Source organism: Dama dama, chromosome X (assembly GCF_033118175.1).
Source record: "Dama dama isolate Ldn47 chromosome X, ASM3311817v1, whole genome shotgun sequence".
In the NCBI taxonomy this organism is placed as follows: Eukaryota; Metazoa; Chordata; class Mammalia; order Artiodactyla; family Cervidae; genus Dama; species Dama dama.
In genome coordinates, this window is record NC_083714.1 from 7,816,032 (window position 1) to 7,937,927 (window position 121,896).

The window sequence follows — 121,896 nt, forward strand, 5'->3', positions numbered from 1 at the left end:
GGAGAAAAGGAAAGATAAATCCATCTGAATGCAGAGTTCGAAACAATAGCAAGGAGAGGTAAGAAAGCCTTCCTCAGTATCACTGCAAGGAAACAGAGGAAAGCAATAGAATGGAAAAGACTAGAGATCTTTTCAAGAAAATTAGAGATACCAAGGGAACATTTCATGCAAAGACGGGCACAATAAAGGACAGAGGCAATATGGAGCTAACAGAAGCAGAAGACATTAAGAAGACGTGGTACGAATACACAGAAGAACTATACAAAAAAGGTCTTAATGACCCAGATAAGCATGATGATGCGATCACTTACCTAGAGCCAGACATTCTGGAGTGCAAAGTGAAGTGGGCCTTATGAAGCATCACTATAAACAAAGCTAGTGGAGGTGATGGAATTCCAGCTGAGCTATTTCAAATCCTAAAAGATGATGCTGTGAAAGTGCTCCACTCAATATGTCAGCAAATGTGGAAAACTTAGCCATGGCCACAGCACTGCCAAAGGTCAGTTTTAATTCCAATCCCTAAGAAAACCAGTGCCAAGGAATCTTTAACCTACCACACAACTTCATTCATCTCACACACTAGCAAAGTAATGCTCAAAATTCTCCAAACTAGGCTTCAACAGCACATGAACCGAAAACTTCCAGATGTTCAAGCTGGATTTAGAAAAGGCAGAGGAACCAGAGATCAAATTGCTAACATCCACTGGATCATTGAAAAAGCAAAAGAATTCCAGAAAAACATCTACTTCTGCTTTATTGGCTACACTAAAGCCTTTGACTGTGTGGATCACAACAAATTGTGGAAAATTTTCAAAGAGATGGGGATACCAGACCTCATTACCTGCCTCTTGAGAAATCTGTATGCAGTTCAAGAAGCAACAGTTAGAACCAGACATGGAACAATGGACTGGGTTCCAAATTGGGAAAGGAGTATATTGTCAATATCCAGCATCAAGGCTGTATATTGTCACCCTGATTATTTAATTTCTATGCAGAGTACATCATGCGAAATGCCGGGCTGGATGAAGCAGAAGTTGGAATCAAGATTGCCAGGAGAAATATCAGTAACTTCAGATATGTAGATGACACCACCCTTATGGCAGAAAGCTAAGAGGAACTGAAAAACCTCTTGATGAAAGTGAAAAAGCTGATTAAAATTCAACATTCAAAAAGCAACAATCATGGCATCTGGTCCCAAGACTTTATGGCAAATAGATGAGGAAACAATGGAAACAGTGACAGAATTTATTTTGGGGGCTCCAGAATCACTACAGATTGTGACTGCAGCCATGAAATTCAAAGATGATTGCACCTTGGAAGAAAAGCTATAACAAACCTAGACAGCATATTATAAAGCAGAGACGTTACTTTGCCAACAAAGGTCCATCTAGTCAAAGCTATGATTTTTGCAGTAGTCATGTATGGATGTGAGAGTTGGACCATAGAGAAGGCTGAACACCGAAGAATTGATGATTTTGAACTGTGTTGGAGAAGGCCCTTGAGAGTCCCTTGGACTGCAAGGAGATCCAAGTAGCCCATCCTAAAGGAAATCAGTCCTGAATATTCATTGGAAGGACTGATGCTGAAGATGAAGCTCTAGTGCCTTGGCCACCTGATGCAAAGAACTGACTCATTGGAAAAGACCCTGATGCTCAGAAAGATTGAAGGCGGGAGGAGAAGGGGATGACAGAGGATGAGATTGTTGGATGGCATCACCAACTCGATGGAGATGAGCTTGAGCAAGCTCTTGGTGTTGGTGATGGACAGGGAAGCCTGGCATGCTGCAGTCCATGGGGTCGCAAAGAATCAGACACAACTGAGTGACTGAACTGTACTGAAGCCTTTGTATTCTTTCCTCCACCTCCTGTCAGGGCTTTTCTGGCATCAAAACCTATGAAATGCAGGTCAGCAGTAGGTCCAAGTATCAGTCAGCCACCCATGTGAAGTGTGTGCTAGACTACACAGCAGCTGCATGTCCTAATACTGATGCTTTCAATCAGAACCCTCTAGTAAATAGACCTCTAACAGTTAATCCACTTCATTGATTAGCACAGCTCACCTACTGAATCGAACTTCCTGAGAAGCTCCTACCACAAATGTGTGAATAAAGTTAAGCTGGTAGATAGCAGTGAAGTCTGGAAAATATTTACTGATGTATGAGCTATTTCCTGAAGGGTCAGACTTTGTGTCTGTCACCTCAGTCATGCAGTAATCGGACCCCACTTATAGGACTCATGGCAACAGGAGGTGGTGGCAGAGGGTCTGGAGGACAGTCAGTGTCGCCTGGCAAGGCATCGGCACCAGGTGAGGTAATGACACAGTCCTCAAAGGACAGAACACCAGCCTCCCAGACACGGCTGGGCAAGCTACTTCCATCAGCAAGGGAGGCTCTGGGGGACTGGGGGCTTGCTGATTCTCAGCTTCCACCAAGGGCAGCCAGATATCCTGAGTCTCAGTTTCAAGGCCCCACTCGTCCATTCAGTGCCCTGCCTTTCACCTAGGAAATGCAGAGAGGCTGGGAATTCAAGCGACCTGGGGATTCTGCAACTGACACAGTGGAATGCTGTGTTTGATTTCCAGTCCCGTCAGCCCTACAGGCACAGGGGAATTTGCAGGATGCCATGGAAGAGCTGTGGCTGTCATCCTGTGACTTGAGCTGAGAGGTAAGGCAGGTGTCCTTGTCAGTTTCCTCCCAGGGACACTGCAGAGCCCAGGATTGGTCCCTGGCATTCCATCCATGACAGTTCAGGGTAGCAGCTGCTCTGGCTCCTCGGGCACTTGCTGCCCTTGGCCCTTCACCCCATTCGAGTGCAGGGAGCAGAATGGTGAGACCCCCGCAGGTCATGGGTGCCTTGAGCCCAGGTGGTCACTCAGGGATGGCTTGGAGAGCTGAAGGCATGCAGCGAGTACAGGAAGCAGCTGTCACCCCAGACCCAGGGCAAGAAGGGAAGGGGTTGATGTCATCAGAAGCCCGGAGTCCAGGATGAGGGGCCACGAAGACCGGCCCATCTCTCCTCCATGTCACTGCCTTGTCATCTTCTGAGTCATCTATCTGTGGTTTGATTCATCAGTTGAGATTCTTATTTCAAAGACTGATTTTGTTTCTAATGTCTAAAGTTCTTTTTTCGTTTTCAAATCCACCTAGACTTTTAGAATTTAAATTTTGATTCCTTCTTTTGTATCTACTTTTTAAAGTTCTTTTTTAGTTGGAGAATAATTGCTTTACAATATTGTGTTGGTTTCTGTCATATGTCAACAAGGATCAGCCATAGGTATACATATGTCCCCTTCCCTCTTGAACCTCCCTCCCACCTCCCACCATGTGTGTCTCTTTTGGTGTCTTGGAGGCCAGTGAAGATTGGGGGAGTTGCAGTAGGCTTCATTCACGGGAATGCAGACAACTGGTAAATATCCATGAAAACTGCTCTCTGATCTCATGAGAATTCAAAGGTACTGTCTATTTCAAAGTCCCCCCTGATTAGGCACAAGAGTACAGGTGTTTCTCTTTCTCACCTCCTTCCTTTATAGACTGGTCCAAGGCCCGGGGATATTCACTGGGACTCACCTCCGATGCCTTCAGGACAAGCTGATGTGTGATACCATTGCCCAGGAAGCTCCCTGGGAGCCAGATGGAGAGTGTAGTCTGCAAAAGGGCTTCCCTGAGAGTTCGGTTGGTAAAGAATCCACCTGCAATGCAGGAGACCTCGGTTTGATTCCTGGGTTGGGAAGATGCACAGGAAAAGGGATAGGCTACCCACTCCAGTATTCTTGGGCTTCCCTGGTGGCTCAGCTGGTAAAGAATCCCACCTGCAATCCGGGAGAGCCGGGTTCGATCCCTGGGTTGGGAAGATCACTTGGTGAAAGGAAAGGCTACCCACCCAGTATTCTGGCTTGGAGAATTCCATGAACTGTACAGTCCATGGGGTCGCAAAAAGTCATCCACGACTGAGTGACTTTCACTTCACTTTACAGCCTACAAAAGGAGGTCAGGCTTAGAGGCCAGTGTCCTTAACCACCCCTCCCTCCTGCTAGCTAGAGATTCAGAACAAACTGCTCAAGCCTTCCGTGTCCTCATTTGCTCATCTGGAGAAGGGGGTGACATGCTACTGACTTCCTAGGGCCACCACAAGGGTGGGATGGGTGAGTCCAGGCCTGTAGCAGACACTCCCAGCCCTTACTGAAAATTATATCATCTGGCTTCTGACAGTGATGCCCTGGGGATGTAACAGGGCCACTCCTCTCTTTGAGGGACCTGCCAGTGTTTCATGAGGATGGGTGGTGTCTTCAATGTGAGTTTGCAGACCAGTCTTTAGCTGGCCCTCTGGGAGTCCTGAGTGGGAAGCCAGAGGTGAGGCATCCCTTCTGGGAGCATGCGCTCTGCCAGGAGCCTGGCAGTACAACCACAGTGCCAGGGTCGGGGGGAGCCTCCCTCAGCCAGTGGTTTGCTGAAGCCCCACTGTCTGTGGCAGGGGGATGGAAGCCCCTGCTTGCAGATGATGGGGACCAGTCTTCTCCTGCTCACTCAGACCCATGCTGGGATGGACCCAGTTCTTTTACAGCCTTGTCCTTCCTTCTCACCGTTGCAGGTGACTATTCAAGAGCACTGGTTTTAGGTGGATTCTTGGTTCTTATTTGTGCTTTCCCCATGGATCTCACTTGCTCACCTGCGGGCCACCTATGCATTTAAATAAATAATAAATAATGCATTAAAAAATACTCTCTTCTCAGTACACGTTTCCTCATCTTTTCCCCAACTGAGCTGGCATCCCAGGAGGGCAGGGGCTGGGTGTCTGAGAGGCACTGGCCCCAGTCCTGGCCTACCTAGCCTGGGATCATATGACCCCACCAACACACACACAATAGTGGGGCCTGCAGGACAGCAAGAATCATCCAGCCTGGGTCCACGAAGCATTAGGTGTGGGAACTCGGAAAGTCCGCCCTGCGTCACATGACTCTCCTCACTTGAGGCAGGACAACTTTGTGCCCAAGATACACAACCCAGAAATCATCAGTCCAGAGTTTAATAATTTGGTCGCATAAAACTGTGTAACTACTTGACAGCCAAAACCGGCCAGCCTAGTCTTTTGAGACAAGAGATGGGAATTCCACAGTGGTCCAGTGGTTAAGACTCCATGCTTCCACTCCAGGGGGCGGGCTCGGTTCAATTCTTGGTCTGGAAATTAAGATCTGGCATGCCATGCTATGCAGCCAAAAAAGGAGAGAGATCCCTTTCTTCCACAGCCACTAAGGTGCTCGGTCCTTCTGAGGAAGCCAAGGCCATTTTGGGGTGAGGCCCTCACATCATCTGGAGACTGGCACTGAGCCAGCAGCCCCACCGAGCACTCGCCCGCACCATGGCCTCTGTCTCGGAGCTTCCTTGCACCTACTCGGCCCTCATTCTGCCCAGTGAGGTGATGGTCACAGAGGATAAGATCAGTGCCCTCGTTAAAGCAGCTGGTGTAAATGTTGACAGTTTCTGGCCAGGCTTGTTTGTAAAGGCTTTGGCCAGTGTCAGCATCAGCAGCTTCACCTGCCATGTGGGGGCTGGTGGACCTGTCCCGACAGCTGGAGCTGCACCACCAGAAGGTCCTGCCCCCTCCACCACTGCTGCCCAGTCTGAGGAGAAGAAAGTAGAAACAAAGAAAAAAGAATCTGAAGACCCTGATGATGACATGAGCTTTGCTCTTTTTGACTAAACCTCTGTAGTAACTTCCCTGGTGGCTCAGATGGTAAAGCATCTGCCTACAATGTGAGAGACCCGACCTCGATCCATGGGTCGGGAAGATCCCCTAGAGAAGGTAATGGCAACCCTCTCCAGTACTCTTGCCTGGAAAATCCCATGGATGGAAGATCCTGGTAGGCCACAGTCCGTGGGTTCGCAAAGAGTTGGACACAATTGAGCGACTTCACTCACTTTAGTAACACATTCAATAAAAAGCTGAGCTCTTTAAAGAGAGAGAGACTGAGAGAAAATCTCTGCAACATGTGGAACACAGGGCTAACTAAGCCCTGCTATATGCTGATCAGGGTCTTTTGGGGAGGCAGCTGCTTAGTATCAGTGAACATGTAAATGCCCATAGGTTTTGAACTGGCAGTTCCACTTAAAGATAATTATCTTAGGAGATTTACACATCTTCAGAGCTGCTAACAAACAAAAAGAATGAGCATACTAACACATATATATGGAATTTAGAAAGATGGTAACGATAACCCTATATGCAAAACAGAAAAAGAGACACAGAAATACAGAACAGACTTTTGAACTCTGTGGGAGAAGGTGAGGGTGGGATGTTTCAAAAGAACAGCATGTATACTATCTATGGTGAAACATCACCAGCCCAGGTGGGATGCATGAGACAAGTGCTCCGGCCTGGTGCACTGGGAAGACCCAGAGGAATCGGTTGGAGAGGGAGGTGGGAGCGGGGATCGGGATGGGGAATACGTGTAAATCCATGGCTGATTCATATCAATGTATGACAAAACCCACTGAAATGTTGTGAAGTAATTAGCCCCCAACTAATAAAAATAAATAAATAAATAAATAAAAAATAAAAAGAATGGAAAAGGTAACACTACATGAGTTGGGGATTTGTTACGTAAACTGTAGCACATGTGCTCCATCCAATACCTTGTGGCCAAAAATGAAATGAGCTATACTTTTGTGTACTGACATGGAAGAATTTTGCAGATACATTATTGCTAGTTAAAATCACACTGAATATACAGGATGTGTGTTTTTTTAACCTGAGTGAGGAACTATGTAGGTGATCCCATAGAATATAGTTAGAGGTGAGAAACAGAATTGTTAACAGTGTTGCCTAAAACAATGTTTTGTAAAAATCTTCAATTATGTGCTTAAAAAATATCTGGGGTGGTAAGGAAAAATGGTCCAGCCATAGTGGAATGCAAATTGGCAGTTTCTTCCTAAGGACACAGCACTTGCACTGCTGGGCATTCATGCCAAAGAAATGGAAAATTCTGACCACAGGAAAGCCTGGATACAAATGTTCAAAGCAGTTTTTTTCTAGAAACCTAAAAGTGGAAACGGGCAACATGTCCTTCAGTGGGTGAAGGCTCGAACAACTGTGGCTGACCTACACCAAGGAAGAAGCCTAGCAATACAAAGGGAAAACTGACGGCTGAAACCAACTAACTGTTGATTGAGATGGATGGATCTCAAGGGCAGTGTGTGATTGAACAAAGGCCCATCCTGGGTTTCAAACTGCGAGCACATGGCGAGGCATGCAGCATCTCAGCTCCCCAACCAGACAGAAATCGAACCCAGGCCACCGGCAGTGGGAGTGTGGTGTCCTAACCACTGGCGCACGCGCGCATACACGCACACACACACACACACAGAACCCTGAGCAGCTTTCCGATGGTACCAATGCCACCTCCTGGTGTGAGGGCCCACTGGGTACGCAACACGCTGATGCTGGGACAACGGGAGGGGCATTTCCCTGTAACTTCCCGTGAACTTAATTCCTTCATAATACAAGCTCACACCAAAGGCACACAGCAGGGCTTGGCGTGTACACATCGGATCACTCTGTGTGTGACTCTGCACGGACTGTCCGGATTTCCCCACGGGAAAGTCCAGGGGCCCACAGCACGCCCGCCTAAGGACTGAGGAAAGAGTCCGACGGCCGAGCGGAGGGCGGAGCTCACGCGATCTGCTTGCTCTGATTGGGCCAAAAGGTGCCCGTCACAAAGAGGGATGGGCTTGCTCGGCGCTGGAGGGCGGGTGTTCTCAGGAGTCGATCATGGTCATTGGCAGAGCCAGCCGGAAGAGGTGGGCAAGAAGTGCTCTACGACTTCTGGTGGGCGGGCTGAGGAGGGGAGTGAGAGGCGACAGCCGCAGGGACGCTCAGGGCGGGGTTCGAAGCACGGAGACGACCCCCGCTTCGTGTCCCCGCCCTCCATCTCCTCCCGCCCTCTGGGTCATGGGTGGGGCCAGAGCGCAGCAGTTCGCTGGGTTGTGCGCCCTCTCCTGGGGTGAGGGCGAAGAGACGCCTCCCCGGAGCCCTGCTGCTGCTAAGTCGCTTTAGTCGTGTCCGACTCTGTGCGACCCCATAGACGGCAGCCCACCAGGCTCCCCCGTCGCTGGGATTCTTCAAGCAAGAACACAGGAGTGGGTTGCCATTTCCTTCTCCAGTGCGTGAAAGTGAAGTCGCTCAGTCATGTCCGACTCTCAGAGACCCCATGGACTGCAGCCCACCAGAGCTCCTCCGTCCATGGGATTTTCCAGGCAAGAGTACTGGAGTGGGCTGCCAGGGCCCTGGAGACCTTGGGGATTCCGTCAGGGCCCCACCGCCCGCTCCCAGCAGGACTCCGCCTGCTGTACTGAGGGCGTCTGGCCCTCGAGATGGCCCGGGGACAGTGTATTGGGGGCACCCAGGGACCGGGTGAGCGGGGACGGTGGTCGGCAACCCCACCAGGATGCTGCCAAAGAGCAGGGTCCGGGGGGGTCTCCGCTCGGCCCCGCCCTCCAGTCCTGGCATCTGAGGGCGGCCTTGGCCCGCGTTCCTGTTTCCTTCCACCATCCCAGGGTCTAGAATCTGGCCGCCTCCAGCCGCCCCCACCCCTTGCCCGGCCCACCGTGTTCCACCACCCGTGAGTGTGACTGGGACGATTCTCTGTGAAGCCCGGATCCTTCCCTCTTCCCCCCTGCCCCACACGGATTAACAAGGGAGAGGTGGGCAAAGCTGAGCCCAGTGCCCAGAAACGTGGAGTCAGGCAGGGGTGCCATGCTTCTGGAGGTGGGGAGGGCCCAAAGTGACACAGTCTTGCCCCTGTCACTCGACAGGTGTGGCCCGCTGGGAGGGAATCTTGCCCAAGCACTCCTGTTCTCCGGGACCGCCTATGGTTGCAGCCCTCAGTGCCTGCTGCCTGCCTCTCCCCTGGAAGGTCAAGGTGAGTGAGCCTGGCAGGGAGAGAAAGCCTATGGCTTCACTAGGAGTGGATGAGATCAGAAACCATCCATCCCGATGGCATCTGAGGGCGGCCTTGGCCCGCGTTCCTGATTCCTTCCACCCTCCCAGGGTCTAGAATTTGGCCCCCTCCATCCATCATGCTGGAAGGGGCGTGAGAACACCTGGAAGGCTCACTCAAAGCCGGCCCCAGGGCCCCGCCCTAGAGTCTCTGATCTTGCACATCTGGGGTGGGGTTTGAGCATTTGCGACTCCAACAAGCTGCTGGTCCAGAAACCCCACAGTGAGAAGCACTGCTCTAGAGGCCCGAGACTCCTAGGTGTGTGCCCCCTGCCCTCCTCCCAGACTGACTCTCTGCAGGGTCCCCACGGGGCTGGGAAAAGCCAGGAGGCTGGTGGCTCTCGTGAGATCTGGGGCTTCCCGTTGAGCGTTGAGCAGTCATCACCCTTCCCTGCCTGAAGCCGAAGGAGGGGACTGTCCACAGCCCAGGCAAGATCAGGTGTCAGGTTTGTCGAGTTGCTCAACAGCTCCTCACTTGGGCTGATAACATCTGAACACGTAGGAGGGTAGGGTGAGATAAGATCCAGTGGCTGGGTGTGGGGATGGAGGAACTATCTGATGAGCAGAGGAAAAAGGCATGCATGTTGAGCTCAGGGATGGGAAAGGAACATCGGCCCTGAGACCAAGTGTGGGTCTAGGGGAGCATGGAGACCCGAAGGGCTTCCCAGGTGGTGCTAGTGGTAAAGAACCCACCTGCCAATGCAGGAGACGTAAGGAGATGTGGGTTCAATCCTTGAGTCAGGAAGACCCGTGGAGGAGGGCATGGCAACCCACTGCAAGATTCTTGCCTGGAGAATCCCATGGACACAGGAGCCTGGTGGGCTACAGTCCATGGGATTGCAAAGAGTCGAACATGACTGAATCGACTTAGTACACATGCACGGAGACCAGAAAGGAGGTTGTCTGCCCAGGAATTGCCCTGACAGCTGTCTGGTCTGCAGGTGTGGTCAGCCTTCTCTTGCTGGTGGGAAGCCAATGCCTTTCCTGCCACACGTTCCTCACCAAGAGGATCTCCCATCCCCTGGGTGACACTGCCCAGACCTCCTCAACTCCAGCGCCATTACCCACTGCTTTGGCCAGTCTTTGCCGAGGCTGGTCTGTCTGTGGCTCCAGGATGGCCCACCATCCAGTTGGAGCCACAGATCAAAAGCAATGCCAGTGTCCAGCTGCCCCATGTACACAGAAGCAGCAGCTCTGGGACCCCAGCCCCTGAGCACATTCTGGCTGTGAGATCATTTCGGGTGGTGGTGGGGGGGCGCTTTGGTTGGCATTTTCCAAGGCCCTCTCCTGCACTCTTTTCCTTTGGGTAGCTGGTCTTTTCTTATTGACTGGTTCAAGTTATCTATACCTTCATGATATGAGCCCTGAGTCACATCTTGGTACTATTTTTTGGCCCACTTTGTCACTTGTCTCTTGACTTTGTGGTTTGGGGTTTGTGTTTGGCTAGGCAGACGATCTTAGCATTTGTGTCATCAGACTTTCCAGGCTCTTCCTAATGGTTTCTGGGGTTTCTTGTCGATTTGTTTGCTGCCAACTGACTTAGGGTGATCTTCTCCATTTAAAGTCATCGTGTATAAGTTACCCATTGCTGAGTAACAAGGGGCTACCCTGGTGATGTTAGCGGTAAAGAACCTGCCTGTCAACACAGGAGAAATAAGAGACATGGGTTGGGAAGATCCCCTGGAGTAGCCAATGGCAACCCACACTAATACTCTTGCCTGGACAATCCCATGGACAGAGGAGCCTGGCAGGCTACATCCATGGGGTTGCAAAGAGTTGGACACAACTGAAGTGATTTAGCATGCAAGCATGCATAGCAAATTACCCTAAACAGAGTGCAGTCCCTTAAAACAACCTGCACTCCTAATCTCCCAGGTGTCTGAAGGATAGGATTCTAGAAGGCCTGGCTGGGGCTTCTGGCCTGGGGTCCATCACAGGCTGTGGTCAAGGCTTCTCCAGGGCCACAGCCCTCTGGTCTGCCTGGGGTGTTGGGGTGGGAGGGGGACAGGCTTTGCTTCTGGAGGGCTCATGGAGCTGTGGCAGGGGACGGTCCCTCCCCATCAGGCTGCTCAGGTCAGGCCTTCCCCAGATCCAGTGATCTCAGAGAGACAGAGCAGCCCTGAGATGGAAGCCAAAGTGTTTGTCTCATAACTCATCTCGAGGTGACACTCCCTCACCTCTGCTGTGTTTTTATGGGTCACACTGGTCACCCCATGGAGAAGAGAATGGTACCTGTGTGGGCCTAAGTTCTTCACGTTCGTGGCATGTGAGAAGGCTCTCAGGAGTGTCTCTGCCCCTGAGCCCAGGTGTGGGACTCCCGGGCTGCCCGGGGCCCCTCAGGAATGTGTCCTTTGTGGAAGAAGGTGTGGCGGGTTCCAGGCCGGAACCAGGCCAGGCCAGGCGTGTGTTGTAAGGGCAGAGAGTGGCTTTTCACCTTGAAATGGTTGCAGACAAAGCCCACGGAAAGCCAGAGAAACAGAGACCATGTAATGATCCCAGCATGGCCTGCAGAGCCCGTGGCATGTGCCCTCTGCGCTCTGCCCAGGTGTCTGCAGCCTGGAGGGCTATCCCAGCTGCTGGTGTAGCCCTGGGCACAGGTGCAGAAGCTTTCTCACTCTGGCACACTCAGACCTGGGCCCAGTGCCCTGTGACCTCTGCGGTGTCCTCACCCTGTGGTCAGCCCTGCCCACACCCCCTCCTTCCCAGGGTCCCCCGTTGAGGGGGTGCAGGCTGACAAGCCCCTTTTCTTCAATGACTGTGCCTGGTAGCCCCAGGCTGCGCTGGTGCCAGCCTGAGGTGGCAGACGAGTGTCCCTTTGGTCCCAGGAAGGCGCTCCTGCTGTGCTCCTGCTGTGGGGGACATGCCCATCCCGCCCCCACCCCCGTCCTGGCTGGGACTGAGACGGGACTTCCCGATGACACGCTTGGTGGCTCTGAATGTGTCATGCAGCTTCTGTGGGTGGTGAGAGCTCCTCCTGTTGCCTCTTGCTTCTGGGCAGCACTGGGGCCCTTGGAGACAGCTCCTGGCCCCATCCGTGGCCACCACACTCTTCTCGAGCCTGACGACCTTTTGACAACCGTGGCCTCAGGAGAGCCGGGCTCTCTGTCTCCTTTCCAGGGCAGAAGCAGAGGCTGAGGCTGAGCTTGCGGGGCCTGTCCTTGGGGATCATGACCGTGGCTCATGGGGACACCCCTCGGCCAGGATGTGGGGCTGCTGCAGGGTCCTGGGATCCCCTGGAGAGGCTTGAGCCCCCTGCGGTCCTGCACTCCTAGGCCCGCTGACTGTTCCCCTAAGTAGAGCAGCCTTGCAGCCCCTGAGCCCCGGGCACAAGGACTGACAAGGGGCCAGCTGCCCTGCCGTCTTCACCCTGAGGAGGCCTGCCCTTGGGCCCAGGGCTGCGTGGGCACTGTCCTTCCTCTCCTGTCACCCGGGCACTGTGGCTGGCGGAGCTCCTGCAGGTGCCTACCTGGTGGACGGGCACAGTCTGGACAGCGGCCCAGCCCCGGCCCCGCCCCACTGTCCACCTACCTCGGGCCTCACCCTCAGTCCTCATCCTCTGCCCGCTGGGCACGATGGTGCCTGCCCTCCAGAGCTCAGGCATCTGGAGCGGCCCATCCTCTGCCGGTGCTGGGTCCCAGAGCCATCCCCTTCATTCAGCCCCACTCCCTAGGCTGTGGCCTTCCTGGGCTCATGGGGACCTTGCAGACATCCGTGGCAAGCATTGGAGCTGGCTGAGGCCAGCCTGACCTCTGAGCAGCACAGCATGCCCCTGCCGGGTGCTTAAGTCCTGCTGGGGGTGCCCGTGGCCTGTGGAAGAGGCTGCTGTAGGTGGCGGGCCTTGTCCTCTGGGGACCTGTCCACAGCTGGGACGTGGAGTTGGATGATACACACAGACACACACACAGACACACAGACACAGACACACACACACACACACACACACACACACTCGAGTTCCTGGCGGCCAGCACCCATCACTCCTCATGTTCGCTGACCCTGACTTAGCGGCTGCTCCCCCCTTGGCCCACTGCCTCTGGCGGGGTTCCAGCGGGGTCCCCGTCAGTGCCCTGGCCCTGTGCCCTGGAGTGGGGTGTGGCCACCCAGACCAGGGCCTGTGCGGGTCCTCCAAGGGTCTCTAGACCGTCGCCATCATTGAAATGCTGAGACTCCCTCTCTGTGGGTGGTTCGCTGTCCCATCCTGAGGCGCGCTGTGCACCTCGCTTCACCTAGGTCTGGCCCACCCTCCTGGGGGAGCGGGCACCAGGGAGGGTGGGGTGCAGGGGTGCCCTGGGGTGGGGGTGGCTGGCCATGGTATGGGATTGGTCAGCTCCCCCATCCCCCTGACTCAGAGCAGATAGGACCTGCAGGATGTGGGGGCCACTCCCCACAGGGTGACCAGACACCCCCTCCCAGGCTTAGTAGGGAAGAAGGGCCCTGGCGGGCGTCTGTGGCTGGACCCCTCCTCTGCTCTGGGCACCTGGTGGCAGGCAGGGCTCGGCCATGGGGCCTGTCAGGGCTGGGCCCCCTCCCCTGCTGGTTCTGGATGGCAGGGAGGACTGATGGCAGTGAGGACTGTCTGCCCTTGGCAGGTTGGTCCAGGGAGCAGGCAAGAGGCTCGGGGTGAGTCGGGGTGCGGAAGTGGTGCCTGGTTGGCCGGCAGAGGTGAGAAAGGGCTGATTGAGGGGGTCCCTTTCCCCACCCCCACCCCTTCTCTAGGACTTCTCTAGGCCTGCATCTGCTTCTTCTTGCCCCCTTGTCCAGCTGAGCAGCTTCTAGAAGTGTATCCTGTAAGACCAGTGGCTGTACGCGATCTGCCTGCTCCCTCCATGGCCGAAGGGGCTGGGGGTTGGGTGAGCCCTTGATCTGGGTCTGGGGGAGTTGGCCCCCAGCCCGTCTGATCCTGTTCCTCTCCCTTCCTGAGCTCATGCTTTTGTCACTGAGGTGGCCGAGAAGCAACTGTGCTGTGAACCCTGAGCTCAGGCTGGCCCAGAAGGTGCTTCCAGAAAGGGGTATGGCTTCCAGGTGCCCAGTTGAGAGGAAGCCTGAAAGCTGGAGCCCTGGCTGGCTGTAACAGCCTTCCCGACCTGCGGACCTGGGGCAGGCTGTGTGCATAAGGTGGGAATTCCGAATAGTGATTCAGAGCAGCGCACTGAGGGGCTGAGATCACCCTACCGCACCGAGAGCACAGCCCACCCAGGCACACGAGGCTGGACAGGCACAGGATCAGAAGGACCTAGTGAGGATGGGCAGACGCTGGCCAGGGGACAGGGTTTTGAAGGTGTCCACCTGCTGCCACCTGTGTGGCCTGGGGATGGCCCCTTACCAGGGACTGGTGGCAGATTTAAGATGCCTGGGTCATGGCCAGGAATCTGCTGGGATTTCACCTTCTGTTTACCTGGCCCTCCCTCCCAGCATGCAACCTCCTGTAGCCTGGCTGAGGCCTGGTCTTCCGCTGGGACAGCATCTGTTCCTGGTATGATCTGGGACAAGGACACCCATGTCAGGCTCAGTTCTCGGGGCACTAGACATCCCCTAGCCTGCACGGATTGGAACCCAGGGAGGTGGAGATGGGCCCCCAGGTACCCAGGTGGAGCCCCCAGGTACCCAGGCAGCAGAGGGGGGCTGGAGTGGAAGATCCCACAGCCTGTGGTCCAGGCCCGCCCGCACCTCCAGCCACCCTGTCAGCCCTCTTTGCCACAAAGCTCAAGTCACGCTCAGGAGAATGGAAGCAGAAATTTTATTCCTCTTGGCTAGGGGAGAGAACTAGCGGGCAGGTGTGCATGGCCCCCACCCTACACCCCTTCCAGAACCAAAGAAGACAGGCAGGCTGCCTCTGCTAGCCTCTCTCCTTTGCCCACATGGAGGCAGGTGAGCGCAGCACAGGGCAGGGTCAGGCTGCAGTGACGGGGTGGCCAGGGCTGGCCGGGGCTGGGGCGGGTGCTGCTTGGGTGGCGAGGGGCAGGCGCAGGGGCACTTCTCGTCCTGGGAGCTGCTGGCTGGCAGGCGCACAGCACTCAGGGCACCAGGACTCGGTAGGGGCTGCCCGGGATGTGCTCGTCACCCCACTTGACCACCAGCGTGTACTCCCCCTTGTCCTTGAGCAGGTAGGACACGCTGTAGAGCCTGCTGCCCACGTGTTTCACCAGGATCTCCTCACAGGGCGTCCGGGGCCCGTGCACACCCACCAGCAGCATGTTGTTGCCTGGGGGTGGGGGCCGGGGCCTCACTGCCAGGTCCCAAGCCCCCTCCCATTAGTGGTAATTGCAGCGACCCCCTTTGTTCCTGCCCTGGGTCCTCCCCTTCCCACCTTGCCTGTCTTGGGGTGACAGCCCTTCTTAAAAACAGCCAGCACCCGTCCCCCCAGAACAACCAAAGAACCTGCAGTTCCTCCAGGGCCCTGGAGGGCAGAGGAGCTAGCAGGGGGGCCCAGAAGGCCCTCCAAGAGGGTTCCCACTCCCTCTTTCCCAGGCACGGCCTCTCTGCTTTTCTCTCCAGCCTCCCATTTCTGTAAGGGCTGGGGCCCGCATGCCCACCTGCTTTGCTGCAGTCCACCGTGAAGCTGCTCTTCTGGCCCATGTAGGCCTTGCTCAGCCCCACGCCTTTGGCCAGCACCTTGCTGGCATCAGTGGGACCCGGACCTGGGGCGCTGTGCTGGGGGACGGTGGCAGTCTTAGTCAGGGAGTCCACAAACACGGACGACGTCTCATGGAGGCTGTGGTTACTGACGAGGCGGTGACCTGCAGGGCAGAGCAGTGGGCAGCCAAGAGGTGGTGGGAGTGCCCCGCAATAGGGTGGGTAGCAGCCGTCTGGCACCAGGCTCACCTGTGACTCTGGCCTTGAAGGGGCTGCCCGCAATGTGGTAGGGGCCACCGTACTTGATGGAGATGAGGTAGCTGCCAGGTGCCATGGGGGTGTAGGTGACGCGGTAGCCCTCGGGGCACTCTTGGCAATCCATCTTCACCTTGGAAGGCCCATCGATGGTGACTGAGAGGGCACCAGCGCCCGCATTGCTGGTGTTCACGATAAACTCAGCTGGGCTCCCTGGGGGCACGGGAAGGTAGGTAGAGCTAGCTTGGCCCGTTGCCCCACCCTCCACCCTCAGTCCCCAGCAGAGTCTTGTCACCTCCACACGCCGCCTGTTGTCACTGAGAGCTCGGAGGAGGGAACCCTAGTCATGTTTACACACCGGAAGCTGCCCACGCTGACCTACCTGTGATGCCGCCTTCCAAGCCAGCTCCATAAGCAGACACCAGGCCTGGGTCCCCTCCATGCCCAGGCTCCCCAACTCGGATCTTGAAGGGGCTCCCTGGGATGTGGGTGCCATTGAACTTGACGTCAATCAGGTAGATGCCATTCTCCCGTGGGATAAAGCGCACAGCATACTTATCTAAGGAACAGAGAAGTAGGTGATGGGCCTGGGGTCCCTCCTCTAAAACTGAGCAACTGGCATGTGCCCACCAGTCTGAGTCCAGCAGGTCTCGGGCCCAGTTAGCTTCTTCTGGGAACTGTGCTGGGCACCTTCACCCCACTGCACAGAAATCCTGAAGCCTGAGGGATGAAGCTTTAGATGCCCAAGCTACTGATAGATGCCCAAGCTAGCTTTAGATGCTGCAACATTTGGACTGAAGTCTTTTGTAAGCAAAACACCCGCCTCAGTGCCTCTTTAGAAAGGCTATCCTGAATGCCATATCCACCACATGCAAACGGGGGCCCAGAGACAGGCAAGAACTTGCTCTAGGTCACACAGCCAGCAAGGGGCAGGACTCAGCCATGGACTAGTCAAATTGACTGAGCAGCTCCTCCCACCCCCAAGCCTGTCTGTGAGTTTCAGGCCCTGGCAGGCCCCACTGCTAGACTTGGGGTCTCTCTTGTAAGAGACGGCAGGATCGTGCCTGCAGAAGGCTTTGTCCTTTCTAGCAGCATGGCTGCTGAGCCCAGTCCCCAAGTGCTTGGGTCCCAAGTAGGGGGCGGGAAGCCCAGGCCCTGTCTCGGCTGCTTGAAGACTGTGTGCCTTGCTTTACACTCTCAGCCTGCTTCCAGTGAGCAGGGCCAGCCTGAGGAGGCCCACTGCTCCCAGCAGTGCCCAGGTGGATGGCTGGGTGGCCGGGCAGGGCCTCACCTTGGTCGATCTCGGTGACATAGCACTCCTCCAGGGCTCCTGAGGGGCTGTGCACCTTGGCATCGATTGCCCCCTTGGCCCCATTCAGGCTGACTGCAAAAGAGGCTGGCTGGTTGACCTTTAGCCCTGACTCCTGGAAGCACAGCAGACATGGTTAGGATAGTGGAGGCTTGGGGTGTGGGGCGAGGGGAGGCTGGGCCCGAGAAGCAGGAGGCCCAGGGGGAGACACTTACCCATCTGGCGTCCAAGTGGGTTTAAAGAGGGAGAGCCAGCGCTTCTCAAGGGGCAGCAAGCTCCAGGCACACACCCCGAACCCCTAGCCCCACACACTCCAGGCACACAGCGGGCAGGCGGGAAGCGGGACGGACTCCGGCCCGTGAGCAGCACTCAGCAGCCCTGGCAGGCGGCTGTCCCTCTTTAAACCTCAGCCCTGGTGCTCAAGGGGCACAGGCTTCTGTTCAAAGCCTTTAGACCTGAGACACGAGAAAAACTCCACGCGGCCGTCAGGGGTGCGTCCTGCCGACCCAGGCGTGGGCTGTTCCCGGCCAGAGCAGAAGCAGCCCGGCGCCCTGAGTCGGGCTGGCCGGGTCCCTGGACACAGGGGCTCTGGTCTGGCCGGGCACAGGAGCCCCAGGCGGGCGGTTTCTCTCAGTGCCTCACCTGAAGACTAGAAACAGTAAGGCGGCGGGCGTCACCAGACGGAGAAGCCACAGGCACCACGAAAGGGCTATCAGGGATGTGCTCCTCGTTGAACTTGACTGACACCTCATAGTCACCTGGACAGGAAGTGAGAACAAGACAGCCATGCATGCCTCCCCCCAACAGCCCAAGAGGCCCTGGGCCCTCCGGGTGGGGGGGGAGAAGGCGGGGCTGTCTGCATAGACCCAGACCAGCACCCACCCCCAGGGGCAGCCTGCTGGCCCCAGCCAGACTCAGTACCTGGCTCCTGGACCACGTAAGCCACGCCACAGGAGCCATCCTTGCGGTCCTCAAAGGAGATCTCGGCCTTGCTGGGGCCCTCGACAGCAATGGCCAGGCCCCCCGCGCCAGCTTCCCGGGTCCAAATGCTGAACTCGGCTGCAGGGAAGTCGAGTGTGTCCTCATGGAGGGCTGGGCCCTGTGTCCCCCACCCCGGCAGGGGCTGCTGGAGACTTCCTCCCTCCCACTGCACCCCCAGCTGGGAGCAGCCAGAGTCCCGAAGGAAGCAGGCCTACCTGGCACTCCGGCTTCAGCCCTTTCCAGGCCAGGGCCCCCGGCACGGACCTTGTGGGCTCCCCCTTCCCCCAGGGGCCCCACGGTGAACTGGAAAGGGCTCCCGGGCACATGCTGGCCCTTGTACTTGACGCTGACCGTGTGCATGCCCATCTCAGCGGGCACAAAGCGGATGCAGTAGGTATGGTTCTCCCCTTCCACGATTTCAGCCTCGTGGCTCTTGCCTGATGGGCTAGTCACCTGGGCTGTCATGTCCTGGATGCTAATTTCTGCAGGTGGGGGAACAGCCAGGTGAGCGGGAGACCCAGGCCATGCCTCTCTATCCGGAGGCCCCCCAGGGCTGGTGCTTAGGCCTCCCTGGGACCCGCCTGGGCTGCCACAGCTCCCACCTGGGATCTTGAGGCTGAGGTCACAGTGACTGCCAACATTAGCCACTGACGGGGCCCGTCGCCTGCGTGTGATGCTTTCTTTGACGCGCCCCTCGCCTGTCACCTTCACGGAGAAGGGGCTGCCTGCAGAAAGAAGGCACAACCCATACCCCAGACAGGTTACCCTCTGCTGGGGGACCCCGGGGTGTGGCACGGAGGGTCGTCCAGCCGTGGGGGAGGCACACAGGTGCTGTACCCACCGGGCACATGCTGGTCAGCAAACTTGATGTTGATGATATAGTTGCCAGGCTCCGTAGGGCAGTAGGTGACCCTGCATGTGCCATCCTCCAGGTCCTCTGTGTTGATGTCTACTTTGCTGGGACCCTCAATGGACAGGCTGAGCCCCCCATAGCCTGTGGACGAGACACCCCTGAGCCAGGGGGCCAAGTATGGTGGTCTGACCCTAGCTCCCAGGTCCCTACCGCCTACCTGCATCACGTGTATCAATGATAAACTCTGCTGGCTCAAAGGTGTGGCCTTCGTGGAGGCCCTGGCCTGAGACCCGCACGCGGCTGGCATCCCCGATCTCCGATTGGCTGATCACCACCGGAATGGGGCTGCTTGCCACGTGTTGCCCATTCTTCTTCACATGCACCAGGTGTTCCCCTGTCTCCTTGGGCACGAACGAGATCCCTGGACACAGGGTGGGGCTGTCAGCCAGGGAAAGATATGCAAACCCCTTCCAGCTTCCCTCCCTCTTGGAAGGCCCTGCCGCCCAGCCTCTTACCCACGTGGCCATTGCGCAGCCGCTTCAGCAGACAGGGTTCTTCCCGGCCCGAGGGGGGCACCACTGTGGCGGTCAGCAGACTGAGGTCCGTCTCAGAGATGTTGATGGGGATGTCGGCGGCAGAGCCCACCTTCAGGTGGGACATGCGCATGGAGTCGTCACCTGGCAGGGGTCAGTCACTGTGTGTCCAGGCACTGAGAGGCAGACCGCCCCCTCTGCCAGCTGCCTTTGTCACCACTCCGGGCCGTCCCCTACCTGTGACCCTGGCAGTGAAGGGGCTGCCCGGGATGTGCTGTTCATTGTACTTGACCAGGATGCTGTAGTCACCAGGTAACACAGGCAGGTAGGAGACACTGCACGTCCCGTCCTGGTTGTCAGTGCAGCTGATCTCTGCTTTAGAGGGGCCCTCAATGGCCAGGGACAAGCCCCCTGGAGAGAGTTGTGAGTGAGGGTAGGAACTGTGCCCAGGGACACTGCACCAACTGGGCAAGCGGAGGCCAGGGGTTGGGTGGGGAGCCCAGCTTGGGGAGCATCTCCCGTGTCCAGCCCCTCCACCAGATGATGGCATCCTGCCCCACAGAGGCAGGTCAAGATGAGAGCTGCTGCTCACCCTCGCCCGCATCCTTGGTGTTGACAGTGAAGACAGCAGGCTTATTCACCACCCCGTGAGTGAGGCCCGGCCCATAGGCTGTGACGTGGCCACAGTTGACATAATCCACGTAGAACTGTAGGGGGCTTCCTGCAGTAGGAAGAGGGACCACATGGACCGGGGCCTCCCATCATCCCCAAGTCTGTCCCACAGCCCACCCCCCCGGAAGGTGGTCTGGCATGCTGAGCTGACGTACCTGGGATGTGCATGTTGTCGTAGCGGATGTCCATCTCGTGTAGGCCGGCTTCACTGGGGGCGTAGCGCACAGTCACAGTGCCATCCTTGTTGTCGGTGATGGCAGGCTGTGCCACCTTGCCCGAGGGCATCCGCACCTCTCCTGCCGGGCAGGGGGTGGCCTGGGTCAGGGCAGCCCACGTGTACCCTCCAGCCTCTGTGGCTCCCTAGCCCCTTCCCAGCCGCACTCACCAGTGACCTCGCCCTTCTTGATGGTGAAGGGGATGACAAGGTCGAAGGGCCTCAGGCTGCTCACATCCAGCCCGTTGACCCCCACCAGGGGCCTTTCTGGGGCCTGCGGGGGGTGGGGACACAGAAGGCCTGAGTGAGGAGCTGGAGGGAAAGGGAGTCCCGAGTGGCAGACTCCGGAGTCCCTCCTCGCAGATGGCGGAACAGGGCCTCATGGGACACCCAGCTGGCCCATCTGCAAGTGTCCCCGAGGGCAGGGTGAGCTGGGAGGCGGCAGGGCAAGCCATACCCAGGTCTGTTGGCCCCCCTGGGCGTAGGTATATGGTGGCGCCAGCTGCTGAGGCCGTAATGGCGGCTGTGCTGTGGGCTGGTCTCCAGCCAGAGCCTGCAGAGCAAGGCACAGAGCTTGAGGCTGTCCACACCTGTGAGCCCTATGGGGGCGGCGAGCCAGGTCCCCGCCCAGACCCCCCCAGCCCTGGTCCCTCCTGACCGTCACTTGGAAGGGACTGTTGGGCACGTGTTCGCCACCAAAGCGCACGCAGATGACATATTTCCCGGGCTGGGGAGCCGTGTAGAAGATGTCAAAGGTGCCATCCTCATTCTCGACCACGTCCACATCCACCTCGGAGCCGTCAGGGGTGCACACGGTGCAGGTGACCTTGCCTTTGCCCGCTGCCTTGGTGTCCACGGTGATCACGGTCTCTTCCCCGATCTGGATGGTGGGGCCGATGCCAGCACCTGGTGGGGCAGGGTGGGTCCCCGAAGGGGGGGCCGGGGCATGAGCTTGGTGCTCAGGCCATGGCTGTCCATGTGTCAGCCGCCAAGGCCTCTTACTGCCAACCACCAAGCACAGCCAGGCCTCCCGCCCCCCAAGCTGGGATGGTGAGTGATTTCTCAGAAGGCAGGAAAGGTTCCCCTGAACCACCTGAACCCAGGAGTTTTGTCTCAGGGGGTATCCCCGCCACGTGGGAAAAGCCCAGTGGGTGGTACCCGGGAGTCTGAGAAGGGCCTGGAAAGCCCCAAGGCCACTGCCGGGGCCTAAGCATTTGCTGCCATCTCCCCCGCCAACTTGGCCTCAGCCGGTGGTGCCCTGGACCATGCTGACTGACAGCCGAGCTCTGGGCTGCCTTCACCCCTGTGGCCAGGCCCTGGTCCCCAGTGCCATGTGCAGACGCGGTGAGGCGGAGTCCTGCTGCAGTGTGGGGCATGTGACACTTGTCCCCCGCCCCTGGGGCCTGAAGGTGCAACTGGAGTTTCCTGACAACTGAGAAGGCTCGCTCGACCGGAGGCTTGCAGAGAAGGGGCGGCCGGACACGGCCCAGTGCAGGCAGGGAGCCGGGAGCAGGGAAGCAGGGAGGCAGCGGGGTTAGCACCGAGGCAGCGCAGCGCAGCGGGGGGAGGGGTGGCCAGCACCCAGGGGGCAGGGGGGGCAGGGGGGCCAAGCCAGAGCCACGGCTGCGAGGCGGTGAGAGCAGAGGGGAGGGACAGTGACGTTATGATCTGGGCTCAGCCATGGAGGCTCAGGGGGCTGGGGACCATGAGGCCTGGCAGCGAGTGCTTTCTGGAGCCCGGCCCCTGCCAGGGAAGCAACTGGCAACACCGAACCCACCCCAGGACCGAGTTCAAGGGGGTCCCCAGCCGGCCAGTTGGCCGGCCCCTGAGCCATCCTATCCACCGAGGGTGCCCACTTTGCGGGACTCCAGAATGCTACTCCTGGATCCCCACTGCCCAGCCCACCCTGGGAGGCCTCACCTCACACAGCCACACCAGCTGTCCCTGGCTCAGAACCTGGACCCACCATCTAGCGAGTGGCCTGGGCCCAAACCTCAGTTGGCCCCAACTGCCCGCGCTCCCTGCCCAGCACCCAGCTCTTCAGCAGGTTTGCACTGCTCCACCCTTGAAGCCCCCCACGCCTGCAATTTAGTTCTCCCCTCAAGCCCCACCCACCCACCAACAGCCTAGCCCAAGCCAGCCCTGCAACTGATACTGAAGTGACTTCAGTTCCCCAACTGGGCTCTTTGCCTCGGTTGGCACATGGCGGCCAAGGTAAACCGAGACCGCTCTCTCAGCCCCAGTCTCGACCCTTCCTCTGGTCCCCAAGGTCCTACCCCCTGGTCCAAGCACACAGTTTCATCTCAGACCCTGAGGCCCCCTGGACAGAGTCATCAAACCCCTGTCGCCCTCTAGCTTTCTCCAGGGTCGCCTCGGCCAAGGTCCAGGCCTCCAGCCTCCAGAGGCTCCCATGTGCTTGTGGCCTCTTACTGGCATCCCTGGCTGGGGCGGGCCTCCCCTCCCAGGTCTGGTTGGGGACCATCTGAATAACGTCACTGCTGGGAGCGGCGGGGAGGGAGGGAGGCGGGAAGAGGGTGGGCCACCGAGTGCAGTTTGGCACTCTGAGGCTGGGCCGGGCCCCGCCATGCTGGCCGCCCAAGCAGTCGATGCTGGTGCTACGGCACTACCAGCCAGCCCCACCCACTCATGCACCGGCACCTCCCCCGGCCCGGGACGCGGAGGCCCCTGGGAGGTGGGGACAGGGGTCTGTGGATCTGGCTGGGGCCGGGGACTCCCGCTGCTTGGGGGAGACCCTGGACTCAGAAGGAAGAAGTGAAAAGAGACCAGGCCTGCTGCCCGCCCCGGGACTGCCCCAGGGCGCCAAGATCCCCAGACCCCAGAGCCCCGAGGGGGGTGCCTCTCGGGATGCACCTCGCCCCAAAGCTCACAGCTGCAACCCGACTTCTCAGGTGGAAAAATGGAGGCCCAGAGAGGGGGAGGGCCGGAGCACTCATGCCCAGCTCCGGAGGCCTCCCTGGGCCCTAACCCTCCAGTTCCTCCCCTCTGTCCCTGCCAAGAGCTGCAGCTGGAACTGTCCTGGGAATCAGCCGGAAGAGGAAAGGAAGCTGCCCTCTGGGCAGAAGGGGCATTGGGAGTGGCCCCAGCAAGCAGCTTACCTAGCCCGTGACCTCCGATTGACACTGAGGTGAGAGGGCAGAGAGCAAGGAGAAAGGTCAGGTGAGTCACTCAAGGGGGCGGCCCCCACTCCCACACGCCGCCCCAAGCAGCGAGCCCTTGCACACAGGCACACCCAAGCCCCGTGCTGAGCGCCGTGGCCGCTGGCGCGCTGGGCTCACCTGTGACGGTGCACTTGCTGGCATCCCCCGTGGGCACAGCGCGGACACGGTATGGGGAGAAGGGGATCTCATCACCACCATACTTGATGAGGATAGTGTAGCGGCCTGTCACGTCTGGCACGTAGGCCACCGTGTAAGTACCGTCATGGTTGTCTTGGATGTGTGTCTTCTTGGGCTTGCCCTCCGGGTCCTGTGTAGCAGAGTACAGGGAAGAACAGTTGGTCCAAGCTCACCTTGGCCCGGGATTCCCTCAGGCCCTCTCAGAGGATCAAGCGTCAAACACTGCTGCTGCAGGGTCAGCCACCATGGCCCAAAACAGCTGCCTGCATCCAGCACTGTCCTTTACTTCCCCATGGGCAAGGTCCACAAGGGAAGCCCCCAAATGCCCAGTCCCCCCCGCCTCTCTCATGTTGACAGGCACAGCCAGGAAACTTGGCACCCATCCTGCTTTATCCCCACGAACACCTCTCAGCCCCAGTCCTCTACCCCAGGGCCAGCCCCAGCAGTAGGACGAGCTCCTCTGAAAGATCCCAGAGTCCCAGCCTTATATCTGGCCGCGGAGAATGTTACAGGCAGAAAAGCTGAGGCACTAAGGGCTTTGGTGACATCAGAAGTGAGCAAGTATATGTGTGGGGGAAGCCTGGGTCTGTGACCACCATCCTAGAGGTGGGGGCCCGGCTCCCAGGGGAGACCAGAGACCCCAAACTGGCTCATCTGCCCCAGGCTGTGGACCTCAGGCCCGGGTCCCTACCCTCCCCACCTGCCATGGACCCAGAGTCGCAAAACAGCAGGGCCAGGTGGCCCCCACGTGGCCCACTCACCGTGATCTGGACAGCTAGCAGGCCCTCCCCAGCGTCCTTGGCATCAATGGTGAACTCCACAGGCAGGCTGGCAGGCACACCCGTGGTGTTGAGCCCTGGGCCGCTGGCCTTGACCTTGCTGGCATCGTGTGTAGGCAGCACCTTAACCTTGAAGGGACTGTCAGGCCAGGATGTTGTGGATGGTTAGGATGGCTCTTGGTGCCCAGGCCACGGCCCCCTCCCCTAAGACAGGGGGCCCTGCCCCTTACCTGCGGGGCACCTCTTCATCTCCATACAGCACTGAGATGCTGTAGGGCCCCTCGCGGCTGGGCACATAGTTCACAGTCTGGGTGCCATCGGCATTGTCCACCACGTCCACCGGCTCCACCAGGCCTGACCCCAGTCCCAGAGACAGAGCCTCAGTTGGTGCTCTGGGTTCCTAGGCCCACTATACTAGAAAGTCGGATCTGAGCCATGTATAGTCAGCCCACACCCCAGGCCTAGCCCTGCCCATCCCCAGGAACAGCCCTGAGCCTCTCTGACATGAGACACTAATCTGGGTACCACCTGGGCCCTTGTCTTCTCTCCTTCCCACCTCTGCTCAGTGGTCTATGTCCTTTTGGTCCCCTTCACCAGGTCACTGGCTCTGGTGTCACCTGAAGCTCCTCCATCAACTGCCTGCCCACCTGTGTCCCACCCCAAAGTGTGCGAGACCCCGTCCCTCAGGGGACTAGGCTCTCCTGACCTGACCCCCACACCCCAGGCACTCACCTTTGGGCCCCTGCACTTTGACCTGTAGTGGGGCCACGCCAGCCTTGCTCGTGTCCACCTGGAAGGACTGAGGGAGGTTGGCACGGACCATGCCCGGGCTCAGGCCAGGCCCAGAGCATTTGACCTTGGACGCGTCTGTCACATCGTGCACAGGGACCTTGAAAGGACTGCCTGTGGGGACCGAGAGGTGGCATTTCTGAGACAAGCTGGAGGGCAGGCAGGTGGCCCCAGCTGGGCCCCAGCCGACCGGCTTCCTCACCTGGTACTTGGTGGCCGCCGTAAGTGACGTTAAGGCTGTAGGTGCCGGCCTCATAGGGGACGTACTCAACCGAGCAGCTGCCATCCTTGTTGTCCATGCAGGACATCTTGGCTTCAGAGGGGCCTTCGACAGCCAAGCCCAGGCCCCCCGTGCCAGCTCCCCTAGTCCAAACAGACAGCTCGTTATCCCCTGACTTCTAACACCTACCGTGGCCCCTGCTTCTGTGGCTCTCGCCCACCTGGTCTCCACAGTGAACTTGTTGGGCTTGTTGGTGGTGCCGCTTTGGATGCCTGGCCCGTGGACGCGCACTCGGGAGGGGTCGCAGCCTTCAGTCACTGGCACCTGGAAGGGGCTGCTGGGCACAGGACTGCCGTCATAGGTCACATCCACAGAGTGGAGTCCTGCAGGAGGGCAAGCTGGCTTAGGAGGGCCCCAGACTGCCCTGCCCCCTCACCCCCCAGTCCCTCCGGCGCCCCGACACACACCCTCCTCATAAGGTGTGTATTCCACTTTGTACGTGCCGTCGCCACAGTCCTGCACGTAGGTCTCAGTCAGGTTGCCTGAGGGGTTGGCCACGCGAGCCTTGACGTGGGGCCCTCCAGTCTGCGTCAGAGCCCGGGCGTCCACGCTGAACTCAGTGGTGGCTTCTCGGAAGACACCTGCGGAGGGAGGGGAATGTGAAAAGGAAGACGGGGGCTCCAGGGGCCCCGGTTCCCCCACCCCCATGTCCCACGGCAGAGCCTCGCACCTTGACCCTCAATCCCGGGCCCATAGCACTGGATGCCTGAGGTGTCCACTGCGGGCTCCACCTGCAGCTTGCTGGGGAAGTTGGGCACGGGCTGGCCACCATACTTGATGGTGACGGTGTAGGCCCCAGGGCACAGGGGGATGTAGGTGATGGTGTGCGTGCCGTCGCCGTGGTCCTGGATGTGCACCTCAGCCGGCAGGCCCGCCTCAGAGCGGATCTCGATGGTCAGCTCCGCGCTGCCTGCGCTTGAGCAGTCCACATGGAACTGGCCAGCCTCCCCGGCAGTGGCCCGCTCCAGCCCAGGGCCTGAGCACTTGACCTTGGATGGGTCGAAGCAGGGAACCACGTGGGCCTTGAATGGGGAGCCGGGGATGTGGGTGTCGGCAAAGAGGATGTTGATGTTGTAGTCCCCAGGCTCGGTGGGCACGTAGGACACAGAGCATGTACCATCCCCGTTGTCCAGGCACTCGAGCTGAGCTTCACAGGGGCCTTCGACCGTCAGGCCCAGGCCACCCGTGCCGGCGCCCTTTGTGTCGATGGTGAAGCGGGCAGGAGACCCCGCACTGCCCCCCTGCAGCCCCGGCCCAAAGGCTTTCACCTGGGGGAGGAGGGGCCGGTCAGGAGCCCAAGCTGCACCTGGTCTCTGACCCTTGACCCTCAGACCCCAGCCTGACTCCATCTGTCTCTCTTCTCATTCCGGCTTCCCTCCCCTACCAGGTGGGCACAGGCCCGAGCAGGGCCCTGCTCAGAAGGACCAAGAGGAGAAGGGGTAAGGGTGAGTCCAAAGCAGACATGGGCTGTGGCCCTGGCACCCCCCTTACCTTGCTAGGCTTGGTGGGGGGCACGGCTTCCAGGGAAAAGGGGCTGCCGGGCACAGGCACGCCGTCGTAGGTCACCTCGACCTCATAGGACCCCTCCTCACGGGGCACAAAGCGCACCACGCTGTTGTCAGCCCCGAGGCCTGGCTCCACCTTGCAGGGCACCGCTGCCCCCGAGGGGCCCACAATCTTCGACAGCACTTTGCCCTGGCCTCCGGCGCCCTTGGACTTGACTGTGAACTCCTGGTCTTTGCCAACATCCACCTCTGTTGAAGCGATGGGGGGAAGACAGGACTGTGAGGCCGCTCAGGCAGCCCGGGCATCGCCAGTGGCCATGCTAGGGCCCCAGCAACTTACTTTCTCCCAGGCCGGACACCTTGATCTTGCTGAGGTCCAGGCTTGGAGACACCCCCACTGAGAAGGGGCTTTTGGGAATAGCATCACCTCCGTAAGTGACATTGATGCCCACTGGGCCCTGGGAGGGGTACAGAAGACAGGGTCAGGGGTCATGGCTGAGCTCCCCTGGCCCATGCCTTCCCAACTCAGGCATTGGGGTTGAGTGGTCAGAGACACTGTACCTCCCAACTGCTTGCCCACTCTGTCCCAGGTGAGAAACCAGAGTGGGCACAAAGTCTCTTGAAGCCAGCCACCCAGCCCACCACGTGAAGGGGGCCCGCAGGCTCAGCAGGTGTATGGACGGGTGTGGCCACAGGGGGTCAAGGGAGCTGGCTACCTGCTGCACAGGCGTGTACTTGACAGTATAGGTGTTGTCATGGTGGTCAATGATGTCCACATCACGCACCGCATCCCCCTTGGCCAGCCCCGAGAACTGGACATCCAGCTTGCCTTTGCCAGCGGCCTTGGCGTTGACCGTGAAATGGGTGGGTTTCCCAAGCTCGACCCCTGAGGAGATACAGCAACCCTCTAGGGGCTCCTGCACGCACACACACATACCCTGTTCAGTGCCTCGACCTCCCCATGGGGTCCCCATCCTCACCGGTGCGACTGAGGCCGGGACCCTCTGCCTTAACCTTGCTGGCATCATGGGAGGGCTCCACCTTGACCCGGATGGGGCTGGTGGGTGTAGCCTGCAAGAGGTGAGAGGAGAAGGGCTGAGAGGCGAGTAGCACTCCAACACCCAGCCATCTTTGGGGGCCAGGAGCGGCAGCACCCACCTGGTCAGCAAAGAGCACCATGATGGTATAGCTGCCAGCCCCACGGGGGGTGTACTTGACCGTGAAGGTGTCGTTGTCATTGCGGATGATGTCGAAGTCAATGTCGGCCTCGGCAGGGCCCACCACGCCCGGGGCACACTTGATGCCGATGCTGACGTCACCTGCAGTGGAGGAGGGCATGGGGCTGGTGATGTCACGGGGATGCCACACCCACTGGCCACCCAGTCCCAAGGCAGGGCCTTACCCTGGCCAGCCTCCGTGCAGTCCACAGTGAAGTAGGTGGGCTCGTGAGCCTTGAGTCCTGTCTTGGCCACTCCTGGGCCGTACACCTTGACCTTGTTCGGGTGGCTGCCAGCGCCCACATTCACCTGCAGGGCATAGGGGCAAGCGCAGGGTTACAACCAGCCCGGAGGACAGGCAGGGGCTTTCTGACCAACCGCTGGCGGGCACGCAGAGTGGTGCCACCACCCTCAGAAATCATTTGGTGGCCCCTCAAACACAAGCAGACTTCCCTGGTGGCTCAGACAGTAAAGTGTCTGCCTACAATGCTGGAGACCCGGGATCGATTCCTGGGTCGGGAAGATCTCCTGGAGAAGGACATGGCAACCCATTCCAGTATTATTGCCTGGAAAATCCCATGGACAGAGGAGCCTGGTGGGCTACAGTCCATGGGGTTGCAAAGAGTTGGACATGACTGAGCGACTTTCCTTTCCTTTTCCAAACACAAGCAACCATATGATGCTGCAATTCCATTTTTGGTATTTATCCACCCAGAGACATGAGATCACTCGTCCCCTCTGACACCCATACTGGAACATTCATAGCACAGCTCCTGACAGCCAAAAGGCGAAAAAACTCCCAAATGTCCTTCAACAAATGACTAGAAACAGAAAATGTGGTCTATCCACACAATGGTGTATCATCCAGCCGTCGAGAGGCAAGAAGCAATTACTCACGGTATATAGTCCACAGGGGATACAAGTCCATCCCCACCCAGCCAGAAAGCAGAGAGGCTGCTTAGGCCAGAGCAGGGGGCCTTTGGAGGGTTGCTGACTTTCTTTAGGGGGTGGTGAAAACAGCCTCATCTTCTATCGTGGTGATGGCTGCACAACTCGGAACTCACCCAAAACCACCAATTTGGATACTGGAAAGGGGTCGGCTGTATGGCACGCGAGTTTCATCAAACAGAGTTGTATCAAAGGAAGCAGGGGCCCCAGGGAAGCAGGCTAAAGGCTCACCCGGAAGGGGCTGTTGGGGATGCTGACGCCTCCCCAGGACACCATGGCCGTGTGCTTCACCGGCTTCCGGGGCACGTAGGAACAGCTATAAGTGCCGTTGCCATTGTCCTTGACCGTTGCCTCCACGGGGCAGCCCTCATTGTCCTGCAAAGTGGGCAGGAGCAAGTGGCCTTCTGGTCAGTGCCCAGGTTTGGGCACCTGCCCAGCCTGCTCCCGACGCGGGGAGCACCTCACCTGGACTTGGACCTTGAGAGGAGCCTTCCCGCCGTGCTTGGCATCCACTGTGAACTCTGCTGGCTTGTTCACGGCCACACCGGTCTTCTCCAATCCAGGCCCACGTGCCTTCACCTAATGGGAGGCCACCCAGTTCTCAGGGCACAGAGTGCCGGCCCCCTCAGACCCTCCCACCCAGCGGCACACGCTCTTTACCCTGTCTGGATGGAAATCCTGGGGTGCATCGCGGATGTCAGCCATGAAGGGGCTGAGACGGATGTCCTCACTATTGCATAGCACGTGCACCGCGTACTCGCCAGCCTCCTGTGGCCAGTAGCGCACATCGCAGGAACCATCACCCTTGTCATCACATTCGATCTTGGCTTGTGATGGGCCCTCCACCGAAAAGCCTGACAATAGCCACCAGCTCCGTGAGGGCCCTGGAGCCCTGGGAGGGTGGCCCTCGCCAGCTTCTGCCCCTGGGGAACCCCCATCACAGCCGCAAACTCACCCAGGGTGCCCACATCGTCGCCGATGGCCTCCACGACAAAGTCTGCAGACTTGCCGACGACACCGCCCTCCAGCCCGGGGCCCCAAGCCCGCACCTTCTGATTGCCACACTCGCTGCCCACTTTCACCTCGAAGGGACTGCAAGGAGAGAGCCACCCAGGAGAGTGCTGAAGTGCCCATCCTGGAGGCGGGCTGGCCAGAGCCCTGCAGGGGAGGAGGTGTGCCACCTCTAAAGCGCTCATCCAGGGCCTTACCTGCGCCCGATATTCTGGCCACCCCATGTGATTGTGACGGTGTATGTGCCAGGAACCATGGGGTAATACTCGAAGCCATAAACACCATCGCCCAGGTCCTTCTGCTTCACACGCTCTTCTCCCTCTGTCAGAGACAAAGGGAGGCCTCAGGCCTGCTGAGCAGTGGCCAGAGGCTGGCATTGCCCTACCCCAGCCACAGGCCAACTTACTGGGGCCCTTCACGGTGACCTTCAGCTCTCCACTGCCTGCCCCCTTTGTGTACACTTTGAAGTCGGCTGTCTCCTTCACTCGCACACCCTTGGGCTGGAGACCCCGGCCGACGGCGCGGCAGGCACCTGGGTTACAAGCTGTGAGCAGAGGACTGGTTGAGCTGCTGGGAGCTGGTGCGGGGCCACTCCCTCCCTTGTCTCCCACCGGACTGGGCCAGTGGGCCGCCCAGGATGGTGAGGGCCGTGTAAGAAAGAACCGGAAGGGACCATGACCCAAGGACCTGGGGCCCAGGCCTGGACGTGGCAGGCCTCCTCCCCTGTGCTCCATCCACACCAGCTCCCCCAACAGTCCCCCCACCCATCCCATCCACCCCCAACCCCCGAGGAAGACAGATCCAAGTACCGTTGACCCTGTGGGCAGAGCAGAGAGCAGCAGGTTTCTAGACAGCTGGAGCGAGTTCTTCCGAAGGTGAAAGCGTGGAGAGAGAGAGAGAGGGAGAAGGCGAGAGGAGGAGGAGGAGGAGGCCCAAACAGTGGAAGCACAGATGCCCCAGGAGCCAGGGCGGGGCTGCAGCAGCACCTGCCCGGCTGCCATCCCTCCAAGACCGCCCAGCTGGAGCTGTGCCCTGCGGAAGGCAGCTGGGGTGGCCTACCTTGGCCTACAGTGACTGTGTAGGGGCTGCGAGGGATGGGCACCCCGGCAAAAGTGACGTGCACCGTGTGAACGCCCTCCACGCTGGGCTGGTAGCTGCAGCGATATGTGCTGTCGCCCCGGGCCTCCAGCTGAGGCTCCACGGTACCCTTCTGGCCTGCCGGGTCCTGGATCACCACCTCCACCTCACCTGTGCCTGCACCTGCCGGGAAGCAGCGGCTCAGCTTCCAGCCTCTCCTCCTCCCACGGGCCTGCCAGCCTCAGCACCCTCTGCTCACCTGCCGTGAAGATCTCAAAGTAGGTGGTCTTGTTGGCGATGTTGCCACTGGGCTCCAGGCCAGGGCCCTGGGCAGTCACTTTGCTGGCGTCTCCCTGGGACTTGTCCACGTACACCTCAAAGGGGCTCTTGGCAATGTGCTGGCCAGCAAAGAGCACGGTGACCTGTTCCCAGGAGGGGCAGGCCGTGAGGCCAGGGTTAGGGTTCCCCCGGCCACAGCTTTTGCTCCCAGTCTCCCCTCAGGCTGAGGGCTCACCTTGTGAGTCCCCGTTACCTCGGGGACATACCAGACAGAGAAGGTACGGTTCTTGTCGTTATTGGCGGTCACCTTGGCCTAGGGTGGGAAGGAGCCTGTGAGTCTTTGTTTGGAGCAGTCCCTGGCACATGGAGGCCTGGAAATGCCAGGCACTACCTTCAGGCTGCCTTACCTCCTCCTGGTGCCCGGCTGGGTCCTCCACGTACACCAGCACTTCTCCCTGCCCGGCGCTTCTGGTCTCCACAGTGAACTCTGCCCTCTTCTTTACCATGTTGCCCGTGGGCTCAATGCCTGCCCGGGAAGGGTGAGGAAGCCACGGGTTGGCCGTCAGGGCCACCCTCTCACCTGCACGGGCTCAGCACCCCTCCCTATTCCCTTCTGAACTGGTGCTCTTGTGGGACAGGCCTGGGCCTGTTTTCTAGAATGCTTGCTCGAGCGTGCCGGGGCTCAGGCTCCCATCGGATACCCTGGCTGGGTCTCAAGTTCACTTACAGCAAAGCAGATGGGTCCTTACTCCCTAAACACACTCTGCCTTGGGTGGGTGTGATGTGTGGGAACATCCAGCCAGTGGCTGTTTTTGATCAGCCCTGACCCACTCCTGTCTGACTTGTGGAGGGCAGTCGATAACCCGGTGGCCACATGATGGAAGACTCCCAAGGAGCTGACATTTCCCAGAGGACGTGGCCCCACGGGGAGAAGGTGACTTTGCAGGAGCACTCCTGCCCGGCTCCCTCACCTGGCCCGTAGGCTCGGGCTTTCTTTGGGTTGAGTTTGGGCCGCAGGGGAGCCCCCGGTTTCAGCTTGGCCTTGGGGAACTGGGACAGGTAGGTCATGACGGAGTGCTCATCCACGTTGGGGTCCACAATCTCCTCAGGGGTGATCACCTTCATGGACAGAGGGAGGAGCCAGTGGGCCTCCAAGCCTGGGGCTCCTGGGACACGCCACCTCTCCCCATGGGGACCTCGGCCCCCACACCGACCCCACTTGCCAGGGAGAGGGGCGTACCTGAGGGATGCCCAGCCAGTCATCGGCTTGTTGCATGGCTTCCCGTGCATTGTTCACGGGCTTGCTGGCATCCCAGGAATCCCAGTCGGGGCACAGGCCTGCAGATGGAGGAAATTCGTCAGTCTAAGGACCACGGGACCTCATCACAGGCCATCCCCTTCACCCCCAACACCCAACACCACTCACCCGGGGCACAGCTGTCGACCAGGGCGCCCAGGGCTCTGCCGCTCTGCCAGTCGCGGCTGAAGTTGGTGATTGGCAGCTGTGGCAGCTTGTTCTGGATCCAGCCCAGCAGCCTCTGCTTGGGGGTCTGCTTCTTGGCCTCCTCGTCCTCCTCCTCATCCCACATGGGCATGGAGATGGAGTAGTGCAGGATCAGGGTCCAGATGAGGCCCAGGATCAACTTGAGGTTCCCGTCCACGATGGCCTTGCTGTCTGCAAGGGCAACAGTGGCAGCGCTGGGTGGGCACAGCCAACCCAGGGGGGGCCCTGGGCATAGGCACAGATGCACGTGCACACACGGCTTGGGGGAGGGGGGCGGAAGCACACACTCGGGACAGCAGGCCACTCCTAGGCACTGGCAAGTGTGGCAGACAGCGGGCCCCAGGGAGGAGGAGGAGGCCTCCATGGGGCAGGGTGGGCTGCGGGTGCCTGTGGGAGCATCAAGGCGGTTCAGGGGTAAAACCCCCCAGACATGCAGTGCCAATACAGCACAATCAGGGAGGCTGCCAGAAGCCCCGGGGCCATGAGGGCCCAGAGGATGGATAGGCAACAGACCCAGGCTGCAGACGGGGCCCTGATCCCCAAAGATGGTTCCAGAGAGAGTGTGGGTGAGTGCTTTGCAGCTGCCCAGGCCCCTCTCCAGAGGTCTCCAGGGAAGGGGCAGGGGGAACAGCTGGACCCCGGGGCCTTGATGCCAGGGCCCCTGGGCGGGCGCTGGGGAAGAGGAAGGCAAGCGGGGGTTGGGTTGGGAAATACGATTGCTGGCCCAGGGTGGGGGCGTGAATGGCTGAGGCTGGGGAAGTTGGGCAAGGACCCTTTGGGTGGAGGGTGTGAACCCCCGCCTGCCCCCACTTCCTTCGTGCTCACCCCTCCCCCGACAGAGCCAGGCTGGGGGTTGGGCCGTCGGCCTGGTGCAGGGGAGGGCTTGGGTGCCCCAAGGAACCAGCGGCCTGACCCTGACTCACTGGGGCCCAGCAGGGATGGCCTGCCAGCCAGGATGCCGAGCAGCACACATTCCAGGGGCCCCCTCACCCAGCCTGGGGGGGGGTGGTGGGGGCAGGGCCCGCCAGCCTGGGTTAGGCACCCAGGGCCCCCCGCTTGGCGGGGGGGTTGTGGGTGGGGTCCCAGAGTCCCGCTGTCTCAGCAGCAGGCTCAGCCACTGCCCGCCCTCTGCACCACTTAACTTAACGGGCCGCTGGGCTGCAGGCGGGTGGCCACCAAGCTCACCACAGGGGAAGTGGTTAGGGCGGGCACCCTGCACCCCATCACCATGGCAACCCCTCGGTTCCCCACCCAAGGCCCTTCTGGGTGTCAGTCTCAAGCGCTTGGGGAATGGGGCTCAGGGCTGGGCCTGAGAACGCAGGAGGGCCGCTTATCTTTGGAATCCCTGCTGACGGGTTCCACTCACCCCCTCCCCAGTAATCAGGAGAAAATGCTTGTCCAGTGAGTCAACTGGGGGGCTGGGGACCAGGCAGCCTCTGAACCCAGCAGGCTGCACCTCAAAGACCAGCTCAACACCACTCAGAGCAGAGTGGCCTCCCAGTTCTCAAGCGGGGGCTTGTCCCAGTCCTACACCACTGCCTTGCACTATCGCCAAGCGGCAGGAGATGGGGTCTCAGGCTAGGGATGACTGGAAGGCTCGGAGAAGACAAAGTACACGGGAGCACTTGCACTTTCCCACCAGCTTCCCATCCCCAGAACCCTGAGCCTGGCACCAGAGCCCTCGGGAGGCCTGAGGTCCACCCAGACCCATGAGGGGACATACAAGGCCAAGCTCATCGGTCCTCCCGGGGCTGGGCCCTCCCCCTGGTCCATAGGAGGCTGGCCCAGGCTGTCCCCATCCAACTCACAAAAGAGGGCGGGAAGGACCAGGCTAAGAGTTGAGAGACTGACTGGTTGGATGGCCCCGCCCCATCCCACCCCCTTTCCCCAGCCCCAGGGCCAGCCTGCCCCCTCCTTCCCCTAATCACTGCTGCTTTCCAACATTTTTTTGCCTTATATGGCAAAGCTCTGGGAACTAGGCCTGCTCCAGCCAGCTCACAAGAGGAGGAGAAGAAGGGCGGGGGAGGAGGAGGAGACCCCCCCCCAGACAACTGGGGTGTGGCTCACCTCCCCACATCCGGTTGCCCCCCCACCCAAGGCTCAAAGATGACTCAGCTTGGCTAGACTAAGTATGGGACTGGGGGGTGGGCCTCGGCCTGGACTTGCATTCCAGAAAAAGAGGTGGGGCCCTCGAGACCTGCCCAGAGTGGTTGGGGGCACCTGAGTCTTGGTCCCTCACTTTCTCAGGCTCAGTGTGGACTGGGCTAGGGCTGCAGGGGCCACTGGAAGGCCTCTTTGAATGCTGAAGAAAATAAAGCTGGTGGCCCTTCGCTCCCTGTCTCACAGCCACCCCCACCCCCCCCGCAAAGTCACCAGTTCTGGTGCCGGTCCCTGTGTGATTCCCATCTCGAGAGGTGCCTGGGAATGATGCGGTAGGCCTGGTCAGTGCCAGCCTCACCAGCCCAGTGACACGGACACTGGGCTGGCAGTGAGCCCAGCACATGTTGGAGTACCTCCCAGTGAACTCCTGTATTCTAGATGCAGAAAAGCAAGTCCTACATGTAGCAAGACTTTGGTCTGCGATCAACAGTAACCCTGTGTCTAAGCGACTACAAGCCAGCTCCCTCCACTGGCCAGCACCCAAACCTATCTCAGGTACTGTTTGGCTAGCTATGGTCCTCTCTGGGCCCGGATTTCCCAAAAGGAGATCTAAACTTGGAGCAATCTTCAGTTGAGGGGTCCTAGACAATGGGACCCACAAGCTCCAAGCCTCTGTTTAGGAACCACAACGGTGCCCGAAGGCCAAAGAGCCGTCTCCTAACTGCTATAGTGGGTGGAGAGTCCTGGCCTCCCCCTCGTTAGAGATGGGGCGCTGGGCTCACGGCCAGAGCTTGGCCAGTGCCCGCCGCACCGCCTTCTCACCTCCCCCACCCCGCCCCGGCCCTCTCCCACCGCGGGCGCAGCGGCAGGGGCGCGGCCTGTGGAGGATGTGAGCTCAGCCTGGGCGTGGGCCAGCCGGGGACCGGCGGGAGGGGGCGCGTAGCGGTCCGCACGCACCGCTGGGTTGCGAGCCTTTGTTCTCGAGGCCCGCACGCAGCTGGGCGGCCCCGAGGCCCCCCGGGGCAGCGCCGCAGCTTAAGGGGATGTCTGCGAGGAGTCGGCTCAGGGAAGAGGGGAGGACGCGCGGAAACCCCCGCCCTCGCCCCGCCAGCGCCACCGGGCGGCCCGCGCCCTCACCGATGGACACGAGCTTGATGCTCTCGCGGTCCAGGAACTCGAGCGCCACCGACACGTTCTCGAGCTGCATCTGGCGGAAGGTGGGCCTCTGGTTGTGCTTGCGGTGCATCTTCTTCTGGCTGAGCACCTCGAGCAGCGCGATAAGCCGCAGCCCGTCGCTCAGGTCCGTCTGCAGGTTGGCGATGCGCTTGCTCACGCACTTGAGGTGCTCGTTGCACCAGCGCGTGAACGTGTTCTGCTGGATCTTCTTCCACGGCGCATCCTCCGCCAGGTCCTTCTCGGTGGCCGGCATCTCAGCGTCTCGCGTGTCGGCACCGATGCCCAGAGCCGCGCCCGCAGCGCTCTGGCCCGCCCGGGAGTGGGAGCTACTCATTTTGAGGCGCGAGGAGCTGATGGGCGGTGCTGCAGCCTAGACGAGGGGACGGCCCTTTAATTAAAGTCGCAGGCACCTCAGCGAGCGCAGGGCGAGGCAGACAGCTGAGGTTGCGCTGCGGAGAGAGCGAGCCCTTTAAATGCTGACAGAGGCGGGGCCAGGGGGCGGGGCCTCGGCGGGGCGGGGCTGCGGGTGGGGCTTCGGGGCCGCACCCGCCCCGCCCCGCCCCACCCGTTGGAATGCCCCCCTGAGTCCCCCCGCCCCAGCGCGTTGACCCGACCCGCAGGCACCGGGAAGGGTCGGTGGGCCCCGAAGTGGGCGAGGCTGCGAGGAAATGCAGAGGTCTCCCTCCCGCGCTGTAGGAAACGCTGCAGCGATGAAAGGCTGAGCAACGTCTAGAGCGGGGACCGCTTGGTCTGCAGCGGGCACACCATACAAGGGACTTTCCTTCCCCAAGGCCCCTGCGGGGGGTGGCTCGCCCTCCCTGAGTCACGTGGACTCCGCTCTGTCCCCGCCGCCCCCTCTCCCCCGACCTCCAGCGCTCGGGGGTCCCTGTCCGCACCCCAGCCGGCCGCCTCGCCGGCAGCCGAGAGAAAGGGCCCGATCCGAAGGGGCGAGCCCTTGGAGAGCGTGGGTCCAGACTAGGCGCTGCTGGGCGCGCGCGCGCCACGCCTGGGAAGCCCGTAGCCTCCCGACCCTAAGCCGCCCCCCAGACCCCCTGCCCCAGCACGCCTTCCCGCTCTGCGGGACCCTGGTCTGAACCCGCAGGTCCCCACTGCCTCCCTCCCTCCCCGCTGCACCCCGGAGGAAATGGGGCACTGGGCCAGGAGGCCACTGGCGCTCCAGGAGCCAGCAGCCTTGGAAGGGGCCCGGGCATGCCAACGGGCACTGGCACGGGGCGCCCAGTGATGCGATGCATGCAGAGATGGCGGGTGCCTGCCTCACCCACCGGCAGTCCACTCGAGGCGCGAGGGGCTTCCCCTCCGTGACTGGGATGGCCCCTGAGCCCAGCGTGACCCAGGAGGCTGCCAGAGGGACCTGCCCGGGGCTTCCGATAATGTGCTCTGAGCACCTGGGTCTTAGTGGGCTTCAGGGTCATGGGAGTGCAGAGGGGGCCTCCCGGACAGGGGGCCAGGGGACTGAAGCAGGCAAACCATGGAAGGCAGCCGGGGCCTGCTGTGGAGCCAGGATTGTCTTCAGGGCACTGGGGACCTATTCACTCAAAATACATTTTCTTGTAGATAACTGGAGACTATGGGGGGTGTTCACTGTGGGGATACTAAGACCAGCAAAGGCACAGAGGCAAGAGGCCTGTCGGGGACAGTCACTGCCACCCTCTTCAGTCCAGAGAAGCCAGCCTACCTGTGGCTTCGTCCCCAGAGTGGACTCACTTCCCTCGGTCCTGTGTACTTCTCTGCAGAATGTTCCCTTCTTCACATCTTTTTTTTTTTTTTTTTCCAGAAAGGCATGTCTCTATCCCTCCTGCTTGGTTCATAGATTGAGCTGCCAACTAGCAGTACCTAAGTTCTCTGCTAAAGACCAGTGGGAAAGGAGCCTCTAGGTCAGCATGCCCAAATAAGGCCGACTCTCACAGCCCTGGGGACTGTGTCACCCACAGTAGGGCTGCAGTCAGCGCCTGGCCTCCAGCATGCTCGCTTTGGGGCTGCCTGGCACCCCACACTGGTTTTTGCTCACCAGTGACATTTTTCAGTGTAAAGGCCTGACCACTTTAGACACACCTGTGCAAAACTCCACACCATGGTGTCTGGGGACTGGGATGGAGGTGGGAGGGACAGCAGTAGAGGGGGACCCGCAGTAGAGGGGGACCCGTGCAGACTCCTCCCTAGCAGGCCCCATCCAAGCAGAGATGAGAGCCATCCTTCTGATCCCCCTGCCCCCCTGAAGAGCCAGTCCCCCAAGGAGAGAATCACACTGAGAATTCATTGTCACTCGACAAGTGCCATCCAGTTGGGTTATCTGTGTTCATTTCTTAATCTTCAGAGAGCAGGGAAACTGAGTCAGCGTCAGTAACCAGCAGCCAACTCCAGCAGAAAGGGGGACAGAAGCCCTGGCTTCCAGCCTTAGGCTTCTTCCCTATTTGGGGGGTGATAAGAGATGGGGCTGTAACGAGTTCTTGTCCCCAGGGGACATAGTATCACCACCAGGTGGCGCCCCATCCCAAAGCCCCCAGATCGGGCAGTCCCTGGAAGCCGAAATCCAGCTCTTTCATATTTTCCCTTATTTGGAGTCGATTTCTTGGATGTTGTTAGACACACCCCGCCTCCCACCCCCACTCCTGCCCTCAGACCCCAAGCCAGGTCCTCCCACCGCTGGTGAAAGAGAGGCACAGGGTGGCAGGAGAGGCTGCCCAAGCCCAGGTGTGGCAGGCAGGCTGACAGTGCTCCAGTGCTGAGTTCTCACCTTGAATGCGCTGCTAGGAGCCCGTGCAGGTGGGTCTCCCAGCGGCCAGTAGGTGGGTCACCTACTCCTCTTGGCTCAGGAATCTGGGGGAGTGTGGGGGCTGGCCTTCACATCCTGCCTGGCAGTGAACATCCAGCTCAAAGCCAACCTGGGACAGGGCCCAGCCTCGACTCTGGCCTGGCCAACCCTGTGTGCCCTCCTCCCAGTGGAGCGCAGCGGCCCGGAAGCCAGCCCCACACCCCTAACCAACGCAGCCACTGCCCAGAGCACTGATGTCAGGGAGGAACCCATGGTCGACCTCCCTCCTGGGGGCATATTGGTTGCAAAGTGTCTTTCCAGGTGGCCTCTCGCCCTGACCCCACACAACGTCCTACTCTCAGAGCCCTGCCTTCCCGGACAGTGAAGCAGTGACCTGCCCCCCGCCTCCCCTGTTCACCCTCCCAGGGCGACCCCCGTGGCTGTTGGGCTCTCACCCTGCGGGACCAGACCCGGATTCCCCGGGAAACCAGGGAAGGCGGCTGCACCACCACACTCCGGCTTGCAGCTGGCCCTGGGCACCCCCCCACCAACTCCGCGAGCTGCCTGCCGACCGCTCCGCTCGGTGCCCGCCGCGGACGCCTCACCTGCTCTCCCTGAGGGCGGCCGGCGGCCGCGGGGTGGCGCCTGGCCGGTCTTCGAGCCCGCGCCGGGCGCCTCGGGGCTCCGTTGTCGTCTGCTGCGCGCCGGGCGCCTCCACGCAAATGAGCCGCTGCCGCCCGCCTTCTTGTTGGCCGCACCCCCGCCCCGCGCCTGGCCCGACCCGGCCCGGCGAGAAAGCCTTAATTGGTAAAATCACCCAGGAGCGGGGGGGGGGGGGCCCGCGGGGGCGCGCCGTGAGCTCAGGCGCCTGGGGAGCCGGCGACGCCCCCCCACCCCTGATGAGATGAGCTCACCCTCTGCTGACGGGGAGGGGTGGCCCGGAGGGTCTGCAGAGCCCACGTCTCAGCCCAGCAGCGAAGGCCACCTCCTCCAGGGAGCCGTCCAGTCTTGCGCCCCCTCCCCCCCTTTACCCCAAGCCTGGGGCTGGTCGGGCAAGTTGAATTCTACCTTAGAGGGGGATGTCCAACAGGCCCTGGCAGGTATGCACTGAGCGCCTCCCACCTGAAAATCTGCACAGGGGCAGGGACCCCAACCCCAAGACGAGCCAACCAACGTCCCAGGCTGGCACGGGTTTGGCCCCTGCCCAGTGCCAAGCCTGGCCTGGAAGCAAGCAACAGAAATGGAATGAATTCTCAGCAGCACGGTTAGCTGCAGTCCTGAGGCCTGGGCATGGACGGTGGGGTGCAGCCGAGGAGCCAAGTATCCGGGAACTGGGTGGGCACAGCCACACCCTGGCACTGCCAAGCTCCCTCTTCCTCTTCTGCATGCCCATTTCCTGGTATTACCAGCTTCGTATTCAGCTCAAATGTCACTTCCTCGGGGAAAGCCACACAAAGCAGTGTCTTCTCACTGTACCCACAACCCTCACGAAGAACTGCATCTTACATCCTGAGCCAACACCCACAGGCACACATGCAGATCGACACAAATGGCTGAAATAAACGTTCCACCAAGTGAGACTGTCCCTTACCATCTGAAAAGCACTCTGATCTTTCTTTTATTCTACTGCGTTAAAGGAGAAAACGCAAAGAAGGGAGGGAGGGAGGCAAAAAGGGAGAAGCAGGTAGGAACACCGGGAGGAAGGGAGAAGTGTGCTCTCACTGCTAACATGGTTTGTATCTACCACTGCACACTCACAGGAAGGCACTGATTGCCCTCAGGCCTCTCTGCAGCCACTGCTGCCTTTGTTGGCAATGATCTCTCCACCTAGATCCCAGGTGAGATCACCTAGCAGTGGCCTCGGTCTCTGTTTCTCCCCGCCCCATCTAATGGGATCCACCCCTCCGCCGCTCATGGCAGTGGATTATCCTCCCTTGATAGATGAGCAGCCTGAGTTTAGGTCCACGAGGTAGCTCATGACCAAGGCTATCTTTCAAGGAGGGACACTCACCTGCCAGAGGCATTGCAATGGGAATCAGTGGGGCAATAGCTGGGGTAGCAGAAAGGAAGTAATGGCTTCATGGCTGGATCTCAGGACCCCCCACCTCCGTTTTAATCCTCTCTTTACTCTCTCTCTCCCCTCCCTTCACACCCCTGAGACATGCAACTCAGGGTCTCTACTTTTCCAGGTCTGGGAGGAATGAGGGTTTATACAGCACCAGTTCTTCCCCAGTAAAAGATTTTAACAAAGGCTTTTGCTCCTTGTGTTGATAGAGAAGGAAATGGCAATCCACTCCACTATTCTTGCCTGGAAAATCCCATGGACAGAGGAGCCTGGCGGGCTACAGTTCATGGGGTAACAAGAGTCAGACACAACTTAGCGACTCAACCACCACTTTGTGTTGAAGGTTCCACAAAAGCACTAGAAGTGGCTCCATTCCTGCTGCCATGCTGACTGTCCCAAGGCAGACTGATGTGTCCTAGGACCGGAACACAAGGTGTCATCTGAGAGGCTTTGGTCGGCTAACCATTCCCTGCCATATATTGATTGTGACAACCTTCCACATGGTCATTTTCATGCTAGTCACCATCTTACAACTTTTGTTACCATCTGAGCCATGTTTTAAAACATTCGACTGCCAGGCCAAACCCAGAGGATCTTTAACATCCTTGAAGAGAAAAAGTAAGCTTTGTATTGTACCAAATGATTCAGGTTCTGATCTTAAAACATTAATCGCTCAGTGAATAATCGTCTCCTTGGACCTGTTGAGAAATGTATTCATGTTGATATTACTTTTTCTTACAATTTTTGATGTTGCTAGGATCACAAGTTACATAATCTATTGCTTAGAATCCCAGTCCTTAAAGGAGAAACTGTCTTCTTGTTACTGACTTGGAATCAGTAGCTTCCAAGCCCTTTTTGCCCCAGCTACAGTTCCAGAGAAATGCCTCCTTTTAACTCTGCCCACTCTTCTTCCCAGGAAGACTCCCCTCAAGGCCCCAGATTTCCACTAACAGCTCCTCTGCTGACTCAGAACCCTCAGTGGGCCACACTGTCCAGGTTATGACCCCGAGGGCTAGGTACTGGCTAGGGGAACATCTATGAATGAACTGCTGTACTGGGTGCCCCTGCACAAGTCTCTTCCTTCTCTGGGCCCCTAATTCCTCCTCGATGTGATGGCATTGGTGCCAAGGGCCTCTCAGCTCTGATGTTCAAGGGCTTGCCTGGTTTCTGGTGGTCTGAGACAGGTCTGCCTGCAGTGGGACTGGCTTAGGGCTCCAGGTGGTCTCGTGTGCAGGAGACCATCACAGGGCAGCCGTGTGGTGCCATCTGTGGTGGGACCTCATAGTGGGGCAACTGGGGGAGAGGGAAATAAAAGGCAGAGGGCCAAGGCAGGTGCCGGGGAGGGGTTGCTCCCAGAGGAGAAGGCAAACTTAGAATTCCTTGACCTCATAAGGAAACGGCTCGGGTCTGTATGGGGGGGGGGTTGGCAAGGGGAGGCCGGCCTCCGGGACGGGGGCCAGCACTGCAAAAGAAGGCTTAGAGAGGTGCTGGGGAATCTGATCTGGCCCAAACTCCAAATTCCGTGAGGCCGGCTCTGAGGAGCCCAGATCCCAAATGCCATCTCCCTCTCTGCTTGGAGATAAGACCCTTGCCCTTCCAGGAGCGCTGCCCCTCATCCGACCATGCATACGTGGGGCCCTCATATTTTGGGAGGTGGAGAAATCCTCATCTATAAAACCTGGCCAACAGCAGCCTAGCAGAGGGGCTTCGTACGTGGTTAAACCAGGGCCCTATCTTCTCTCCACCACATGAACGAACCTTCGCTGAGACCAAGGCTGTGACCCTCATCAGCTGGGCCAGTCTGCCAGCCTTCATCCCAGTTCAGGGAGGGGCACTTCAGTTTCCCCTCATTCTATTGGCTGGCTTTGTTAGAACGTGACTGTCATCTCCTTCCTAATTTTCATGGGACAGCTCTTTCCTGACCAAGGCTCTCACCAACTCCCTGTGACAGGTCCCGGCTGCCTTCCATGGTTTGCCTGCTTCAGTCCCCTGGCCCCTTGTCGGGGAGGGCCCCTCTGCGCTCCCATGACCCTGAAGCCCACTGAGACCCAGGTGCTCAGAGAGCATTATCGGAAGCCCTGGGCAGGTCCCTCTGGCAGCCTCCTGGGTCACGCTGGGCTCAGGGGCCATCCCAGTCATGGAGGGGAAGCCCCTCGCGCCTCGAGTGGACTGCCGGTGGGTTAGGCAGGCACCCGCCATCTCTGCATGCATCGCATCACTGGGCGCCCCGTGCCAGTGCCCATTGGCATGCCCGGGCCCCTTCCAAGGCTGCTGGCTCCTGGAGCGCCAGTGGCCTCCTGGCCCAGTGCCCCATTTCCTCCGGGGTGCAGCGGGGAGGGGAGGAGGCGGTGGGGACCTGCGGGCTCAGTCCAGGGTCCCACAGAGCGGGAAGGCGTGCTGGGGCAGGGGGTCTGGGGGTCTGGGGGGTGGCTTAGGGTCGGGTGGTTACGGGCTTCCCTGGCGTGGCGCGCGAGCGCCCAGCGCGGGCAGCAGCGCCTAGTCCAGACCCACGCTCTCCAAGGGCTCGCCCCTTCGGATCGGGCCCTTTCTCTCGGCTGCCGGCGAGGCGGCCAGCTGGGGCGCGGCCAGGGACCCCCGAGCGCCGGAGCTCGGTGCAGAGGGGTCAGTTGGGAACCTAGCGGAGTCCACGTGACTCAGGGAGGGCGAGCCCCGCCCAGCGCGCAGCCCCGCCCAGCGCGCAGCCCCACCCAGCTCCCACATCCTGGCCAGTTTCTGCTGGTTGCACGGCCACAGGCCACGCCCCTCCACCCTTCTGACCCGAATAGCCGAGCGGGTGACGTCGCGGCTCGCGGGCCCCGCCCCGCTCCCAAGTCGGGGCGGGTCTAAGCTAGTTCCCGTCGCGCCCAGGCCCCGCCCCTCGCTGGCCTCCGGCCCTAAATGCGCCAGCGTGTGACGTCTCTGGGCTCGCCAGCTCCGCCCCGCCCCGCCCGTTCCCAAGGCCCCACCAATCTGTGCTGGCGGCTCTCCGCGAGGCCCAGCCCCTCTCCGCGCAGCGCGCGCTGCCTGCCGAGACCGCGGCTGTGACGCGGGAGTGACGCGCGCGTAGCCGCTCCCGAGGCGCTCCTGTTGCCCCCGCCGCGCTCCGAGGCCGTCGTCTCTCGGCCGGTGTCGCTAGGCCCAGGCCTCCCCCAGGCCTCCGCCGTCCGCTGCCCGCCATGGACGACTACGCAGTCCTGTCGGACTCCGAGCTGGCCGCCGTGCTGCGCCAGTACAACATCCCACACGGGCCCGTCGTTGGTACGCGGTGGACGGAGGGCGGGCCCCCTCCCCGCGCTTAGCCCCGCGGCCCGCTCCCGGCCCGCTCCCTGACCGCCCTGTGCCCCGCGTCTGATCAGGTTCCACTCGCAAGCTCTACGAAAAGAAAATCTTCGAGTATGAGACCCAGAGGCGGAGGCTCTCGCCCCCGAGCTCGTCCGCATCCTCTTTCTCCTATCGGTTCTCGGGTGAGGCTTCCGTCCCAGGGCCCCGCCTGGCCGCCCTTGGGGACACGGTTTGGGTGACTCTGAGAAAGGGGTCGCGGGGGTGTGGCCGGAGCACTGGCCGGAAGGGGCGCGGGGGAAACGGGAGGGGACCCCTGTGGGCCATGGTCCTAGCCCCTCCCCCATTCAGACTTAGATTCGGCGTCCGTGGACTCGGATATGTATGATCTGCCCAAGAAAGAGGACGCCTTACTTTACCAGAGCAAGGGTAAGGCAGGGGTGGGGTGGGCACCCTGACACCTTCCTTCCATTGTCAGCCAGAACCTGAGACCTCAACCCCAAGCGTCCTGCAGTAGCCCTGGAGGGGAGAAACCGTGTCACAGGCCCCCCCAATGGGATTCAGATTAGGGCCATCGGGCCAGGTAGGGACACCGTTGCCTCTTCTGCTACCGCTGCCCCCCCTTCCCAAGGCTATAATGATGACTACTATGAGGAGAGTTACTTGACCACCAGGACTTACGGGGAACCTGAGTCTATGGGCACATCCAAGGGCTTCCGCCAGCCCTCAGCTTCACTCTCAGATGCTGACCCTTTTCAACGCCAGGTGAGCTGACTTGTCGGGCACCCTGTACTTGGGTACAACCTGAGGGGGTCCTCATGGGGTTTGGATGAGTCAAGGGGACCACTGGGCGCAAATGGTGCCTCAGAAACCTCCAGGGAGAGGCGGGGCCTGCAGACACCTGCCCGGTGAGGGCCTTTCTTTGGGGAGGGGAAGGGGCTGTCAGAACTGTTTTGACTAGTGTGCCCAGGACGTGCCCTGGCTCTGGTCTGGGATCTAGGTTTGAGCTCTTTTTGAGAATCCTGGGGCACAAAGTAGGATGCAGGCAGCCGGGACAAGTGGCACAGCCCTGCAGACATAGGCTGGGGACCAAGAAGGGGGTCTGGAGGGTAGCAGGGCCCAGGCCTTTAAGCAGTGTTCAGAACAGGCTGGGAAGGGTAGTGTGGACTGAGGGTATGACCTGTCATACCTACATCGACCCCACCAATAGGTATCCTCACTCTGATTCACTTCTGTAGGTCCGTGATGACAATCTTTTCTCTTTGGAAGAGGAAGGCAAGGATCGGTGAGTATTAAGGCAAGCCAGGGGCTGGGGCTGATTCAGGGCTCGGGCCCTCCTGGTCTACCTGCTGCCCTCTTTGCCTCAGGGAACACCTCCTGTATGGCCGGGACAGTGCCTACCAGAACATCGCACACTACCGCCCTATTTCCAACATCTCCAGAAGCTCCCTGGGCCTGTCCTATTATCCCACATCCTCCTCCACCTCAAGTGTGTCCTCATCTTCATCTTCGGCCCCTTCGTGGCTCACCCGTCGAGCCATCCGGCCTGAAAAGCAGGCCCCTGGGGCTGCCGGCCTGGGCCAGGATCGCCAGGTCCCGCTCTGGGGCCAGGTGCTGTTGTTCCTGGTCTTTGCTGCCTTCCTGCTCTTTGTTTACTACTCCATGCAGGCCGAGGATGGCAATCCCTTCTGGGCAGAGCCCTAAGGGTCTGGCCTCTTACCTTGGAGGCCAGCTCCTCTGGGAAGCCCTGGCTGACTGCCTTATCAGTGTTTGTTGGGGGAGGGGGGTTGGGGCTTTTCTGTGTGTTCTAGCTTGGGGTTACCAGGACAGGGGCAATGTTTGCTGACCCCTTCCCTGTCCTGCCAGGGAGGCAGCAGGCCTGGGCCCTCTGCAGCATGGTGGGCCTGGGTGGGCTTGCCTCTGGATCCTCCTGGCCCCGCTTGCCTGTCACCCTTTGGGCCTAGGAAGGCAAGACCCTTCTCCTGGAGAGGAGAACACGGTTTTGGTCATCGCATGCCTCCTATTTGTCGTCACCTCATGGGGGGATTAACCAAAGGCCACCCTGAGTTTGTTTTCGTGGACACAATAAAAGACCATTTATTTTTAACATGTGGGTTCTTCTCTTTAACATGGGGAGGGGTTGGGCTGCCCCCCTACTAAAGGTTTCCAGGCCTTGGGTCTCCAGAATTGCCATCCGACTTCGTCAGTTCATCCTTTCGTCCTTTGAGCCTGAGATAGGGATCATAGGCTACCCATAGACTCATTTGTGTTCTGCTTTTGGTGCCCACTCCCTGACATGTTACCAGAAGCTCTTGTAAGTACTTATAAAAAATAATGACACACAGAGAGCCCACTGGGAAACGCAAGTGAGGCTGCTTGCACCGTGTCAGTTCTGGCTGTTTCAACTGGGACCAGCAGACACCAACCGTGGTGTCCAAGAGCAGAGTGATGGGAAGGAAATGAGGCATCTGCTTGATGGGCTGTTTCTGCTGGAAAGCTGGTTGTCTAATGACAGGGAAAGGCTCTCAGTCCTCTGGAATGTTTCATCCCCTTTCAGTAAATCAGTTCCTCACCTGGGTATTACTGCAAGGTTTTCTGCTTTGGGCATTTCACAGTTTTCACAGTTTACATGTGATTTTAACATCGAGTTGGAGAAAGAAATGGCAACCCACTCCAGTATTCTTGTCTGGAGAATCCCATGGACAGAGGAGCTTGGCGGGCTGCTGTCCAAGGGGTCGCTAAGAGTCTGACACGACTGAGCGACTATCACTTCACATCAAGTGCTAAGGAAACCTGGGGTAAAATGCCACACTGTGCGTCTGGGCTCTGCACTGCCTGTAGAGGGCAGTAAAGCCTAGAGAGGCAGGCACTCAAAAGGGAAGCAGAGGCACCCCCTGGGCCACCATTGGGTGGGACCCTGGCACCTCAGCTCTGACGGGCTCCTTCCTACAGGTGGCAGGACTTGGCAGGGCCTGCCCTCTCACCTGCACGTGCACCGTGGTCTCCTGAGCCTTTGGGGCTGTCCGCTGTCTATGGCTGCTGGGTAAGCTCTGCTCAGGGCCAGGACTGGAACCTTTTTAGCAAAGCCTCCAGACATTTCTTCTTGCTGCATCCTAGTCTCTGCACTTGGGTGGGGGGGGGGCTGGGGTGGGATGGGGTGGGGCTGGGGTGGGCTGGGGTGAGCTGGGTGGGGTGGGTGTTTTCTTAAAACCAACAGGCTTTTTTTGTGCATTTCAAATACACCAGAAAGAAATGGCTTCTCATATTCTCACCCTTCCCAGAGCCCCAGCCTCCCTCGTTTGCTGCTAGGCACTCCCCCGACTCCCATGGCACCCAGTCCGCCGTGGCCGGGACACCCCTGGGCCCCCGGCATCTGTCCTGTGCCATCTTAGACCAAGAGCTAAGACACAGATGCTCCGTGGTCGGCAGTGGGCATGGGCAGGAGGTTTGGCCTGCTCATCTGTGACCATAGGGGCAGGTGGTCAAATCAGTGAACTGGACGGGGGAGAACAAGGAGTCCCATCGTCAGGGCGTCAGAACTCCGCAGAGGCATGGCACAACATCTCATTTCAGCAAGTGATCTCAAGGCTCCTCCTGGGGGTGGCTGTGCAGCGGGAGCCCCATGGGGTCCTGGTGGAGAGGAGGGATTGCAGGGAGGAAAGGGAGAGAGATGGCATGGCCTCTGGACGGAATGGTCCCCTCCGGGCTTCAGATCCTCCATCTGCAGGACCGAGGGGGAGGCTAGATGTGCTTGGCAACCACTGTTGTGTCTGAAGGAAGATGGAGTCGCCTCCCAGGTGACATAGTCTCCCCCTTTTATTTCCCATGGGTGACCATATCCATTGATCACCATGCATCAGATGGAGGGTTTCTGAGGGCCTTGCTTCAAAAGCGCTGCCCCAGGGCTCTGAGATACCCACCTCCCAGAGAGCTCTCTTGAGGATTCTGGACCTCCCTCCAGACTCCCACCAGGCTTAGCCTCGCTTCCAAGGCCCTGGAGCCCCATAAGGGCGCCTGAATGCCTCCGAGTGCTCTGGGCACCCCAGGCAAAGCTTTTGAGGGCTCCGTGAGCCCCCAAGAGACCTCAGGCTTCCAAGTCCCCACCTAGGGCTTTCCAGGGCTCTGAGACCAACATCCAGGCTCCTGCCTGGACCATGGGCTGCAGTGGTACTGGGAGCACATCAGGGGGCATCAACTTCCCAGCGTGCAGGGCATCTCCTGCCATCTTAGGTACCACCAGAGCAGAGTCGGGGGATGGTGGTGGTGGTTGGAAGACATGGAGGAGCCTGGAAAGCCCTGGATGAGGCAACCGAGCTAGTAGCTTGGGACCCTGCCAGACAGCCTGAGCAGCATCCCTGGTGGAGCACAGAGAGAGCCTGGGAGGTATGGCAAGCGGGGGGAGCTCCTGATGCCACCCTTGATGTCAGCCATGCCCTCCCCCCGCCCCCAAGGTCTAGGGGATGCAGCAGACAGCATTCTGCAATCTTGGACCACCCCCACCTTGAACACTCTACTGGGCTAGTCCCAGCACTGAAGAAGCAGCCATCCAAGAGTGGGTACAAGCCTGTGGGTACAAGCCCACGAGGATGAACCTCCCCAGGGGACTAAAGGAAAGGAGGGTGCCACTGTTACTGCCCATGGGGCTGGCCTTTGGCCTTAGGCTCAGCATAACCATGCCCTGAAGACTAGCTCCAGCCCCTCCCCAGGGCAGTCAGGAACTCAGTGAAAAAAATCAAGTCCCACCCAGAGAAGTCCCCTACCACTGGGGAGAGCTGGGTAGCGAGGTCCTCCCAGAAAGCCCCTTCTCACCTCTGCCAGCCCACCAGGCACCACTCCCCTACCTGGACTCACCCAGATTCTCCTGCCTGCTGCCTGAACCAGTCTGCCAAGAGGAGACAGTCCTTGCTGCTATCAGTCCTCCCTGCCATCCCGTTCCAAAGCCTGCCTGGTGGGGGCCCCCGGAGGGAGAACGGCCACAAAGGAATGCTGAACATAACCAGGAGTCCTGACCCCTCCCCGGATGCCACATCGCACCTGGGTGGTCATGAGGCCTGCGGGGCGGCAAGGGGAGAAGCTGGAAACTGCAGAGGGAACGACCCTGAGGACAGCCCTGAGGACGGAGGTCACGGGCCAGGGCAGGCCAGAGCCTCGGCCAGGCAGGGGCAGGAGGGAGCAAGACAGGGAGCCACCTCTGGAGGGCTTCTGGAAAGGGGGACATGCAGATGGCACCAGGAGCCCATCTGCTGGGGGCAAGAGACCTGAGACCTGGCCCCAAGGAGCAGACCCCCCAGAGCACACCCCAGCTGCCAGGACACAGTCAGGGGCAAGCTGGGCCTCCCCTGGGCTCTGCACAGGGGATCCAGCCTGGGCTGCCCGCCCAGAGCCAGCAGGGGAGGGGGCCCAGCCCTGACAGGCCCCACGGCCGAGACCTGCCTGCCACCAGGTGCCCAGAGCAGAGGAGGGGTCCAGCCACAGACGCCCGCTAGGGCCCTTCTTCCCTACTAAGCCTGGGAGGGGGTGTCTGGTCACCCTGTGGGGAGTGGCCCCCGCATCCTGTAGGTCCTGTCTGCTCTGAGTCGGGGGGATGGGGGAGCTGACCACTCCCACACCACGACCAGCCCCCACTCCGCCCCAGGGCACCCCTGCACCCCACCCTCCCTGGTGCCTGCTCCCCCAGGAGGGTGGGCCAGACCTAGGTGAAGCGAGGTGCACAGCGCGCCTCAGGATGGGACAGTGAACCAGCCACAGAGAGGGAGCCTCAGCGTTTCAACGATGGCGACGGTCTAGAGACCCTTGGAGGACCCGCACGGCCCCCGGTCTGGGCGGCCACACCCGACTCCAGGGCACAGGGCCAGGGCACTGACGGGGACCCTGCTGGAACCCCAGCAGAGGCAGTGGGCCAAGGGGGGAACAGCCACTAAGTCAGGGTCAGCGAACGTGAGGAGTGATGGATGTGGCCGCCAGGACTCGAGAGTGTGTGTGTGTGTCTGTGTCTGTGTCTGTGTCTGTGTCTGTGTGTATCATCCAGCTCCACGTCCCAGCTGTGGACAGGTCCCCAGAGGACAAGGCCCGCCACCTACAGCAGCCTCTTCCACAGGCCACGGGCACCCCCAGCAGGACTTATACACCCGGCAGGGGCACGCTGTGCTGCTCAGAGGTCAGGCTGGCCTCAGCCAGCTCCAATGCTTGCCACGGATGTCTGCAAAGTCCCCGTGAGCCCAGGGAGGCCACAGCCCGGGGAGTGGGGCTGAATGAGGGCTGGGACTGGGGGATGGCTCTGGGACACAGCACCGGTGGAGAATGGGCCGTTCCAGACCCTTGAGCTCTGGAGGGCAGGCACAATCATGTCCAGCGGGTGGAGGATGAGGACTGAGGGTGAGGCCTGAGGCAAGTGGACAGCAGAGTGGGGCTGGGGCCAGGACAGGCCCCGCAAGCTCAGCCTCAGCCTCTGCTTCTGCCCCGGGACGGAGATAGAGAGCCCGGCTCTCCCGAGGCCACGGTCGTCAGGCTTGAGAAGAGTGTGGTGGCCACGGATGGGGCCAGGAGCTGTCTCCAAGGGCCCCAGTGCTGCCAAGAAGCAAGAGGCAACAGGAGGAGCCCTCACCACCCACAGAAGCTGCGTGACACATTCAGAGCCACCAAGCGTGTCATCGGGAAGTCACATCTCAGTCCCAGCCAGGACGGGGGGTGGGCGTGTCCCCCATGGGCACAGCAGGAGTGCCTTCCTGGGACCAAAGGGACACTCAGCTGCCACCTCAGGCTGGCACCAGCCCAGCCCGGGGCTACTGGACACGGCCATTGAAGAAAAGGGGCTTGTCAGCTTGCACCCCCAGGGCTGCACCACTCACTGGGATGGCCCTCCAGGCTGCGGACACCTGGGCAGAGGGCACATGCCACGGTCTCTGCAGGCCAAGCTGGGATCATTACATGGTCTCTGTTTCTCTGGCTTTCCGTGTGTTTGTTCCGCAACCATTTCAAGGTGAAAAGCCACTCTCTGCCCTTACAACACATGCCTGGCCTGGCCTGGATCCGGGCTGCAACCCGCCACCCCTGCTTCCACAAAGGACACATTCCTGAGGGCTCCGGGTAGTCCGGGAGTCCCACACCCGGGCTCAGGGGCAGAGACACTCCTCGGAGACTTCTCATGTGCCATGAATGTGAAGAACCTAGGCCCATGCGGGTACTGTTTTCTTCTCCACGGGGTGACTGGTGTGACCCATAAAAACACAGCAGAGGCAAGGGAGTGTCACCTCGAGATGAGTTATGAGACAAGCACTTTGGCTTCCATCTCAGGGCTGCTCTGTCTCTCTGAGATCGCTGGATCTGGGGAAGGCCTGACCCGAGCAGCCCAGTGGAGAGGCCTGGTGGGGAGGGACCGTCCCCTGCCACAGCTCCATGAGCCCTCCAGAAGCAGAGCCTGTCCCCCTCCCACCCCAACACCCCAGGCAGACCAGAGGGCTGTGGCCCAGAGAAGCCTTGACCACAACCTGTGATGGACCCCAGGCCAGAAGCCCCAGCCAGGCCTTCTAGAATCCTATCCTTCAGACACCTGGGAGATTAGGAGTGCAGGTTGTTTTAAGGGACTGCACTCTGTTTAGGGTAATTTGCTATGCATGCTTGCATGCTAAATCACTTCAGTCGTGTCCAACTCTTTGCAACCCCATGGATGTAGCCTGCCAGGCTCCTCTGTCCATGGGATTCTCCAGGCAAGAGTACTAGTGTGGGTTGCCATTTGCTACTCCAGGGGATCTTCCCAACCCATGTCTCTTATGTCTCCTGTGTTGACAGGCAGGTTCTTTACCACTAGCATCACCTGGGTATCCCCTTGTTACTCAGCAATGGGTAACTTATACACAATGACTTTAAATGGAGATCACCCTAAGTCAGTTGGGAGCAAACAAACCAACAAGAAACCCCAGAAACCATTAGGAAGAGCCTGGAAAGTCTGATGGCACAAATGCTAAGATCGTCTGCCTAGTCAAACACAAACCCCAAACCACAAAGTCAAGAGACAAGTGACAAAGTGGGCCAAAAAATAGTACCAAGATGTGACTCAGGGCTCATATCATTAATGTATAAAGAACTTGAACCAGTCAATAAGAAAAGATCAGCGACCCAAAGGAAAAGGGTGCAGGAGGTGGCCTTGGAAAATGCCAACCAAAGCGTTCCCCCCCACCACCCGAAATGATCTCACAGCCAGAATGTGCTCAGGGGCTGAGGTCCCAGAGCTGCTGCTTCTGGGCACATGGGGCAGCTGGACACTGGCATTGCTTTTGATCTGTGGCTCCAACTGGATGTGGAGCCACAGACAGACCAGCCTCGGCAAAGACTGGCCAAAGCAGTGGGTGGTGCCCAGTTCAAATTTGGGCATTGAGCAGGTCTGGGCAGCATCACCCAAGAGCTGGGAGACCCTCTTGGTGAGGAACGTGTGGCAGGAAAGGCATTGGCTTCCCACCAGCAAGAGAAGGCTGACCACACCTGCAGACCAGACAGCTGTCAGGGCAGTTCCTGAGCAGACAACCTCCTTTCTGGTCTCCGTGCATGTGTACTAAGTCGATTCAGTCATGTTCGACTCTTTGCAATCCCATGGACTGTAGCCCACCAGGCTCCTGTGTCCATGGGATTCTCCAGGCAAGAATCTTGCAGTGGGTTGCCATGCCCTCCTCCACGGGTCTTCCCGACTCAAGGATTGAACCCTCATCTCCTCATGTCTCCTGCATTGGTAGGTGAGTTCTTTACCACTAGCACCACCTGGGAAGCCCTTCGGGTCTCCATGCTCCCCTAGACCCACACTTGGTCTCAGGGCCGATGTTCCTTTCCCATCCCTGAGCTCAACATGCATGCCTTTTTCCTCTGCTCATCAGATAGTTCCTCCATCCCCACACCCAGCCACTGGATCTGATCTCGCCCCACCCTCCTACGTGTCCAGATGTTATCAGCCCAAGTGAGGAGCTGTTGAGCAACTCGACAAACCTGACACCTGATCTTGCCTGGGCTGTGGACAGTCCCCTCCTTCGGCTTCAGGCAGGGAAGGGTGATGACTGCTCAACGCTCAACGGGAAGCCCCAGATCTCGCGAGAGCCACCAGCCTCCTGGCTTTTCCCAGCCCCGTGGGGACCCTGCAGAGAGCCAGTCTGGGAGGAGGGCAGGGGGCACATAACTAGGAGTCTCGGGCCTCTAGAGCAGTGCTTCTCACTGTGGGGTCTCTGGACCAGCAGCGGCCAGGAGCTTGTTGGAGTCGCAAATGCCCAAGCCCCACCCAAGATGTGCAAGATCAGAGACTCTAGGGCGGGGCCCTGGGGCCGGATTTGAGTGAGCCTTCCAGGTGTTCTCACGCCCCTTCCAGCATGATGGATGGAGGGGGCCAAATTCTAGACCCTGGGAGGGTGGAAGGAATCAGGAACGCGGGCCAAGGCCACCCTCAGATGCCATCGGGATGGATGGTTTCTGATCTCATCCACTCCTAGTGAAGCCATGGGCTTTCTCTCCCTGCCAGGCTCACTCACCTTGACCTCCCAGGGGAGAGGCAGGCAGCAGGCACTGAGGGCTGCAACCCATAGGCGGTCCCGGAGAACAGGAGTGCTTGGGCAAGATTCCCTCCCAGCGGGCCACACCTGTCGAGTGACAGGGGCAAGACTGTGTCACTTTGGGCCCTCCCCACCTCCAGAAGCATGGCACCCCTGCCCGACTCCGCTTTTCTGGGCACTGGGCTCAGCTCTGCCCACCTCTCCCTTGTTAATCCGTGTGGGGCAGGGGGGAAGGGGGAAGGATCCGGGCTTCACAGAGAATCGTCCCAGTCACACTCACGAGTGGTGGAACAGCGTGGGCCGGGCAAGGGGTGGGGGCGGCTGGAGGCGGCCAGATTCTAGACCCTGGGATGGTGGAAGGAATCAGGAACGCGGGCCAAGGCCGCCCTCAGATGCCAGGAGTAGAGGGCGGGGCCGAGCGGAGACCCCCCGACCCTGCTCTTTGGCAGCATCCTGGTGGGATTGCCGCCCACCGTCCCCGCTCACCCGGTCCCTGGGCTCCCCCAATACACTGTGGCGGGTCATCTCGAGGGCCAGACGCCCTCAGTACAGCAAGCGGAGTCCTGCCAGGAGCGGGGGGGTGGGGCCCCGACGGAATCCCCAAGGTCTCCAGGGCCCTGGGCTCGGGGGAAGCGTCTTTTCGCCTTCCCCCAAGAGGGGGCGCACAACCCAGCGAACTGCGGGGCTCTGACCCCGCCCAGGACCCAGAGGGAGTGCGGTTGAGTACCGAGATGGAGGGCGGGGACACGGAGCAAGGGGGCCGCCTCCGCGCTTCGAGCCCCGCCCTGACCGCCCCAGCGGCCGTCATCTCTCGCTTCCCGCTTCAGTCCGCCCACCGGAAGCCATGGAGCACTGCCCTCCTGCCCACCTCTTCCGTCTGACTCTACCAATGACCATGCTCGACTCCTCAGAAGGCCCGCCCTCCCGTGCCAAACCAGCCTGTCCCTCTTTGTGACAGGCACCTCTGTGGCCCAGTCAAAGCAGGCCGATCTCGCGAGCTCCGCCCTCCGCTCGGCCTTCGGGCTCTCTTTCCTCAGTCCCTAGGCGGGCGTGTCGTGGGCCCTTGGACTTCCCCGCGGAGAGATCCAGACTTTCCATGCAGAGTCATGCGAGTGTACACGCCAAGCCTTGCTATGTGCTTTGGTGTGAGCTTGTATTCTGAAGGAGTTAAGTTCACGGGAAGTTACAGGGAAATACCCCTCCTGTTGTTGCCCAGCATCAGCATGTTGGGTATCCAGTCGGACCTCACACTAGGAAATGGCATTAGTACCATCGGAAAGCTGCTCAGCGTTCTGTGTGTGCATGTGTGCGCGCACGCGCCAGTGGTTAGGACACCACACTCCCACTGCCAATGGCCTGGGTTCGATTCCTGGATGATGCTGCATACCTTGCCACACACACACACACACACACACACACACACACACACACACACACGTCAGTACATTAATGAAACCATGCAGTTTGATAACGGGGTGTCCTTTTTTTAATCACACACTGCCCTTGAGATCCATCCATTTCAATCAATAGTTAGTTGGTATCAGCAGTCAGTTCTCCCTTTGTATTGCTAGGCTTCTTCCTTGGTGTGGATCAGCCAAAGTTGTTCAAGCCTTCACTCACTGAAGGACATGTTGCCCGTTTCCACTTTTAGATTTCTAGAAAAAAACTGCTTTGAACATTTGTATCCAGGCTTTCCTGTGGTCAGAATTCTCCGTTTCTTTGGCTTGAATGCTTAGCAGTGCAAGTGCTGTGTCCTAAGGAAGTGGACGATTAGCCTTAGAAGAAACTGCCAATTTGCATTCCACTGTGGCTGGACCATTTTTCCTTACCACCCCAGATATTTTTAAAGCACATAACTGAAGATTTTTACAAAACATTGTTTTAGGCAATACTGTTAACAATTCTGTTTCTCACCTCTAACTATATTCTTCTATGGGATCACCTACATAGTTCTTCACTCAGGTTAAAAAAAACACACACCCTGTACATTCAGTGTGATTTTAACTAGCAATAATATATTTGCAAAAGTCTTCCTTGTCAGTGCACAAAAGTCTAGCTCATGTCATCTCTGGTCACAAGGTATTGAACAGAACACATGTGCTACAGTTTACATAACAAATCCCCAACTGATGTAGTGTTACCTTTTCTGTTCTTCTTGTTTGTTTGTTAGCATCTCTGAAAATGTGTAAATCTCCCTCAGGATATTACCTTTAAGTGGACCTACCAGGTCAAAACCTATGGGCATTTACCATGTTCATTGATACTAAGCATTTGGCTCCCCCAAAAGACCCTGATAGGCATATAGCAGGGCTTAGTTAGCCCTGTGTTCCACATGTTGCAGAGATTTTCTCTCAGTCTCTCTCTCTCTCTAAAGAGCTCAGCTTTTTTTTGAATGTGTTACTAAAGTGAGTGAAGTTGCTCAGTCATGTCTCATTTTTTGCGACTCCATGGACTGTAGCCTACCAGGATCCTTCATCCATGGGATTTTCCAGGCAAGAGTACTGGAGAGGGTTGCCATTTCCTTCTCAAGGGGATCTTCCCAACCCATGGATCGAGCCCAGGTCTCTCACATTGTAGGCAGATGCTTTACCATCTGAGCCACCAGGGAAGTTACTACAGAGGTTTAGTCAAAAAGAGCAAAGCTCATGTCATCATCAGGGTCTTCAGATTCTTTTTTCTTTGTTTCTACTTTCTTCTCCTCAGACTGGGCAGCAGTGGTGGAGAGGGCAGGACCTTCTGGTGGTGCAGCTCCAGCTGTCGGGACAGGTCCACCAGCCCCCACATGGCAGGTGAAGCTGCTGATGCTGACACTGGCCAAAGCCTTTACAAACAAGCCTGGCCAGAAACTGTCAACATTTACACCAGCTGCTTTAACGAGGGCACTGATCTTATCCTCTATGACCATCACCTCACTGGGCAGAATGAGGGCCGAGTAGGTGCAAGGAAGCTCCGAGACAGAGGCCATGGTGCGGGCGAGTGCTCGGTGGGGCTGCTGGCTCGGTGCCAGTCTCCAGATGAAGTGAGGGCCTCACCCCAAAATGGCCTTGGATTCTCGGAAGGACCAAGCACTTTAGCGGCCATGGAAGAAAGGGATCTCTCTCCTTTTTTGGCTGCACAGCATGGCATGCCAGATCTTAATTTCCAGACCAAGAATTGAACCGAGCCCGCCCCCTGGAGTGGAAGCATGGAGTCTTAACCACAGGACCACTGTGGAATTCCCGTCTCTTGTCTCAAAAGACTAGGCTGGCCGGTTTTGGCTGTCAAGTAGTTACACAGTTTTATGCGACCAAATTATTAAACTCTGGACTGATGATTTCTGGGTTGTGTATCTTGGGCACAAAGTTGTCCTGCCTCAAGTGAGGAGAGTCATGTGATGCAGGGCAGACTTTCCGAGTTCCCACACCCAATGCTTCGTGGACCCAGGCTGGCTGATTCTTGCTGTCCTGCAGGCCCCACTACTGTGTGTGTGGAGGGGGGGGTCATATGATCCCAGGCTAGGTAGGCCGGGACTGGGGCCAGTGCCTCTCAGACACCCAGCCCCTGCCCTCCTGGGATGCCAGCTCAGTTGTGGAAAAGACGAGGAAACGTGTACTGAGAAGAGAGTATTATATTATTTAAATGCATAGGTGGCCCACAGGTGAGCAAGCGAGATCCATGGGTAAAGCACAAATAAGAACCAAGAATCCACCTAAAACCAGTGCTCTTGAACAGTCACCTGCAACGGTGAGAAGGAAGGACAAGGCTGTAAAAGAACTGGGTCCATCCCAGCATGGGTCTGAGTGAGCAGAAGACTGGTCCCCATCATCTGCAAGCAGGGGCTTCCATCCCTCTGCCACAGACAGTGGGGCTTCAGCAAACCACTGGCTGAGGGAGGCTACCCCCCAACCCTGGCACTGTGGTTGTACTGCCAGGCTCCTGGCAGAGCGCATGCTCCCAGAAGGGATGCCTCACCTCTGGCTTCCGACTCAAGACTCCCAGAGGGCCAGCTAAAGACTGGCCTGCAAACTCACATTGAAGACACCACCCATCCTCATGGAATGCTGGCAGGTCCCTCAAAGAGAGGAGTGGCCCTGTTTTGTCCCCAGGGCATCACTGTCAGAAGCCAGATGACATAATTTTCAGTAAGGGCTGGGAGTGTCCGCTACAGGTTTGGACTCACCAATCCCAGCCTCGCGGTGGCCCTAGGAAGTCAGTAGTATGTTAACCCCTTCTCCAGATGAGCAAATGAGGACACGGAAGGCTTGAGCAGTTTGTTCTGAATCTCTAGCTAGCAGGAGGGAGGGGTGGTTAAGGACACTGGCCTCTAAGCCTGAACTCCTTTTGCAGGCTGTGAAGTGACGTGAAGTCTCTCAGTTGTGTCTGACTCTTTGCAACCCCATGGACTGTACAGTTCATGGAATTCTCCAGGCCAGAATACTGGAGTGGGTAGCTCTTCCCTTCTCTCGGGGATCTTCCCAACCCAGGGATCGATCCCAGGTCTCCCACATTGCAGGCGGATTCTTTACCAGCTGAGCCACCAGGGAAGCCCAAGAATACTGGAGTCGGTAGCCTATCCCTTTTCCAGCAGATCTTCCTGACCCAGGAATCAAACCGAGGTCTCCTGCATTGCAGGCAGATTCTTTACCAACTGAGATCTCAGGGAAGCCCTTTTCCATGCTATGCTCTCCATTTGGCTCCCAAGGAGGTTCCTGGGGCATCGTATCGCACATCAGCTTGTCCTGAAGGCATCGGAGGTGAGTCCCAGTGAATATCCCCGGGCCTTGGACCAGTCTATAAAGGAAGGAGGTGAGAAAGAGAAACACCTGTACTCTTGTGCCTAATCAGGGGGGACTTTGAAATAGACAGTACCTTTGAATTCTCATGAGATCAGAGAGCAGTTCTCATGAATATTTACCAGTTGTCTGCATTCCTGTGAATGAAGCCTACTGCAACTCCCCAAATCTTCACTAGCTTCCGAGACACACCAAAAGAGACATACATGGTGGGAGGGAGGTTCAAGAGGGAGGAGGACATATGTATACCTATGGCTGATCCATGTTGATGTATGACAGAAACCAATGCAGTATTGTAAAGCAATTATCCTCCAATTAAAAATAAACTTACAAAAGTAGATACACAAGAAGGAATCAAAAAGGTAAGACGAATTTTAAAAGTCTAGGCAGATTTTAAAATGAAAAAAGAACTTTCGATGTTAGACACAAAACCAGTCTTTGAAATAAAAATCTGAGCTGATGAATCAAACCACAGATAGATGACTCAGAAGATGACAAGGCAGTGACATGGAGGAGAGATGGGCCGGTCTTCGTGGCCCCTCATCCTGGACTCCGGGCTTCTGATGACATCAACCCCTTCCCTTCTTGCCCTGGGTCTGGGGTGACAACTGCTTCCTGTACTCGCTGCATGCCTTCAGCCCTCCGAGCCATCCCTGAGTGACCACCTGGGCTTGAGGCATCCATGACCTGCGGGGGTCTCAGCAGTCACCATGCTGCCCCCTGCACTCGAATGGGGTGAAGGGCCAAGGGCAGCAAGTGCCCGAGGAGCCAGAGCAGCTGCTACCCTGAACTGTCATGGAGGGAATGCCAGGGACCAAGCCTGGGCTCTGCAGTCACTGCAGTGTCCCTGGGAGGAAACTGACAAGGACACCTGCCTTACCTCTCAGCTCAAGTCACAGGATGACAGCCACAGCTCTTCCATGGCATCCTGCAAATTCCCCTGTGCCTGTAGAGTTGACGGGACTGGAAATCAAACATAGCATTCCACCGTGTCAGTTTCAGAATCCCCAGGTCGCTTGAATTCCCAGCCTCTCTGCATTTCCTAAAAGGCAGGGCACTGCGTGGACGAGTAGGGCCTTGAAACCGAGACTCAGGATATCTGGTTGCCCTCAGTGGAAGCTGACAATCGGCAAGCCCCCAGTCCCCCAGAGCCTCCCTTGCGGATGGAAGTAGCTTGCCCAGCCGTGTCTGGAAGGCTGGTGTTCTGTCCTTTGAGGACTGTGCCATTACCTCACCTGGTGCTGATGCCTTGCCAGGCGACACTGACTGTCCTCCAGACCCTCTGACACCATGTCCTGTTGCCACTGGATCTTCCCAGCCCAAGGATGGAACCCAGGTCTCCCGCATTGCAGGTGGATTCTTTACCAGCTGAGCCACAAGGAAAGCCCTTTAGACCCCTAAGTGGGGTCCAATTACTGCAGGATCCAGCGCACAGGGATACAGTATGGGTGGGGGCATCTTTCATCTCTGCCCCTCTCCCCTACACTCCTCCCTTCCTGCTTGAGTGGACTGCAAGTTTTCTGTTTGTTCTTCTCAGTAAGCAGGGAACCCTATAGGGATCATTTCAGGATTACTGAGTGTCAGGCACCCCGTTTCTCATCCTGTGCATGGCCCAGCAAGGTATTGCACCAGAGTAGGTAGAATGTACCTGTCTTCCTCTCTGGTGGCTGGTAAAGCTGTCCTTGGGGAGGCATATTAGGTGGGCATGCTCCGACTGGAGGACTCCACTCCCAGACCCCAGCTCTCCACGTGGCATCACTTTCTCTGTCCTTTTATGTCCCGGAGGGCTTGTGCTGCACACCTTTGCCACCAGCATTTTGTGCACCTTCACGCATATCCGCCACCACGCCCCCGGCCCGTCCGTCCACCCCTACCTCAACCACCTCAGCTTTCTCTTCTCTTTGGCCATATTTCTTGCTCTCTGCTGGCCGTCAGCCCTAGGTTGGGAGCACTGCCCTTATTCGGCTTGTGTCTGGGGATCCAGGCCGCCGCGGGCCTCTCTCTGCTTCGGGAGCTGAGGCTGCAGCCTCACACCGTCAGAGTCTCCCCTTTCAGGGCGGCCCCACCCCCTGGGGCGGTGCAGGTGACGCTGATTGGCTAAGGCTCAGTGAGTGACCGGACAAAACCCAATGACGTGGCCCGGGCCGCGCGGATTGGCCGGCCCCGGGCAGGCGGGCACAAGGTGTGCGGAGAGCCGGCGGGGCCGGTGGGGTGCAGGTCTTCGTCAGGCAGTGGCCAAATGGTGGGTAGGTACAGGCGGGTCGGAGGTCGGGGGTTCGAGCTGCCAAGGCTGTCGAGGAGAGGGTTGGCCAGAGAGGGAGAAGGCGGGGCCGATTCCCTGTCGAGCCCTGGGCGATCCCAGTGAGGCTGGAAAGTGGCTGTGGTGTGCGTGCGTACGGAGTCCGGAGGCCACTTCTGGGGAGTACGAATGCGCCACAAGCTAGGGTAGCCCTCAGTGGGGACATTTATATGGCATTTCTAAAATCCTGGCCACAGCCCTATGGGAGAAGCTGTCCTCAGCACTGTCATCCCCTTTGACAAAAGAAACAGGCCAAAACGGGTGACTTAGTTCACCTTTACATACACGAGTAGGCAACCTGCAGATTAGAATCATGCGGCAGGGTCACCAGAGTCTGTGACTCCAGAACAATCAAGGGACATTCAGACACTTAAGTGCCTAGACCAGTTGACAGCACTCCTGTACCCTATCACCTCGGCTACCCTGCACCCTGGAGGTATAGCTGGGCCACTCTCATCCCTACATGATCATCTCCTCCCAGCCCCTATTCCTAAGATCAGCTCTTCTGTTCTTGCCCAACACCTGCGGGGGCCTGAAAGTCTTTTGGAATGGAGTTTTTTATCATGGATTGTATTTGGAACTCCATTTAGGCTTCAACAGTGCACTGCTACACAGTATTTGTTGTGGATATCCCCAAATCAGGCATTATACATCTAAATACAAGCTAGTGTGGTGCATGGTCACACATCCTGGGTTATCTGTGTTCACAATGGCTTTACCTTAGAGTGCTTTATAGATGTCACGGTACCATTATGGTCATTGTTTCATTCACCCCTCATCAATCTGCTTTAACCACACACACACACTCAAAAGAGTAAACAGAACTATCACATGACCTGGCAACTCCTAGCTTTATATACACCCAACGTAAGTAAAACTATAATCCACAAACTTGAAAATGAATGTAGCATTATCCACAATAGACAAAAAGTCTATTTGTTTGTAAAAAATCCAGATTTCTACAAACTGATGGACAAAACAGTCTATACATAAGATGGACTATTATGTGGCCATAAAAAAGAATGAAATTCTGTAACATGCTCTAATGTAGATGAACCTGGAATACATTATGCTAAGAAGATAGGAGACAAAAAGGTCACATACTGTATGATGCCATTCATACAAAATGTCCAGAATATGTTAAATCCCTAGAAACAGGAAACACATGAGTGGTTACCAGGGGCTGGGACAGTGAATGGGGATGGACTACTCAGGGGTGCAGTTCTCTCTGGAGTGATACAAATGTCCTAAAATGAACCACAGTGATGGTTACAAACTCTCTGAGTATGCCAAGTACCACTAAATTGTTTTTTCAATGGGTGAACTGCATGGAATGTGAGATGTCCAGTTAAGTGAGGTAAAATTTTGATTATTTGCATTTTATCAATTTTCTATATGACCCTGTAATCAACTATTTTTATAGAAAAATGTCAACTACTTAATATTTACTTAGCTGCACCAAGACTTACTTGCAGCATTGCAGCATGTGGGCTCTAGCTCCCCAACCAGGGATTTAACTGAGGCCCTCTGCATTCGGAGTGCAGTCTTAGCCACTGGACCATCAGGGAAGTCCCTGGTATTTTTAGTATTTTTGTATTTTGATAAATTTGATATATTTTCTATCAATTATATCAACTATTTTTAAAATTTTTGAAGTCTTATGAAATAAACATACTAATTATGCTAATTTTACAGGCCAGGGAACCAGTTTAGTGATTTAAAAACCCAGGAACAGAAGGACTAAGCCCTGAAGACGACTCAGTGGCAGACTGGTTCTTCCATCTCTAGCACACATTCTAGAACAAAACCCCCCGCTTGATGACCAGTTAGTGAGAATGATAGAAATAAGGACCACGACATACCAGATACATCCAGTCAACTTTAGTTTTGAAGCTCTGGTCTATCTTTCATTTATCTGGCAGGTATTCTCTTGTATTCCAACCACATGGTTTAAATGCTCTGACCTAAAATAAGGAGTTGGCTCAGGGCTGGCTTTTCAGGCTGCACACTGTCCTCTAGTGGTCTACCTCCTGCCCACTACCCTTTCCAGGGCTTGATGGGGACATGGATCTCTATCCTGGTTTAAAGAACAGCTTCTTCCTTATTTAGGATCTTATCAAGGGGAAACCAAATCACACATATAAGGCACAAACAGAGCGAAACAGCTAGCCAATTCTTCATTGCTTTATTAACATCAACTGCAGTATCATCAGTAGATGAGTACAATTGAGCTAACAGTTTGGTCACTGGGTAAATAAGACATTCCTGAGATCTCACCAGAGAGCACAGTGTGGAGGTCAGACCTAGTTGTGTCCTCTCTTCACAGAACAGTCAATTCAAACAGCACAGGACATCCTAAGAACTTTCACCACTGCTCCACAGCCTCTGCACGGGAGAGGAGGGATGAAGGCAAACACCAGAGGAAATTCCACACCAACTGCAGTCACACAGTACCTGGAAGGCTGCAGGTAGGATAGTAGCACCTGACCTCATGCACGGGCCATCAGTGGGCAGCACGGTGGTATAATGCTGCCCAACTTGGGTGACTGCAGTCTACAATTCAATTCACATTTTTTACTTATGAGGAAAATGCACACATTTAAGAAACTGTTACCTTATGTTGGTCTCTACTCCAGTTATCTCTAGTCTCATCAGAAAACTTGCTATTAGGTGGTTGTTTTGTTAGCTATTCTGTCACTTCAAACTTTATCTTATAATCCACTTTAATGATTCAAAGGTAAGAGTTATACATGTATATGTAGTTATGGCTTAACAAGAAAGCAGTTAACTTGCATTGTTTTTAAAAAGAATAAAGCACAATAACATAGATTTAAGTGATCATTTGGCAACAAGCATAAACATAAGGTAAGGTAAACAGGCCAGTCTGTTGGTCAAAGCCAACAGCTAAGCTATTGCATTAAAATATGTTCCACAGCCAATATGATGTGTTTGGAACTGATTCCAAACATATCCAGCAGATCACTGGGCTTCCCGCTCCGAGGGACCCCTGACACTGCCAGCTGATGGACCACAATGTCAGGCTCCATGGAGACGGCTGCACAGACGGCCTCCCCGATGCCACCTGCAGAAGCAAGGGATATTAGGGTCTGTTCTGGAAGCAGGTCGTCAGCCTCAAAACCCCATCATGTAGAGACCTTTGAATGTGTGATTCCGTGGGAGAAATATTTCTCACTAGGCACTGATCTATAAACAACCGTTCCCTAACTGGCCAGAAGAGTTCTCATTCAAAAGTACAAGTCTTCAAATTGCTCCCAGCCCTACTTATGGCAGGGGTTATCTCCACTGGGGCTCCATGGACACAAGGATCTGTGGAGATCAGATTCTCAAAACCTGTCAGGAGCCCAAGAATTGGCTGCTGACTTCAGAAAGGCCGGCATGCAAGGCTGGCCCGGGGGTGGTGCCTGGGCAGTAGGTTGGTGCGAGTCCTTGACATAAATGAGACACTTTCCCTACTGCAAAGAGTGGTCTCTGTGCCTCAGCTGTTGGCACCACAGGGTGGTTTATGGGGCACACCTGCTTTCCTCTGGGAGTCAGGAAGTTTGGCACGTGAATGGCAGCCATCAGCCCTTAATAATACTCGTGGCAGTGAGTCTCGAGTGGGTTCCCTAGGTCTCCAGGGGGTCATCTGTTGCTGCCGGATAAGGGAGCAAGCTGGGGGCCCCCCAAAGGAGGGAGAGAGGGAACCAAAGGCATGGGGGTCTTCACCCCTGACCTGTGTCTTCTGCCCCTGGGGGTCCCAGTGTGTGCCCTTTCCTTGGAGAGTGCTTCCCTGCAGACCACAGGCTTGCTCTGGAGCCCCTGACACATGAACACATGAAGCTCCCCACTTGCTCCTTTGCTCTACCTGACCTTCCCTGGCCAGACACCGCCCAGCCCCTCTCCCTGGCCACACTTCCTGCATTTGCTGTGTTCTCTGCTTGCAAGGTACTGTCTGCATTTTTTGCAAGGGGCAAACTATGAATCAGTCAATACACAAGAGCAACTGTGAAGCTTCTTACAATCCCTCCCGCCACAATGCCAATTTAGACATTCCTCTGTACTGCCACTGAGCCACCCAAGGACCAGGCAGGGCACACTGTGCTGAGTACACACAAACGAGGATGGACATGAGACCTCCCTTAGCTAGTGTAGATGGGCAAGAGACCCTACACCCACACCCTTGCAAAGAGCAAGTAATACAGGGTGAGTGGTCAGCTGCAGGGACTTGGACTGCCCATGGTCATAGCATACTTCTGGTCAAGGAAAACAAAACATGTTCCACCAAAGCAGACTATCAAAATTGTCTGCCCCCAAGGCTTGCACATACCTTCTGGGTAGTGATCCTCCACTGTGATAATCTGGCCACCTGTGGCTTTTGCATTGGAGATGATGGTGGCAGCATCCAGAGGTTTAATAGTAAACAGGTCAATGACACGGATAGAAATATCTGGAAAACAGCAATAACCAGCTTAGTGTATCAAGCAGACTTAGACTAAAAAGATGCACTGGGGCAGACAGGCAGCCCAACCTCTACGTCTTCCAGCCCAAACTTCAGTGTTCAGCAACCCCCAACTGACCTTGCTTGGAAAGATCAGCAGCAGCAGCTAAGGCTTCGTGCAAAGTAATTCCAGCTCCGACAACCGTAATCTTGTCGTTCACACTTTGACGGATGACCTGGTGTTGTGCCCACAAAACAAAAATGCTGCGCTAACTACACAGAATGAGTCTCCCAAGTGGAGGACAGTCTGCTCTCCAGAGCCTACCAATTTCAGTGCTTCACAGTTCAGCACACTGACCAATAAGGACTGCTCTCTTTAATAAGCCCCACTTCATGTTTATTTAACAAATTTGTCTACCTTTCCTCATGATTTACAATGCTAAATCACTAAGTTCTTTTACAGTATGTATGCAAAATGACCCTTTACCAAAGCAGGTGGATTTCCAACTGGAATGTGAAAGGCAGAAGGCCAGAAGCAAATTGGACAGAACATCTGCTCCAGTGTGGACTCAGTCCCACCAAGGGGTCTGAAAAGGCACCACCTCTGGACTGCTTAGACCTCTTTCTGGGGGCATCCATGCAGATTGGACTCTGATGATGAACATGCTAATGAGGGCTATTTGAGAGCACCTTGGGGTGCTCTGTGCCAAGCATCCTGCATGCCCAAGTGCCCTGTGATGCCCATGCATTAGTGGGCCCATTCTGTGACTGAGGAAAGCAAACCTGAGAACAGGAGGAACTCACCCAAGGCAGGGTTGAGACCAAGAGCCAGACTCATATGAATTCAAAGCCCATGTTCCCAACCATTTGCTAGTCTATAAGCAGACAGGGTTCTCTGCTCTTTTTTCATTGGTTTGTTTCTTTCAAAGTCACCCAACCAAAGGCACCTGGAATTAGTCTGCATTGCATTCCTCTCTATAGGTTTCCCTGTAACATAAGCACCACTGCTGACTAGATATTTAGGGTTTCAAACCACTTGCCCCATCCTTTAAGAATGTCCTAGCCTTTGTATGTGCATGTATGTAAATATATACACACACACCCATATGCCCCTTTGCAAACCCAGCCTATAATTATTCATGCCATGCATATTATCACACATAATTTAACTCACATCAGGAAATTTACTTCATTTTGTCAGGATAGGACAAACATCACAGGGAAAAAAAGACAAGAGAGATGTGAAAACTCTGAAAACCACATGACTGTCACTGAGACACCCTCCCTGCCACCCCCAGAGGCAAACAGATGGCCTTGAGTGGGAGTCCAGGGAACAATAGCACCTGTAGTTCACACTAAAGTGAAGAGTTCAGCTTTTCCATTCAGTGGAATGAAACTACGGGGGGCTAGGAACTGTTCTGGATATACCTGCTCTCCTGTGGCACTAAAGCTATTCAGAGCTCATTTATTCATTCTGAGCACTACCACTGTGAATTCTGGAGCAGCCTAGCCCTTATCAATCAAGTTGGAAGTCACGTATTGCTCCTTTAAGAGTGACTATCATTCTTTTACACACTTAAGAAGAGTATTCTAATAGGCTTATAAGATAAAAGGCAGGACATAAAACAGTCCTACACAGCATGATCTCAACTAAGATATACACTTAGAAAAAGTCAGGAAGAAAACATGCCCAAACGTCTGTAAGGCCTGCCTTCTAGGTGGTGGACAATCATGTATTTTCTCCACAGATGCTATTGGCTTTCTGCACACACAACTCCGAAAGGCAGGCCCACAGACAGCGGGTTGCTTACTGGGCTTGCTGCTTACCCTTCTTTGGCCCTCATCTTCAAAATATGGCTGCTAACTATCTGTGATTCCAAGGCTTTCTCAAGAACATAGGAGATAGGAAGCACCCAGCAGGCCTGAAGATGTAGCCACATCCCACAAAACCAACCTCAGGGCCACACGATGGCCAGAGGCAAGATGGTTCATGTTTGTTATATTCCTGGCCTCCGATGGGCAAAACAAGAACCTAACAGATCTACTACTCATTTGAAATGGGTTCTGTCATTTTCTTAGCTTGACGCTGTCTGTGGGAACGTACAGCCAAGCAACTCAAGAGTCTTCAAGTTATTTATCTTTAAGGGTTCAACAGAGACTCCTTTCAGAAAGGAGAAAAGTTAAGTTCAGGCTGACATTGGCAGAATATTACTTTCTGAAGAAAAGCAGGCAAATATCATGAATTTTTAAAAAACCAGAACAAAGGAAGAATGAAGCCTCAACTGTCGGGGCCCCTAGCTCTGGCTTTAAAGAACAGTGCTCCCAACACAAACTAATACTGGAAGATACAGGAGAACTTAAGGCCTTACCTTGGCCTGTCCAATCTCAAAGCTTTCTTGTGGGGTGTAAATAATTGCAGTTTCTGGCCGACTGGTTCGAATGTAGCACATCCCCTAGGGTGTAAATGAATACCAGAGCCACAGTTTAGAAAATAAAACTAAATTTCCAACTAATAAACCTTAAATAGCAGCTGGGAAGGACTGAACAATTCTTAGTATGCATTCTGGAGCGAGGGATAACCATCTCTAACCACTGGTCAGGTGTTACTGATCAGGAGGCAAAAGCCTGTGAGGGAAGCTGCTGGATGCCCAGTGACAAGCTCTCCATGCTATCATGCTCACCCCTTTGGGAAAGCTTCCTCAGATACACCCCGATCTGTTCTGTCTCGACAGAATGTAAACTCGGGGCACGAGCACTTACTTACCTTGAATAGAAACCCTAAAACATAATGGTAAACAATTTTTGTCACAACAGCGTGTAATACTTCATTCTTAGAAATACCTTAGATACCAGAACATAAAATTACTTATCTTCCAATGAGAAGATGTCAATTTTTTTCATCATCATCTCCTTGAACATATAAATAGAACTATAAATGAATACTCAAATATCTATAGAGTATTTGTTAATTTGTGTGCATGTGTGCTAGGTCATGTTGAACTCTGCGTCCCCATGGACTGTGTAGCCCGCCAGGCTCCTCTGTCTACAGGGCTTCCCAGGTGGCACTAGTGGTAAAGAACCCGCCTCCCAGTGCAGGAGACCTAAGAGACCCAGGTTCAATTCCGGGGTTGGGAAGATCCCCTGACAGGGGGAAATGGCGAACTCTCTGCACCACCTGAGAACCCAATTGTTGATTTACATACATATTTAAATCATACACGATAAACTAATACATTAATTTAGAAACACTGCTTCCTTTTGTTCATTTACACGCTATGAACCAGTTCTGTTCAGTACATTTTTAGGAGGTAAAATTTACTTAAGTGGAGCACACCCTGAATTCTGACAAGTTATACACTATGTATCTATCTGTCTCCTCAGTCTGGAGAGCATCTGTACTTGCCCAAAAGTTCCTACATGCCTCTCTCCCACCCAAGAAGCAACCTCTATTCTGATGTTTCTTTTGAACTTTCCACAAGTAAGATACCGCAGCACACATGAACTTGTGCTGTATGTGCAGACATAAAATAATGTCCAGGATACACCAAGTAGAAAAGTACAGAACCATGTGTGAGCCCACTTAGGTTAAAAAAAAAAAAAAGAAAAAAAAGTCAAAGAAACTCATGTCTCCCACATGTTGGAAATGCCAGGAATGGAACTTGCATGTTGCATGACCCACCTCAGCTGTGTGCAGGGCTGGGGGGTTGTGGTGGTGAGGTGAATCCAGTGACTGCTAGCTGGAGAGTTTGGAAAGGTAAAGATTCTGTTCCCTAAACTTTCCTGCAGCTGCAGGGTTCTGTGTCTCCTGCACTGCAGGCAGATTCTTTACCCTCTGAGCCATCAGGGAAGCCCCTGCAGCTGGGTTCTGGACAAGAGCCAGGTTGTGTCCAACTGATGCCCCTGGGTGAGACTTCAGGAGGGGCAGGCAGGGCAGAAGTCAGACTCTTACCCTTCTAAGCAGTTTTTGAGGAGGGTGAGTCAGGGCTGGGGATTCTAGGGTTCATCTGCAGTTGCAGCTGACAACTCTCCAGCTTTCTGGCTATCACGAGGTGGCAGTCACACAAGCTGTGTCTAACACCTGCACCTGGCGACTTGTCACTGGAGCCCACTCCAGTGGGCTTGGCTCTGCCAAGGACTCCCAGTCCCAAAGTCCCACAGTTTCCCTCTCTTCTTGACCTAGGTCCCACCCCATACAGGTCGCTGGGACTTTGACCTTTTCTGCACTGTTTTTTTACAATGCAAATGTGTTCATGTTCTACATGCTTCTATTACCCTTTTTGGGGTAATAGTTCTATCTTTAAAGGGAATCCTACAGGACTTCCCTGGAGTTCCAGTGGTTAAGAATTCGCCTGCCAGTGCAGGGGACACAGGTTAGATCCCTGGACCAGGAGGATCCCACATGCCGCAGAGAGACTAAGCCCATGCGCCCCAACTACTGAAGCCCGTGTGCACCCTAGAGCCCATGTTCTGCAAGGAGAAGCCATCACAAGGAAAAGCCTGCACACCACAACTAGAAAGTAAGTACCACTTGCTACAACTAGAGTAAGCCTGTGCAGCAACAAAGACCCAGTGCAGCCAAAAAAAGGCTGCAATCAAATTACCTGTAACAAATATCTATTACCTTTATGATGAGACAAGTAATATCAAACCATCAGTACCAAACTAGCAGCAGAGCCCAGACACATTTTTTGTCTGCACCAGCGTTCTCTAAGAAATACCTTGGTATTGGCTGCCAGGAAAACAGCATGCTCTGTCGAGATGGCATCACTTGGATAGAAAATCGTGCAGTTTGGAATGGCTCGGAACATGGCTAGGTCCTCTAGAGCCATCTGGGAGGGGCCATCTTCACCTGAGAAAGCAAAATCATAGCCCAACAAAGAAACCCCAGTAGGAGCCTGCCCTCCACTGGATGAGTGACTGTGCTGCCTGCCATGGGAGCCACCATCCCAGCAGTCGCCACAGACACTGCAAGCAACACAGCAGAAGCCACTTCTTGGCCTCGAGCCTTGCCAGCATCTGGCACTCAGTGTGACTGGTACTGCTGCCCTAGGTGACCCGCACTCTCTTCCAAGTACCATGTCTCTTCCCGTGTCCTCTTCTCTGAGGAGGGTCCCTCCAGACTCTGCTGTTTCTTCTCTGTGCTTTTAACCTTTTCCATCAAGAGACGAAAGTTTTCAGACTCAAGTGGTCTCTCATTTCTCATGGCCTTCAAAGTAGCTGAGCATTATAGAACATACCTTCGGGGTGCCCTGGGGGTACTGTTGGAACTCATGGACTTCATGTAACCCAATGTACACCAGGGTGTCCAAGCTCTTCCAGCTAAGAAGGGGACTGCCACCGTGGACACTGCCTGGCCTGGGACCGTTGTCTCTCCAAAGAACTTCAGTTCCTCTGGGTTGGACTTAGAACCACTTTTCCACTTGGCTGACTTTAAAACTAACTTTGCACCCAGCCCCAGGAGAGGCCCCTGTGCAGGCCCTCCTCTCTCCTCTTTTCCCTTGAATCCGGCCCACAGAGAGTCTCCTTTGCCACTCAAGCTCTCCCTGGAAGTCCCTGGGACAACACCCAGATGTGCAGTTCCAGCCCTCCCCTCCAGCCTTCTGACAATAAGGGTCAGCTGTCAGTCACATCTACCTTGATGACCTGCCCTGCCACAGGCATGTCAGGTGCCCCCATCTTTCTAGAGTCCCCATTGCTATCCTCCACAAACACAACTCCCAGATGTTTCCTAGGCAAGAAACCACTGGGCACTGGCGTTTTGCTTCTCATGCAGTTTGGGACTTCTCCTCCTGTCAGCAATGTTGACGTCTTTCCACAGGTTCTTGCAAGTCTGTTCCATTTTCTATCCAGTGCTAATGCACACCTCCATCCTCCTCCTGGCTCCCCATCTCCCATCCACAGTTAATGCCCTGATGTTGGGCGCCTTGAGGCTTCCCATTCTATCCAACCAGGCTGCTTATCCCAGCAGGGCCCTGGCAGGCTGTTTGTCCCAACTCAGACTAAGGTGACCAAACAGCAGGAAAGACTTCTGTGATGCCCGAGTGGCCTAATCACTACTAGTATGTGGCTTGACACAGAAGAGGCACTCAGGATAAGTATTTCTCAATGACTGAAACAATGGGCACTTTACAGTAATACCAGGAGATCAGCTAAAATGTTACCCAGTTTCTGGAACTTCTAAAACACAATATGGCCTTTTTCAAAAAACAGGTTACAAATAATCAAACTAATATCATGGAACTCTATATTGGGCAGTTCAACTGCTCACATGCTGATCTTTCTCTGTAGAGGAGGAGGGCAATTAAGATGATGGCATTGAGAACTCATACCTATGGACACCCCACAGTGGGACCCAATAAGATTGATGTTGGTTTGCGAGATGGCTCCCGTCCGGATCTGATCAAATGCTCGGGTCAAAAAGGCAGCGAGGGTGCAAGCAAAAGCCACGGTGCGACCACGGGTGACACATCCCAATGCCACGCTCACCTGCATCACAAAGAAGGTGAATCAGAACACTCTTGGAGCCCACTTCCCCTCCTGTTTCCCAGTGTAGAGTGTATGCTTCTTCACCTATCCTTTGTGCCCCCTCACCTCGCCACACCCCTCCTCCAGCCACATGGGAAAACCCCAAACCTGGCAAATTCACCATGTCCCCTGAACACTGCCAGAAACGAGAGGAACTGAAGTGCTAGACCCATTCCTTCAAATCCAAGCTGGGGAACCTCGGGACGCTCAAGGCCACCCTGCAGTCCTTGTGGCTCTCATTCCCACTCTCCTTGTCCCCTGCCTCTGTCCCCTCTCCCCACCCTACTGAATCTCATCCTTCTCCTACTTTCTCAAGGGGCTCTCTGACCATGCAGTTGTCCCCTCCCCTCCCATGTCACCTCAGTTTCTCCCTCACTTTCCCCTTGTCCTCCTGCTCCAGATCCTGCACTTCATCCATGTTCTCCTTCACAGGAAAACCTTGCATGCTCCCTCATTTCCCACTTTCTGCACATTCTCCTTCATCTAGGCTGCCATCCCCATGAGGGACCTGGAACCTGCCAAATGCAAGAGGTCACCTGAGTTCCTCTGCATCGCATCTGACCTCTGAGGAGCATCTAGCACTAGGGAATGCCTGCCTCACTGGATGTTGCTGCTCCCTCCCTGACTGGATCTGCCAGGTGGTGCACCTGGACTAAGTCCTGGGGTTGAGTGCCACACTCCTCCTGATCTGCCTTCTTCACAGGGAACCAGCATGGGGTCCCATGGTGTCATTCTGATCTGCATGATGCTAAGGTCTCCTCTGTCTCTCTATTGCTCACCTCTTCTGCAAAGCCAGGCTCACACACCCTGGTGGCCTTCAAACTAGAAGATGAGTATCTCGGAGGTAAACAAAGACCTTCCAAAGGGTGCATGGCTGTGGCTGGTCTCAACATCAAGATCCTTGACTCCCACATCTGCCTGCTAGGGAAAGGGCCCAGGGCATCCTTCCCACTGTCTCCCTGATAATCGCCTCTCAGCAACTAACTGCCAAAAGGTATACTCTCGCCCACCTCGGGTTGTTCCTTCAGTGGGGCAACATCCTGGAATCTAAGAGCTCCAGAAACAGAAAGAATAATTTGAAATAATCACAGCAGCCTTGAGAAACTACAAAGCTCAAAAGACTGGATAACAAATCCTTCTGTAAGTCAGGGGTTTTCCAATTCTTTTAACAAAACTGAAAGAGAACCTAAGTGAAGTGTCAATCCTTTACAAGTAATTTTCCACAAACAACTGGACATGAAAGATCACTGTGATTTTTGGCTTATAGCTGGGACAGGATTCAAATGAACTGAATGACGCTGCTGCAACAAAATTCTCACTCTTCCCAGCACTGTATTTTCTTGAATAAGGTTTTCTGGAACTTACATCATTTAAATACAAATAGATTTTGTTCTGAATCTTGTCTTATTCTAGCACTAAGTGTACTTAACTACTGCTACACAAGCTAAAAATTATAGCCATAGCTCAATCCAGAAGAAAAAAATGGTAATGTTCCAAGGCCTGTGGATGTAGGAAACAAATTTTAAAAACCATCAATGTATATGCATAGTTTATTGCAGAATTATCAGTAAAAGGCTTCCATGAATAAGAAGTAGAATGGAAGTAAGAATTCAGGTAGAAAAACATTTAATTTCTGACAGAGAGAGCCTTTGTGTAACTGGATGATTTAAGTATTCGAGTGTCACAAATTATAATATATGGGAAGTTACATCCTTGGCATCAGTTAAATCTAGATGACAAGGATATATTTAGATGTGAACTTAAAAAATTTAATGAAAAATTTAGATGTTAACTTAAAGCTTAGATCTACTTAGAAAAAGACATTCAGCGGTTTGGAAAGCAAACATATTTGGAGATAAATGATCTATCCCCTCTGACCTACCTGGCATCCCTATCCCCAGTATAAGAGGTAGTCTAACCCCTCAGGGCTCAGGGAGAGCTCCTGTGTCCCCAAAACCCATTCCTGCCCCAGTCTTGTCTGTCTCCCAGGTGCTCTGGCCTATGCCCTAGTGCCAGCCTTGGTTCCACCTGGTCATCTACTCTGCATGAGTCTGCATCTCCCCAACCCCACAGCCACTGTGTTGATCTAAGCTGTCATCTCCTGCCACTCCCCTACTTCCCTCAGCAAGCTCTTCTCCACACCAGAGTCTTGGGCCCTTCCTTCTGCTCCCTGAACAGCTCCAATCTGGGCATGCAGCAGAGCTAGCTGGGTGCTCTGCTGGGAATGCTGTCCCTGGATCTGCATGTGACGGACTCCTTGTCGCTGAAGTCTCAGTTTAAATGTCACCTCTTCTGAGAGCTTGCTCCTGATTGGCCCTAGTCATGCTCTCCCCGTAGCCACCAGTTTTATCTGGCAGCACAGAACACTACTCACTTGCTGGCTGCTTCTTTACTAGGTTTTTTTTTTTTTCAGTTGCTGGTTGAAAGAATCAATGCATAGGGAAGCAAACTTTTGAGGCTCAATTCAGAAAAATATGAGTTGTATTTTTTTCCATTCAAAATGGAAATAAGTTAAGGAGACCCACTGAAAAATGCTCATATCCTTACAATTGAAATGACCTGGTTTACTGAACTGAGGGGCTTAGATTCCAACACTGATAGGGCCAGGGAAGCACCGTGAACCAAAGAGCAGGCCAGCAGGAGGCAGGGACATGGAGAGATGGCTGTGGATGCCCATCTAAACAGGGCCCCTGCTTGACTCCAGCCAACTGGTGGCAGGAAGGAGGGACTGTTGTTCCAGTGTTGCCAGATCTTCCCATTCTTTAAGAAAAATCCAGAAATCTGGATTCCATATAAAAATTTCCTGACTTTAAAAAGCTGGCAACTAATTTAAAATATTTGTAAATACTATTTGTTCCAAACAAAATATCTCTGGTCATGTGAGGCCTACTGGCCCATAGATTTCTGGCCAGTGCTGTTTCTGGCCTCTGTGATGTGAGGGTAAATAAATGTGTGCTGTCCTCTGCACTGGTGCAGAACTTTAGAAGTCAAGGCATTTACTTGCATGAACACTGAAATATCTAGGCTATATCAGGCCCCAGGGTGGAGAGACAAACCACAATCCCTTGAGGTTCTGCACCTACTGGCCACAGCCAGGCAATCCTACAACATCCTAGGGGCCACCTAGAGCTACTAGGGAGCTGGGCATTCTTCAAACTTGGAGCCCTGAGGTCAGATGGCTGCAGCCCGCAGACTTTCTGGAGAGTGTGTGGGGCCGTCTAACCATGCCTGTCCCAGCAATCCTGGAAGCCAACCCTCACATTCTACCTGACTGCTCTCTACTTGTTTCCCCTGAGACTTTTCCCCTCCACTTCCTTTGCTTTTATAAGTGGAAAGAAAAACCGTAAGGGGGGCAGGCCTCCTCAAGTGGGTAGCCATTTGTCAATGAGATGACTCAAAGTGATGTTCCTAGCACACATACCATGTTTTGCTCAGCAATAAAACACTCGATGAAGCGCTCAGGGTGTTCTCTCTTGAATATGTCAGAAAAGGTGGAGTTCTTGGTATCACCATCCAGCACAATAATTCTGTCATTTGCATGGCCCAGCTTGGCCAGAGCCAAAGCACATGCTTTCCGAGTAGCTATCTGAAAATCAACAGGAGAGTTTCTTAGAATGCATTTAGAAGGCAGGTGAAATTTGGTAGAATTATGAATTGTCAAGCTCCTTAATGAAGAAAGCAAATTTGTAATTCACCAATAATCTCCCTTGGGGTAATAAAAAAGGACTGCTGAGACTTCCCTGGCGGTCAAGTGGTTAAAACTCTGCGCTCCCAATGCAGGGGGCACAGGTTCAAGCCCTGATCAGGGAACTAAGATCCCACATGCCATACATGTGACCAAAAGGGAAAAAACAAAACAAAGACAGGATTGCTAGCCAATGTTACATCCATACTTCTCTCACTTGAGTATCAATTTCCCAAAAATAAATTTATTCTTGTCTCATTCTTATAGTTGATTAAAAACTTAAATTCCCCAACATGCAAATGCCTCTGTGACTTATTTTAATTATAAAGCTGGTAACAGGGGCTTCCTTGGTGGTCCAGTGATTGAGAATCCACCCTGCAATGCAGGGGACACTGGTTCAACCCCTGCTCCCGGGAGATCCCACAGCTGTGCAGCAACTGAGCCCATGCACCACAACTACTGAAGCCCATGTGCCCAAGAGCCCATGCTCTGCAACTAGAGAAGTCACGGTGTGAGAAGTTGCACAACACAACTAGAGAGTAGCCCCTGCACTCCACAACTAGAGAAAGGCCATGTGTAACGAAGATACAGCACAGACAAAAATAAGTATTTTAAAAAAATGATAATACTGTAAATATTAAAATGGAGAACTTTGGAATCATGATACAAATAAAAAATAATTCCATTAGCATACTGTTTGAGACTGGACTGAACCCATGGATTAATCTGGGGGAGAACTGACATCTTTACTATATTTTTTCTATTAAAAAACCCCCAGATTTGGTATTCCCTCAAAGAGTTAAGCACAGAATTACAATTATGACCCAGCAACTCTACTCCTAGGTAATTACCCAAGAGAAAAATACAAATACACAAAAAGCTGTACACTCATGTTCATTGCAGCATTATTCACAATAGCCAAAAGGTAGAAATAACCCAAATATGCAGCAACAGATGAATAGATAAATAGCAGCCTCAAAAAGTTTGCATATTATATGATCTCATCTATATGAAATGTCTGGAACAGGCAAATTCACAGACACAGAAAGTAAATTAGCAGTTACTAGGGGCTGGGTGGGAATGGAGAGTAATGTTTGTGAATATAGTGTATCTCTATGGGAAGACTGAAATGCTGTAAGATTCAGTGTGGTAATAGTTGCACAACTCTGTCATATGCTAAAAACCATTGGATTGTACACTTCAAATGGGTATATTGTAGAGAAAATTTTGCCTCAATAAAGCTGTTATTAACAAAAATAAGGTTTGCCTCTTCATTTATCTATCTTTGTTCATTCATTTAAATACTCTAAAAAATATTTTTTAAAACAGGCAATTCACATAGATGAGTACAAAAGTCAAGTTATGAAAGGATATTGAATGAAGAGGCCATCTTCCTCCTGCTCTCCCAGTTCCTCTCCCCAGTGGTAAGGGAAATGATAGGGTTGTGAAGTATTCTTTTGACAGCATGTGAGCTTTTAAAGCTATAGTTTCATAAATACCTTAATATAGACCATATACATTTATTTTTAGTTATTTTATTTTTTATTGCTATTGTAAAAAGGAATAATCTCTCAATATGAGAAAAAAAATCAATCCTTATATATTAGTTTTGCTACAAGCTCTCTTTCTGGACTCTTATTTCTAACGTATTTTCTTATTTCTTTTCTTACTCATTCTTATTTCGATTCTCTTTTGAGTTTTCCAGACATACAACTCTACCACCTGCAAATAGGCTTGCCTTCTCATTGTCAGGAGGGAGTCTTATTTTGAACGACCACAATTTCTCCTCTCTTAATATTGGTGAATGATTTGCATTACTAATTTGAATTTCACTGATTCCAATACTTCTTTTAAGGCACTAAAGAAGTTGAGACTGGTGAATGTCTTATTTCAGTTCCATTAGTTCAGTTCAGTCACTCAGTCGTGTCCAACTCTTTGCAAATGTCTTATTTAGAATTTTTAAATCAATATTCCTAAGTGAGGCTGGCCTGTAGTTTCTTCCTTTGGGCTAGCTTTATAACATTTTGGCTTCATAAATGACCTTCTCCATATTCAAGAAGATTTGAAATAGCAGAGGAATTAATCTATCCCTTGAAGGTTAAAATTAAAGTCACTCTTGTAACTAACTGAGCCTGGCACTTTGGAGGTATAACTCCTAGACAGTTTTCTCAAATTTTCCTAATGGCTGTTATCTCCTTAAGTGTTTTTAAGAATTTTTATTTTTGGCCACACTGTGCAGCATGCAGCATCTTGGTTCCCTGACTAGGAATCAAATCCACACTCCCTGCATTGGGAGCGTGGTCTTAACCACTGGATCACCAGGGAAGTCCCTGACCTACTTAGGCATTTTGTGTATTTTTACTTAACTTTGCTATTTTATGTATTCCTTAAGACGGTCCATTTTTTAAATAGGTTTTCATACCGATTAGCATAGTTTTCTCAAAATTCTCTGAATATTCTCTCGATTTGTGGTAATCTTCTCTAGTGACTAATTTTATTCATTTATAGTTTTCATCTCTTTAAGTAGACTAGGTAACAGCTTGTCTACTGTTTAGTAATTCAGACAGCCAACTCCTAGATTTGTGTATTAATGTGACTTCCTGTTCTTTAATTCACTAACTTTTTAATCAATTGGCCTGTGTCCTTAATTTCTATTAAAATATATGCACTTCAAACGAAAAGTTCCAATAATCTCACATACTTTCTAGACATAAACACTTCACCATAATCAATGCTGGAATCAACATTCATTCTATCCTGCATGCTTGTACAGGTATTTCTGTAGGATAAATACCTGTGAGTTGCACTTCTACTTTGAAGGGTGTGAACAGTTGGTGTTAACACATAGTACCAAAGTACCTTCTGTTAATATGTGCTTTTTATTAACAGCTTTCTTCTGCTTTTAAATTTGCTTTCTAGTTTCTCAGTCAATTCATTTATTATTAATCCATATTACCAGGCTAAGAAAACATAAGTAACACTCAAAATGTTCCCAAATAAATAAGGAAGACAAATAAGAGTCAGAAAAATTTCCTTCCTCCCAGGCTCGCCACCTTGTTTCTTTAGGTTGTGAAGAGCCTGCCTATTTTGGATCTGCTGTAATATACAAGAAGGCAGGACACAAAAATCATGATAAAAACAGAAAGGGTTTATCAGGGTTTCATGCCTAATTTGTTTCCTTTTTGAAGAACTGGCCTTCGGTGAACTGGTGCTCTTCCTTGTGTAAACCAGGGATTAAGCCCAAAAGATCAATCCAGCTAGGCCCCTGTCCTTCAAGTTGACATAGAATCATGGAGTTTCATGCACAATGGTCTGCCAGACTAGAGACTGAATTTAGGAAGTAAGCAAAAGCTGCATAGCACTGGACGCAAATAAGTAGTGACTGACTGGTAAGAAAATTCAGACCTAAGTTTGAAATCAAAGAAAAAATATCAAAATAGTAAAAAGGTAAATCCATCTTTGTTGCTTAAAACCTTTAACTAAATGTCACACCACCTAAGAATTGGTTCATCTGGGGAAATCAGAGTAAACAGGAGTCCTCTGTATTTAGCAAAAGCAGAGAAAAAAGTTTGCCTACCATATCACTGACTTCATAATCAGGTGGAGACGTCATTTCTATATCTGAGATGTTGATTTGAGGCGAGTCTTCAACAGGGGCTTTTGGTTCGAGACTCTTATTGGTCTCTATCTGGCTCTCAATTAGTTTGATAATTGCATCCGCTCTTTCTTTTGGCATTGGCTTTCCATGCCAATTTTCTGCATCTTCAACACCTGTAACCCAATGGATAAAAGACATTTATTCTGTAACTCACGAGCCCCTGTTCAGTCATCTGAAAGACATTTGGAAGGGAAAGATGTCAGCCTCAGAGTAAAAACCTGGCACAAGGGGCCTGACCTGGTACTGTGGTGGCAGGAGACAGCCTGGACAAAGGCTGAGAGGCTCTTAAGGGGGCCACTGGCTAACGTGCTGGTGAATGGAGGGAACGGTGAGGGAGATGAGGCTGGAGACAGGTAGGGAGGATCTTGTGGGTACAAGGAGTTTGAGTTTTGCCCAAAGCAAGATGGGAAACCCCTGAAGGGTTTGGAAGTGGGGGAGGTAACTGATCAGATCCATGTTGTAGAAAGATCACCAATGCAGGCATATGGGGACTGGCTTGAGGAAACTGAAGTGAGGGAGAGAAGACCAGGCTTGGGCAAGAGAGGTGGAGAGGAGTGAACAGACTTGAGACATACGTTAGGAGCAGAATCAATTAGAATGGATGACAGACTGGGTGTGTGTGTGGGGCGGCACATAAAGGAGAGGTGGAGACAAAGAAATACCCAGGTTTCTTACAGGAGCAAATTGGGCAAGTTGTCATTTATTGAACTGGGTGTACCAGAAGACTATTTTGAGGAGAAGTCAGAGAATAGTTTTCTTCTAAAATGTTAATATTAAGAACACAGCAGAAATCACTCCCACTGCAACTATTTATACTGGAGATGAACAACTTTAAGTGTCCACTTTGAAATCTGCAAGAAGTTATTAAGACTTTCAACCACCCTCCTCCCCTGACCCTCAGTTCCACAGCTGCCTTTCCCAGAGGGGCCACTTTACTAGCAGCCTGTGTGTCCTCCCAGGTAGCGTGGGCACAAGCCATTGCATGCATGTGCATACATTCCTGTTTAAGTATCTGCTCACACACCCTCTCTCACTCTGCATGCCCTGTGGAGATGGTTCCCTGCTGGTTCGATAACTGATGGACTATCCTCCCAGCCGCTCCCTCGTGCTCAAATCACTTGCTGGGCGTCTGGGTTTCCCCTCCCCAGCCCTGACCAGATCTGCTATCTACAAGCATCAAGGAGAGTGAGAGCGTCCGGCACATGTCAGAAGCGTAGTCACTGTGCATGAAGTCAGCCGTCTGTCTGCTCAGCGAGCCTCAGCCTCATGTGTTGTGCAGAGGCTAACAACCCTAAGCATAAAAGCAACACTTCCTTACTTGGAACACCCCGGCCCTTGAAGGTCTTGGCAACCACAGCGGTGGGCTTGTTCTTCATTTGAGCTGCCTGCCAGAACACCTGGCACAGTGCCTCCACGTCACGGCCGTCCACCACCAAAGTATTCCACCTGTCAACAGAAGAGGCATCCAGGTTAGAAGGCGAAGGGGGAAGGAGCAGAAAGGAGGTGACATCAAGTAGGACAATTACCCAAAGGCTTCACAGCGCTTCTGATAGACATCTATGGAGTACTCGAGAGGCAAAGTGGTGCTGTGGGTCAGGCGATTCACATCAAAGATGGCCACAAGATTGTCCAGACTGTAGTGGGATGCAAAGGCCAGGGCCTCCCAGACGGAGCCTTCTGAGGACTCGCCATCTCCCAGGAGGCAGAACACCCGGTAGCTGGGGCAAGTCAAGAGAGGTTATGACCCTGCCTGGGGCTCCTCTGAGCCACTCGAACAAGTACATTTCACAAAGAGAAACAAGAGGAAGAGAATGAAGCAGGTGCTTCGGATCAGCAGGTTCCTATGAGACAGTTTTCCTTGTCAAAGCTGCCCAAACTCAACAGCTGAGGAATCGCAGCTTTAAAAGCTTGGGCCTCATGAGATGGGCTGCACCTTTGGCTAGTTTTCTCATTTTGGCTGCAAACGCTATTTCTAGGTTCTTTCACTTCTCTGGGTCCAACAAACAAGAGGGGATGGAGAGAAGGCCCTTAAACATCCAAACATTCACATATACAGTTTCTTGGTAAGCTCTTTAAAGCACAACTACCTTCTATTTCTGATCTTACAAACTTATTTACAATAACCATAACAATCAAAACATTCTACTTCAGGAGCATTTGTTGTTGTAAATATTAAACTCCTCCACAGCAGAAACATGAAATGTTTATGCCAATACAATATAATGCAGACCCCGGGCTGTAAATGGACTTTTAAAAAAGTGATTAACCACACAACAGGGACTAACAGAGGCAAAAAGGAGAAATGAAAAAGGTCAATAGTCTTATGGGAAATGGAGCAGGGCAACTGCCCCAGCAGTGGAGAAAGCACACCATGGAATGTATGTTCTAGTCCCACGGTTCCCCCAGGGCACCTGAGTCTGTGGCCCCTCAGTCCCAGGTTCCAGCCCAGGTAGCCCCTCTGGAAGCACTTTATTGTGCTTTCTCCACTGCTGGGGCAGAAAAATGCTGTAAGTGAAATTTTTAAAGAGCGACTTACCACACAACAGGGACACACCATTTTGCTGCTCCTGTATCAGCAGCACCCAGACACACACCCTTATAATAAAGGCATGAAATTGCCTGTCTTTTGGAAGGTGGAATCATTCCAAAAAGAGACCTTTGATTATTAACATACAGGGGTCCCAAATGGAAAGGCGAACACACCATCTGATCACTCTATAGTGAAGCTCACTGAAAGATGGGAAACAGGAAGATATCTATCTTGGTAAAGACCTGAATCCTAACAAACTAGTTTCTATACTGCAGGCAGCACTTAGAACCCAACCAGAGATGCCGTAACAGTTTCCTGAAATACGATTTCTTTTTATTGCTTGAATACTTGGTGACTTGAACTTTTAAATCACTGTATTCCCAAACTAATAAAGAATAAACAAAGCCAAAGTGCCAGGGGTGGGGTAATTGGAGAGTTAAATGGTTTCTGAGTAAGTGTCTTACCTGGCCTTGTCAAAGTACTTGCCAGTATACGCCATCCCACATGCAGCCCCCAGTCCTTGCCCCAGCCATCCAGTTGCCACATCAACAAATGAGAGTCTCTGTGGGAGAAGGGACCAAAAGAACCTAGGTTAGGTGCACCTGCAGGGTGCACCAACTTCCCAGGATCAGGCACCAGACAAAGGTTACTCTTCACAGCAGCCCCTCCCACCCTGCAAGGGAATTAACTCTTCCCCACACCCACACGCTCTCCAAGTCTCAGATCAACATTAAAAAGACAACGAAGTCACATGGAATCTATGCAGCTGGTGAGGGCAACTGCAGATTTGACAACATAGAAGAGGGCAACTTCTCCACATGGCAGCCTAAGCAGAGCCCAAAAGCAAACCAAAAAAAAAAAAAAAATCTAAGCATGAGCCTTGCCATTTTCACAAGGCCTTTTATCTAGCCATGTACAAACCAGATGTTCAATGTTTTTGAAGAACATGGGCTCTTAAGCAGGAATCAGACACACTGAAGACTTCCATTTCCCTGGTTTGTAAAACTCAAGTCAACTGAGATTTGGGAAGGGGTTATGTAAAAGGTCATGCTAGAAATAAATCCCTTTCCACCACCACTCCATTGTTTCCCCCCACCCTGCTTGTAGGCACAGGCTGTCACTGTCCCATGGAGAGAAGGTGGTGTCAAAGGTCTGCTGCACTGAGGCCCCACTCCCAAACTTCTAAAGAGACACCAAACTTGGTCAATGTTTCCACTGCTACCATCTCAGCCTGTCCACAAACCTCTCTGTCACTGCAGTGGCCTCCCCGCTTCCCTCCACAGTCAATTCTCAACACAGCCACCAGGCGGAGCATGTTAAAACCTAAGCCTCAATCGCTGTGGAGAACTGTCCAAGGTCTTGCCATCTAACGTCAATGGGGGTTCTTGCGGTGACCCCCATCACCTCTCACTCTCTCCCCCACTGCCCCGGGTGCCTGGTGTCCTGGCTGTCTTCTGAATGCACCGGGCACACACCTGACTCAGGGCTTCAGCACTTGTGCTTTCCTCTTCCCCCAGAGTGCCCGGTGCTTATGCCTAAGAAGGGGCACAGCTCACTCCTTTCAACTCTCGGCTCAAATGTCGACACCAAGACCTTCCTGGACCATCTCTTTCACCTAGTACTTCCTGCCCCTCCAGTTCCTTTGGATTTAGGATTCTTGGCCCCTCTGGCATGCTAGCTATTTCTGGGTTTGTTTCTTCTCTGTCCCCTCCCTCCATTCAGATGTCAGCTTCATTCAAGCAGACTGGTTAGTGTTGTCACTACAGGATGGCTAAATGGTACTTGTGAGTTCTTGGATCCCTCTCCTGTCTTGATCCACCCTATGGTTCTGCTCCTCCTGGGGCTCCTGACCTTCCTCCATGTGCTTCGTGCCCTCACTCTTTTTCTGTTTTGCATCTCTAGCTCTGACAACTGTCCCACTGAAATCCCTCCTGACAACCTTTCTAACTTTGTCTTCGTCCCCACAGCTCCTACTTTACTCCTGTAACAAGCTCTGATTCCCAGGTGCCTTGCGTGCCCTTGGACCAAGCCTGGGCTCTATGCTCAGACCAACTCCACTTCCCCCAGGTTTAATCCATGGGTTCCCTTTTCTTTTCCAAGAACTCCTAAGCTGTGTGGGGACACACAACTGAGGCGGTCCAAGACCAAGAATAAAGATGCACTCAGTGTGCCAAGGGCACCCAGAAAAGAAAGTCTTCTCTTCTAGGTAGCATTTCTCATCTTTGTTCTGACACAAAGTACACTTCAAGAACAGGTTTACAAACAGGCTTTTTGGTTACTTCCCAGGCCTGCTTCGTTGAAGAAAACAAAAGTTTGTGAAACAAAAACTAAGGCCAGGGTGGTGGATGGAGGGATCATGAGCACCATGAGGGCTCCAAGGGAATCTGAGCACTTCATTTAGCGCCATGCCCAGACCTGAGCAGGTGGCCTCCATCTGTAGTTGTGTGCATAGACACGGGTGCCCTAGGAGCATGGATTATGAAGACCCTGGCTTCTTGGCCTCCAGCAAGTCCATTTACTCTATTCCCAACCAGATCCGAGATGGACTATGCTCCTGAGTGTTTTCTCTTTTCTAACTTTATCTGCTGCATAAATCTGACAAACACACAAATTCTGGTAGCTAACCAGTGTCCAGCCTGCGATTGCATGCCAGAAAGTCACTCTATACCTCTAAGGCTAATGACTCTGACTATATGACAGCACCGGTTATGAGAGAATCTAGGCTTTTTTTTTTTTAGGCCATGCTGTCCTGCTTGCAGCTATCTCCTGGACTAGGGATCAAACCTGCACCCCTGGCAGTGGAAACACCGAATCTTAATCACTGGACTGCCAGGGAATTCCCACATCTTTCTCTTTTTATTTGGCTGCATCCCATGGCATGGGGTATCCTACTTCCCCAACTAGGGATCAAACTTGAGTCCCCTGCAGTGGAAGCACAGAGTCTCACCCACTGGACCACCAGGGAAGTCCCTCTTTCCTTTTTTAAAAAACTAGAGCTCTAGGGACTTCCCTGGTGGTCAAGTAGTTGAGACTCTATTTTTCCACTGCTGGAGGCATGGGTTCAATCCCTGATCAGGGAAGTAAGATTCTGAATGCTGCAGCCACCACCCCCCACCCAAAACCAATAAACAAAAAAACCCAAAACCAAACTAGAGCTCTAAACAGTCATACTTTGTATATCTATAGCTATTCACTTTTTATGATGAAGGAAATATAAACTTACAGAAATGTTGTAAAAAGAACACAATGAAGTTCCCCATATTCTTTACCTAGATTTTATTAGCTATTACTAATTGCACTCATCTGCTTTCTCTCTCTTTCTCTACACACATCTTTTATTCATCCCTGGGCAAACCTCACTTGAGATTACATTTTAGACACCAAGACAAGGGTCATTAACTACAGCTCCAGGTTCTCTGCCCGTACTCTGCCTTCTCTTTACTTTCCACTGCTTAGATCTGGGGTTTCTATTTGCACATGATGTTCTACCAGTTAAATTTTAAATACTTTGCTCAGAACACAGCAAACCTTCCGATAGCATCAAAAGAGCTGCTTGTTCTCCTAGATCGATCTTGTTTTTAACATTCCTTTTCTTTCCTGTCTTCCAATGTCATGAGGTATCTGGTTACCATATCTAGCCTCATGAGAAACTCCCTACTGGTGATCTGCAGAAAAATGGAAGAGAAAGCTGACTGACAGAAATGGGATGTACCTTCAAATCAAGCTCAATGTTGCCCTCCTCTACCAAGGTGGCCCAGGATGGGAGCAGCAAGACTCTGGGTAGGGGTGCCAGATGGGTTAAGGTGAAGTACTGAAGGAAAACAGGGGCTGCCAGTTGCTGCAAGTCATCCTTCCCACTATGCAGTTTTTGCTAGAACACCTTTTAGATCTTTATGAGTTGCCACAGTCTGAATGTTTAAATTGGTTAAGGTGAAGTACTGAAGGAAAACAGGGGCTGCCAGTTGCTGCAAGTCATCCTTCCCACTATGCAGTTTTTGCTAGAACACCTTTTAGATCTTTATGAATTGCCACAGTCTGAATGTTTGTGCCCCTCCTTCCAAATCTCTTATGTTGAAAATCTGAAGCTGATGGTATAAGGAGGTGGGGGTCTTTGGGGAGTGATTAGGTCATGAGGGCAGAACACTCAGGAGTGGGGTCAGTGCCCTTATAAAAAGGGAAACCATTTCTCCTTCCACCTCACGATATAATGAGAAGTCCATAACTGGGAAGATGGCCCTCACAAGAACACAACCATGCCAGTGCCTTGATCTTAGACTTCTCACCTCCAGAACTGTGAGAAATAAATTTCTATTGTTTATAAGCCACCTAGTCTCTGGTGTTTTGTTATACCAACCTAAACAGATGAAGACATGAAGCAAAGAGGGAAGAACCAAAAGGATAAATAGAGGCCATCGCAGGCCTTGTTGACACATGGTGGCTTTTAAAATGAATTTAAGAACCAAGTTTCTGAGCTGCCCCTAGGTTCCTGTGCCAGCTTACCTTGGAGAGGACGAAACGGTCATTGTCTGGGTTCTCTGGGTCCGTTTGTTTATACCTCATCACGTGGAAGAACAGCACAGACATGATCTCAGCAGCACTGCTGCATGATGTGGGGTGGCTGGAAGACATGGCACAGGTCATTTCTCACAGGCAAGTGACTCACCAGGGACACACACAGTGCACAAGGAGGCCTTTCAACACATGGTCTCCTCAAACCAGAAGCAGCAGTCATTTCTTCCAGCCCCAGAAGAATCCAGTCAAGGGAAAGGGATGCTAAGCCACTCAGTGCCCCCCCCCCCAACCAAGATCACAGCTTTTAAGAATGCTTTAAGGCCCAGTAATCTCACAACTCCTCTCCCTGAAGAGAGCAAGGCCTCATAGACTAGCCTCCTTCTATCAGTGGAGCACCGGCATACTTGAAGAAGTTCACCTGGTGACTCTGTAAACATTTGAGTATTATTTCACTTGAATTCATTTGTGGTATCATTAATCAGAAATTCCACGAAGCAGAAATAAACCCACGCTTATATGGTCAACTAATTTTTGACAAGGGAGCCAAGAATACTCAATGCAGAAAGAACGAGTCTCTTCAACAAACGGTAAGGGAAAAACTGGATATTCACATGTAAAAACATGAAACTGGACCTCTATCTTATACCACTCACAAAAATTAACTTCAAATGGATTAAGACTTCAATGTAACACTGAAAACCATAAAACTCCTAGAAGAAAACATAGGCAGTAAGCACCTTGACCTGAGTCTTGGTGAGGATTTTTTGAATCTGACACTAAAAGCAAAAGCAAAAAAAAAAAAAAACCAACAAAAACAACAAAACAACAACAAACATAAACCAAGTGGGACTGAGTCAAATTCTTCATGGCAAAGGAAACCATCAACAAAATGCAAAAGCAACATACTGAATAGGAGAAAAGTATTTGCAAATCACATATTTGATAAGGTGTTTATATACAAAATATACAACAAACTCACACAATTTCATAACAACAAAAAATCCTATTAAAAATGGGCAATGGATCTGATAGGCATTTTCCCAGAGAGGATAGACAGCCAAAAGGCACATGAAAAGGTACTCAATGTCACTGATCATCAGGGAAATTGCAAGTCCAAATCACAGTGAGATATCCCCTCACACCCATCAGAATGGCTATCATCAAAAAGGTGAATTAACAAATGCTAGCAAGGATGTGCAGAGAAGGCAATGGCAACCCACTCCAGTTCTCTTGCCTGGAAAATCCCATGGACAAAGGAGCCTGGTGGGCTGCAGTCCATGGGGTCGCTAAGAGTCGGACACGACTGAGCGACTTCACTTTCACTTTCACACACTGGAGAAGGAAATGGCAACCCACTCCAGTGTTCTTGCCTGGAGAATCCCAGGGACAGCTGAGCCTGGTGGGCTGCCGTCTACGGGGTCGCACAGAGTTGGACATGACTGAAGTGACTTAGCAGCACAAGGATGTGGATAAAAGGGAATCCTGTGCACTGTCAGTGGGAATGTACACCAGAGCAGAACACCCCTATGTTCACAGCAGCATTATTTATAGTAGCCAAGCCATGGAAACAACCTAAGTGTCCACTGATAGATGAATGGGGGATTTCCTTGGTTAGGAAACTATGATCCCACAAGCTGAGCCACCAAAACTAAGTAAATAAATAAAATATAGAATTTATTTTAAAAAGATGAATGAATGAAGGAGATGTGTGGTACATATATATGATGTAATATAATTCACTCGTAAAAAGGAAATTCTGTCATTTGTGACAACATAGATGGACCCTGAGAATATTATTCTAACTGAAATAACTCAGAGAAAAACAAATACTGTATTATCTCTTACATGTAGACTCTAAAAACAAAACAAACAAAAAAACCACACCAAACGTCCAAACTCAGAGAAAATCATCGGATTTGTGGTTACCAGAGGTGGGGGTTGGGGGTAGCTGGAATTGGATAAAGCTGTCAAAAGCTACAAACTTCCAGATATGAGAAGTAAAACACAACTAAATGACTATAGTTAACACTGCTGTATGATATACACTTGAAAGTTGTTAGAAGAGTAGATCCTGAGTTTTCATTACAGGGAAAAAACATTTTTCTTTTCCATTATTTTAAATCTATGAGATGGTGGATGGTAAATAAACTTGTGGTCATCATTTTACAATATATTTAAGTCAAATTATTATGCTAATATATTAATGCTGTGTGCTCAATTGTTTAGTTGCTAGGTCGTGTCCCACTCTGAGTGACCCCATGGACTACAGTCTGCCAGGCTCCTCTGTCCATGGGATTTCCTAGGCAAGAATAAATACTCAAGTGGATTGCTATTTCCTTCTCCAGGGATCAAACCCTCATCTCCTGCATTGGCAGGCAGATTCTTTACTGCTGAGCCACCAGGGAAGCCCCGTGTGCTCAATTACATCTCAATAAAAGTGGGAAAGAAAATTTTTTTTTGGGTGGGGGAGAAAATTTTTAAAAACCCCAATGAATAAAATGCATTCTACTACCTAAAATCAATTTTTTTTAGGAAGTAAATGAGAAGTTTCTCATGGTGGAATAACTTGAGGCCCTTATAGAATGAAGCAACCCTTGCTCTTAAAAAAGCAGCTTTCATGGGCATCCAGGCAGGCACTCTAGAGCCCTGCCATGCCCCAAAAGTCAGAAGAGTAAGATTTTAAGTGCAGCTCATGTGTATTACTAATCTCCCCTTTCAAATTTCACAATACAGAAAATGGAGAGTTAAACCTCTTGGCTTTGCAAGCATCCTCTAAGTAGATGCTCCTGTTAGAGATCTCTTGAGAAAATGTAAACCATTATTAGTTTAGAAGGTGAAGGGAGCAAAAATAAGTGTAAAAAAAAACAACACAAAAACAGAACCATGCACATCTCCATGACAGGGTGAAGTTAGAAGTCAATAATACAAGGAAAATGGTAAAGCTTACACTTCTGTGGGAATTAGGCAACACACTATTAAAATAACTTTACATGCAGTATAATCTGTAAAAATATTGAATCACTGTATTATACACCTGACATTAATATTGCAAGTCAACTATAATTCAATTTTAAAAGAAAACAACAAAAATCCTCCACAGTGTACTTAAATGAATAGGTCAAAGAAGAAATTGCAAGAAAAGCTGATAAACTTTTAGAGACAAATGAAATACACATTATACCAAAATTTGTGGGATGTGGCAAAAGCAGTGATGAGAGAAGTTTATAGCTGTAAATGCTTGCATTAAAAAAGAACTATCTCTGGGAGTCCCCTGGCAGTGCAGTCGTTGGAACTTGGCGATTTCACTACCCTGGGCCCTGGTTCAATCCCTGGTCTGGCAACTAAGATCCTGCAAGCTGCACGGTGAGGCTGATAAATAAAATAAATTAAAAAAAAAAAAGTCTCTCAAGGGAAAAAAGAGAACACCCAGCAAACAAACAAACAAAAACAAACCTAAGTGCACAGTGAAAGAAAGTGAGCTCGCTCAGTCCTGTCCAACTTTTTGTGACCCCATGGACTGTAGCCCGCCAGGCTCCTCTGTCCTTGGGATTTTCCAGGCAAGAATATTGGAGTGGGTGGCCATTTCCTTCTCCAGAGGATCCTCCTGACCCAGGGATCGAACCTGGGTCTCGTGCACTGCAGGCAGGCTCTTTACTGTCTGAGTCACCAGGGGAAGCCCTTAAGTTCACAACTTAGTAAAAAACGCAGAACTAAACCAAAGCTACCAAAATGGAAAAAGTAATAAAATGTTAGAGCAGAAACAAATAGACTAGGAAAACAATGTAGAAAATGAACCAAAACAGAAGTTGGTTCTTTGAATAGATTAACAAAATTAACAAACCTTTAACTAGAGTAAATGAAAAAGAAAATTACTAAATGTACTAAATCAGATTTGAAATTACTAATTTCATTTCAGGAATGAAAGTAAGACTATAACCATCAATTCTACAGCCATAAAAAGGACTATAAAGTACTGCGAACAACTGTATGGCAATAAATCATTCAACCTATAAGAAATTTCTAGAAACAAAATCGAACAAGACTGAATCACAAAGAGAAAAATCTGAATAAATCTACAATACAGAAATTGTATCAGTAGTGGAAAAGCTCCATGACAAAGAAAAACTTTGAACTTGATGGCCTCACTGCTGAATCCTCAATTCTCTTCCAACTCTTCCAGGAAAAAAACAAAAAACAAAAAACCCTGAAGAGAACACATTGAAACTCACTCTGGGCCAGAATCGTCCTTATACCAATACTAAAGGCAGACAAACACCTTCCAAGAAAACTAACGGCCAATATCTTTTATGAATATTGACAGAAACATCTTCGACAAAATACCAGCAGAAGCAACAGTCCCCCTTTGCTCGGATTCTTACTCCCCCATCGCTTTCTTTCAAGCTTTATTTCTCCGAACTCCACCTTCTGGGTTCGAGGCCTTGGTGTCGAGGACACTCCTCACACAAACAGCGCCAGGCCGCTCCCGCTCCCACGATAGCCGCCCGGGCCATGCGCTCCACCCGCCGCGCCCGGACTCCTCTCCGTTAACCTGAGAGGCCGGAGGCCCCGGGCCGCCACTGTCGGCCGGCCACGGGCTCGAGAGGGGTGGCTGCCGGAGCACGTGGCGGCCAAACCCGGAGAGCGTGAAATGGGGCCTCCACAACCGAGCCCTCCCCGCCCCGCGACAGCTCCCTCAACTCTCTCCACAGGCGTCCCCTCAAGGCGAGCCACTCAACGACCCGAGCTTCGACGAGGGCGCCTTACCCAGAGCTCGAGGCGCAGGTGGCCCTGATGGAATGGATGCGCAGGCGATTGGCCATGTCCCGCAGAATCTGCAAAGTCTTCGCGTCAGGTTTGGCTTCGTCCGCCATCGCGGTGCTCGCCTCAGCGTCGGCCATAGCTGCGAACACGCCCGCGTCTGAGGAGCAAATGCAGCGGAGTGTGCTGCGTGGCGTACAAACGCGCCGCTCCCTCCGCGCGCCGCTCCCTCCGCGCGCCGCTTCCCTCCTCGTGCCGCCGCGCGCCGCCCCTTCCCCACGCCGCTCCCTCCGCGCGCCCTCCAATCCCACACATTTTGAATATTTGTCATTCATATGTCGCACATTATTCGAGATGACTTGAGATTAGTCCTTTGTATCTGCCCTTGTCCTGTCAGCTCAAAGAGAGCTTCCTCAGCACCAGCACCGGAGTCTACCTTGGGGGTGGGTGATAAAAAAGATAAACTTCTGGAACTAGATGCGATGGTTGCGAGACGTGTTGACTCGAATAACGGAGGGCCTGTGCGTTCACAAGCTTTAAAAGAGTTACAGTGGTTAAGTTTGTTTTGTGCATTTTCTCACACTATGATAAAAGCCACGCTGGAATTTTCCAGTTGGCAGCTGCCCCCTTTCCAGCCCCACAGAAGCCCAACGTCGGGCGGTGGCGTGGCGTGGCGTGGCGTGGCGTGGCGTGGCGTGGCGTGGCGGGGTGGGGGGGAGGGTGGCGAACGCGGTTCACAAAAGGTGAAGCGGTCTGAGCGTCTTGAGGCATCAAGGCGTTTCTGCACGGACCTTGTTTCTTTTTCTAGAATCTTCTGTACTTCAAACCCCGCCGAACCAACCCGTCAGCAATGCCACGGAGCTCGTCCCTGTGACTCTGAGGTGCTCTTCCGTGGTCCCCCGGTACCTTCTCTGCACCAACACAACCTTATTTCAGCCACTTAGTTCAAACCTGCTGCTCTCCCGAGAGCCCCCACAGTGGCCCTGAAGGCGGCCAGGGACCCACGTCCTTGCTGGGTTAAAGGCTTCGTGTTGTGATAATGGCGCAATGAAACCCAGAACCTCTGTGTCATTCTATTCGCAGTTATGTGAGTGCGCTTTTCCCCAGGCCCCGTCAACAATGAATATTGTTCATCTTTTTAATGTCCGGCCTTCTGATGGATAAGGAAACCATTTTCAATAATTTGTTTCATGTCTGTCTGATTTGCTTCCAGTTGGACATTTTTTGTACGTTTACTGGCATTCGCAGTTCATCCTTTCTGAACTGCCTGTTACAACCATTTACTGTTTTTATGTTTGGTAAATTCTTTTTAGCTTCCTAATTTGTAGGAATTTAAAAAAATATTATGTTGATTAGTCCTTTGTCTCTTACAGGTATTGCAGATCTTTTAATCCGTTGCTTTTTAAAAATATTAATGGAGATACTTTTCTTTTTTGGCAGCCCCTAATGGGTTTATGTGAGGAGGCTCAGGGAGTTGATGATGGACAGGGAAGCCTGGCATGCTGCTGCAGTCCACGAGGTTGCAAAGAGTCAGACACGACTGACTGACTGAAGTGAACTGAATGAGTTTATTAGGAGATATTTTATTTTTAAGGAGCAAATGTTTGAAACAAGCTGAAATGTTGCTTCTTTTTAATTTTATACTTCTTTCATTATAAGAAGGTTTATAGATTTAAAAAAAATTAATGTACATGTACAGTATGTGAATCTTTTCCTTTATGGCATTTTGGCTTGAGATTTGTTCAGAAAGATGTTCTTCACACAAAGGTTATAAAAACATTTCCTATTGTGTTCTTCTGATACCTTTTTAGTTTCATTTTTATGTTTAGTACTCTGTGCTGTCTCGGCTTTCTTATTGTTGTTTAGTCACTAAGTCGTGTCCAGCTGTTTTTGACCCCATGAACTGCAATATGCCAGGCTTCCCTGTTCTTCACTATGATATAGAGTCACTGATAATCACATCTTATTGCCATTTTATGTTTACTCTGATATCTCATTTAATTTTGTTCCTCCTTTCCTTCTGCTTTTTGGATTAATCGAGTTCCTTTCTTTCTTCCCTTGGTTATTTGGATGTTATGTACCTGTTTCTTTTTTCCACTAGTGACCTTGTATTTTTTTTCGCCAACCTATTCTTTTCTCAATTTTGAGTTTTCTTAATTACATTTTGTTGTTCAGTCACTCAGTTGTGTCCGACTCCTTGTGACCTTGTGGACTGCAGCATGCCAGGCCTCCCTCAGTTCAGTTCAGTTCAGTCGCTCAATCATATCTGACTCTTTGCGATCCCATAGACTGCAGCACACCAGGCCTCCCTGTCCCATCACCAGCTCCCAGAGCATGCTCAAACTCATGTCCATTGAGTCAGTGATGCCATTCAACCATCTCATCCTCTGTCATCCCCTTCTCCTCCTGCCTTCAATCTCTCTGAGCATCAGGGTCTTTTTCCAGTGAGTCGGTTCTTTGCATCAGGTGGCCGAAGTATTGGAGCTTCAGCTTCAGTCCTTGAATATTCAGTCCTTGAACAAGCTTCAGTCCAATGAATATTCAGGATTGATTTCATTTAGGATTGGCTTGTTTGATCTCCTCACTGTCCAGGGGACTCTCGAGAGTCTTCTCCAACACCACAGTTCAAAAGCATCAATTCTTTGGTGCTCAGCTTTCTTTATGATCCAACTCTCACATCCATGCATGACTGCTGGAAAAACCATAGCTTTGACTGTATGGACCTTTGTCAGAAAAGTGATGTCTCTGTCTAGGTTAGTCATACCTTTTCTTACAAAGAGCAAGCATCTTTTAGTTTCATGGCTACAGTTACCATCTGCAGTGATTTTGGAGCCCCCCAAAATAAAGTCTGTCACTGTTTCCATTGTTTCCCCATCTATTTGCCATGCAGTGATGGGACAAGAGGCCATGATCTTAATTTTTGGAATGTTGAGTTTTAAGCCAGCTTTTTCACTCTTCTCTTTCAGTTTCATCAAGAGGCTCTTTAGTTCCACTTACCTTTCTGCCATTAGGGTGGTGTCGTCTGCATATCTCAGGTTATAGATATTTCTCCCAGCAATCTTGATTCCAGCCTGTGATTCATCCAGTGTGGCATTTTTACATGATGTACTCTGCATATAAGTTAAATAAGCAAGGTGACAATATACAGCCTTGAAATACTCCTTTCCAAATTTTGAACCAGTCTGTTGTTCCATGTCCCGTTCTGTTACTTTTTGACCTGCATATAGGTGTCTCAGGAAGTAGGTAAGGTGGTCTGGTATTCCCACCTCTTTAAGAATTTTCCACAGTTTATTGTGATCCACACAGTCAGAGGCTTTAGTGTAGTCAATGAATTAATTAAATAATTTTTATTGGTGTATAGTTGCTTTACAATGTTGTGTTAGGTTCTGCTGTACAGTGAAGTGAACCAGCTACAGGTATAATTATATCCTCTCTTTTTTTGGATTTCCTTCCAATTTAGGTCACCTCAATTTTAATTTTATTGGATATCTATAAAATTTCCCAATAGAACAAGTCATTAGCAAATTTTAATTTCTTGTGTTTCCTTTAAAAATACTTAGTTCTTTCATTTATTAGTGGTATGTATGAACATAATTTAAAGCAGGGATCAGCAAACTGTTTCTATAAAGGGCCAGATGGTAAATATTTGTGGTCACATGTTCTTTGTTTTAGCTGCTCAACTGGACCTTTGTTATGACACAAAGTTGGTGAGAGACTATATGTAAATAAATCAGTGTGGCTGTATGCTAATAACACTTCGGACACTGCCATTTGAACCTCACATCATTTTCACGTGCCAGAAAATGTCCTTCTTTTGATTTTTTCAACCATTTAAACGTAAAAGCATACTTAGCTCACCAGTGTACAAAACCAGCCCATAGTTTGCCAACCCCTGGTTCAAAGAGGAAAAGGATTCCCTTACAAGGTTTATTACAAAAATAGCTATCTGTTGCTTTCACCCACAACAGATTGGGGTGGGTGATTCCATCTGGGGATGGAATCCATCCACTCCCCAGAATCAACTATATTCATCCCTTTTAGCTGTTTCTTTTGGCATTTACTTCCAATTCTCTAAATAAATTGTTTATAGTGCTATTTCTTTAGTTTTTAGATTTTAGGAATTATTGACTATTCTTACAATAAAAGATGATGATGTGGCTCTTTCACCACTCCCATCCTCCCAGGACAGTATACAATGATCTGCATTAGGTCATTCCTTGGTGTTCACATCATCAAGTCTATGACAACCCTGATTATTTTACCTTTCTCTCTTGATATATTTTTAAATATATTTTTTAAAAAAAATTTATTTATTTATTTGACTCTGCAGGGTCATAATTGCAGCATGGGGGGTGGTCTAGTTCCCTGACCAGGGCTCAAGCCGAGGCCCCCTGCATTGGGAGTGTGGAGTCTTGGCCACTGGACCACTAGGGAAGTCCCCTGTCTGGATATTTTGTTTTCCTCAGAGTTAACACTGTTTCTCCCCACCCCCATGTTGCTTGTTCTCTACTACTTACCATAGGTCAGTACTTTCCCAAACTGGCTATCTCTCCTCTCCAGCTGCTGAAAGATGTCCTACAGTGTTCCATTGATTTCATTCAATTGGAGCATTCTTTCCTGGAGTCTTTTGACTTTCTCTCCAGGCCCACTACCACCTTGGGTTCCCCTTCCATCATCCTGGAGATTGCACTTGACTTTTTTTTTGGCTTGGGACCCCAGTTTCATAGATCCCATCTCTACTTCTTTCTTAGGTTTTTCTCTGGTTTTAGTGGCACATCTTCTCTAGTAGCTTCCAGAAAAAAAGAAGAATGCAGAGGAAGTAAACTATTTGAGTTCTTTCATGTTGGAAAAACCTTTAGTCTAACCTGAAAATTGACAGTTTGGTTGTAGACTTCTAGGTGAGAAAATTTTCCCCTCAAATTTCGAAGGCATTGCTTCAATGTTTTCTAATTCTTAGTGCTTCACTGAAACGTCAGAAAACATTCTTGCTTCTGATTTTTTAATATGACCTATTTTTTTTTCTCTTTGACAGTTATTCTGTCAGCGTATTGAAGATATTATTCAACTCTCTTCTGGATTTCATTGACGCCACTGAGAAGGCAGCTTTCAGTCTAAAAGTCATGGTTTTAAAGGTAATCAGCTTTTTAAATCTGGCTGCTTCTAAGATCTATGTCTACATTTGGATATATTTGTGTTTTATCCTGTTTGGTTTATCTTGGGCTTCTTGAATTTGTGGACTTATGTTTTTCATCAGTTTTGGAAAGTTCTTAGTGACTATCTCTTAAAATCTTGCTGTTGCCTGAGTCTGTCCTCTCCCTGTCGCATGGCAGTTACTTTTTTGTTAGACTTTCTCATTCTATCTTCAGTGTGTCCTATTTTTCAGTATTTTCAGATTTTCTATTTCTTTGTGCCTCTGTGCTACATTCTGGATGCTTTCTTTAGCTCTGTTTTACAATTTATTAATTGTTTCTCCAGCCATTTCTAATCCACTATTAAAGCCATCTATTGAACATTTAAAAACTTTTAAAAATTGTGAAATCTGGCATATGCATATAAAGGTGGAAAAACCTCAACATTTAGTTTAGGAGGTAGTGATAAGGTAAACACACATTTAGCTACCACTCAAATCAAGCACCCTAGCTTCCACATGTTTCTCCCAATCACAATCCCCTTCTCTCGCTCTACTGGAAATTTCAGGAACCACTATCCTGATGATTATGCTACTAAAACCCATGTGTTTCTTTATAACTTTACTTTCTCTGTATGCATCCCTGAACAACATCATTTCATTTTGTCTACTTTTGAACTTGATGTGAAGTGGGAGGAGACGGGGACAACAGAGGATGAGATGGTTGGATGGCATCACTGACTCAATGGACATGAGTTTGAGTAAACTCCAGGAGTTGGTGATGGACAGGGAAGCCTGGCATGCTGCAGTCCATGGGGTTGCAAAGAATCGGACACGACTGAATGACTGAACTGTAGTGGGTTGCCATGCCCTCCTCCAGAGAATCTTCCTGACCTAGGGATCGAATCCATATCTCTTATGTTTCCTACATTAGTTCAGTTCAGTCGCTCAGTCATGTCCAACTCTGCTACCCCATGAATCATAGCACACCAGGCCTCCCTGTCCATCACCAACTCCCGGGGTCTACCCAAACTCATGGCCATCGAGTCAGTGATGCCATCCAGCCATCTCATCCTCTGTCATCCCCTTCTCCTCCTGCCCCCAATCCTTCCCAGCATTAGGGTCTTTTCCAGTGAGTCAACTCTTCACATGAGGTGGCCAAAGTATTGGAGTTTCAGCTTCAACATCAGTCCTTCCAATGAACATCCAGGACTGATCTCCTTGAGGATGGACTGGTTGGATCTCCTTTCAGTCCAAGGGACTCTCAAGAGTCTTCTCCAACACACGGTTCAAAAGCATCAATTCTTTGGCGCTCAGCTTTCTTCACCGTCCAACTCTCACATCCATACATGACCACTGGAAAAACCACAGCCTTGACCAGACAGACCTTTGTTGGCAAAGTAATGTCTCTACTTTTCAATATGCTACGTAGGTTGGTCATAACGTTCCTTCCAAGGAGTAAGCGTCTTTTAAATTCATGGCTGCAGTCACCAACTGCAGTGATTTTGGAGCCCAAAAAAATAAAGTCTGACACTGTTTCCACTGTTTCCCCATCTATTTCCCATGAACTGATGGGACCAGATGCCATGATCTTAGTTTTCTGACTGTTGAGATTTAAGCCAACTTTTTCACTCTCCTCTTTCACTTTCATCAAGAGGCTTTTTAGTTCCTCTTCACTTTCTGCCATAAGGGTGGTGTCATCTGCATATCTGAGGTTATTGATATTTCTCCCGGCAATCTTGATTCCAGCTTGTGCTTCTTCCAGCCCAGCGTTTCTCATGATGTACTCTGCATATAAGTTAAATAAGCAGGGTGACAATATACAGCCTTGACGTACTCCTTTTCCTATTTGGAACCAGTCTGTTGTTCCATGTCCAGTTCTAACTGTTGCTTCCTGATCTGCATACAGATTTCTCAAGAGGTAGATCAGGTGGTCTGGTATTCCCATCTCTTTCAGAATTTTCCACAGTTTATTGTGATCCACACAGTCAAAGGCTTTGGCATAGTCAATAAAGCAGAATTAGATGTTTTTCTGGAACTCTCTTGCTTTTTTGATGATCCAGCGGATGTTGGCAATTTGATCTCTGGTTCCTCTGCCTTTTCTAAAACCCACTTGAACATCTGGAAGTTCACATTTCACGTATTGCTGAAACCTGACTTGGAGAATTTTGAGCATTACTTTACTAGCGTGTGAGATGAGTGCAATTGTGCAGTAGTTTGAGCATTCTTTGGCATTGCCTTTCTTTGGGATTGGAATGAAAACTGACCCTTTCCAGTATGGTGGCCACTGCTGAGTTTTCCAAATTTGCTGGCATATTGAGTGCAGCACTTTCACAGCATCATCTTTCAGGATTTGAAATAGCTCAACTGGAATTCCATCACATCCACTAGCTTTGTTCATAGTGATGCTTTCTAAGGCCCACTTGACTTCACATTCCAGGATGTCTGGCTCTGGGTGAGTGATCATAGCATTGTGATTATCTGGGTCGTGAAGATCTTTTTTGTACAGTTCTTCTGTGTATTCTTGCCACCTCTTCTTAATATCTTCTGATTCTGTTAGGTCCATACCATTTCTGTCCTTTAGCGAGCCCATCTTTGCATGAAATGTTCCCTTGGTATCTCTAATTTTCTTGAAGAGATCTCTAGTCTTTCCCATTCTGTTGTTTTCCTCTATTCCTTTGCATTGATGGCTGAGGAAGGCTTTTTTATATCTCCTTGCTATTCTTTGGAACTCTGCATTCAGATGGGAATATCTTTCCTTTTCTCCTTTGCTTTTTGCTTCTCTTCTTTTCACAGCTATTTGTAAGGCCTCTTCAGACAACCATTTTGCCTTTTTGCATTTCTTTTTCTTGGGGATGGTGTTGATGACTGCCTCCTGTACAATGTCACAGACCTCCACCCATAGTTCTTCAGGCACTCTGTCTATCAGATCTAATGCCTTGAATCTGTTTGTCACTTACACTGTATAATCATAAGGGATTTGATTTAGGTCATACCTGAATGGTCTAGTGGTTTCCCCTAATTTCTTCAGTTTAAGTCTGAATTTGGCAATAAGGAGTTCATGATCTGAGCCACAGTCACTCCCGGTCTTGTTTTTGCTGACTGTAGAGAGTTTCTCCATCTTTGGCTGCAAAGAATATAATCAATCTGATTTCAGTGTTCACCATCTGGTGATGTCCATGTGTAGAGTCTTCTCTTGAGTTTTTGGAAGAGGATGTTTGCTATGACCAGTGCGTTCTCTTGGCAAAACTCTATTAGCCTTTGCCCTGCTTCATTCCGTACCCCAAGGCCAAATTTGCCTGTTACTCCAGGTGTTTCTTGACTTCCTACTTTTGCATTCCAGTCCCCTATAATGAAAAGGACATCTTTTTTTGGATGTTAGTTCTAAAAGGTCTTGTAGGTCTTCATAGAACCATTCAACTTCAGCTTCTTCAGTGTTACTGGTTGGGGCATAGGCTTGGACTACTGTGATATTGGATGGTTTTCCTTGGAAACAAACAGAGATCATTCTGTCATTTTTGAGATTGCATCCAAGAACTGCATTTCGGACTCTTTTGTTGACCGTGATGGCTACTCCATTTCTTCTAAGGGATTCCTGCCCACAGTAGTAGATATAATGGTCATCTGAGTTAAATTCACCCATTCCAGTCCATTTTAGTTTGCTGATTCCTAGAATGTCAACATTCACTCTTACCATCTCCTGTTTGACCACTTCCAATTTGCCTTGATTCATGGACCTAACATTCCGGGTTCCCATGCAATATTGCTCTTTACAGCATCAGACCTTGCTTCTATCACCAGTCACATCCACAACTGGGTATTGTTTTGCTTTGGCTCCATCCCATCATTCTTTCTGGAGTTATTTCTCCACTGATCTCCAATAGCATATTGGGCACCTACCAACCTGGGGAGTTCCTGTTTCAGTGTCCTATCTTTTTGCCTTTTCATACTGTTCATGGGGTTCTCAAGGCAAGAATACTGAAATGGTTTGCCATTCCCTTCTCCAGTGGACCACATTCTGTCAGACCTCTCCACCATGACCCGTCCATCCTGGGTGGCCCCACATGGCATGTCTTAGTTTCATTGAGTTAGACAAGACTGTGGTCCTGTGATCAGATTGGCTAGTTTTCTGTGATTATGTTTTCAGTTTGTCTACCCTCTGATGCCCTCTTGCAACAACTTACCGTCTTACTTGGGTTTCTCTTACCTTGGACGTGGGGTGTCTCTTCACGGCTCCTCCAGCAAAGCGCAGTTGCTGCTCCTTACCTTGGATGAGGGGTATCTCCTCATGGCTGCCCCTCCTGACCTTGAACGTGGAATAGCTCCTCTCGGCCCTCCTGTGCCCGTGCAGCTGCTGTTCCTTGGACGTGGGGTTGCTCCTCTCGGCCAACGCCCCTGACCTCTGGCAGTAGTAGGTGGGTTCTTTACCACTAGTGCCGCCTGCGAAGCTCCAATGCTGTAGTATGTTACTGAATATATTACAGTTCACTTAAATATTCTTTGATCTATAGACCAGGTGGGTTGTTTCTAGCAGTTGATTATTGGGAGTATTATTGTACCTGCCTCTCAAGGGTATATCTAAGTATGTAATTGCCAGGCCATTTAGCATTAGTATGTTAGTCTCTCAGTCGTGTCTGACTGTTTGTGGTGGTCCCATGGACTGTAGCTTGCCAGGCTCCTCTATCAATGGAATTGTCCAGGCAGGAATGCTGGAGTGAGTTGCCATTCCCTTCTCCAGGGGATCTTCCCCACCCAAGGGTTGAACCTGGGTCTCCTGCATTGCAGGCAGATTCTTTACCATCTGAGCCACCAGGGTACCTGGGCCATTCAGCATGCATGTCTTCAGCTTCATGATATTACCAAATGCATTCCACAAAGTTTTATATTAATTACTCTCCCACCAGGAGTGATGGAGGGTTCCTGTTGTTTCATATCCTGTCTGAGACTTATTATTGTTAGTCTAAATTTTGCCACTCTGCTTGGTGCATAGTTATCACATTTATTTTTTAGATTAAGGTATAATTTGCATAGAATAAAATACACAGAACCAAAATATCTATTACAATGTAATCACTCCTAGCTCTCAACCGGGAGAGCAGTTTCAGATCAAACACAGTCATGAGTGTGTTTTTAGTTAAAAAGTAGGAACAGAACAGAGGCTCCACCTGTCCTGATTCCACCTACTTCTAGCTCATCACTGTCCACTCTGCCCTTATCTCATGTGTTCCAGTTATGCTGCTATGGCCAGCTTTATTTTATTTATTTATTTATTTATTTTGGCCATTTTTATTTTAGAGGTGAGAAATCTGATCCTGAGAGCGCTCAAGGTCTCAGAGTGGTGGTGTCTCCAAGGCAGCGTGCTTACTATTATCCCTTTCCATGTAAGAGATTCCTTTGTGTTACAGTAGAACCGTCCACCCTGGATGGTCAGCTCTATGAGAGTACGGAATATGTCTGCCTTCTGTCCCACATGGAAGGCTCAGAAATATGTGTTCATTGAATGATTAGGTGAAGGAATGAACCTGTTAGGCTGCAAATCTCCCTGCCTCTCCCTTCTATCCACCTGGCAGTAGCAGTATAGCAAGCTGTATGGGTTTATGGAAATGAGTTTATTCCATGCTTCACAATAACAGTTCTCTATAAAGTGAGATGCACAGCTGGTAATTCTTTGAAGAGAAGTTCAGGAACAGACAGGGCAGGTGTGGAGGCTCTGCTAGCCACCTGGAGGTCACAGTGAGGTATGCGATGCCCATAAAACATGTCCAGTCTGTGTCGCATGTACTCACACATGTAAGTACATGGAAAGCATGTGCATGGAAGTGCATGTAGGGCATGTAGGTACCTGCTCACACCTGGAAGTATTGTTTAGGGTGGAGCAATAATGAATCTAATTCTCCCATTGTTTGCCTCTTACGGAAGTACCCATTTTGTGATTCTTATCTCCCAATGCAGACAGAATACACCAAGGGCCCAACTGCCACCCTCTCCTCCGGTGTACCCTCCTGCAGATCCCTGTCATCCAGTGAGGATGGCCCCAGTGGCCACTCCAGCCTTTCAGATGGGGAGCTGACCCGGAACGTACAGGACAGCATCAAGCACCGTATCCTCTACCTCTCAGAGCAGCTGAGGGTGGAGAAGGCCAGCCGCGATGAGAACACAGTGGGCTACCTCAAGCTGGTATCCAAGGCTGACCGGCACCAGGCCCTCCACATCCGGCAGGCCTTCGAGAAGGTGAACCAGCGAACCTCTGCCACCATCGCCCAGATCGAGCGAAGGCTCCGCCAGTGTCACCAGCAGCTGCAGGAACTAGAGGAGGGCTGCAGGCCCAAGGGCTTAGTGCTGGGGACCAAACGCAGCCTGGAGAACAACTGTGAGCAGCCCCATGAGAAGGCTCTGTGTGCAGAGCTCCCCCGGCCAGGTGGAGAAGACTGCTCATCCAGCAACCTGTCCACCGTCATCAGACACGTCCCTCTGCAGACTCACTTCCCAGCCTGCCAGCAGAAGTCCTTGGGGAGCAAGTGTGGGGCCCAGCCACGAGCCCTGCTGGGGCAGAAGATGAAGGAAGAGCTGAGAGAGGTGAAGATGGTCCACTTGAGCCTGCAGGGGTCTTACCAGAGCCTCAGGGAGCAGTATCTGACCAACCTGCAGGCATCGCTGGAGTCCCTTCAGGAGGAAAAGTCCAGGTGAGGCAGAGCTCCTGGCCACCTGGGCTCTGGGGAGGGCGGGGGGTGGTATCGGTGTTCCTCTCAGAGCGGCAGATGATAACATGAGTGGAATCGCCTCATCTGCCCTGACCCCATCACCTGGGCTCATGGCTAAGTTGAGGCAGAAGCTCCCATGTGGGTGATATGTTCTGAAAACGACCGCCTTCCAGGGAATGCTTTCTCCCCACCACGCCACCCAGCCCCTGGTGCGGTGGGTTGATTTTATCCTCATCCAAGAGGCTTTCCTGGTGCCTCAGACAGTGAAAATCGGCCTGCAATGTGGGTGACCTGGATTTGATCCCTGGGTTTGGGAAGATCCCCTGGATAAGGGCATGACAACCCACTCTAGTACTCTTGCCTGGGAAATCCCATGGACAGATGACCTGGTGGGCTACAGTCCATGGGGTCACAGAGTCCAATACAACTGAGCAACTTGACACTTTCAGTTTTACTTTCAAGACCAGACTAGGGCCCACTAATAGCAAGAAAAAAAAAGGCAAACTCAGTCTCTCAAGGACATCCGCATTTCTATTTGAGCCCTTCTTGGGGTGCCAGCCGCCCTCATAGGTGCCAAGCTCCTTCCTCTGAGCCCTGCAGTCATCTTCTGTTTGCATAGGGAAATCCTACCTGCACTGACACTGCTGGACCAAGCCCTGAAGGGCAGTTAAAGAAGTATGAAGGGGCAACCCGCTGTCAAGTAAGGCAGCCAGTCACAATTCAGGTTTCTTTTGGGGGTGACTTTTTCAAGGTGGTTGTGGTTGTTCAATTGCTGTTGCATCCAACTCTTTGCAACCCCATGAACTGCAGCACGCCAGGCTTCCCTGTCCTTCACCATCTCCTGGAGCTTGCTCAAACTCATGTCCATCGAGTTGGTGATGTCATCCAACTATCTCATCCTCTGTCGTCCCTTTCTCCTCCCACCTTCAGTCTTTCCCAGCATCAGGGTCTTTTTCAATGAGTCCATTCTTCACATCAGGTGGCCAAAGTATTGGAGCTTCAGCTTCGTCATCAGTCCTTCCAGTGAATATTCAGGACTGATTTCCTTTAGGTTGGACTGGTTGGATCTCCTTGCAGTCCAAGGGACTCTCAAGAGTCTTCTCTAGCACCACAGTTCGAAAGCATCAATTCTTCGGTGCTCAGCCTTCTTTATGGTCCAATTCTCTTTTCAAGGTTGGATTTATGTAAAGCAAGACCAGAACTCAGGACAGTTGTGCATTTCCTTGTATGTTTCTACACTGCCTAGGCCAATGGGACTGTGGTGCTCTAGAACGTTCTTAACCCATAGCATATTAGTGTCTGCCAGCTGTGCAGGGGAACAGAGCAAACTACCTCCTCGCAAAACTCTGTGGGAATTGTGCGAGGTTGCATTTCTAAGCCAGCACCTTCCTCACACCACCACCACCACCAGTGAACTGTGAAATACACTGGCATCATCTTCAGCCACCAAGATGTTCTGGTCATTGGCTATAGCAGTTAGCCTACCTTGATTAATATATACTAGAAACAAAAAAGCAGGTCCATAAGACTCAGATTTCTTGAGAGATATGGTGAATGGGCTGAAGAAGACTTAACATGGTTACAGTGACAATAGGGAGCATGTAGCATTGATCACCTGTACCATTCAGCATTGACTTTACAGATGGGGATATAGAGTCTCAGGCACAAGGGCATATGTTCAGCTCAATGAAGTGTCACCTGGTGTCCACAACTGGTCGCTACCCAGGCCCCTGCGATTGTCACATCTCCTCTGGTGTGTCACAAACTGAGGTTTCAAACTGGAGAGCTCTGTGACACTTCTCACAGGTTTTATATATATATTTGCTTTCAAGAGGGCTATTTTGTTTTTCAATTGAGACAAAATTGACAAAACATAAAGTTATTAATTTTATTTTATTTTTTATCCAATACATGTTTATTGGGACGGTTTCACATTCCTCTTGATATAGGTTACTTTTAGTGCTGCTTCTGTCTGGATGAGCAGCCTTCTGTAAGCCTTGCTTTTCCTCCTGTAAGCTGGTGGAAGACAGTAGAGCAGCCAACACACAAAACTGCCATTTGTGCATGGCTAAAGACAGTGGTGATTTTATAACATCCTGGGTATTTCACATCCATGAAATAGGAATAGGGGCTCTGAACCAGATGCTTCTTCTTGTGTTTCCTTTTGTCTTCTGGAGAGAGATGAGGGAAATCCTTTTGAGAGGCAAGTTCTCATAGGGAGGTTGTCACTGCTGGAAAGGCTAAAATTGCTGATTTTAAAGTGTACAATAGTATTCAGTGCATTCACGGTATTGTGCAATGGAAAGTACATCTATCAATAATAGTTCCCCAAAGTTTTCATCACTCTGGAAAGAGACACTGCCACTCCCCATCTGCCTTCCTTCAGCCCCTGGTAACCACCAATCTGTTTTCCATCTCTCTGGATTTGTCTGTTCTGGTACATTTCGTGTAAATGGAAGCATATGTTATATCAGACTTTGTGTCTTCTTTCACGCAGTGTAATGATTTTGAGATTTATCTGCATTGCACACAAGAGTGGCTCATTCCTTCTTGTTCAGCAGTGCTCTGTGATGTGAACTCAGTGCATTGACCCATTCATTTGCTACCAGTTGGGGCTGTGAGGAGTAGAGCTACTGTGAACACTATGCGTGTCTTTTTGTGAACATATGCTTTTATATGTGGAATTTCCAGATAACATCTAAAGCAACTTTTCCAGCATGTGCTGTGCTTAGTCACTCAGTCGTGTCCGACCCTTGGCAACCCCACGGACTGTAGCCCTCCAGGCTCCTCTGTCCATGGGATTCTCCAGGCAGGAATACTGGAGTGGATTGCCATGCCCTCCTCCAGACAATCTTCCCAGCCAGGGATCAACCTTCCCAACCCAGGTCTCCTGCGTGGTCGTACCATTTTACATTCCCATTAGGAGTCTGTGAGAGTTTGAATTGCTGCACGGTCTTGCCAATATTTGGTGGTATGGTCAGTCTTTGAAGCTTCAGGCTCCTAAACTCAGGTGTCACCTAGTGGCCGAGAACTCTAGATGGTGTCGCCATAGCACAGTTTTTTCTCAACCTCAACACTACTGGCATTTTTGACCAGGTGATTCTCTGTTGTAGGAGGCCGTGCCACACATTGTGGGCTGTTTAGCTGCATCCCTGTTCTCTCCCCACTAGATGCAGTTGGAGGGCTTTCATCTGGCCGTCCTAACAAAGTATCCCAAACTTAGTGGCTTCAAACAACAGAGATGGATTCTCTCAGTTCTGCAGGTCAGCATGGTGAAGTCAAAGTCAGCGTGTGGGTGGGGCCGCGTCCCTTTTGGAAGGGCGAATCTGTTCCTAGCCTCTCCCAGCTTCCTGGGGCTGCTGCTTCCTTAGCTTTTGGCCTTGGCACTGCAGTCTTCCAGGCCAGCACCTTCCCCTTCCCTCTGCTCTGTCTTCACATGCCCTTTTCCTCTGTGCGTGACAGTTGCTACTGCCTCCACTTCTAAGGATGTGCGTGATACCATGTGAGCTCAGAGGAGTTGCTCTGTCTCTACCAGGTTACCCCATCTGGCCCACTTCATCCTTCCCACCTCAGTCTCTCCATTGCAGACTTCTCTGTGTTTCAGGCTGTTAGGTTCTAGCTCAGTTTGTCAAAGCCCATCCTCAGCTATGAACAAGATTATATTTTCTGCAGCAGCAATGATGTTTGAGGCCATTTGTATCAGACAGGGTGGCCTTAACAGATTTGGACGAATTTGAGGGGTGTTTTGGTTGACCAACCATCATTTTGCCCTCATAAGAGCATTTTCCATGGTGGTGCTTCTACCTCCGTGGCTGTAGGAACCAGACAGAGAAGAGTCCTTGACCAAGGGAGGGACGTGTCACAAGCCAGGGCCCTGCTGTGGCCCCACTGATAAGGGGAGATGGAGGGAACAGCCTTACACATTAATATTGTCTTATTCAACAGTCTTTTCAAGAACGTGTGTAAGAGTATTGTCATTTGTTCTTAGAAATATATTAATGAAGAACCCGCTTGCTAATTTCGTCTTCATGAAGAACATATTCATGAATATACACTTGAACGTGGTAGACATCTTGAATGTCCTTGCAGCTCCGTCCCATATGTGAACAGAAGGACAGCCACGGGGGAATCTGCTTTCAGGGTGGACACCCCACTCTCTCCCCTTCTCTGTGGGCAGTAGTCTCAGTCAGGTTGTCAGACCAATCTCTTCTCAACAGGAAACAGGGCAGAAATTGATGGACTATTCCTTGAAATACCATCATGAACTGACTCCTGATGAACTGGCTTCCATAAATGAGTGTTTCAGCTTCTCAGCTGCCTGGGGACCATCTCCACGGTGTGCCAGTCAAGTCCCTGAACAAGACCTAACTGAACTGCTCACTTCCCAGTTAATATACCTGCCTCTGCTTCTCCGCAGGGCCCCAGGCCCCCAGGCCCCCACTGGTATCCAGCATTGTCACCCTGGCCCTGGTCAGGCCTTCCTCAGCTTTTCTTAAAAAGCCAGAAGCTGCCTGGCCTGTTTCTTTCTGGCCCATCCTTGTTGGTGCCCAAATGAGGGACCTCAAAGTGTTTTTTGACATCATGAAATATTCCAAACCCAGGGAAAGCAGAGAATAATTTGGTCAAGGTTATCTGCTCACCCTCAGCTTTCTGAAATCTTAACATATTCAAATTTTATTTAAGAAATAAAAGCTTAAAAGATGAGTTGCTTGAAATGCTCCCCTTCACCTTCCCCTCTTTGCCTACCTTGCTATCCTTGTTAGGCGCTTAGCTTTTCCAGACATATTTTTAGACTTTTTCTACTTAAATATATGGCTATAAACAACAGGTAGTGATGTTTCGTGTTTTTTTATTAGGTCTACTGAGATATTACTTACATGCTATAAAATGTACCATTTTAACTGTATGTTTCAATGAGCTTTAGTAAATTTACCGAGTTGTGTAACCATTACCACAATCCAATTTTGGTTTCTGTTTTAATAACAGCTTTATTGAGATATAATTGACATCCCATACAATTCACCCATTTAAAGTGTTTTTGTCATATTCAGTGTTTTTATCGTATTCACAGAGCCGTGTTGTAGTCAACACTGTCTCAGTCCGGGACCCTGTCATCCCTCCTAGCAGAAACTCCATCCCCGCTAGCAGTCACTCCCCACCTCCTCTCTCCCCCAGCCTCCAGCAACCACAAATTTGCTTCTGTCTTTATGGATTGGCTTATGCTAAACATTTCCTATCCATGGAATCAAACAGTTATGTGGATTTTTGTGACTGTTCCATCCTGATAATCAACAGATGATTTTTAGGGAAGAGCTACTGCACACGAAACACTGGAGTGGGGAGATATATATATATATATATATATATATATATATATATACACACATATATGGAATTTAATGGCATACATGGGCAGTTTAGATCTCGATTTCTACTCATATATTGCTATTTTTGTAAAGCCGTTACAAAAGAGTGACTATATATATAAAAGATTCATGAATATCCGGGGAGGGGTGTGTGTGTGTGTGTGGCTGGCTGATGTGCATCTGGGGTGTTCTGAGACCGACCTAGAGGAGGAGGCAGGGTTCGACTGCAGCTTGAGGAGAGAGGAGGAAGGCGTGTTCTGAAGCCACATCTAGTGTTGGCGGAGGACCGCTCAGCCCCACACAAGCTTTGAGCAGGGTCGCTCAGGGCCTGTCACTGTCTGTTTTGCTCCCAAGACAAGTGCTGCTGGAAGGACAGGTGAATGGGCACCTGCAGGGGCACCTGGATGAGATTTACCACCTCAAACAGAACCTGGCCTGCACTGAGGAGAGAATGGTCTACCTGTCCTATGAGAGAGCCAAAGAGATCTGGGTGAGCAGCCCTGGGGGACCTTTGTGAGAAATGGCTGATAAGGAGGCGGTGATAGGGACCAGGCCAGCAGAAGATGAGGGAGTCTGCTCTGACACCCCTGGAGCCCAGGGAAGGGATCGTGCCTGGCACTGTGCCCCTGAGGTACCCAGTCTTTATGATCATGCTGCCCTCCCCCAGGGCCGGGGCCAGCTTAGCCAATCTGGGAACTCGGGCACAATCTGCGACTCTCTGGCCCCTGGGCAGCGGGGACACGGGGTCCCAGCTTCACTGTCTTCCTCCTGCAGGAGGTCATGGAGACCTTTAAGAACCGCGTGGGCAAGCTCGAGGCTCTGCAGCAGGTGACCCAGCTGGGGCTGACGGAGCACCCACAGAGCTGGCCCCAGGACATCCTGTGCCACTTGACGAGCCTGCTGCTGACGCTGGCCATGGTGCTCCTGGTCCTGCTGTCTGGCACTTGTGCCTGCCCCCTGCTGCTGCTGCACTTGCGCCTGCATGCCTGCACTGTGCTCCTGCTCCTTGGGCTCAGCACCCTGGCCTGGCAGAAGTGGCACGCCATCCCTGCCTGAGACTGGCAGGCTTGGGTCCCCTCCAGGTGGAGACGGTTTGCCAGGGCCTCTTGGCCTCCACCCAAGGGGCCTTAAAGGGCCAACTTTGCTAGTTCCTCCCACCTCTCAAGACGGCCACTGCTCAGCTCTGCCTTTCCTGGTCCATCCCTGGCAGCCCAGTGATGCCCACCTGCTTCACGCTTCTCTTTCCCACCTGCAGACAGGAGGCTTATAAAAGATGGACATCTCTGGAGTACTGTTCCCCTCTCTACCCTGCGTGCCATCCCATGACCCAGTGACCCAATGCCCAGAGGCTCGGTTGCCCCCAAATGACAGTGGCAGCCCCTGTGACATGGTTGTTTTTGGCAAAGAGAAACTACGATTATTTCACAGGGATGGAGAAGCAAGGGTGTGGAGGTGGGGTGGATGCGGGCCAAAACCCTGGAGGTAGGGACAGGTTCTGTTTTCCATTTTTGGGTGGGAGGCAGGCGTTTTCATTTTCGGGGCTGGCAGAGACTCATGCAGGTGACACTGAAGAGACGGATGACGCCTCTGTTTTGGAAACACTGGAGAGTTCAGAGCTGTCATCCACCTTCTTCCCAAAAAGTTGCAAGATGCAGTTTCGAAACTGGCAGGACAGAAAGGGTTATTGAATAGCAGAGCAGGCAGGGCCAGTGTGCTAGGCTAAATGCAACGGTGGGGCCCTGTGAGGATAGCAGTCTTTAGGTGTCACCCTGATGGCTTAGGAGGCCTGAAGCTGAAACTCCAGTACTTTGGCCACCTGATGAGAAGAACTGACTCATTGGAAAAGACCCTGATGCTGGGAAAGAGCGAAGGCAGGAGAAGGGGACAACAGGGGATGAGATGGTTGGATGGCATCACCGACTCAGTGGACATGAGTTTGAGTGAACTCCGGCAGTTGATAATGGACAGGGAAGCCTGATGTGTTGCAGTCCATGGGGTTGCAAAGAGTCGGACAGGACTGAACAACTGAACTGAACTGAGAGCTTACACATTCAGAATCTACAAGGAGAATGGAGGAAGGCTCCAGTCACTCCTTGCACAGGTGGATAGTCTATTCCTGACTATTCAGTTATCTGAGTTATCTAATTGACCAGTTGATGGTGACTCAGTTCAGTTCATTTCAGTTCAGTCACTCAGTCGTGTCCGACTCTGTGACCCCATGAATCGCAGCACGCCAGGCCTCCCTGTCCATCACCAACTCCTGGTGTTTACTCAAATTCACGTCCATTGAGTCACTGATGCCATCCAGCCATCTCATCCTCTGTCATCCCCTTCTCCTCCTGCCCCCAATCCCTCCCAGCAACTGGGTCTTTTCCAATGAGTCAGCTCTTCGCATGAGGTGGCCAAAGTATTGGAGTTTCAGCTTCAACATCAGCCCTTCCAGTGAACATCCAGGACTGATCTTCTTGAGGATGGACTGGTTGGATCTCCTTGCAGTCCAAGGGACTCTCAAGAGTCTTCTCCAACACCACAGTTCAAAAGCATCAATTCTTCGGTGCTCAGCTTTCTTCACCATCCAACTCTCACATCCATACATGACCTACTGTGGGCCAAATTGTGTTCCTCCAAAGATATGTTCAAGTCCTAATCCTTGGAGCCTGTAACTGTGATCTAATTTGGAAGTAAGTCTTTAGAGATGTGATTAAGGTGCATATTATCATGAGGTCATATTGGAGTAGGGTGGGCCCTCATCCAATGATGGATGTCCTCAGGAAAAGAAGGGAATTTGGATTCAGACAGAGAAGAACGCCATGCAGAGGTAAAGGGCAGAGATCACAGGGACTCATCCCCAAAGCGAGGCACACCAGAGGTTACAGGTACCTGTCAGGACCTAGGAGAACGAACCAACCCTGCCCACACCCTGATCTCAAACCAAGAGAGAACATATTTCTGTTGTTTCAACACCCCTAGCTTGTGGTACTTTGTTATGACAGCCCCACGAAACATATACAGTGATGAAAGATGATCCCAGCTAACGGGCCAATGTCTGGGAGAGTCTCAGAGGCATCTTAGTGAAAAGAAAAGTGACTGTTGTCTTGTTTCTGTTCTGTCATCAAGGGGCCAGGTGAGGATTAGGTAGGCAAGAGCCCACCTTGTCTCTTCAACCAAGAGTCTTCTGGCATCAGGAGGACTCTGCTCTGTGCTGTGCTGTGTTTAGTCACTCATTTGTGTCCAACTCTTGGCAACACCGTTGACTGTAGCCCGCCAGGCTCCTCTGTCCATGGGGATTCTCCAGGCCAGGATACTGGAGTGAGTTGCCATGCGATCCTTCAGGGGATCTTCCCAATCCAGAAATCAAACCCAGTTCTCCTGCACTGCAGGTAGATTCTTTATTGTCTGCGCCATCAGGGAAGCCCAAGAATACTGGAGTGGGTAGCCTATCCCTTTTCCAGGGGATCTTCGGGATCAAACTGGGATCTCTCGCATTGCAGGCAGATTCTTTACCAGCTGAACTACCAGGGAAGCCCCCTGCTCTTTGCTACTGAACCCCTAATGGGATGTATGCATTTCCCAGACTATATCTCATGACTGAGTTAACAACAATGCTTTGAGAATACAAAGCAGAGGCGTCTCCTATATATTTGGGGTCTGTTCTCAACTACCTCTAGCTACCTCCAATATCAAAACTCTAACAAAAACATAATTGTTGAAGTCAGTAACACCAGAATTGGGCTGAGCAGCAGAACAGACTCAGCTGAAGACCCAGCAGATGAGGCTGAGGGATACATTGGCCACACATTCAGCATCTACATACTGAGCACCCACGCTGAACCCATGTGTCCTTGGGGCATCTGCATCGAATCAAAAGAGCAACATTTCATGTCCTTGTGGAGCTCCATTCCAGAAAATTCTCTCTGAATGCAACAGGAAGGGATAACAGTGTGGAAAGGGTGAAAGCAAAGTTCGAAAGCCTGGAGAATCTGGGAATGCAGACAGCGGCAGAGGAGGGGGAGTTCCAGGAGGGAGAATGGAAAAGCTCACGAAAAGACAAAGATGGCCTAGGATTCTGCAAGCGAAAGCCAAACCTCAGAAAAGACCCATGGGAAAGACAGGAAATGGGGGCCGAAGGGTGAGCTCTGCTCTCGGTGTGAAGTCCTGGAGACTCCATAGTGGTGTTGGTCCTACTTGATAACCTAAACATTACCATGGTGAGATGCGAGGCCCCTCAGAGAGTGGTATTCTGACCCACAGACCTTTCTGATTATCAAGCCACATCACATCTACTCGACACCTTAGTGGAGTGGACATGATGGATTCAAGGAAGAATAGGCAAATGGCCCTTCAAAGATGATGGGCCTTACAGGTGATGATGGTCACCTGTAACTTTGCAAGAAGTCTAGGAGTTGTGGGCAGTTTACTGCTGAGGCTCAATATGCCAGCTCCTGATGGCTGCATCTGGCAAGACCACAGCATGTCCTGCCTGGACTGATCCACAAAGTTAAGAAGGCCAAAAGTCAGCACAGGCAAGAAGGGCCTCTGTGTCCTTGTCAGAATTAGGGTTTGAATATGGAAAGATTAAGTTCGCAAGAAGAATTGTGTCTGTGAAATCAAGATGCATATGCCCAGGGTACTTTGTTTGCTAGATGCATTCTGGCAATCCTAGGGTGTCTGAGCTCCAGGCTCAGCTAAGGCCAGCCGATGGGATGGGCACGCACACATAGTGGCCTGCAGGAAGTGTCCATTGTCAGGCCCAGACCATAAAAGGATCCATAGGGACAGCTGTCTGGGGCTGGGTCACTGGTGCCGAGCCTCCCGGGGTTATTTTCCCAGAGGTCATTTTCAGGCTTCCTGCAAACACACTTCCTGGTGGGAGCCATCCAGGCTCTTCCAGGGTCTATCTGCAGTTTGCTCTGCCAAACTGTGTGCCTTACCTGGCGGTTCATGAAGACATAGATAATGGGGTTGTAGATAGTGGCACTTTTGGCAAAGTAGGCTGGCAGGGCGGCCACCAGAGGGTGGAAGGCGTAGCCGGGGTGTGCAGCGGCGAAGCAGGCAAAGAAGGTGTAGGGCCCCCAGCAGAGACAGAAGGCTAAGATCATCACCATCACCATGCGGGTTACTTCCTTCTCCGCCTTCTGGGTGGACTCAGATTCTTTCTGCTGCTTCGCCACCTGAGGGAGACGGAGAGTCATCCTGGGGACCGTGAGCGGGTATCTCAGGGGATTCCCTTCTGCTGACTTCCCTGGTGGCTCAGACAGTAAAGCATCTGCTTACAATGCGGGAGACCCAGGATCGATCCCTGGGTTGGGAAGATCCCCTGGAGAAGGAAATGGCCACCCACTCCAGTACTCCCACCCAAGGGAGTTCCCGGCCTGGCCAGGGCTGGTCTTGTGGGAGCTCTTAGAGGCTTTGAGTGGGGCTTGGCTAACACCTGCCAGGAGCCGGGGAAGGAGCTAATGAGGCTGTTTCCAGCCTCCCCTGGTCCCTTATCAGAGTGTGTTTCCCTCCACCGACCCCCCCCCCCCCACCGCCCCATGGTCAGGTCTCAAGGGTGACTGATGGCTAGGGTGTGTCCTGTAGCCCAGATTCCACAGCTCACGACTCACCCAGCCCAAGTTGTGTGTGGCTACCCGTGGGAGTCAGTTAAGTTGCTTCTGATCCCAGACTGCCAGTGAGGGGTGGGGGTGGGCAGCGAGAAGGGGGAGCAAATCACAGGCTGAAGGCAGGGGGAGGGGAGCTTATCTCAGCTGTGATGGCCTCCCCTCCACAAAGAGCTGTGACAGCCTGTGATGAGCCAACTGTGGGCACAAGCCTCTTTGGAGAGGAAAGGCACCACCCCCAGAGGCCTCTGACTCTGCGTGCTAGGCCTGGGAGGCACCTCCAGGCCAAGCTGATTGACAAAGACATGACTTTTGTGTGGTGTTTTGGGCACCCTGGGGGAGTGCAGAGTTCTCAGAAGCCCTTCTCCTGCCTTGCTCTGATTTCCTGCACCCTGGTGGTGGCGTTGGTGGGGGGGGGAACCAGCTTCTCAGGGAGGAGGGTGTGAATGCACCCCTTGGACAGTCCTGTGAAGGGAGCCCTCGGGTGGCAGCCTTTTGAAAACACCCCTTGCTTTGCAGGTTTTGCTTTGGGATCTGGCGGGCTGTGACTAGCTTTCCTCCCCATCCCCCTCCCCGGGGTCAGCTCTGGGTCCCTCCACGAAGAGAGGGGGGCTGTCCCTGCCCACCCTGTACAGGCAAGGCCAAGGGAGCCTCACGTCTGGTTTGGGGGCAGGAGAGTAGACTGGGTGGTCCTCTGTGGCTCCTCCCTGCCTGCATGATCCTGCTGGCAGGAGGGAAGCTGGGAGGGCTAGGTGCTTACCGTTCGGATAGCCAGCCACACTTGCAGGTAGCAGAGCACGATGACGCTGAGCGGGATGAAGCAACACGTGATCACGAGAACGATCATGTACGACTGCACCCCCGGGTAGGAGCTGCCACTGAACACATCGGGGCCACAGGAAGTCTTCAGGCCATGGGGCCAGTACCTGCAGAGAAGGGCCGGAAGCCCTTGCTGAAATGGGCAGGGACCAGGATCCTCGCCCTGGCACCCCAGTGACTTGATTGAGGATTGTTGGGCTTTTTTTATTATTATTGTGGTGAAATTCACATTACCCGAATTGACTTTTTTTTGCAGTGAACAGTTCAGAGCCATCTAGGACATACACGGTATGGGGCAACTGCCGCCTCTGTCTGCTTCCAGGACATTATCATCACCAGCCCCCAAAGGAAGGCCTTTGGTAGGATTTCTCTAAATCCTTCTCCATCTCTGATCTCATTTCCCCCCCCCCCTTTTTTTTTGTGGTAAAACACACATAGGTGGCTCAGACGGTAAAGCATCTGCCTGCAATGTGGGAGACCCTGGTTCAATCCCTGGGTCGGGAAGATCCCCTGGAGAAGGAAATGGCAACCCACTCCAGTACTCTTGCCTAGAAAATTCCATGGATGGAGGAACCTGGTGTGCTACAGTCCATGGGGTCGCAAAGAGTCGGACACGACTGAGTGACTTTACTTTCTTTTTTCTTTACACATAATTAGGAGGTTTGGTGCATTCCCGATGTTGTGCATCCATCACCAATCTGGTTCTAGAACATTTTCATCATCCCCATCACATCCCCTTTTTACAAAGGGGAGGTGAAGCACCCTCTTGCCTTAAGAACAGCTGTGAGCCCCTGAGGATTACATGAGCATGTGTTCAACAATCCCAGCTATTGTGGGCATGGGGGCATGAGGAGGGTGACAGACAGAGCCTGGCCTCCAAGACGATGGAAGCTTCCCAAAGAAAGAACTTGTTCACCAGCTTGCAGCAGAAGACAGAAATGCAGCGGCCTTGTCCCATCCTGCCCACTCAAATATCGGAGCCGCTTCCTTGGAAATTCGGGTCTTCCCCCAAAGAATCCACCTGATGAGGACACTGGTGAGCTGTGACCCAAGAAGCCTCCACAAAGGGGGCCCCTTAGCAGGTGCAAGAAAGAAGCCTGGGACAGAGTGGGTAAGAATCTGTGTGCCCAGTGATCCAGTGTGCCCATGGCCTGAGCCTGCAGTGTTCCTCTCTGAGCTCTCATGATCTACTCCTGTCTGGGAGAAACAGACCTTTAGAGACCACAGGGCCCACGCCCACGTGGCAGCCAGGCAGAGTCATACAGCCTCAGACCTGGCCTGCTCAAAGGGCCCTCAGGAGGAGTCAGGTCTACTCCCACTTCACTCCTGGAGCCACAGAGGCCCAGAGACAGAGAGTGATTTGCCCCAAGGTCTCAAAGTGAACGATGAGTTTGACCCTCCTTGCCCTGTTCTACACGCATTGTCTTCCTGGCACTCCGCCTCCTCACCTACTCCAACCAAAGATGGGTGGAGCCGTCCACACAGCAGCCCAGATCCAGGAGAAGGCGATGCCCGCGATGGCCAACTTGGCATCAAATCTGACGTTGCCAAAGGGCTTGCAGACCACCATCCACCTCTCCCAGGAGATGATGGCCAAGGACCAGAGACCGGTGATCCCTTTGGGGCAGAGCACACAGGAGGGCTTTGAGTCAACAGTTTGCAAGATCAAGAGGGAGAATGCCCCCCATGCCCCCCAACCTGCCTGCAGAACCTGATTCTCCAAAAAGTGTTTTCGGGTCCATGGAGCAACAGGTCTCTTGGTCAGTTTCTTTCTCTAACACCTGTGTCCCCTGTTCCTTCCCTGCTGTGCCTGCAGTCACCTCCCTTTGCCCTCTCTGGTTCAGCCTTGTGGCCCACCTCGCTTCTCGTCTCTCTTTTATCTGGCCGCCAGCCTTTCTCATGATACTGTCAATGCAAGTCTTGATGGCCATGTACACCCCTGAGGCCACACTGAGGTGCTACTGTCCCAGCCAAGGCCAGGAAACAGGACGTGTCTGGTGACTGGCACACTCCAGCTGTGGGCATGCCTGTCCTCAGCCCAGGCCTCTCAGCATGGCCCACCTGGCAGCAATCTGTGTGTGGAATTCAGGGCTTGGGATGGGGCAACAATGTGTTTGTTTCCACCGACGTCTGCTGGACACTTGGCTTCCCTTACTCCCAACACGAGTGCAGTAGCGTTAGCAGCACCCGTGGCTTATCACTTTACAGAGGTGCCAGGCATTTGCCAAGACGACTATATTCATTACCATGTTGACCTTTCAGGGACTCTCCTGCCAGATACAGTTGATACTTTCATGGAGTGGTGTCCTGAATACTTCTACAAACTACTTTTAATATGAACACTTTGAATGAGGGACTGTGTCACTAATTCATGTTTCAATACTTCGATAACCATATTTCAGTATCATCGGCTTCCTTGGGAATCCATGGTCCCCCAAACTGGTGACCTGAGAGCAGACCTCGAGCAGTTACAGAAGTGGGATGGACGGGATGGAGGAGCCACTCAGGGGCCCCGGCACCAGCTACCACGGTGCCCGAAGGGTTTGAACTTGGTCAGGTCAGTGAGTGGAGGTGACACCACCAGTGGCTCAGGTCACTGACCAGGTCCCCTCTCCCTGCCCCGCTAATCCTACTGTCTGTCTATGGCTCATCTCTTGAGAATCCAAATTGGAGATCACTGCAGAGCAGTGAGACAAACCCAACATAGATGTGGGTGCCAAGGATCCAGGCATGTGAACAGGTGGCCATGGGAACATAAAACTGGGAGGAGGAAGCTGCGCACCTTCACTGCTTTGATGGCTAGGGGCCTGGAGACGGGGTGCACGTGCTGAGCACTGGGGCCCCTGGGCTCCTTGTCGTCTTTGGTGAATGCCAAGCTGCAACCCCACAGCCCTTGGTTCTCTCCTGGGGGTGTGTGCCCCCGAGGGGTCCATGTCCTCTTCTTCATAGGCCCCTGGCAAGCAGACCTGGCCTCCCAACACGCCCCAGCCTTGCCTAGTGCTCAGCGTGTGGTAGATGCCAGCCAGCCCTGGTTTCCTCACATCCTCCCAGCCGTTGGCGAGCCTTCTCTCAGTCTCCCCCTCTGATCCCCTCCTCCCCATCTCACCGTACAATCCTGGGCCTCGTCTGTCCCTTGTCTGCCCACCCAGCCTCTGGCCACCCAACCAGCCTAGCTGTCTGCACCCCACCCTCCTTGGCCACTTGGCGTGAGTGCCCTTGCATCCTTCTGACCCAATATCCAGCTCCCTCATGACCTCCTCCAGATCCCGGTCCTCTAAGGACTGACGGCACCATATTCTCACTATCCAGATGCCCAACAGCACAGAGCGATGAACACAGGGGCTTGGCAGCCAATGGAGATCTCGGCAGAGCCATGACCCATGGAGAAATGAGCGATTAGGCTGGGGAAAGGAACGTAGGATCTAGTTTCAATATCTCAGGAGCTCTCCTGGGAATTGCTTCCTTGACAGAGAAAAACTGACACAGGTGTGAACTGAAAGGGCACGTGTCCCAGATTTGAGTGGGAGGCTCATTTGGGATGCCCAGAGGCATCCTGTGCCACCCTGTTCTGTGATTATGTGGATCTGTCTGTCTCCGCCCATGCCAGCTACATGGTCTCAAACTGAATGTCGCCAGGTCAGGTCTATTTCAGAGCAGACACCTCTAATGGTCCCAGCACAGCTTCCCCAGCAGGTCTGTCCCCCTTCAAAGATGTGCTAAGCCCGTGTCCTACGGCTGCCCCAGCGATTTCGCCACATGACGATCTCCTTTACATGCAGCAGGCTGGGTCTCCCCCAAACCCAGGCCCCCAGATGACTTACCACACAAGGAGACAGTGTAGCCCTCCACGACACAAAGGGGGTGGCCCAGCACAAAGTAGCCATACATCTGGTTCACGACGCTGATGGTGCTGGCGATGATGGTCTCCACCAGGTCAGCGATGGCCAAGTTGACCAGGATCCAGTTGAGAGGGTGGCGGAGCTTCTTGAATCTCATGGTGGCTGCCAGTACGAGCCCATTAGTGAAGACGGACGCGATGACCACGAAGACCATCCAGGCGCTGGTGAGGTGGTACACCCATCTGGGAGCGATGTGGTAATTGGGGCCTTCGAAGGGATCTGGAGGCAGGAGGTACAGAGTGAGCAGAGGACTCGGGCAGCCACTTCATCACCTGTACGGCCACACCTGCACTTGCCTTTGAAACTGGCCTTTCCCTCTAGCTTTGTCCATCTGCAGGCAACCTTCCCTCAATTCTGTCTCTCAGACCCAAGGCCACAACCTGCTGGAAACACCTGCATGGGCATCCTTGAGCTTAACAAAGCATCATCCATGCCAGGTATTGCTTCCTGGTCTGAGTTGCCCACCCACCATCTGGCAGGTCGCCCTCCTGGAGTGTGGTTGGCTGGCTCCTGCTCCCCTGAAAGCCCCCCGGTGCCCCGGTGATGTTGCCTGTGTGCGCTGCACATCATTCTGTCGTCAGATCTTTGCTTGTGGTCTTCCTCATACCCGGGTCCTCGGCTGGTTCATACCATCCAGTCTGGCTCCGCGCCCTTGCCTTCCGGGACCATTTCTAGATTCCCCAGCTGAGATTTAACTCCATATTGGAGCTCTGCATGTGCATGTCCTGTCTTCCTCACTGGACTGTGTCTTGTGCATGTATAGTCAGTGCCCTGAGAATGAAAGACTGAGGGCCTTTGCTATGGATTGAATTGTGTCCCTTCCAAAAAAAGGCATGTGGGAATCATAATCCCCACTCTCTCAGAATGTGACCTTATTTAGAGAAAGGGTTTGTACAGAGATGATCAAGTTCTGATGACATCGCTAGGCTGGCCCTAGTCCAATAGGACTTGTGTCCTTACAAAAAGGCAAAATTTGGACACAGACACATTCAGGAGAAGATGGCCATGTGAAAATGAAAGCAAGGATCAGGGTGGTGTTTCAATAGCCAAGGGATACCACGGATTACCAGAGATTATTATAACCTGGGGGAGGGATACCATGGATTGCTGGAGACTACCATAAACTGGGGGAGGGATACTGTGGATTACCAGAGACTACCATAACCCTGATGGTGTTCCCTGGTGGCTGGTTTGGGGGATCAGCCACCTGGATGGGTGAGGAAAACCTGATGGTTATCAGTTCTGAGATCTGCTGGAGAAGGGATAGGCTACCCACTCCAGTGTTCTTGGGCTTCCCTGGTGGCTCATCTGGTAAAGAATCTGTCTGCAATGCAGGAGACCTGGGTTCGATCCCTGGGTTGGGAAGATGACCTGGAGAAGGAAATGGCAATCCACTCCGGTACTCTTGCCTGGAAAATCCCATGGACGGAGGAACGTGGTAGCCACCGTCCATGGGGTTTCAAAGAGTCGAACACGACTGAGCGACTTCACTCACTCACCGTAACCCAGGGAAGGGACCTGGAACAGAGTGTCCCTCAGAAGCACCTGGAGGAGCCAACCCTGTCGAGCCCGTGATCGCTGGCCTCCTGAATTGGGAGATGATCAATTTCTGTTGCTTAAGCCACCCAGTCTGTGGTGCTGCAGCTGGAGCAAACACACACAGAACGAAAGTGAGGGGTAACTCCCCTTTATTATGACAGTGGGTCTACACCTTTCTCTGTTGGAAGGACCTTTCTGCCACCACTATTTTAGCAGATTACTCAACCACTAAGTGATGGAAATAGGATGATGGGGAGGGGGGTTGGGCAGAAGGGCATGGGTCAGTCCAGGAACAGTCAACTCATCATCTTCAACAAATAAATTGCAAGGATATTGAGGGAAAACATCTACAAGTATGACTTTGCATTTATGTTTTTAAAGAGTCCTTTCTTCTTAGAGCTACCTTCTGAAGTCTTACAGAGAAAACGATGTGATGTTTTGGATCTGCTTCCAGAAATCGGCAGGAGTGGTTAGTGGACAGGATAGAGAGGAAATAAGAGAAGTGATGGACACCCTAGTGGAGGGAACAAGTTTTGGGTACCCAGTGCCATTATCCTCTCCTATTTTGCTAGACACATGAATTTTTGTAAAAAAAAAAAAAATTACAATAGGGAAGTCTGGGGTGTCGACAAAGCCGCAGGGGCCTCCAGGAAGAGCGTTGTTGGGTCTCCATCAGGGACATTCTGGGGTGAAAACCATCAGGTCAAGGTGAACTTCACGGTTCTCCACCAGTTTGGCTTGGGAACCCTATTGCTGGTCCTGCTCTGGGTATCAAGGAGCCAGTGTGGCTTCTGGAAATTGTGGCAAGTGAGACATTTTTCCCTTGGACTGCAAGGAGATCCAACCAGTCCATCCTAAAGGAGATCAGTCCTGAATATACGTTGGAAGGACCAATGATGAAGCTGAAGCTCCAATCCTTTGGCCACCTGATGCGAAGAATGGACTCATTGGAAAAGACCCTGATGCTGGGAAAGATTGAAGGTGGGAGGAGAAGGGGATGACAGAGGGTGAGATGGTTGGATGGCATCACCAACTCAATGGAGATGAATTTGAGTGAACTCTGGGAGTTGGTCGTGGACAGGGAGGCCTGGCATGCTACAGTCCATGGGTTCACAGAGTCAGAGCGACTGAACTGAGACATTTTTGAAGGAACTAAAGGTCGTCGGTTGGAAGAAGGGATCTGGGGGGTTAGGGGCTGGGGGTCATTGGCATCTTCAGCTCTCTGACGGGCTGGCAGACAAAGCCTCGTGACTGGGCCATGCCCAGGGCAGAATGCCAGCTGCCTCAACAGAGTTTTATACTGTCTGGTGCAGCTGAAGTGCCTCTCCTCAGGAGCCGAGCTAACTTCTTCCCTAGGACATGCCGCCAGGGGCCAAGGGCTCCACGGTGAGCTTGGACAAGACGACCACCATGGTCTCTTCTATCCTTAGGCTCTCGAAGGCACTCACCCGCCTCTGGGCCACCTGAACCTCCCGCTCCTGCTGGCCATCTCCATTTGGTTTTGGGAGATGCAAAGATGAGTTAGGCCTGGGTTCCCTCCCCAGAAAGAGAGCCCCCGCATAGACGCAGTGGGGGGCAATGAGCGCTCACTAGCAGTCTAGGACAGGGATTCTAAGAGGCTC

General features: G+C 52.7%; 8 protein-coding genes and 1 long non-coding RNA gene across 15 annotated transcripts; 3 read left to right on the forward strand and 6 right to left on the reverse strand.

Moving 5' to 3' along the window:
* The first annotated feature begins 4,714 nt into the window (after nt 1-4,714).
* On the forward strand, nt 4,715-6,226 carry LOC133052414 (large ribosomal subunit protein P1-like). Its single transcript, XM_061137288.1, has one exon. The coding sequence runs from the start codon at nt 5,355-5,357 to the stop codon at nt 5,694-5,696; it is 342 nt and encodes a 113-aa protein (XP_060993271.1). The 5' UTR covers nt 4,715-5,354; the 3' UTR covers nt 5,697-6,226.
* An 8,484-nt stretch (nt 6,227-14,710) lies between these two features.
* On the reverse strand, nt 14,711-39,877 carry FLNA (filamin A). Of its 3 annotated transcripts, none has more exons than XM_061137153.1 (48): nt 39,780-39,877; nt 36,363-36,771; nt 33,048-33,296; nt 32,862-32,959; nt 32,593-32,740; nt 32,029-32,147; nt 31,857-31,934; nt 31,602-31,764; nt 31,325-31,525; nt 30,672-30,809; nt 30,463-30,586; nt 30,210-30,346; nt 29,915-30,108; nt 29,720-29,833; nt 29,486-29,629; nt 28,492-28,615; nt 28,248-28,408; nt 28,070-28,160; nt 27,806-27,975; nt 27,430-27,547; nt 27,076-27,338; nt 26,255-26,852; nt 25,992-26,165; nt 25,745-25,907; nt 25,507-25,667; nt 25,248-25,418; nt 24,746-24,869; nt 24,498-24,654; nt 23,677-23,866; nt 23,497-23,520; nt 21,039-21,286; nt 20,838-20,933; nt 20,552-20,654; nt 20,322-20,462; nt 20,087-20,215; nt 19,732-19,905; nt 19,477-19,638; nt 19,179-19,382; nt 18,950-19,102; nt 18,711-18,833; nt 18,324-18,590; nt 18,049-18,186; nt 17,770-17,885; nt 17,110-17,242; nt 16,201-16,377; nt 15,813-16,031; nt 15,524-15,727; nt 14,711-15,192 (listed from the first exon to the last, which is right to left on the reverse strand). In XM_061137153.1, the coding sequence occupies exons 2-48, from the start codon at nt 36,733-36,735 to the stop codon at nt 15,005-15,007; spliced, it is 7,944 nt and encodes a 2,647-aa protein (XP_060993136.1). In that variant the 5' UTR covers nt 36,736-36,771; nt 39,780-39,877; the 3' UTR covers nt 14,711-15,004. The 3 variants fall into 3 exon arrangements, with proteins under 3 accessions (XP_060993136.1, XP_060993135.1, XP_060993138.1); XM_061137152.1 differs by lacking the exon at nt 39,780-39,877 and adding an exon at nt 39,157-39,260; XM_061137155.1 differs by lacking the exons at nt 23,497-23,520; nt 39,780-39,877 and having other exon boundaries at nt 36,363-36,826.
* Nucleotides 39,878-44,270: 4,393 nt separating this feature from the next.
* On the forward strand, nt 44,271-46,625 carry EMD (emerin). Its single transcript, XM_061136517.1, has 6 exons — nt 44,271-44,497; nt 44,596-44,703; nt 44,870-44,947; nt 45,150-45,283; nt 45,757-45,803; nt 45,886-46,625. Exons 1-6 carry the CDS (start codon nt 44,416-44,418, stop codon nt 46,220-46,222), a joined length of 786 nt encoding a protein of 261 aa, XP_060992500.1. The 5' UTR covers nt 44,271-44,415; the 3' UTR covers nt 46,223-46,625.
* Nucleotides 46,626-56,668: 10,043 nt separating this feature from the next.
* LOC133053151 (large ribosomal subunit protein P1-like) lies at nt 56,669-57,020 on the reverse strand. The gene is made up of 2 exons (XM_061138028.1): nt 56,921-57,020; nt 56,669-56,866 (listed from the first exon to the last, which is right to left on the reverse strand). Exons 1-2 carry the CDS (start codon nt 57,008-57,010, stop codon nt 56,669-56,671), a joined length of 288 nt encoding a protein of 95 aa, XP_060994011.1. The 5' UTR covers nt 57,011-57,020.
* A 580-nt stretch (nt 57,021-57,600) lies between these two features.
* On the reverse strand, nt 57,601-60,858 carry LOC133052015 (uncharacterized). Of its 2 annotated transcripts, none has more exons than XR_009691986.1 (3): nt 60,692-60,858; nt 59,698-59,780; nt 57,601-58,815 (listed from the first exon to the last, which is right to left on the reverse strand). It is a non-coding gene; the product is annotated as an uncharacterized LOC133052015 (long non-coding RNA). The 2 variants fall into 2 exon arrangements; XR_009691987.1 differs by lacking the exon at nt 60,692-60,858 and adding an exon at nt 60,466-60,677.
* A 2,491-nt stretch (nt 60,859-63,349) lies between these two features.
* TKTL1 (transketolase like 1) lies at nt 63,350-91,362 on the reverse strand. Of its 2 annotated transcripts, none has more exons than XM_061136573.1 (13): nt 91,229-91,362; nt 86,453-86,552; nt 82,417-82,514; nt 80,949-81,140; nt 80,741-80,868; nt 79,342-79,535; nt 75,501-75,665; nt 71,884-72,040; nt 70,273-70,403; nt 67,924-68,007; nt 65,694-65,790; nt 65,444-65,563; nt 63,350-64,198 (listed from the first exon to the last, which is right to left on the reverse strand). In XM_061136573.1, the coding sequence occupies exons 1-13, from the start codon at nt 91,360-91,362 to the stop codon at nt 64,026-64,028; spliced, it is 1,773 nt and encodes a 590-aa protein (XP_060992556.1). In that variant the 3' UTR covers nt 63,350-64,025. The 2 variants fall into 2 exon arrangements, with proteins under 2 accessions (XP_060992556.1, XP_060992555.1); XM_061136572.1 differs by having other exon boundaries at nt 86,453-86,570.
* A 10,934-nt stretch (nt 91,363-102,296) lies between these two features.
* TEX28 (testis expressed 28) lies at nt 102,297-109,473 on the forward strand. Its single transcript, XM_061136490.1, has 3 exons — nt 102,297-103,033; nt 108,772-108,907; nt 109,192-109,473. The coding sequence occupies exons 1-3, from the start codon at nt 102,297-102,299 to the stop codon at nt 109,471-109,473; spliced, it is 1,155 nt and encodes a 384-aa protein (XP_060992473.1).
* LOC133051536 (small ribosomal subunit protein eS27-like) lies at nt 105,008-105,166 on the reverse strand. The gene has a single exon (XM_061136032.1). The coding sequence runs from the start codon at nt 105,164-105,166 to the stop codon at nt 105,008-105,010; it is 159 nt and encodes a 52-aa protein (XP_060992015.1).
* Nucleotides 107,914-119,501, reverse strand: LOC133051840 (long-wave-sensitive opsin 1). Of its 3 annotated transcripts, none has more exons than XM_061136493.1 (6): nt 119,366-119,501; nt 118,658-118,954; nt 116,285-116,453; nt 114,778-114,943; nt 113,349-113,588; nt 107,914-110,080 (listed from the first exon to the last, which is right to left on the reverse strand). In XM_061136493.1, exons 2-6 carry the CDS (start codon nt 118,887-118,889, stop codon nt 109,970-109,972), a joined length of 918 nt encoding a protein of 305 aa, XP_060992476.1. In that variant the 5' UTR covers nt 118,890-118,954; nt 119,366-119,501; the 3' UTR covers nt 107,914-109,969. The 3 variants fall into 3 exon arrangements, with proteins under 3 accessions (XP_060992476.1, XP_060992475.1, XP_060992474.1); XM_061136492.1 differs by having other exon boundaries at nt 119,343-119,501; XM_061136491.1 differs by having other exon boundaries at nt 119,286-119,501.
* Nucleotides 119,502-121,896: the final 2,395 nt, after the last annotated feature.

Coding starts and splice junctions, on each gene's coding strand:
- LOC133052414 (XM_061137288.1), top strand. CDS start 5,355: ATGGCCTCTGTCTCGGAGCTTCCTTGCACCTACTCGGCCCTCATTCTG.
- FLNA (XM_061137153.1), bottom strand. CDS start 36,735: ATGAGTAGCTCCCACTCCCGGGCGGGCCAGAGCGCTGCGGGCGCGGCT. Junction 20,463..20,551: donor CAAGAAGGGCGAGGTCACTG/GTGAGTGCGGCT, acceptor CCTGCCCGGCAG/GAGAGGTGCGGATGCCCTCG. Junction 18,187..18,323: donor GGCTGAAGCCGGAGTGCCAG/GTAGGCCTGCTT, acceptor ACTTCCCTGCAG/CCGAGTTCAGCATTTGGACC.
- EMD (XM_061136517.1), top strand. CDS start 44,416: ATGGACGACTACGCAGTCCTGTCGGACTCCGAGCTGGCCGCCGTGCTG. Junction 44,704..44,869: donor TTTCTCCTATCGGTTCTCGG/GTGAGGCTTCCG, acceptor TCCCCCATTCAG/ACTTAGATTCGGCGTCCGTG. Junction 44,948..45,149: donor CTTACTTTACCAGAGCAAGG/GTAAGGCAGGGG, acceptor CCCCTTCCCAAG/GCTATAATGATGACTACTAT.
- LOC133053151 (XM_061138028.1), bottom strand. CDS start 57,010: ATGGCCTCTGTCTCGGAGCTTCCTTGCACCTACTCGGCCCTCATTCTG. Junction 56,867..56,920: donor AGGATAAGATCAGTGCCCTC/GTTAAAGCAGCT, acceptor TTGTTTGTAAAG/GCTTTGGCCAGTGTCAGCAT.
- TKTL1 (XM_061136572.1), bottom strand. CDS start 91,362: ATGGCCGACGCTGAGGCGAGCACCGCGATGGCGGACGAAGCCAAACCT. Junction 86,571..91,228: donor ACCTGCGCCTCGAGCTCTGG/GTAAGGCGCCCT, acceptor CATGTCTTCCAG/CCACCCCACATCATGCAGCA. Junction 81,141..82,416: donor AAGTACTTTGACAAGGCCAG/GTAAGACACTTA, acceptor GACTTGCCCCAG/CTACCGGGTGTTCTGCCTCC.
- TEX28 (XM_061136490.1), top strand. CDS start 102,297: ATGCAGACAGAATACACCAAGGGCCCAACTGCCACCCTCTCCTCCGGT. Junction 103,034..108,771: donor CTTCAGGAGGAAAAGTCCAG/GTGAGGCAGAGC, acceptor TTTGCTCCCAAG/ACAAGTGCTGCTGGAAGGAC. Junction 108,908..109,191: donor AGAGAGCCAAAGAGATCTGG/GTGAGCAGCCCT, acceptor TTCCTCCTGCAG/GAGGTCATGGAGACCTTTAA.
- LOC133051536 (XM_061136032.1), bottom strand. CDS start 105,166: ATGGATGTGAAATACCCAGGATGTTATAAAATCACCACTGTCTTTAGC.
- LOC133051840 (XM_061136493.1), bottom strand. CDS start 118,889: ATGGTCTTCGTGGTCATCGCGTCCGTCTTCACTAATGGGCTCGTACTG. Junction 114,944..116,284: donor CCCATCTTTGGTTGGAGTAG/GTGAGGAGGCGG, acceptor CCTTCTCTGCAG/GTACTGGCCCCATGGCCTGA. Junction 110,081..113,348: donor ATGTCTTCATGAACCGCCAG/GTAAGGCACACA, acceptor CTGTCCTGCCAG/TTTCGAAACTGCATCTTGCA.